Source organism: Podarcis filfolensis (genome assembly GCF_964270895.1).
Source record: "Podarcis filfolensis genome assembly, chromosome: 7".
NCBI lineage: Eukaryota > Metazoa > Chordata > Lepidosauria > Squamata > Lacertidae > Podarcis > Podarcis filfolensis.
In genome coordinates, this window is record NC_139603.1 from 47,865,650 (window position 1) to 47,986,964 (window position 121,315).

The 121,315-nt window shown below is 41.8% G+C and overlaps 3 protein-coding genes across 10 annotated transcripts; 1 reads left to right on the top strand and 2 right to left on the bottom strand.

Moving 5' to 3' along the window:
* Positions 1-8,854: 8,854 nt before the first annotated feature.
* On the bottom strand, positions 8,855-38,358 carry SS18 (SS18 subunit of BAF chromatin remodeling complex). Of its 5 annotated transcripts, XM_083623043.1 has the most exons (11): positions 38,018-38,265; positions 29,128-29,204; positions 27,965-28,049; positions 22,523-22,676; positions 21,006-21,227; positions 19,947-20,114; positions 19,020-19,124; positions 16,701-16,793; positions 15,879-15,995; positions 11,630-11,763; positions 8,855-10,485 (listed from the first exon to the last, which is right to left on the bottom strand). In XM_083623043.1, exons 1-11 carry the CDS (start codon positions 38,084-38,086, stop codon positions 10,459-10,461), a joined length of 1,251 nt encoding a protein of 416 aa, XP_083479169.1. In that variant the 5' UTR covers positions 38,087-38,265; the 3' UTR covers positions 8,855-10,458. The 5 variants fall into 5 exon arrangements, with proteins under 5 accessions (XP_083479169.1, XP_083479170.1, XP_083479171.1 ...); XM_083623044.1 differs by lacking the exon at positions 16,701-16,793 and having other exon boundaries at positions 38,241-38,358; XM_083623045.1 differs by lacking the exon at positions 16,701-16,793 and having other exon boundaries at positions 38,018-38,350.
* A 29-nt stretch (positions 38,359-38,387) lies between these two features.
* Positions 38,388-100,156, top strand: TAF4B (TATA-box binding protein associated factor 4b). 4 transcript variants are annotated; one of them, XM_083622959.1, is made up of 16 exons: positions 38,388-38,457; positions 45,602-45,765; positions 62,804-62,952; positions 63,533-63,637; positions 64,290-64,457; positions 64,546-64,668; positions 65,622-65,711; positions 66,353-67,006; positions 69,339-69,468; positions 71,783-71,888; positions 77,058-77,227; positions 80,155-80,285; positions 81,446-81,571; positions 83,701-83,757; positions 89,972-90,079; positions 98,499-100,156. In XM_083622959.1, the coding sequence occupies exons 3-16, from the start codon at positions 62,839-62,841 to the stop codon at positions 98,640-98,642; spliced, it is 2,226 nt and encodes a 741-aa protein (XP_083479085.1). In that variant the 5' UTR covers positions 38,388-38,457; positions 45,602-45,765; positions 62,804-62,838; the 3' UTR covers positions 98,643-100,156. The 4 variants fall into 4 exon arrangements, with proteins under 4 accessions (XP_083479085.1, XP_083479083.1, XP_083479084.1 ...); XM_083622957.1 differs by lacking the exons at positions 38,388-38,457; positions 45,602-45,765 and adding an exon at positions 52,772-53,616; XM_083622958.1 differs by lacking the exons at positions 38,388-38,457; positions 45,602-45,765 and adding an exon at positions 52,801-53,616 and having other exon boundaries at positions 69,339-69,417.
* LOC310766648 (malignant T-cell-amplified sequence 1) lies at positions 49,693-52,680 on the bottom strand. Its single transcript, XM_083623141.1, has 2 exons — positions 52,553-52,680; positions 49,693-50,545 (listed from the first exon to the last, which is right to left on the bottom strand). The coding sequence occupies exon 2, from the start codon at positions 50,399-50,401 to the stop codon at positions 49,856-49,858; it is 546 nt and encodes a 181-aa protein (XP_083479267.1). The 5' UTR covers positions 50,402-50,545; positions 52,553-52,680; the 3' UTR covers positions 49,693-49,855.
* Positions 100,157-121,315: the final 21,159 nt, after the last annotated feature.

The window sequence follows — 121,315 nt, forward strand, 5'->3', positions numbered from 1 at the left end:
CAGCAGGGATCTTCTGATGCCCTTATAAGAACCACAGGCAGAGCTTGGCCATGTCATCCTTCCCATATACAGACGTCTGTAAATGAACATGTGGACTACGCATAGGTTCCATGTGACTGTCACATCTGGTTTATTAAATTAATAGTCCTGCGATCTGGGAAAAAAATACACCCAAATGGCAGTGAACTTAGTCTTGACCCAGTGCTCAACAATAGATATCAAGGTGTGCTTTTCTTTTTTGCCCCCATTAAAAATGTGATCTTGCTGCACTTGGCTGGCTCTCAAGTTTCTATAGTAGTCCATAATCAAAGGTTAAAATGGTGAAGTACTTTATAGTTCAAAGACAGAGGGGTTGGCACTGCCAGGTTTTGGGGGTTTTTTTACTACCAAGTACTATTATTTTATTGCTATTGTTTTAATGTGGAGCTTTTTGATCCTCACAAAGCATACATTCAGAGAATGCTGGAGAATCTATACAGCAGATGGTGGGTGATAATCTGGTAATGGGAATACCATTTTTTTTTCTATAAGGGAAAAAAAACTGTCTTAAGAGCTGGCAGATTGAATTGTTGCAAACTGGGCCAATATATGCTATTACGGCATGGTCTATGTTGAGGGAGAATAAACATATTTTGTTTTAAATCCTTAGTGGAAGGTTTATTATTACTTGGCTATCTGTTACCTGTGGAGGATACCTTAGTGTAATAAGAAATAAGAACCATTTCATACTCTTCTTCTACAAGAGGCCAAGAAAAATACTTATTTAATCTTAACATACTATACCAAATTTATCCTTTGATGAGTTTCCAGACTTTTCACTTTTAGTCCCGTACCACAAAAAGTGATTCTTCATAGCAGTCAGATAAGTAGCTAGAGTGTGGTCTGAGGGCACTTGATTGAAACTCCAAACCAGCTGCACCCCACTTTTCTGGACCAGAGAACCACCCACCAAAAGTGTCTGTGTCTTGTTTTGAAAAGTGAAAGTAATTTTGTAAGTGGGTACTGGAAGGTTGAGTAAATTTTCAAGTGGGCTCCACTTCAAAATGTTTGAGAAGCATGGGCTTAAGATGAGTTGTTGATAGGATCAACTCAGTCTTCCTCAACTCAGTTCATCAACTGTACCATGTCCAGACTGAATTTATTAGCCTTCATTCTGTCCATAAATAACTCCTGGTATAGGAACATAGGAAGGTACCTTATACTGAGTCAGACCACTGGTCCAGCTAGTCAAGGACAGGCAGTTGCTCTCCAGAGTTTCTGGCAAGGGACTCCCCAGTCCGACCTGGAGATGCCAAGGATTGAACCAGAGACCTTCTGCATGCAGTACAGAAGCTCTACCACCAAGCTATGACTTTCACTGTTCAGGATTTCCACTGCCTCACCATAATCAGTTTAAAAAAGAGAACCTAGAGCTGGGAGTCTCTCACATACCAATTTCACCTCAACCCCAATCCACTGATGATTTCTCCAAGCCATTTCATATAGACAACATGAGGGACAAGATATTGCTGTGCTGGATCCTGCAACCAAAATGTCTCAGGGCTGAGCCAAGCTTGGTCACACCACAACCTTCTGGAGCTCAATCTGCCCTATTTATTCAGCTTTTTCTAGTCCTAGTAGACAAATGGTGCAGTACTTAAAATATGAGCCCATAACCACTTATAATTCTTCTCTCCCACTCTTTTGAATGCATAGCTGAATGTATCTGAACATGGAATATAGATGCCAACTGCTATAATCATCCAGCTGTTGCTATCTGCTGTGGGTGGCAGAAGCCATTTGCAGCGTCGTGGTCATTTCAAGGCAGGCAGATCCCTTTGAACCAGCCATGCCATTTATCCCCTGTGCAAACATACACCCAGCCACAGTTCTGTTAGAGCAGATTGGCTGCCCCTTGTGTTCCATTGAAGCATCTCTTCCGGACGGACCTTTCTCCAGCGAGCATCTATTTCGTGCCTTTACTTGCTAATATTGAAAGAGCCATTGTTTCACCTTCTGTGATATTCCAGAAGTCCTCTACAGGGTCCTGGCCACTGGAGGCCACTTGGTCAGCCATTTAGGTGCCCTATGAAATACAGAACTACCCTAAAGCTGTCCCAAATGACCTGCTACCACCACATAGTGAGTTACAGAGAGCAGCAGGACTCAGGTATAGGTTGGTCTATGTAAAAGAAAGCCAGCTCAGGGGGTGCAATATGCTCTCCCAGAATCCTCCAGACCAGAGCACCTTCAGACATTTAAAAGCATTGAACATACAGTGGTACCTCAGGTTACAGGCGCTTCAGGTTACAGACTCCGCTAACCCAGAAATAGTACCTTGGGTTAAGAACTTTACCTCAGGATGAGAACAGGAATCGTGTGGCGGCAGCATGGCAGCAGCGGCAGGCCCCATTAGCTAAAGTGGTACCTCAGGTTAAGAACAGACCTCCAGAATGAATTAAGTTTGTAACCTGAGGTACCACTGTATAGAACATAGCACCTAAAAGATATAGTAATTTGATAAAATAAGAAATAATGGTTCTGAAACACCTTAGCTTGACAACTAGCACTCCTCTTCAACAGCTATCTAGAACACTGGCCTTTTAATCAATCCTTCCTCTCTCTCAGATCCTGCTCACTAACCCTGAAGACAGTCTCCTCTCAATGTCCAGCTGTTTCCTAACTGTCCTCCTCCTCAACGCTTTCCAGCTATCATTCACTCCGATGCCACCTACGATTCCTGCTGCCAATCATTCTTCCACTCACTCTCCCTTTAAGCTCTCCATCGAGAGTTCAGGCAGCCTTCTATTCTTATTCTGAAGGCTTGGTAGGAAAGATCTCTCTATTCTCGTGGCCCTCCTGCCTGAAAGTGCTGCCATTGCAGGCGCATCTCGGTGTGCGCGCCGCTTGCCTCACGAGCAAAACATTGCCCGCACCTACCTTGCTCCGAGAAAGAAGCAGTATCTGGAACTGTAGAGCTCAGCTTAAATATTATTTTCATACAGAAACTATGGGGGAAATTGGCAGAGCCCAAGGTTTTAACTGCTTCGTTCTGCTCTTCCGAGCATGAAGATGGTGCTTTAATAGGCATTTCTATGACACTCGGCACAGTAGTATCTGAGCACCTACTGATTTTCAGAGCAGTTCCGGCTTTGCTTTCCATTTCTAATCTGAGCTTTGGCACCATCAGCTCCCTCTCCTGCGTATGATCGGACTAAAAATAACACAAAAAAACACAACTCAAATGGGAAAGGAATACACACACACACACACTTTAAGACAGTTATTCACCTGTGCAGACAGACGCTGTTTCCGGCTGCACCCAACTCTGGCCCTGCACACTGTTTCTGCTGCCCAAATGAGAAGGAGGAAAAAGGAACTCATTTAAACACTTTCCTTAAATATCATGTCTGCATTTTAAAAAACCCATTAAAATTAAATCATTACAGCCTAGAAGTGTAGTTTTATGGGAGCAAGTCATCTACGTTGGTGGTGAGCTTGTCAAAGGGCAAAAGAATATTGGAAAACTGCAATATTTGTGCTATCGCTGGGTGTCAAAATAGCTTGGAAGTCTCTGGAAGCTTTCTGTATGGCTGCAGTCTTTTGCATGATTATAGATGGATCTATACAGTCACAGAGCATTGATTATAAAGAGTTGAGTAGGCCTGTAAACCAGGGCTTTAGAAATTCGCAAGTAATAAAATTAATAATCATAATACATTGCAGAATCTCAGTCTGTTAGATTGTCATTTGATCTTGACGAGTAAATTACTTGTATGCATCTTTCTATGTATACTGTTTAAAAGTTATATTATTTAAAAAATTGCATTGTTATTGAACATTACAAAAATGCTATGATGCACCCCACTTGACTGTAAAAATAAATTTGGAAGTTTAATCCCATGACAGTGAGGACACATTCATATGGTGACTTGGAGTGGGCAGATGTGTCTCGTTCCAGCCCCTACAGTCTCAACTTGAAGCCTTTTCTTCCTACAGTGCATTTTATCTAAGATGAACATAAGAACAGCACTGCAGGATCAGATCAAAGGTCCATACTTAGTCTAGCATCCTGTTCTCACAGTGGCCAACAAGATGACCTTTGGAAGACTTCAAAACTTGAGACCACCTTCTTTAAGAGAAGCCAAATACAATTTTCTCTCTGGAGATTGAATTGTTTTTAAACCTTTTTTTTTTAAAGATCAAAGGTGATGGTTGGCAGAAGTTTTGTTTGAGAAACTAGACTTTTGGAGCAGATAATAGTATAGATCTCCTCCCCCCCCCCCTTTAGAGAGAGCGAGGAGGGGGGAAGTAATCACTGTTTATTTAAGAGAATCTAAATCTAAACTCTTGGAGACAGCATTTGCACTAATGCATTTTACATTAGTGGGCTACATCAGGAAATCCTGACTTTTAGTGCCAAGGGGGTAATTAATATTAGAACATGTTTGCAAAATGATTGTGTTTATGTGGGAGTGAAGACTAAGTACTAACTTGTATGGATTAAAACAGGCATACCTGCTGTGGAGGTGGTGAAGAGGGAAATACAGAAATAAAGAGTAATGCAAATCAGGATTTTCCCTTCTTTTTAAAGACAGAGATCTTCTTTTGAATTTAGTCTCGCTCTTCAGTGCTTTGCTATGTAGCAGCTTAAATGTTTTCTTGGGGAACTATATTCCTAGGGGTTCAAAAATTGGACATTTTTCTTTACTTATGGGCCTCAGAAATCCCATTAAGAAACACTAAATCTACGCATTATAACTGTTTTGTAGAACATTTTTCTCCAACCCAAGAAGCCCCACAAAGCACAGCATCAGGTTAACATATGGGTCTTAGAGCTTACCCATGTTTCTGCTGAGGGCAAACTCTCCAGCTAAAGTCTGTGTCAGATTTGGGACTGGTTCCCCATGCAGCTTGAGACTGGACAAATATGTGAGATTGGCTAAGTAGCCACCACTCTTTTATGGGTTTTATGTTCATCGGTGAAGCACGTGAGATTCCAGTGTGGGTCCCATGCCTCTGGTTGGAATCAGAGCAAGTATGGTCAGCTTGGGTCACTGAAAACACTTTCTCAGAATCCAGTCCATTAAATCAGTCAATCTATTATTTTCTGACTGCTACTTCATGAGAGAGTAAGCTGTTACCTGTATGTCAAAATATATCAACAAGTCTTGAAGGCACCACAGGATTTTGGGTTTCTTTCTCTCCTACACTGTAACTTTGCTTCATGTGCTTCAAGAATTTTTTTTCTAATCAGTGGCACAACAGCAGTTACTAAACTAGGCTAAGAACTGTGAGTGGCCACTTTGAATAGCAGTTGTCTGTGCTGTGTTTCATTTCATTCATTATACACACAACTACTGGTATATGGCTGCAGCTGAAGCTAAGACTTCATGTATCTGATGAACTAGATTGTACTCCATGAAAGGTCATGCCATAATAATTTTGTTGGCCTTTAAAGGTACCACACATCTGCTGCTTTTGCTGAGGCAGACCAGCACTGGAAACTGTTACAATGGGAAGCATCTATTTCGAAGTCATCTCAGTGATTTTGATCTGCAGAGCTGTAATCCTATTATCATCACCATCGTCATATCACTAAACTAGAAGACAGCGTATGTGAAAAGTCTATCACGAATAGCTCCAAAACCACAGGTTTGTAGTGATAGACACTTTGATCACACGGTGGTTCTTACACCCATTCAATGACTTAATAAGGTCCATTTGGAAATCTACTGGTGAAAGGGGGAGGGGAAATGACTTCCACAATTTGTATAGCATATGATATTTGTTTTGTTTAACATTGAGAGAGCACTCTACCTGCCTGACCATTTTATTTATTTGGAATAGTTTTCAAAGGTTTGCAGAGTAAAACTGGGAAATAATTTTACTCTGTTTTGGTAGAGTTTCTCTTCTGTCCTCTTTATGGAATAGGATGTTCCTTGCGTCTTGTAGGCTTCACTGGGCAGATGGTAGCAACAGCTCCTAGCTCTTGGAACTCTCAGAGACAGCAGCTGTTGCAGATGCTGGGGGAACGGAGATATATATAAAAAACACCACCCCTCCATGTACATTAATTTATTTGTGGAGGTTACTAGCAACACAATTCCAAAGCATGTTTACCCATGTTGCTTTGAACAGGAAAGACTGCTCTCCTGCCCAAACCATGGTAGGTCCTTTTTTGGCAAAAGTATGCAGTATCTCATGATCAGTCTCAGGCTGACCTCATTATTACCACTTATCTCCAGAAGACCTTTTTAATGTGCCTATTTCCTGTAGGGTTTTGTTTCTGGCAGAACTTTCAAGGGCCCTGGAGAGATGAACTCCTTACGAGTTCCAAGTGGAATGAGTCTGGCTGCTCAATAGCAGTGGGAGACCTGAACCTGAAAGTGGAAGCCCATTATCCAAACGTACTATGAAGCAAGAGTACCAAGGAAAAGGTAGGTAGGAAGCACTCGTTTGCCTTGGTACTTGTGCAAAAGGAATCTTTCATTTGGATTTGTAGAATATCTTGCATGGAAGGAGGCACCTAGGCGAGAGCCTTAGGACAATATGGGCACCCCAAAAAGTGTGGTGCAATGGGGCAGATTTTAGCTATGAACAGCACTGGCACTGAAACTACCCGTTGTCATGCAGCGAAAAGGGAGAAGTGCATCAACTGTGCCTGCCAGGTCTGAGAACAAGTGCAAGACACCATGCAAAGAATTCATACTAATGCTCTGGACCTTAGTACCTGAGCTCCCCAAAGCAGAGCGGCTAGCACAAAAATTGATAGAAAAGTTAGCTGTACAAAAGTCCAGAATCTTATCAAGTGGGATACCTCTACAGGACGATTACAGACACACAAAGTGCTCAAACAAGGAGTCATGCCCCTTCAAAGACAATCATGCACAGCTGCTGGACTTAAGGAAGGACGACGAGATGCAGCAGGAGGGGGAACTTGTTGCCCTCTAGATGTTGCTAGCCAATGGTCAGAGGTGATGGAAGTTACAGGCTATTTTAGCAAGGGCTGATGGGAGCTGCAACAACTGCAGGGCTACAAGTTCCCCAATTCTGAGCTAGACCGATGAGTATATTGGCTTTTGTAGCACTTGCTAGTGAGCAGGCACCTTGACTACAGAAAAAAAGGAGGTGCAAGAAGGGCATTTGCAGCCTTTGGGGCAAGTTTCTTTTAAGTTCCTAGAAAATCTAGGAAACCAATATGGCTTCATGATCAGAAGCGGACACTATTAGCCCTGTTGGCTATACTGTAGATCACAGCCAAGCATTCATAACCAGCACAATCTTCTAGCATCTCTTCCCAGTGATGAAAGCCACCAATCAGGTCAGATATGATTACTGTATCCAGTCCCTCTTATGATTTTACCTGTATCAAGTTCCTAATTATCTTTGCATCCCGTTACTTAATTACAACTGTTTCAGTGAAGTTTTCTTCCCTATCCTTGCTCCACTGTGAGCACTGTTAAGTTTATGTGTTCAGGAAATCACCAAAGGTTTGGTGAGAACATGGCTATCTTTTTCCAGGGAAAAGAACGTTCCAACAGCGAAGGCTGGAAATAACTTACTATAGACCTACAACCCAAGCTGTGGATAAAATTTCAACAAATGACACTAGAAACCAGTAATTATATAGACTAGTATAGACTAGCAGTACATTTCAATTATCTTTTCCCCCATTAATTCCTCTGTTTTATGCAAAATCCTAATCTTCCTTCATTGCTTTTATTCCAATTTTATATTTTTTTTGGCAAGGGACTTTGTCAAAGGCCTTTTGACAATCTATATTGATAAATATAAAAATCACCAGTATAGCACACTAGAATTCACTTCACTACAACAGAATGGTGAAATCCTACTCTTAAACATAGGATATCATGTTACATCAACTTCATTCTGTGTGTGCATGTGTGTATACATGATTGTATAAAACTAAGGTAGTGAACCTGGTGCCCTCCAGATATTTTTGGACTCCCAAGTTGCATCAGTCCTAGTTGCTGTATATATATAATACATATCCCTAAAAATTCAGGTGTAAATAATATACTTCTGTTGACCCCCCCCCAAATTATATACCACTATTGATTTCCTCTGCCCATAATTATGTAATTTATATTTTTCTGCCAATCCTGGCAGAAAATTTTGGGTTGGATTTTCATTTGCTAAAGAATAGCCACTTGCATCAACCGTTTATCACACTTGTCATTTTGCGGTATTCTTCTCTCTTGGTATTTTACTTCGTTTAGATTTCAAAATACATTAAACAAAATGCCAATAATCAAAGGGAAGCCATCTCCTAAGTTGTTGTTTTAACACAATATCATAGGAATAAGGTAATGTTTGTCACCACCAATTAAAAACTTTTACAAAATAGGACCGTTATAAAACAATTAAACCTTGAAAATGCATTATTCCCTTGGAGAGAAACCCTGGAGGAAATTCTGCTTATTAAAACTGCAATTTTAGTTTCCATTAAAAATGAGAGTAAGACAACAGAAGATCGGCTGGAAAGACAAATTATTTCTTAATGTCAGTTGAGCTTATTTTAAATGAGATAACATATCTATAGCAGGTTGGGTTCAGCATGTTTTTTTGTCTCAACTCATTTATCTAATTCAGTCATCTTGATTATAGTCTCATGGACCATCATTTTCAGAGAGAATTTTGTAACAAACAGCCTACGCACAACAACATACTGATTACTGAACAGTTAATTCTAATTAACTTGGCTATGGGAAGAGAATTTTGATAAAGTTCTAGAATACAAATACTATTTGGTTATCCTGCACCAACAACTACAAAATAAAAAACTGCAGCAATGCTTGCAAATGAAATATCAGAGTGAAACAGATCTAATTTAAAGGAGCAAATGAAAAAATTAAAATCACAAATAATTTATTCTTCTGTTAAGAGTTGATGGAGGAGAGTTTTAAATAGCAATGAAGTACACAGTGGTGGGAAATTGGCACAGAACCTAGAAGCATTTAGTTCATACCTATGTTCCTCACATTTTCAGTTCAAAACTTGATTTAAATTTGCAACCAATATAAAAAAGAAATTTGTTCTGAATTTAAAATTATGGAGGAATGCATCTTTTTATGTCTTATGCATTCAGGTACAGCTTATCATGTAAAAATATAGCAACACATAATAAACATATCTAACTCCTGGGCCAATTTTAGTTATATTTTTAAAAATATTTACCAAGACAGCCTAAATGCATGTATTTCTGTGCAACATACTCTATGATGATGCACCTGAGAAAACAATTGCAGGTTGATCTCAAACAGTTTTGTGTTCTCTATGGCTCTGCTGTTAATCCAAGTGATGGCTAACTCACACGCAACACTAAAAATTAATGCAGTTCACAATGGAGTTTGGCATTTTAAAAAACCTCACTAGAACTTGGTCTTGGTCTCATATTAACCAGTACGAAAATGGACATAAAACAACAAATGCCTTCTTTCTTAACTCTCATATGATAAAGTTTAGACAAGAGTTTTACAAAAGCGCCTATACTATTTTTGTTACATAGAAATGATCCTACTAAAAGTTAAATACACTTATGAAATAAAATACATGTCGACCTATCTATAATTTGTTTTTAAATACTTTGTATATTCAAGCCAGGTTAAATGAACACTTTTTAAAATTCCTTGTTACTGCAATCAGAAAAAGATCACAGCTTGATTTATGTGAAACCATTACAAGACACTTACAAATCCAATCTGAACATTTTCCTGTTACCAAAATAATAATATTACAGAAAATTGCCACTGCTAGAAACCATTTTTACAAAAGAGCTTTGCACAAAATATTTAAAAATTAATTCTTTATACTAGACTGTGTTATTGTCCATGATCATCCTGTCATTAAATAGATGGGGTATTAATTCTGCATACCAGTCTGTCAAGAACGTATGTTGAGCATCTCTCTCTCATACAACAATGAGACTAGCACAATAAAGAATGCATCATGTGCCAATCTATATGGGTTTCTGACCTTGCCCAGTGCGTAGTGTACTGCCTTGCATATTCCATATGAAAAACATAATATATAAAATATTGCTGCTGTAAAAATTTTCCCCTTCCCCTTACAAAAGAATCTGTGGAAAAATATCAAATTCCCTTAACCTTCATAAACATACAATGCTGTTCACACATTTCAGCTTGTAACAGTTTGTTTGATGTACAGTTCTAAGCTCCTTGCAAAATTGAGTATTCTCTGTCCAATATTGCCATCTAGAGTACAGATGCAAAATTATTTTAGAAAGACTATCACTTTTGTTTATAAACTAGTCCAGACAGGCAATATACTGAAAAGCAGCCATTTATCAACAATGCAGGGTTGTTTTTTCTTCTGTTTCTCGTTTCCCAAACTAGATAGACTAGAATATTCTCTTCAAAAGGAGATGTCCACAATACTGAAGAGGCAATACAGCTGCTAAAATTTACTGGTTATTTCCTGATTTTTGTTTTTCTTTCATTGTTGGTAGTTTCCATACTGCCCCTAAGAAGAGAGAGGGAGAGAATGAATGTAAATATACTGTTGGTTTCCTTATTTTCCTAGAACAAAACAACACACCTGGAATATGTCCCAAAGTCATAAGACTTGCACATACCCCTGAACTTTCACTTCTTCTAAAGCTAAAGTAATGGCAAATGGGATTTGTTTCAACATTTCAAATGTAAACTTGACACTATTGATTTTCTTAGAAACTAGAACTGGCAATAAAGACCTTCAGACTTTAACTTATTGTTCTGACATTCCAACAAAACCAGCGGATTGAATTTGTTCACCATATTTAAACCCTGCACCTTCAAAACTACAGTGTTCCTACAGTGGCTTACAATTAAAATAAAAATACAGTATATAAATATATTAAAATATAAATAATTAATCTCACTGTAAACAAGTGGTACAGTGACAATAAAGTATTTCTATTAGTAGACCCTGTGGGATGTATTCAACTAAGTTTCACTCAGAGCAGACCAAGTGAAATTAATGGGCATAACTTAGTGTCCATTAATTTCACTGGGTTTATTCTGAGTAATTTAAGTTGAAATTAATGAACATGACTAACTTGATTAATTTCAATGTGTATACACTGAGTAAAATGCAAGTTTGATACAACCTGTATCTAAGAACAGCACCAAAGCCCAGTAGCTAAATTAAATTTATTGTTTTAGTGAACTTGTATTCTTAATTTTACTCAGGCCTCTTTGAGTGTTTTGTAAAAACTGACTAGAAATGATTTTTAAATAAATAAAACAGCAGAGTTCCACCTCTTGATTCTCTGTGGCCTGGAAATATTATAAAAGTCAGAAGACAGACAAAGCTAGAAGGGAAGTTTTTATGGTGTTACATTAAACCAACCTGCATACACTGCAGGACAGAGGGTTACATGGCACACTGCACAGCTGAGCATTTGTTAGAGAACAATAATGCACACTAACTTTGAAATTTGACTTTCAGTAAATTCACTACACATCGGTTTTGTCAGATTAGCTGTAACCAATTTGTTCTTTCAAAGAGGGCTAAAGAGGATAAAACAATAAGCCTGCAAAGACTGAAAACTGAAATGTGTAATAATTTGTACCTGAAATGACAAACTGAAAGCTAAAATATTAAAATGGGATTACAAAAACTGCACCTGGTCATATCCATAAGGCCTCTGTTGTGGTGGTTGCGGGGGCCCAGGCTGCGTAGGCCGATATCCTCCGTACTGTTGCCCTTGCCCTTGGGGATAACCGGAATACTGAGGTCCTGGAGCATTTTGAGAAGGACCTGAAATAATTTATAGAGCAAAATTAAACAAGGATCAACTCAAACATTAAAACTACAAAGTCAGAAACAAATCATCAAACCATTTCTTTCAAAAAGTCAGAACAGGCTGTTGATCACACCAAAGGGCCCTCTAATCCAGCATCCAATTCTCATATTTCCAACTAGATGCCATGGGGAAACCAGTAGGCAGGACTGGGTGCAACAGCACTTTCCCTGCATGGGATTCCCAAAAATGGGCATTCAGAGCCCTACTGCCTCCATCAGTGGAGGTAAAAAAACAGTCATTGTGGTTAGTAGCCATTGCTAGCCTTGACCTCCATAAACTTGTATAATCGTCTTTACAAGCTATTCAAGTTAGTGGTCATCACTACCTTTTAAGTGAGATAATTCTGTAGTTTAACTAAATACAACGTGAAATACTTTTGTCTGTCCTGAATCTTCCAACAATCAGCTTCATTGGATACTCTTGAATTCTACTATTATGTGAAAGGAAGACAAACTTTTCTCTATCCACTTTATCCACACCGCACATAATTTTACACCTCTATCATGTCCCTTGTTATTCACCTTTTCTCTAAACAAGGAAGGCCTAAATGATACAACCTTTCCTCATGAATCATATAAAGTTCGTGACTCTTCCTTGCATAATATTATAACTCCAGGTTTGCAAGAATTTTTTCTGCTATCCTATCCAGATTTGAAAGATACAAGTCATTTTATATGGTTATCTTTCTTCTTTTACAAACATGACAATTTTGTTAAGCTGAGCTCATAGCAGTGACTTAACAAGGCCAAATTATAATTACCATGTCCCTCTGTTTAAACTCTGGAAAAAAGTACAAAGAATACAACCCTTTCCCCCCCTTAATAAATACACCCTGTTGTTTTTGCTTTCTGGCAGGCAGTAAGAGTGTGGGTATGAGCCTAGCAGATAGATGCCCACCAAAGACAAGTGAAGAAATTCTTTTCAAAGCTTTACTTGTCACTTTCCAATCTATTCGCCTTTTCAATAGCTTTTGGTGGCGGAATCTCTTTGTTCTACAATTGGGGAAAAACATTAGAACAAAGCTGTTGGGATCTAGTGTCCAAATTCTTTGATGCCTCCTATAAAGACTCTGCAGGATCCAATTAAACTAAAAGAGCTATGAATATCTAAAAATCAGTAGGGGAACTCTAGTATATAGCCAAGTCTATTTACGCAGTTATTAACTTAACTTGATCCAACACTAGGAAGCATATTTGTTACATATCATATAGTGAGTATGTATCTACAAGCTGACACATTTGTCATTTTGCACTGGTGAAAGACACCGATACCTTCCAATATCCTCTTTGCTCTACCCAGAAAAAAAAAATACATACTGCTTAAAGAAGTCTGTTCAACAAAAGCTGCAAACGTGTGGTTTACATCCACAGTACTTGGCCTCAGTACTGGGTCAGATCACTGATTCATCTAGTCTCTCTCAAATACAGTAATATTAACATTTCAAATAAAACTATGTTATTGGCTTGTTTCGCGGGACGCGGTTGGCGCTGTGGGTAAAACCTCAGCGCCTAGGACTTGCCGATCGTCAGGTCGGCGGTTCAAATCCCCGCGGCGGGGTGCGCTCCCGTTGCTCGGTCCCAGCGCCTGCCAACCTAGCAGTTCGAAAGCACCCCCGGGTGCACGTAGATAAATAGGGACCGCTTACTAGTGGGAAGGTAAACGGCGTTTCCGTGTGCTGCGCTGGCTCGCCAAATGCAGCTTGTCACGCTGGCCACGTGACCCGGAAGTGTCTTTGGACAGCGCTGGCCCCTGGCCTCTTAAGCGAGATGGGCGTGCAACCCCAGAGTCGGACATGACTGGCCCGTACGGGCAGGGGTACCTTTACTTTACTATTGGCTTGTTTAAAAGAGAATGCTGTTTAGGATGGAATCCAGCAGCTAGGAATTAAGTTAAAATTCAACTCTCACAATGAACGTAAGTACACTACTGAACACTGCTTGCCAATGCTACAAGGGCAGTAGAGGGAAGGCTTTCCAGAGATGACAGCATTTGCCCACTTTGTCCTATTTGCCTTATAGAGGATATCACTTCAATGGTGTACCTTAGGACACCTAAATGGATGCTCAGCGTGATATCTGACAACTTTCCTCTGAACAGCAAACTCTCATGCCATATCACAAACTACGCTTGGAAGTCCCATCTGTTTCAAAACTAGACATGGTGCCAGCAATGTGGAAGGAAAGACTGGTGTTCAAGGAACACCTGCTAAAAGCCTTCTTGGGCACAAAGTACTAGTACTGCAGTAGTCTGGATGCTGACCAATGTTTATTATATAGCAGTCACACTATAAAGGCTATCTAAAGTTGACTTTAAGAAGGTACTGGTCTTCCGCAGCAGCATCTCCTCCAGCTGGCATTCAGGGATGATGGGAATCTGTTTTTCCAGATGTTTCTGGACTACAACTCCCATCATCCTTGACCTACAACTTTATACTGTAAACCACCCTGTGATCTTTGGATGTAGGGTGGTATAAAAATTTACTAACAACAACACCCTTACTTTTAGATCTGGTATGATTGAGGCAGCCTTATGTTTGTTTAATAGGCAACACTGACTGTTACCAGTCGGGTCTATTCAATGCTGTAAGAACAAAAGGATGCTTACACACATTAAATTCCCCACTCTCTCCTTTCTACTGCAGCCCCCTGAAAAGCATTTCCTGAGGCCTGGCAAATGGAGCAAGAGGGCTGCAGTGGGAGGCTGGATATCGGAAAGAGCAGGAGACAACAGCAGGGTGGGTATTGCTGCCACTTACCTAGATGCTGCAGGGGCAGGGCTGTGCAGGCACACTGGCAGTGTCCGTCCAATGGTCCCACCCTGCCCTAGCATTGTTCAGGTAAGAAGGCAGGGACAGCTGTGTTGGGAGGGCAGCTCCACCACACCAAACCAGCCACTCTTGGGAGAGTGCAAGTTACCTCTACCCAATTCTCTGCCAGCGCCCCCAATGGCATCTGATGCCTTTGTCTTGGGAAAAGTTTTTCAAGGGTGAAAGGGGCTGCAGTAGGAAGGGGGGTGTTTCAGAATTCCCTTTATATAAGCATCCTTGTACGAATATTGCATTGGATACAACCCAATGAATTCCTTAACCAGGCAGAAATTTGTTCACAGAAGCTTCACTTCAGTGACCTTCAGTTTGCGTGCACAGATTGCAGTCTGCATCTTAGGCAGTTATTCAATGAGGATGAAAATATCTATATTATGTTTACTTCATATTGCAAAATGGTTCAGAGCAAGGTTAGGCACTGATCTTTCTATTTATGTACGAAACAGATTAAAGCTGTAGAAAATATTAAGAGATGCTGAAATTAGAAAAACTAGCACATCAGCAACACTGATTTTGAGAGTTGCTCAATTTGAATAAAAGCAAAAGATAAAGCTCACAAATGCACTCTATCACAGTCTGTTTCAATTTCAGAACTTATAGGAGACCAAAAATATTGTTTTAAATTAACGCCGTGAAGGCTGTGATGTTGAGTTTATTTCACTTGGAAGTTATACAGAAATAAACAAGACTAACTTTCAAATAATGGCAATTCAAATGTGTGTATTAGGCATATTCTACCTACGTCCTTCCCAATTACTGTGTAGGAAGGGAACTGAGCCAAAGGATGTCAAAAATGATTTTGAAACTGCTGCTTTCAAATGTTACTTTTAACAGAGTGGAGAAGTGTTATCTGAAAACAAATTTTTCAAGGCATATGGTTTACTGGTTAGTTTAATAACAGAAGTGAAAACTCCCCATCCTCTCCCCATAGCCACATGGGGAGTGTGTGTATAATCCTGCTTTATAAACTGCCTGTGGATTTGAACCTTCTGTGACTGTTGGTGCATAAATGCTCTATTGCTGCTGGTAAATTGACATTTTGGTTCCACAGACAGCTACAAAAGGATAAAGGAGTAAACTAAAAGCAGAAAGCCCAGTAATGGGGAAACCGTAGCCTTCCAAAAATGGCTGGATTTCACCTCCCATCCTCTCTGACAATTGGCCATGATGGCCAAGGCTCATGGGAGTTGAAGCTCAACCTCATAGTGCCATAGGTTGTATACCCCTGACTATATATTTACTCACCATAACCTTGCTGCTGCCCAGGGTAACCTTGCTGACCTGGATACTGCTGCTGTTGATAGCCTTGCTGCTGAGGCGGTGCTTGGTAGGCTTCTTGCTGCTGAGCATATTGCGCGTTTCCTGAAACATGAGGTTAAGCAAGGACAGTTAAAGGCACTTTTTCTAGTTCAATCCCCACTTGTTTTAATATGCACAGTGAACACCACAAAAACAAAATGAAAATCCAGTCTTGATCTCAAAAACTGAACAAAACCAAGAAAACAAACAAACCAAAACAGAAGGAATTAGGCCAAACAAACTGCAGTTAAAGCCAGATTTTGCAAGGCTAAACTGCAGCATTTTTCAGCATCTCTGCCAAATGAGCATTAAGTTTACTGGAACGTGATGTCATGACTTGATAATGCCATGACTATGCTAAATAAATAAAAAAGGACAAAATTAAAGACAGCTACAGAGCACAAACTAGCTACACAAATCAGCAAGCTGTTTCCTAATGGCACTATATTTGTATGTACACATACACACAAAATATACAACTGGACCAATGGATTTATGTTTAAATAAAAAGGTACGATTTGAATAGATGCTAACGGTGTTTTAGTCATTTTACTGCTGTTAGAAATGACAAATTAAGGTTTAGATGTTGCAAGAAACTATTTTGAATGCTTCAAGTTCCCTGCAGTTCTCAACAGCCAGCGACTAGTAGTCTACAAGAGCTTTGCATGGGCAGGAAATAGGTTATGTTGTGCAAGATTTCGTTCCTTTGTGGAAGGGAAGAGGAAAAGGAATGTATGTGCGCATGTGTGTGTGAAGGTATATAGATACCTCCTTCGTAGTAATGTTGGGAGGAATCCTCATAAGGCCTATCGTAGCCTTGTTCAGGATACGACGGTTGCTGATAACCGTAATCACTATGACCTACATCAATTCGACAAGAGACAGGAAGAAACGTTAATGGCCTCTGAGTGAAAATCCTAAGAAGTTTTCATCTTACTGAAAAATCAGTGTCAGCTGGAAATACATTAAAAAGAACCTTCAAATTGATTTAGAAGGATTTACCAATAGGATTTCCTTTTATACGGAATTAACACGTGATATGAAAAAGTCAGCTAATGAAGTAGTTCTAGCAACATCACAGTGAGGGATACTCTTAAGCTTCTGATCATCTTTGTTGTGGGGGGGTGGGGAGTACTTTTGTCTTTTTTTATAAAAATAAAAGCATTTAGTCCTTTCACATGTAAATAACCTGAATTTAATTAGAATGAACAAAGAAACCAATTATCATACACCTGTTCTACTGATTTCCAATTCAAAAGCATATGCTGCTAAAAGCAGCATACACTACAATGAACTTCCAAAAAACTTCATTGCTTTTTTTTGGTATGGCATATCTAAAAAATAATACTTATCTTCCCCTGCCCCAATGTAACTATTATCCACAGCAATCCTTTGGGGGGGGGGACACAAGAGAAAGGACAGCTTTCCTTCCAAATTCTCCTTTATCGTATAAGTGCAATGAGTAAATGCTATGGACACCTGCCATTAGGATCCAGTTGGTAAAAGAAACATCCTACCTGATGCTTGCTTTAAGTTCTCACATATTTCTCCTGCTTGTAATTAGAAATCTACTTCATTAAGTAATATTGACCATGGTCAGTAATAATATGCTTCTTTTAGTTAAAAAGTAGTACTACATTTTTCAAAATGCTTTCAACTTTTGTGGCTACTAGCTGTATATAAAATCATTCCTGATCACAGGCATCCCAAATTTTAATCAACTGCATATTCCATATCCTGCTACTTTTTGTCAGTTAAAAATGCCTTTTCATAATTAAAGACATGATTTGCAGATCATGTTATACAAGACAACTCTTGCATTTGCCAAACAGAAAAGAACAGAGCAGAACATAGTGGCTCTAATTCATCTAGCTGCAAATGTACTTTCCAAAATGTTCACAAAAGTTACCTATGCCAGAGCATAGGTTTTCAATTTTATGTATTTTATACCATTTATAAGCCACTCTATAGTTCACGTTCTCTTGGCGGCTTACACTTTTGGTTTGGTCTTGTGCATAACATCTAGCAGCCAGATAAGACACAGTATGACTTCCAAGGGGGAAGTTGTAGCAGTGATTGATAGAATTTGAAAGAGTGCTTTTGTGTGACTCTGCCTTACCATACTTTTACATGTTACAAAACTGGCTCTAACTTGAACCATAATTAGGGGTGTGGAAATCTGATTTCCTAACATGTGGATTAAGTAAACCATGAAAATGATGGTGATGAATGATAAAAATGTGGTAAAATACCAGCAAATTCTATCTGAACACGTTAAAAAAAACACACCACACAATTAATTTGCAACAAATAGTTGCTCTGAAAAAGGTATTGTGTGCCACAAATTAATGCACAAAGTGTCATGTTAGCTCTTACAGCAGCAATGAATCCATCAATATATTTTTAATTTGCCTTTACTACCATACATTAAAATTGAATTTAAAAATTTCATTTCCTGAGGAACATCCTCACACTTCCCTATAATATACGATAAGAATTTCTAATTTAAGAGAAAATTTTACAATGCTAAGAATTTGTACTTCCCAAAATTATGTGATTTCCAAAACGAGAAAAATGTTTAAAGGAAAAATTGAATTATCTAGAATTCTGCAATACAAGCATAGAATGCAGCCATGAACTGAGTCAAAGTAATTGCAACCACAGCTTGCTCTTTAAAACACACAGAGGGAAAAGACTTTGAAAGCATATTGGTTGTTTTTTAACAGCTCTTAAGTAAGTATTGAGCTTTAAAATTTCTTTTTATAAGCAAAATGATACTGAAAAGCAGACATAATACATGACTGCATCAAGTGTCCTACAAACAGGGAAGAATCTAAGATATCTCGAGCCAAAAGAGGGAATTCTGATAAAATCTGTATCAGGGTACTAGAACTGAAGTTACAAAGTTTATACTTTGAGTGAGCTGTAAAATAAAGTTATCCGTAGGGTTTCAGATTACTGAACTTGCAAGCTTTAGTAAATATAAGAAGTGTTCTAGTGATCAGTTGCTAAAAGTTGTTCATCAAATAGCTTTATATATAATGGGCAGGTATGTAAAATGGGAAAATTAATATTATGAGAGATTACCATCAGGGTAATATTGCTGGTTCATGCCTTCTGGAGGACCTTGTCCACCATGACTGTATTGGTCCCCATAATAGTCTTCCTGGCCTGAGTACTGCTGTGGTGGGCCTGAAAAACCACAACCAGTCAATATGTAAATAACTTATTTTCTCTGTTAGCACGCTCACTAATTTCTCAGTTTACTATGAGAAACAGTCCTCATCTAAGACTTCCCCCACCCGTGTCACTGTGTTTCAGAAAGCATACTTAATGCTTTGTGACTAAACAGGTATGTATTATATATATACAGCAACTTGACTGAATTATATACCCAAGATGATGCGAATATAAATTTCTAAAAACAGAAAGACAATATCTATATATGTATATATATATACATACTTGTTGCTCTTAAAAAAAGAAAAGAAAAAGTAGATAGTTGTTGAAAACCATCTCATCTTGTCTAGTGTGCAACTTGTCAATTCCAGTCTACATTAGTACAGATTGTACAGTATTCCATATACTGAACATAGATTTAAGCGAAGTTTTATCTTTTTTATATAACTTTTGATTCAAAAAAGAAGAGAAAAATATAGGTTTCAACATTTAATTCCAAAATAGTGACCTTTTGGCTTCAAGTACTATTTTGGGGAAAACATAATAGTACAGGATTGGAAATAGCCACTTGTTTGGGGATTTGCCTTCATGTTCTGAGGCAGAAAAGCTTTGCAAAAGCTAACTCTTTTAGGCCTGAAATGATAAACAGAGCAGGCAGGTGCACACGTAAAATTGTGTACTATAAACTTTTGTGCCCTTCTCTGAAAAGTTTAGATAAATACAGAATGTATGTCAAGAATATAGATAGAACAGGATGTAGGTAAGAAAATCAGCTGAAAGTTTTTCTTATGTGTTAATTAATCAAGTGGTAAAATTGGCAACTTTGAATCTTACCTTGCTGTGGTGGTCTGTATGGAGGAATCTGCCTCTGTCCTATCATATGGTTTCCTTGGTTAACTTGACCCATCATTGCCATTGGTGGCTGCTGTCCCTGATAATGTTGCCCACCTCCCTGGGGCATGTTATACTGTTGAGAAGGTGGCTGCTGGTGCATCATTGGGCCTACAGTGAGAAAAGCCATAGCAACATTTTATGCATTCATTCTAGCTATAACCTACATTCAAGACAAACAAAAAGAAACATTAACTTTTCTAATTATCAGCTTTGACAAATAACAATTTTGGGGCACCAGAAACACAAAATGTCTTGCAAATCTTTTTCTACAAGATAAACAAAAAGTAGTTTAAGGCTAATATGAAAAATATAGTAGTTAATAGACAAAAACATATAGGGATAGGCAGAAGCTGCTCAAAAAGAAAGATGGCCAAACCTTATACTGTAAAGTGTTGAATATGCTAGAAAAGTTTCATTGGCTTCAGCTGACCTAGCATAGTACAGGATCTTGAAGACTATAATCTAAGATTTCCTGCAACACAACCTTGTGTTTGCTTTAACAATTTGCTAAAACCCTGCTTCAGGTCCTCTGTGTGAAAGACTTGGAAAACCTGTCAACATATAATTTTAGGTACTTTTTCTCTTTATTATAATCACAGTGGTGTGCCAACTCTACTTCTTCCTACCTACAGACTAAAACCTGCTATGATTTAAACAGTTGTTCACAAAAACCTTGTTTTCACTGTGTGGCAAACTGTAGAAAATCCAAGTTGCTTGGATTCACAGCTGCTCTGTCTGGCTCACTTTGCTTTTCTGAACTCTTAACTGATAAAAAAACCTATTTTTCAGACATTTTCAACAAGTAAAGATCAGAAACCAACTCTACTTTTCAATAGCATAACTCAGTTCCAAATAAACACCTTGAAATCATTTTATTTGATGAAAAGGAGGAATTTTATGCTGTGAACCACCCTGAGATCTTCGGATGAAGGGTGGTATACAAATTAATTAAAGAGAAATAATAAAATAATAATAAAGAGTAGAAATTTATTATTTTACCTTGATTTGGTTGCATGGTTATATTTGGTCTAGGACCATAGTTTGCCATAGGCTGTCCTTGGCTCATTGTCATCTGATTCTGTCCAGGCATGCTTTGAGAGGATGGCACTGAATGATTATAACCTCCCATGGACCCATGACTATTTGAAGGCATGTTCATGGAACTGTTTGTCATGTTGAGCTGGTTGGGTCCAGGCCCCTGCATAGGCATGTGATTAGGTCCTTTGAAGAAAAATAATTTCTATATTAATGTCTTGAAACACACAATCACAGGGCTATGATGCTCATTTAAAAATCATCTAGGCTGCTCAATAAGGTTTGTCACTTAAACACAACACACTTAGAAGATTGAAATTTCCTGCATATTTAGTCATACTGCCCTTCCAAAAGAAGTAACATTTTGCATCACTGTTAGCATTTCCTACATTGACTAAAGCTTTGTACATGCTGAATGTAGCACTCTATTGATGACCCAAAGTCACGTTTATACAGATTTGAAACATTTTAATTAATACCCGAAATGGTTAAAACAGTGGTATGGTTAAACAATGGAATTTGTTGACACAAGATGTAGCGATAGCCACCAACTTGGATGGCTTTAAAAGAGCATTAGACAAATTCATGGTGTATAGGACCATCAATGGCTGCATTCTCCTCCATCCTTGGAGGCAATATGCCTCCATATACCAGCTACAAGTGGAGGGAATGCTGTTGTTTGCACATCCTGCTTGCAAGCTTCGCACAGTAATCTGGTTGGCCACTGTGAGAACAAGATGCTTAACTAGATGGGCCTTTGGTCTGATCCAGCATGGCTTTTCTTGTGTTGTTATGGTATTCAAACAGTAGGGTGGGATTCCTTCTTCAGTGACATTTTGTGTGCTATTGCCAATCTCTCCCCAGAAAAATACAGCCTAATAAAACTGATAAAAACATGAAACACTGTTTTGCTTTTATCCTGCAAGCACTGACATGTCACACACTTTTATTCTGTAATAAAAACTTGACTTCAAGTTTAGAACGGAAAAAATCATGTTGAGGTATTGTACACAACTTGCTTGATATACAGCCCTCCCCCCGCCATTGTACCATAGAGATTAGTAGAAATTAGATTTTCTGTCTAAGTGACTTTTCCTTCAGCTTCACCTCTTACATATCACACTAACTTAGATGTGATAGCATGAGATAATCTTTCAGTGAGAATTTATTCAACCACAGGCCAATACCTTTCTTCAGAAAGCCTTCTAAACACAGCTGTAACTGTATGGTTTCAGACAGACTAAATTTAGCCAGTTCTGTTCAGAGGAATGCTGTGTGTCAGCTACATCAAAACCCAAGGGCAGCCTGATAAACACAGAATACAGGTCACATAGCTCTGTAGCTAACAAACTTAGAGAGCTTGTACTCAGGGGGCATTCAAAGCAGTTTTGTCATCAACAATCTTCTATCCCTTGAGCCCACATGTTGTTTCAGTTGCTGAGCAACCCTGGTGTCAATGTCTTCTTGGAGAAAAAACTTACCAGGCATCTGGCCGTTCATCTGGTTCTGCATGTGCGGTGCAGGAGGGCCCCCACCTACCATACCATCTGAACCCATATTGTGAGAACGTGGAGGTGGGGGAGGGCCGCTCTGACTCATTCCTCCTGGACCCATTGGCATATTCTGTGTGGGTGGCTGAAAGACAATTTAATGAAACAGAAGAAGTTAGTACAATAAATACCCATCATATACATGTGGTACATTAACCAAGTTCTTCAGCATGTGCCTTGCTTCTCCTGATATATTAAACTTCCCTCAATGACTGGTAAGACTTTGCAGCACAGCACTATCTTCCAGTATGACCATTGCAGCACAGACTTTCTCCTCACAATTCAGGCTGTTTATAGGCTGTTTATTTAGAATGTCAACCTTTTTATCTGTACCTGCTACAAAATAAATTCAGGATTTTGCTCTAATGTTGAATATGAAAACAGGCTCCCTAGGAAGGTGCTGGACTCCCTAGGAAGGTGCTGGTTTCTAAGCAGTTTGAATGGCTATCTGTCATGGATGCTTTAGTTGAGATTTCAGCATGGCAGGGGGTTGAACTAGCTGACTTCAGGGTGCCTGTGGGGAGCATGAGACTCTTAATTGTAAGGTTGTGGGTTTGAGTCCCAAGTTGGGCAAAAAGATTCCTGCACTGCAGGGGGTTGGACTTGATGACTTTTGTCATCCCTTCCAACTCTACAATTCTATGATTCTATGATTAAGTGAGTCATCCCATAAATTCCCACAGGGACCCTGGGATAGAGCAAAAAAATTCTGCTCAGGGAAGAGCATTCTATTGCACTCAAAGAAGAGGAAGCAGGCAATTTTTGCTGATTCCCCCCTCTACTTCCAACCACCTGAAAATCTGCTCCGGAGGGTTGAAGAGGTGTTTGAGGTGGTATGCAGAATTTCAGAGAAAATCTTCAAAAATCAACTCCCCTATTACATCAGCAAAAGGCTTAATGCAAAAGTTTAGAGGGAAAGCAAAATAAAGGTATATAAATGCATGGCAGTCTCCTCTAGGAAAGTCAAAGAAGGGAACTTCAAAGGACAGACTACCCATCATACTTCCCATGAGAATCTCCCACGAACAGGGAAGGCTCTTATCATACAGCTGCGTAAACAGACCTGTGAAGTAATCATGAGACACTATTCCCAGGGGAAACTTACCATCTGGTGTAAACCCTGTACATACAGGGGGCATGATGGTGCAATGGAAGTGATAAGTGGTGGTGGGAGTCACCATGCTAAAAAAAAAAAGGTAAGCCTAGAGAGGAAGACTTTCTGCCCTGCCCTTTGCAGCAGAATGACAGTAGTTGCAATTTTAATACTTTTTAGTTTCTGGTTTTGGCCCAGCAGCTTTAAGTGCCTCTGAACCCAGGGGTTGTTGGAGGACCACATACCCTCGGTAAACTATTCAAAACCCACACACTCTTACCTTTTAAAAAAACCTACCGGGTAATGGGAAATGTGATGTGGATGGCCAATGTGAGGGATGCATAGACAGCTGGACTGCCCTATACACTTGAGACAATAGCAAACTGTTTTGGCCCCTATTAAATTTTGTTTCTTGGACCTTCTATTATACCCAATCCACCAAAACTTGGCCTTTTTCACCACATCTACCTGAAGCATCTTGAACCCAAAGACATATGTTGTCAATGTGGCACACCAGGGGTGGCAGTGAAACGTGTAATCTAGTCATGCCCTATAGTGGCACAGTTCTGGAAAGAAGTCATTGTCTGTGTTAACTCCATCCTGGGAAAATCCTGAAAGGTCCCCTGCCTGAAACCCTGATGAACTTCTGCCAGTCAGAGCAGACAGTGCTGAGCTAAATAGATCAATGCTCTGACTCAGTAAAAGGCAGATTCCTATGTTCCTAAGTTTCATTTCTAAAATGCATATTAGACCTGAAGAAACTATATAGCCATTCTTGTGGAACAGCTAAGTTCAGGACTGAGGTTTCAAACTTACACATCTTTCACAAACAAGATTATTAAGTGTACTTCTTTACCTAAAGAGTTGAAGTTTCCTTGGTACCCACTATCAGATCATGAAAGTCAGGGAGTGGGTTACTGAGTTACCAGAAGCAGACATAACAGGAAAGAAACTATGAGTTTCACTTTTAACTAAGACACTGGAACTAAATGTGTGTAGATAAATACAGGAACAAGAGAAACAAGATTCTGAAACTTGCATCAATTCAGTACATGTCAATTCTTTTAAATAGAGAAGTCCAGTATAGGATAAGGATTTTTGAAACATTTTTAAAATCGTACTTGGTTTACATGTGTATAACCATGCAATAAATACAGTTATTCATGCTTAAGGAAAAACATGTTTGGATCCAATTTTCAAAAAGCTAAGGCATCTAAAAACACTAAATAAACAAGCTATGACTTTCATGGATGTTAAAGATGTTATATTAAGATAAACATTTGCATAAAAGTGTCAAGACAACTATTCTTTCAGACATTAGCAGAATGTTTAAGTTTGAAGAATATTAGTAAGGTTTTCCCAGAGGACAGGGCTGAACAAATAATTTGTTTGCTTCAAGAAGTCTATAAAGAAAAACAGGTAAGTATAAATGAATCTGTTTTCAGATTTCTTCTTTAGGTGTTCAGCTATTTTTTAAAAGCCCTAGCCTGTACATTTCTTCCACTCTTTCATCCATTGTCTATTTATCGCCTAACTTCTAATTCTTTTGCAATAAGCATATTTTTTAACTCTAGGTACAAGAAAGATTTCAGGTAGTTGCAAGCAGAGATGGGCAAATTCCCCATGCCAAGCTTGGAATTTGTCTTAAAAAACTGTTCTCCTCAAATGCAGAAAGAACTTGGATCGCCCAACAACCCATCGCCCTTCCCACTCATCTATCCATCTCTCCCCACCCACCGCACAAAAAGAATTGTGGCAACAGCAAGGGGAGGTAGAGACATCTAGTATTTTGCTATGGCTCCATACCAGATGCAAGAAGCACTGTGTAGTGCAACTTTCTCAACACTGGCATAACTAGAATTCCTAGAACACCTTGCAGCTGGCATGCAGCCACAATAGCATCCTTTCTTCCCTGCCAGAGCAGCATATTTAAGAGGGTGGGAGGAAGGGACAGTCCAAGTTCCTCTCCCGCTCAGTTTATAGGTGGAGAATAGAAGTCAACCTAATTAGTCTTCCAAGCTGTATTTGGATAAAGTTCAAATTTATTATGAATAACAAAAGTAGCCAACCTGGTACTCTTCAGAAGCTTTGGGCTACAATTCCCATCAACTGCCCAAGCCAGCATGACCAATGCTCTAGTCTGATGCGAGTGGCACTCCAACAGCATCAAGAGGGCACCATTTCAGCCACCTCCCAATTACAACAGGTCTGGCACCAACTGTTGCCCAAGTCAGGCACTGGCTAAAAATGTGCCCCTCACCAGCCCAGCCTGCTACCTATGAACTCAATGGCTCCAGCTGGTGGTGTGTAGAGGCATCACTTCGTGTGGAAGTCGAGTTTGGTTCTCATCCATGGCAGCTGGCTAGCCACCATCTCTACTTCCCTATCTGGCCTGGGAGTTTCTTGAGAATGGAAAAAGGGCTCCTTCACAGAGCCAGGCATTTGGGCAAGGTGGTTAGGTGTTTGGTTGACCACAGCAGCTAGATAGACTTTAACAATTCTAAAGCTTACTTTTTCTGTTTTAAAAGTCCTTTTAAGCCACTCTGGCAAACTGCAGTACCACCACAGGCATTCTTGCACAGAAAGGCTGGATCTCGTTAATGGCTTTTGGTCTTCTCTAAGAACCAAGGTGCCAGAGAAGTTTTCTGCAGTGGTGCTGTTGCCACCATAGAAAATATTTTTTGAAAAAGAGGGGGCAGTGGGGAGACGATGTTGATGGTGCCGCACTGTGCTGTAAAGAAAAGGGTGTGTTGGGGACATCAGCAACAAAAACTAGCATGGAGGTAACAGAAAACAGTGATGTGTTTTTGGTTAACAACTCTTGTAAGGCTTGTAAGGTTTGTGATGAGGTACTATGAAACCATAGGGCACAACCGTAGTGTGTTAAGTGGCATTTTCAACCAATTGAATATTAGGGTAAGTTGCATTAAATGGGTTGGCTCCAAATAACTGTGGGTGGAAGGAAAATAGCTGCAAGTGCTTGGAGAAGAAGTTGTATTACAGCTCATGCAATGCTATGCTAAGTAGATTCTATAGCAATTATCATGCTTCCACTTGTGCAAGTAGTTATGCAACCTCTTACACAAGCAAAAAAAGGACACCTTTGAATTTAGCTTTACTTTCCCCATGGAAAACCCTAACATGAGATCCCAAACTGCATCAAAAAAGGGAAACCAAAATAATCAAGCTGATGGAGCAACTTGTGATTATAACCTTTGCACCTATTGGTTTAGAGAAGATAGAGCTGTATAAAATTAAGTATAGTATAGATAAAGTGGATAGAGAAAAGTTTTTCTATCTCTTTCTTGTAACACTAGAACTCAGGGAAGATACAGGGCAAAAGAAAGTACTTCTTCATAACGCTAAGCTATGGAATTCACTCCCACAAGAGTCAGTGATGGCCACCAAACTAGGATAGCTTCAAAAGAGAATCAGACCTTTGGCCTGATCCAGCAGACTCTTCTTATGTCCTTATGCCCTTCAGCAACTGGAAGAATTAGTTGCATGGAGTTAGTATTTTAAAAACAAAATGTATCACTGTACCATATCCATAAAGAGACTTGGTAATCTGTGCTAAAGGTACAATCTAATCATTTATTTTATTTATTAGATTTATATACTGCTCTTTATCATAAAATCTCAGGGCAGTTCACAGAATAAAATACAGGATAAAAACAAGTAAATAAGTAAAACAAATCAGCAAAACAGGAATCCCCCTTCCCACATACACATTTAAAAGGCTGTGGAATAGTAATCAGCCAAAGGAACGTTTTTGCCTGTCACCTAAAAACATATAGTGAAGGTGCTAATCAAATCTCCCTGGGGGCAGCATTCTACAAATGGGGAGCCACTACAGAGAAGGCCCGTTCTCATGTTGCCACCCTTCAGATCTCACATGGAGGAAGCACACAAAAAAGGGCCCCCAATGAACTTAGAATCTGGGACATTTATATGGGGAGAGGCGGTCCTTCAGGTATTGCGGTCCTGAGCCATTTAATACTTTATAAGTCAAAACCAGCAATCTGAATTGGGCTGGTTTTAATTATGACTGATCCTGTATTAATAATTACAGCCTTTTCAATAAAATCAAGCAAGTGTTATTCACAAGGTTCTATTTTAGTAATATACTGCAAATAGAGATATATGGGGCAGAGATGTTTGTTACAAGGTAGAAAATGCCATGCAGAAAAATTAGTACAGATATTTGTGATTAAACTTTTCTTTAGGTACATTTTTTACATTAGAAAGAACACACACAATTGTCTTTACAAGGTACTTACTGGTGGCAGTATAGATTGCATATTTTGATTGGAGTCTGCTATTGTGGCTAGGTAGACCAAGTTTGTATGCAACAATTGCTGATAACTATAAAAAAGCAGAGTATGTTTACAGTTTAAGGTTAAAGATTCTCATGTCACTACTGTCAAAAACTGCCATGTAGCTATTCTAACAGCAGCCTCTTATGAAGACTTTGTACTGGACTACACTTAAAAACAACTCAGAAACAGGAATTGGTATAGAACACTCAAATTTTGGTCTCCACACAATGGCTATTAATTAGTTTTAGGCACCACTTCTAGGTGCTGCTTCTGACATCTTAAAGCTCTTAAAAGCCTTATTCCCACATATCCAAAGTACATTCCTGTGTAGATGGTTGATAGTTGAATGAGGTCTTTTGGGTAATGCTGGTTGTAGGGACCACACCATTGTCTTAACTTGCCTATTCAAAATTTTACACCATGATGGCCCACACATATGTATGTGCATGTCACAAAACAGATATACCAGGCACATCCAACTTTCAAGAGACTGCGATCCACTCCCAGTATAAAAACCCGATCCTTCCTTCCCCCTCCTCCCTCCATCACAGTGAGCCACACAGCTGATGTGGATTCCGATCACACTTGCCCTCCCTCCTTCCCCCTCCCACCTTCCCCCTCATTGTCAAAGGGACCCAGTGCCGGGGCTGCCACAGCAGCCAGGCCGGGGGCAGGCAAGCAGACAAGGAATGTCGCCGCCCCCCCCCCCGCCGCTGGGTCTTGTAGCTGCCGCTGCCACGGCCAGGCCGGGCAACATCCCTTGCGCTTCCCGTCCAGCCTGGCATTTCCTGCTGTGGCGGTGGCGGGACCCAGTGCCAGGGGGCGACAACATTCCCGTGATTGACCAGGATCACTCCCCCGATCTACTGGTTGATCACAATTGAACAGTTGGATATGTCTGAGATATACTAACCAGCTAACTGAACAGAAAAAATATTACTTGTACCAACCAATACTGTACAATAATGCTATATAAGCAGAAGTTAGATATTATGCACTTGCTTGCATAATGTGTTTTGTGCACCTGAAAAACCTGTTCTGTATGCACAGCACATTACTTTAGAGCATGGTTAAAGTGAACATGGCAAGAGTGAACATGAATTACATTCAGGTAATTAACTTACTGAGAGCACTCTGAAGTTTTGCCTTTGTTCTGGTAGTCCATTATACACTGAATGAGATGGTTGTTTTCATCCAACATCTGTAATAATAAAACAGATTCTCAATAAGGTCAATCATTCAAGCACCCACTGAACTCTATTCTTCCGAATCTCTTTTCTTTTTGAAAGTTTAGCAAAAGACCTTTTCCTTCTTTCAGAGTCGCTGCCTATCATAGCAACAGGATTACTGATCTCTTTTTTTTTAAAAAATACATATTTATTAAAATTTTAGAAAACAAAGAATTCATCATTTCAAAAAGTATCATTTCCATACATAAAGCTCAAGAAAAACAACAATATATAACAGAAAAAGGAAAAAAAAATAAAAGAAGAAAAATAAAAAAAACAGAAAAAAGAAAAACACTCTTTCTTAAATTTATAAAGTTCCATGCCCCTCTGTCTTGACCTCCTCACATCCCCCTTTTTTGTGTTCCACTTTACTCCAATCAGATTCAGCAAATTCAAAACCTTGTTTCAACCATACTTAATGTTATATTCTAATTATTATGTCCCCATTTTCCATTTTTTTAATCCATACCTCATCTTATAAAATATGACATAATATTGTCCTATTCATAACCCCTTATCCTTTTTTTTCTTAAATTCTTCTTTTCACACACCTTTGGCCAAGGTCACACAAACCCTGTTACTTTTACTTCCCACATCCTATTGACACTCAAAGATTTTACAGTATTTTTGTAGATAGTCCTTAAACTTTTTCCAGTCCTGTTCCATCGATTCTTCTCCCTGGTCACGGATTCTGCCAGTCATTTCAGCCATCTCCATGTAGTCTATCACTTGCGTCTGCCATTCCTCCACGGTGGGTAGATCCTGTATCTTCCAATATTTAGCTAAAAGTATTCTTGCTGCTGTTGTTGCATACATAAAGAATGTTCTATCTTTCTTTGGCACCCATTGGCCAACTATGCCCAAGAGAAAGGCCTCTGGTTTCTTGGGGAAGGTACTTTTAAGTACTTTCTTAAGTTCATTATATATCATTTCCCAGTAAGCCTTAACTCTTGGGCAAGTCCACCAGAGGTGAAAGAATGTTCCCTCAGCTTCTTTACATTTCCAACATTTATTGTCAGGCAGGTGATAGATTTTAGCTAGCTTGACTGGGGTCATGTACCACCTGTAAATCATTTTCATAATGTTCTCCTTTAAGGCAATACATGCCGTAAATTTCATACCGGTGGTCCACAACTGCTCCCAATCAGCAAACATAATATTATGACCTAGATCCTGCGCCCATTTGATCATTGCTGATTTGACCGTTTCATCCTGCGTGTTCCATTTCAACAGCAAGTTATACATCTTTGACAAAATCTTAGTTTTTGGTTCTAACAGTTCTGTTTCCAATTTCGATTTATCCACCTGGAAGCCAATTTTTCTATCCAAATTATAGGCCTCTCTTATTTGATAGTAATGAAGCCAATCTCGCACTTTGTCTTTTAATTTTTCAAAACTCTGCAGTTTCAATCTGTCACCTTCTTGTTCCAAAATTTCCCAATATTTTGGCCATTTAGCCTCCATATTGAGCTTTTTCTGAGCCTTAGCTTCCATAGGTGACAACCACCTTGGGGTTTTACTTTCCAGCAAGTCTTTATATCTTATCCAGACATTAAACAAAGATTTTCTGACAATATGGTTTTTGAATGCCTTATGAGCTTTAACCTTGTCGTACCAAAGATATGCATGCCACCCAAAAACATTATTAAAACCTTCCAAATCCAAAATGTCTGTATTTTCAAGAAGCAGCCAGTCTTTCAACCAGCAGAATGCTGCTGATTCATAGTACAATTTAAGGTCTGGCAGGGCAAATCCACCTCTTTCTTTTGCATCAGTTAAAATTTTAAACTTAATTCTAGGTTTCTTGCCCTGCCAGACAAATCTAGAGATGTCTCTCTGCCACTTCTTGAAACAATCCATCTTGTCCAAAATTTGCAAGGATTGAAATAAAAATAGCATTTTAGGCAATACATTCATTTTTATAGCTGCAATTCGACCCAACAAGGAAAGCTTCAAGTTAGACCAGATTTCTAAGTCTTTTTTAACTTCTGCCCAACATTTCTCATAGTTCTCTTTAAATAAGTTCAAATTTTTCGCCGTCATATTAATCCCTAGGTATTTCACTTTCTTAACCACCATTAAACCTGTTTCATTCTGAAACCTATCCTTTTCCATTGGAGTTAAATTCTTCTCTAATACTTTAGTTTTTACCCTGTTTAGTCTAAATCCCGCCACATGACCAAATTCTTTAATCAATTCCAAAGCTCTTTTCATACTGGATTCCGGCTCCTGTAAAGTTAGAACCAAATCATCTGCAAAGGCTTTCAATTTATATTGTTTGGCTCCGACCTGAATGCCTTTTACAAATCGGTCCCCTCTTATCATGTTTAGCAGCACCTCCAGGACCGAGATAAATAATAATGGAGAGATAGGGCAGCCCTGACGTGTTCCTTTTTCTATCCTAAAATCTTCAGTCACCACATTGTTTACAATCAATTTCGCTTTTTGTTCTGAATATATTGCTCCTATACCATTTTCGAACCCCTGACCCACTCCCATCCCTTTCAAATTCTTCTTCATAAAACTCCAAGAGATATTATCAAAGGCTTTCTCCGCATCGATAAAAACTAAAACAGCTTTCGTGTTGATATTCCTTTGCAACAACTCCAGAATGTCAATTATATTTCTTGTATTATCAGACAGGTGTCTGCCTGGGAGAAAGCCTGCCTGGTCCTTATGTATTACTTCCATTAATACTTTTTTAAGTCTGCTAGCTAAAATGTCTGCAAAGATTTTGTAATCCACATTCAAAAGGGAGATGGGACGGTAGTTCTTTAGTTGTGTCTTTTCAGCTTCTGTCTTGGGTATCAATGTGATGTATGCTTCTTTCCACGATTCAGGCGCCTTTTTCCCTTCCAAAATCTCATTACACACCTCCTTTAATGGTTGAATTAAGAGATCTTTCAAAGTTCTGTAGTATTTGGAGGTTAGTCCGTCCGGTCCTGGAGATTTGCCCAGTTGCATGTTCTGAATGGCACCTTCAATTTCTTGTTCTGTAATTTGCTGGTTCAATACTAATTTATTTTCTGAGGATATTTTTTGTAATCCATTGGTTCTTAAAAATTGGTCTATCTCAGTTTCTTTCTGCGGCCCTTGCGTATAAAGTTGTTTAAAATATCTCTGAAAGCACCTTCTAATCTCCTCGGGGTTCTGTATGTTTTTTCCGTTGATCTCAAGATTTGTGATCGTATTTAACTTCTGTCTTTTTTTCAGTTGCCACGCCAATAGTTTCCCACATTTATTAGCTGACTCAAAAGTCTTTTGTCTCATTTGTTTAATTTTCCACTCTATTTCTTCATTAATCAATTTCATATATTGCACCTGATATAACTTAATCTCTCTTAGAATCTCTTTTGAGTTTGGTTTAACTCTTAACTTCTTCTCCCCTTGTTTTATTTTTTCCAAAATTTTCATTTTCTTCTCATTTTGAGATCTCTTTTTTATTGCATTCTGTTGAATCAAGAACCCTCTCATGACCGCTTTGCTTGCGTCCCAAACCGTTCTTTTTTCAACCGTAGTTCTCATATTAATTTCAAAATAGTCTTTCAGAGTCTTTTGGGCCTTCCTTACGATATCTTGGTTTCTTAGTAAGGTGTCATTCATCCTCCATCTGAAGGAGCCGATAGGTGTTAGTTTCATTTCCATCTTTACCGCATTATGGTCGGAGCAGGTTTTTGGGCAGATTTCCACCTTTTTTATTTTAGGTGCCAGGCCTCTAGTTGTCCAAATTTGGTCGATCCTTGTCCATGTCATTTTGGCTTCAGAAAAGAATGTTCCCTCTCTACCTAGGGGATTTTTGGTCCTCCAAATATCAATCAAATCCATATTGTCAGTCAGTTCAAAAAAGGTTTTTGGTAGTCTGCCCTCTTTCGTTATGGTCTGTCTTTGTGCTTTATCCATGTTCGTAGACACCACTCCATTCATGTCTCCCATCATAATAATATTGTTATAGTCAATAAAGTCCATCAACGTCTCATGCAATTTCTTGTAAAACTCTGATTTCCCCTCATTTGGTGCATAAATTCCTAAGATCAGAAATTTCTCTCCTTGTGTTTGGATTTCTATTGCCAAAATTCTTCCTTGTTCATCTTTAAAGAGAAGCTTTGGTGATAGGCTTTCTTTTGCATAAATTGCCACACCTCTCTTTTTAACCTTGTCTGATGAGATAAATTCTTGGCCTAATTTTTTATTAATTAACACTTTTCTGTGCAGCCTAATCACATGTGTTTCCTGCAAGCAAATTATGTCCAATTGTTCCTTTTTTAATAAATGAAAAACCTTCTTCCTTTTTTCCGGGGAGTTTAGACCGTTGGTATTCCAACTTAGTAGTTGCAGAGACATGTTGAGATGGTGTTATTTTCCTCCTGTTGCTCCCAGAAGTGGCGTGTCTTTAGGATCTTTCAATTCCCCAGGTGCAGGTATTAGACTTGATGATCCCGATCCTGGATCGCTTGGCTCTTCAATCCCTTTCTGAAGGTCTTCTCCGTAGTCGTGCAAAAATTTGTCTTTATCTTCCACCGATTTGATTTTAACTTTTTTCCCTCTGAAGGTAAAGGAAATCCCTTGGGGGAATTCCCATCTGAAGATAATCCTGTTGCTTCTCAGAAGTTGCACCAGATCACCGTAATTCCCTCTGAGCTCCAACAAATGCTTAGGAATATCCTTATAAATTTCCAACCTTGATTCTTGGATCTCTAATGGCGTCTTGAAGTGCGCACTCAGGATTTTGTCTCTTTCCTCCCTCGTTCTGAGGGAGATTAGACAGTCTCTCGACTTAATCTTCCTCCCTCCCTTTCCCAGTCTGAATGCGCTCACAATTTTAAAGTCCTTTTCTTCTTCCAAGGGCCAAGATTGTGTAAATTCCTTCGTGAGGTACTCAGTTAGATTTTCATTGTCAATTTCCGGTACAGATCTGATCCTTAAATTGTTTTCCTTATTTTTCAGTTCAATCATAGACAGCAGTGCCTGGTGTTCTCCTATCTGTTTGCGCATAGGTTTGATTTCTCCCTGAACTTCTTCAACTTTCTGCTTTGCCTCTTCAGCAATTTTACGGTTTGCAGTAGTGTCTTCCACCAACTTTCCAATAGTTTGTGCATTTAAGTTTACTTGTTGAGTCAAATTGTTAATGCTTGCGGTGTTTTGGTCTATCTTGTCTGACTGGTCAGAGACTTGTTTACTTAAGCCTTCCAACTTTTCAAATATTTTATTTAACACTGAAGTAAAGTCCCCACCTGAGGCCATTCCTTCCGGCCTAGGTTGTTCTATATCTTCCACTTGTGCCACAGGGATTGTGGGGACAGAGGATCTGCGCAGCTGAGAAGTTAAAGTAGTTTGCAGTGTTTTGGCTTTGGCTGATCTTGTCCTTCCGCTCATAACCCTTCTTATCTATGCGTCAAGGTCGTTCTCACAGTCTGTCTTTCTCATGGAAATCCCCAAATCAACAGATGGAAAATTCCCCCAGTAGGTTGCCAAACCAAATTATTCCACTAGAGGGATACTGTAGTCAGGAAAGCTCAAAGATGTCGCAGTTTATAAAAGTTGAAAGTTCCCTCTAGACGTTAAACAATATCCAATTTATAAAAGACCTTCAGACTCCTCTTAAATTCCTTAAATTTCCACAGAGTTACTCTTTGGCAAAGATAAGTTGTCTCAGCAAAGTGCGAGATATAAAGTAACAGTTCCAAAGTAGCCTTCCAATTCCAAACCCTGGCAGCTCAGTAGCCAGGGATTCAATGTTCTACGGTCCCGAAGTTCAAAGGAATCGGCTGGACAAAGCTGATTTTTTCACCCTCCTCCCCTCAATAAAATTGAGAGGGGGTCTTCAAAGCTTGATGTGAGAGTTTGCAACTTATTTATCCCAAAGTCTGGGGCTTGGGTTTTTAAAGAGTCTTTGCTTTGTTCTTGAAACAAAACCCGGGAGACGGACTTCCTGGTTGCGTCTCCCGCTTGTGTGCCAAATTCTTAAATTTGTCTTCGTAAATCAAATAAAGTCCCCCACTTACGGGTTGAAGTTTGTAGCCGAATAGTCCCAGGAAAAGGGTCAGCGCTCACCGGCAGCAGCTTAGCGGCATCACTCCGCAGAAAGAGCGATCGACTCACAACGCCGCGCCACCCCCGACACGATCCGGAGCTCCTTACGGGGTCCCTTCACGTAGCGGAGGAGCGCTACAGGCGCCCGCCGAGTCCCACGACCACAGGCTATCCCCACCTGTGGGTTTCTAGCAGGGGTCTCCGCTTTGCCGTAGCGGACGACCCGTTTCTGCGGAGCTTCCCCTTCACGGGTGGAAGGAGACCGCCATTGCCGTTCGCGCCGCCCCCGGAAGTCCCAGGATTACTGATCTCAACTGGAGCTAGATTTTGTCACAATCTGTCTTTTCAACCCAGATCATAAACTTTCTTGGTCCCTCTTGTGGAATCCCAAGTTCAGCTTCATTACCACTGCTATTTGTCTGTTGTACTTTTTCCTCAATAAGGGGGAGGGTACAGCAACTATGTAACTGATTTTCCCAGTTTCCCTTTTAGCTATCAAGAACTTCAAGTTCTACCACAATCTTAAGCATACTTAAACTTTAATAGTGGTATTAAGAATGACAGAATTAGAAAAGTCAGACAACCTAAAATTAAAGAAGCTTCATTTGAATAAGTGCGGGCAATTACCGTAGGTATTTTGAAGCAGTAAAACTGCTGGAACACTTTAGTTTCCTAGTCATACATAGATTATTCCTTTCCCTCCCCACCCCCACAATAATTATTTACTCATAATTTTTAGAAGGAAAAAAATAGGAATTTCTGCGTTCAAGAAATGTCAATTGGAGCTATGACACTTCATTTTTCTTGTCTTATGCAGTCACTGTAAAAGACAAAAAAATCTACTATAACTACTTCTATTACTTCAGTTAGTTAAAAGCATCAAATTCTTGATTTTACACTTATGAAGTTAGCTACCAGAGATAATATAGAACTTAAAACTGTGTAGTTTACTTAAACAGAATCAATACTCAAGCACCAGTTTGAGCAAATGAAAGTACTTCACATATATTATCTTATTGTAATTGTGAGACCACCACTGATAGATCAGTCTTATTACTTCCATATTGCAGATGGGGAGGAGGTGACTTAAGATGAAACTGTATGGTTTAAAAAATCCACCATGCCCAAAAAGAAATGTAACTTCTAGTTCAGCCATTTAGAAACAGTTCTGGGACTTCAATGAATTGGTGTTAAAACTGTAGCCTCAATGTCTTCAAAAGAATGCAGACCATCAAATTCTTAGTTAACTACCACTGCCATGAATTAAGCAACACCAGAAACCATAATATCTATATGCTTTCCACAGTGATCTTTCCAGTTCTGCAAGTGTTTCCACCATCAGGTTTCTCAAGTTTTCAACAGTACTTTTGCATCACAAATATATCTTTAGCATCTTAACAGTCCCATACCCTATTACTAACCTCTCCATTACCAGCCCACCCTCCTTTTCCATCATTTTCCCTGAAGCATAACGATTTAACTTACAGCAACTCTTTAAAATCTTCACTCTTCTAAACTACTTAACTTACTGTAAAAGTACTTCAGCTGAAACATACACCTCCAGATGCAAGTTCTTTTAATATCAACTGCTCCCCAATTTTCATACTGAAACAGTAGGTAAGAGCTATGATTTCTCTTATACTCTGCCTTCACCACTGCGTTAATCCTGAATGCCTGCTCTTATATTACTCAGTAAATAATGATTTGTGGCCCCCCCACCTCAGTAGATCATGAGTTAGCAACATGCTGGATGCTGTGGGCCTTCGGGGTGGGGAGGAGAGGTAGGAGAGAGAATCACTTATAATTAGTGGGACATCTCTGACATTTTCACATGCATGTAACAAGATTTTCTGCAATTTCTTGAGCAATTCCAGCTAATGCACTCCTCCTTCCCCTCCCCTATAATCCATTTAGCTCTACGCTTCTCTTCCACTCCATGATTATGTTGTGTGGGGCCACTGCTTGAGCTTTCCCGATTTCCAACATTTATTATCATTTATTTCATTTCTATCCCACGTTCGGGGCCTTCAAGTGGCATGCCATGGCTCTCCCCTTCCTCATTTAACCCCCACCCACCCTCAAATAACCCTATTGAGTTCGGCTGAGCTGAGAAGCAGTGACTGGCCCAAGGCCACCCAGAGGCCATCAAGGCGGAGTGGGCATTTGAACCCTGGTCTCCCAGGTCCTAATCCCACACTTTTAAACCTACTACTAAAACCGCACTGCCGATCTCGACGAATGCAAGTCACAATACTACTACTACTGACTTTCAGAAGACATCTGAAGGCAGCGCTGCTTAGGGCAACTTTTAATATTTCATGAATGATTGTACTTAAATATTTTGCTGGAAGCTGCCCAGAGTGGCTGGGGAAGCCCAGCCAGATGGGCGGGGTATAAATTATTATTATTATTACTACCATTACTACTATTTAAAGTGGAAAGTCGGTGTTGGATATTCAAGCCACCTCTACCCCACCCCTCCCGTCAACCCCTTCATAGGGGAAGTCACAATAGCGGCCTACCTCGCAGGGCTGCCACAACTGCAACCCCTCCATTAAGCGGGGAGGTGTTGGGACAGGGAAAGAGAAAGGAAAAGCCCCACATTAAAACGGCTAAGGACTACTTTTTGGGGCTCCCAACGTCCCGAGCAGCCCCAGGCGCGAGCCGGGGCGCCGACCTCCCTCACCCGCCCCCCCTGTAATGAGCCCCAGCCCCGGCTTCGGCTGCCTGGCCCGGCCTAGGCCCCTCAGCCCACCTTCTGGATGGCAGCCGGCGTGATCTCGCCCTTCCCCCGCTGCCTGGGGGCTGCGAACGCCACCGACATCTTGGGCCCCCGCGCGAAGACGGGCCTCGGCGCGCACCGAGGCGGCTCCCCGCTCCTCCTCCTCCTCCTTCCTGCCCCCTCCCGCCTCTGAGGCCACAGCGGCGGCAAAGCCCTGGGAAGAACAGCAGCTAGCTGTGGAGGAGGAAGCGGTTACCCGTTGGGCCGAGCCATCGCCACTCTCAAAACAGGGGAGGGGACGGAGCAACGTCCTGGCCAACGGCGACATCGGGCGCCACCGTGCCCCGGCGGCGCGGCGCTGCTTTCGACTCAGCTCTCCGTAGCTCCGTTTCCAAACGGAACGGTCCTCGTTGCCGTCCGGAAAATGCGCCCGTGAGGACTGTTAGCGAGCGCACCCCTTCGCTGCGACAATGGTACGTTCCTACCCGACCTCCTTCGAGCGATGACAAATGTTATAGCCCCAGAGGAGGGGGCGGTCGGGAGAGAAGTTCTCTGTTGATCTATTCCCGCCCCCTCCCCCCGAGTTCCTCGCATCATTGGTCCAGCCCACTCTTTTCTGAGCCTGGCGTATCCCTTTCAAGTCGCGAGAAGCAAAGCGAGCTTCCAGCTCGTGCGGCAAAGCACGTCTAAGCGAAACCCTCAGTCCCGTTTCAAGTGGGATCTTTGCTGTCTCCTTCAATGCACTGTTTGCTTCTTGGCTTTAAAGGGCGCGGGATTAATTTAAAACACACATGCCATATTTTTGTTTTTTTTTTAAAGTATAGTTGTGAATTTTATTTTTGTAAACCGCCTTGAGGTTGTTATTGTTGTTTTACAATCATTTTACATTTTACAATGTTGTTTTACATTTTAAGAAATTGAATTAATGTTTTTGAGGTTTTATAATTTTTTTATATTTTGTTGGAAGCCACCCAGATGGGCAGGGTACAAATATTATTATTATTAATAATTATTCAAATACGTTGGTGCGAGTCAGGGTCGCCAACCCTCCCCCTAAAACCCCCCCTTTTTTTTTTGGCACAGCCTGCCAAGTCAGCAACTGAAGCTGAACTTCTTGTTGTGCGCCTAGGGTTACCAGATATTTTCTGGTGGGGCTCCTGTGCCAGGTAGAAGATTAGGAGTTGAAGCCTTTTCTGCCTTGGAATCACAATTATAGGGGAAACTTCTATGTATTTCTACCAGCCAGGGTGCTGTTAAAAGAAATAGCTCCACCACAATAATATACACACACACAAAAATTACTTAAATTCCACCTGTTCTTTCAGCAGCTTACAAGGATTTCTTGTTTAGTCTTTATAAGATGTCCAAAGCAAATAGTGGATGATGCTGCACATATGACAGAAGGACGGGTATTCCAAAGTTTAAGGGCAACAACAGAAAATGCCCAGGTCCATGTCCCATTATGTTCTGGTGCCACAAGTAAAAATTTCCCAGCTACAGGAACTGATTTATAAGTTGGTAAGCTGAAAACTGCTTCTTGTGGTAAGGTGCCTCACCCAGCAAACAACTTGCTTCCAGCCCTTATTTTGGGAGGTTTTCCTCTGCTTCTACCTGATTACTTTCCATTGGTACTTCATTATATTCATTTTAGAGTCAAAAAGGGAATGGGAAGGGGAAAATCTTGCATCTCTACATGCATCAGACAGCAAAAACAAATTTTATAGAACAGAAAAAAAATAAGTCATGAGTTTTGGCAAATGTCAGGGTAAAAAGCAGGAGACAGAACAATTATCCTGTTTAAGCTGCAGCCTTCAAAACAGTTTCGCTTGCTTTAATTTAAGGCAATAAATTCACACTGAGTAGTCAGTTATCAATTCTGCAAGTATATTCTTGTTTTTACTGTACTTATTAATAGTGTTACAGCTGGCCATGCAAAGAGTGCATTGCAGCAGTCTAACTTCAAGACTATAAAGACTGTAAAGACATTACCAATACCGTGCCTCCAGTCTGCAGAATGTTGCCAACAGCCTCATATATAGATGCTGAATGGTACACATTCTGAAATTGAACCATGTAGCACCCAGCAGAGAAGGTGCAGTTATCATTGTTACATTCTGTGATGTCCCGTTTAGGAACCCAGAAAAACAATTTGATTGTGATCATCTGAATGTCTGTTAGTTTCTGCGGCTGTGTCACCAAGTCTTCATGTCCAGTGGTATCATAGGTTGCAGAAAGGTGGAAGGGCATCCACAGACTACAGTTTCTCCTGTTGCCTTAATTTGCAGAGCAAAAAGGAGGATGCTATGATGGTTATTCAAAGCAACTGAAGAAGAAGAAGAAGAAGAAGAAGAAGAAGAAGAAGAAGAAGAAGAAGAAGAAGAGGAGGAGGAGGAGGAGGAGGAGGAGGAGGAGGAGTTTGGATTTGATCTCCCGCTTTATCACTACCCAAAGGAGTCTCAAAGCGGCTAACATTCTCCTTTCCCTTCCTCCCCCACAACAAACACTCTGTGAGGTGAGTGGGGCTGAGAGACTTAAAAGAAGTGTAACTAGCCCAAGGTCACCCAGCAGCTGCATGTGGAGGAGCGGAGACGCGAACCCGGTTTACCAGATCACGAGTGTACTGTAATCTCTTAACCACTACACCACACTGGCTCTAAATGTGATTTGTCTCAAATTTTACCCCTCAAAAAGAGGATGCGTCCTGGAAAAAGAGGACACATGGCATCCCCAGGGAAACAGAAATCGCTGAGGAAAGCCACACAGGCACACAACCTGACAGGTATATCTAAAGCAATTGAGCTACCACTTGCTCAGCCAGCATCTGGAGGAGGAGGAGAAGAGGACAAAGGATGAGGAAAGAGCTGTCAGTGAAGGGGGGTCCTTTCTCCATCCTCTGGACCCCCTGGACCACTCAACTAACCTGCTGTACCTGAACTGGGTGTGGAGAGTGCAGCTGAATGGGACACAGCTGTGGGCAGCCTAAGGATGTACCATCCAACTTGGACCTGCCCATAAAAAGCAAATCTAGAGAGACTAGGGTGATGTCTGCTGTTTCCAGGAACTCTTCTCATTGTGAGACTTTTGTGGGTGAGCTGAAAGTTTGTTTGGACCCTGGGCAAGAACCCAGAGCCTGAAAGGGAGGGTGTGTCAGAAGGTAAATGAATTGATTGACAAAAATACAGAGTTACATATTAAAATGTTACAGTAACACAAAGTTACTTATATATACAATACATCAATATTAGTAACTTTGTATTATTGTAACATTTTTATATGTATATGTAACTCTGTATTTTTGTAATATTTTGTTTAAGTTGTTTGTTGTTGCTTCAGTTGCTTGCTACAGTTCTTAGATATATTTTAAATATATAAAGTGGTATAGAAATCATCACTAATCAGCCTCCCCATTACAAATAATTTGATTGGCATCCAAATCCATTTTGGATTTTGTGACAAGCGGATGAATGACCATGACAGCCTGGGTCATTATTGTCCTACTGGTGTTTGCTGTAGCAACATGTAAACCATTAAAGAGAAAAACATAAAATACACCATGGCCAAATCGTTTTCTTGTGTGTGTCAGTTATATGCCTGAAGTTCCTGTAATGTTTCGTGCTTTACACAGATGGCACATCAAGTTTCCTTTGCTGCTGCACAAAATGAAAAGTGGCTTTAAAGTTCTTATGATCAGAGTCTAATCCTATGCACACATATTTGGAAGTAAGTGCGACTGAAGACACCAAAACTTTTGAGGAACTGTAGATCAGGTTGCGTGTCCTATTTATTTCAAAGGGGCTTCCTTTTGAATAAGTTCAATCCTAACTACCACCACCACCACTCACCATGTTGATAGCTAGGGGGTAAGGATGCCGTGTCCTATTCTCTCTGCTGCTAGGGAGGAGTTTCACTAGTAAAGGGTTTCTCAAACCTAGCAAAGCCTGAAAATTACCAAGGCCCACCTGTCACAAAATGGTGGCAGATAGCAGCAGAGAGTTTGGCACAATCAGCTGGAAATCACTGGAATTTTCTGATATGTGATCCATCTTTGAAAACTGCTAAATTCTTTCCCACAGTATTTACCTTGTGGTAAGCAGTTCCATAGCACATCTTCCCTCAAGCTAAGTACATGCATTTACTCAGGAGATACTCTGCTGTTGTCAGCAGAATATACCGAGAGTAGTGCTGATAACACCAAGGTTGCACATTTGATCCCCGTACGGGATGGTGGCGTATTCCTACATTGCAGGGCGTTGGGCTAGGGTACCTTCTAATACTATGATTCTATGATCTAAAGGCTGTAAGTGGAGAAGGCCTTTGCTTTTATATTTTACCTTCCCACATGCACTTGCGTCTCAGCATATTTTTATCCATCTCCTGTATTTTCTTCTCCTATTCTTTTTACACACACAGTGTACCTTTTCCTCCCCGCCCCACAACACCTGCAAGTTTCTTTCATCCCTTCTTCCTGGCTGTTTTACATTCACTTTGTCCTTCCGTAGCAGCTTGCCTCTTATCTCCTTCCTTTCTATTCCCAGATGCTGATGATGGTGGTGATGAAGATAACCACCACCTTACATGTGAATTTCTAACCTCCTCTCTCTGGCCCTTTCCCCATAGGAGAGGGAAAGCTAGCTTCCTCCCCACCCCATATTTCTCCTAGCAACATTTACTTAGCATGCAAGGAGTTGCTGGAGCCCGTTGATCCAGCCCCAAGTCACAGCTGGGTGATGGAACAGGCAACTGAGGAAGCCCTGGATAGGCTGTGGCACTGAGGACCTCCTGAAAGTGACCCAAGGCCCAGTGTTGGGTCCTAGTCCACTGTCTGAGAAACATTGTGCTAAATCTGGGGGGGCCTGATCCTTGGATCCCTCAGCCACACTAGCTTGCTGGCTGTGGTGTTCCCTGGGTGGGGGTTTGGGTGGCTGTGCATGATTTTATTTTTAATTTTTAAACTAAGATCTCGGTTTCAAACCGAGTGCAATAGAAAGTCAGATAAACTTATCACCCTGATGAAAATTAGTCCTACCATGTTTATGCAGTTCCGGCGGTTTCAGTAGAGCTTACTTCCAAATAACCTTAGGGTTGCAGCCTTTGGCAATTAGTCTTTGCTCAAGACTACTTGATCTCGTTGCAATTTAGCATTCCTGACTTTCTCTGGGTTGTGCCCATAGTCACTGGCTTAACAGATAATGAGGTGCCATAGCTTGGCTCACGAGAGCAACTTTGTAGGGTGAGATGATGTACTTTCCTTATGATGCTGTTTTACTGCATTGGAGGGATTTTCTGAACAGGGAAATATGCCCTGAGTTTATTCCATTTATTGGTTTCTTTTGTCTTGCCCAGCTTTTTCAGTGCTGACATTTATGATTTACATTTGTTATTGGGTGGAATATTCAGAGAGTAACACTTGAAATATGAGCCCCTGTGTCTCGATATAAAAACGAACTTACCAAGCAACACAGCACATTTGCAAGGGCATCAGTGTCTGAGATCTCTTCCAGAGAGATAATAATGAAACAAGAGACAGTCACCGCGATGCTAAATTTTGATTCTGTTCTGTGACACGTTAGTTTGCAAATATAAATATTTTAGAATAAAAAATACATGCCACGTTCACCAGTCAGCACTAATGGGAACAAGTGGCACAGTCCTAGTGACAAAATCTTCCAAAGGCCTGACTTTATTTTTTGAAAGGGAGTCTCCTACTCATAAGAATGCATACATAAATAAAATAAAAAATACAGCAGTGTTGTGCCTAACTTCCCCCAAGTCTTAAAATCTACCTAGGTTTTCTTTCTTTTCTCTTCTTTTCTACAATTCATGTATCAATCAATTCTATGTATCAATCAAGGGTAGAGTGCTCTTGTGCTTGAATGCTGCTTGCAGGCTTTCCACAGGCATCTGGCTGGCCAATGTCAGGGCAGGATGCTGTGACATTACCTGATCCAGCAGGCTCTACGTTCTTAATCACATTTGTATGCCTTCTGTTCTCCAAAGGGCTCATGTTGGTGTATGTGGTGTCCACGGCCAGCCCAATACATTTTGGCACCTGAGGCAAACCACAGACTCACAGGCCCCCCAGGTTAGTGAGATGGAGGTGGTGGTGTCAGTAAGACACTGTGGCTTACCATGGTGTTCAAACCAGGTCATTGAGTTTCATGGCTTAAAAGGTACGTGAATCCATTTCCCAGACTGCTACGCTACACTTGCTTGCTTTCATGAGAGGGAAACTTCACACTTTGTCAGTGCCTCTCCTCTGCCTCCATTAGCAACCCAGAACGAAGTCTGGCTCCAGTTCATCCCAGCAGAAGGCACCAACTCTGAAGTGAACCTATGTTATCCCCACATGCTCCAATGACACATCTTTTTAGACTGCCTCCATTCAAGACATCATCCCTAGCTAGCAGGACCAGTGGTCAGAGATTATAGGAGTTGTAGTCCAACAACATTTGGGGACCCAAGCTTGTTTTAACATATATTAGCATGTTTTGTATGATTCAGGGTTGGGAACTGGGCTCTTTCCATACTGCTTACATCACAAGCCACCTACTGCTGCTGATTTCATAGGGTGACTTCTGAAGCATGTGTTTTGTATTGTGCCCTTGTCATGTAATGAATACCATGGAGCAGTCTTCCCCAACCTGACGTCTTCTGGATGTTCTGAACTACAGCTCTCATCATCTCTGATTACAGGACATGTTCGCTGAGGCTGATGGGAGTTGGAGTCCAAAACAACTGGAGGACAGCAGATTGGGAAAAGCTGCCATGGGATTCTCTTTGCAAAAGAGAAGTGCTGAAGACTTGGTCCATGTAAATCACTAATCACTGTTCACAGATCCTAAATGGGGACTCCTTCATTCCTTAGGATTGTGTGACAGTGGTGTGCTTATGTTTATGTGACTAATAAATCATCATCATAATAGTGGCTGCTAGACATGTCACTATAGTGTGTAGTTTCGAATACAAATTTGTGTGTTTACTCTTCAGGCTTGACTGCATTACAATTTGTGTGTGTCGCTTTCCTTAGAAGGTTTTCTCAGACTCAGTTTATTATGTGCACAGAATTTTCAGACTGATGAGGTTGCTTTGTAGATGCATGCACAAATGTTGTTTAATGTTTGCTCCTATCTCCAGTGACATTCTTGTTGATTGCTACCAACTATGTTAGGGGTAGGCAGACTTTTGGATCGACTTTACTTTTTACTGGAACCCCCAAGATGTTCCAACTAGGTGCAAAAGACATATAACAGATATGTCAGATGCCATCTGCCAGAAATACCCTTCCACATTCTACATAGGACAAACAGGCAAATCTCTACATTAAAGAATAGACTCAAAACGTGAGTTCTGAAATGGCAATATTAAAAATATCTCAACCTCCCAGAAAAAAATATTTTCCTTGTTGAGGTCTTTTGTGCAGTCTTTTGTGTGAGTACACACTGGCTCCCAATCTTGGATTTCTGAGTTTATTTCTATGAGCAATCCTCACTTGCAACCCTGGGGACATTTTAAAATAGCTTCTTACTGTGTACAAGAAGTGACTTGTCCAGATAATGAGATTATTCTTTCTGTAGCCTTTTATTTTGGCATTTCTCTACATTTCTCCTCCCTTTCCAGCCATTATTCTAGAGCATGGAGTCATCTGGATATGTCTGTTCAAATCTAGGAGACAGAAATCTCTGGGACTTAAGTTATTAATGTGCCCAGCTGATTTCAATGGTGACCAAGCGCAATAAACTAAGGGCTTTTCTCAGCCAGAACTCAGTTCTGACAACTCTCAGGTGGGTGCCATTGCCATTCTAAGAGAACGAGGGAGATGTTCATGGTGAGTTCCAGCACTACTTTTTCTAGAAAAATAGCACTAGTTGTATTCAATGCTGCTGTACTACTTGTTCAAGACTTCTGCTTGTGCAGTGGGATTTCTTCCTCACCTTTCCTCAAGGACCCACAAAACTGTTCTACAGGGTTTCTCAACCACGTGGAAAAACATTTTGAGAGTGAACGGGTGGGGGCTGCAGAAGAAAGGACAGGGAAGTTCCATTGTGCAAGCAAAAACCTATTATGCAAGTGGAACAACAGTGTTGAATACAACCCCAAATCTGGATCCAACTCAGTGTGTTTTGGAATGGTCTGGCACAAAGAATCATGGGATATCATGGACTGGTTGGATAAAGAGGAATGGTGGGAGGAACCAGCTGGGGAACCCCCAAAAGGAAGAAGGCTCAGAGTCCGGGGACTGGTGCTGGGATGACAATGAGTGGTCAGAGAGAGAAGAGGAAGAAGCCTGGGAGGAGGAGGTGTCAGAAGCTGGAGGGGTAACAGGGCTTAGTGAGCTGGGAGAGCCTGTGGCAGAGAGGAGGCCAGAAGCAGAGGCAGAAGCTGAAGCAGGAGAGGAGGGAGGTCAAGAGGCAGAGATGAGTCCAACTGTTGAAGAGGCATGAGTGTCTTCCCCTCCTGCTGCAACAAGTTCCTTTCTCGCCACCTCCACCCCCTGCCGCCCATGTCTCCCAGAACCAGGAGAGTCATAAAAAGGGTGGAGAAGTTAGATTGCTTGGGGAAAACCCTGGAGAGGAGGGCACTTAGGCAGCTGTGGGGAGGCGGGAATTTGCAGTCTCAGCAACTGCTTCATGGGGGCAAGTCCCGCCAGAAATGAGTTGCTGTACTCATTAGGCCTGACACTCCTGTGTAGATCCTGTTTTTGCTAATAAAGAGTTAACTCCAACTTTCTTGGTGTGATTTACTGTTAGCTCGCTCCTGTCTTGGGACCAATTAGGAATCAGCCAATAACCCCTATAAAATTTACTTGCTTTCTCCACCTCAAATCATAAAATCATGTATCAGTTGTATATTAGGTTTCACAGTATGGCAAACAACAGGAAACCCTAGCATTTGCTTTGGTGCAACAAAACCAGCTATTATGGTTATGAGTGATTGGCTAAATAGGAGCTAAACAAACTACACCTGTATAGAATTGATATAAATTATTCTAACTGGCAACTGTGCCTTTCAATTGAAAATTCATGAAGTGCACAAGGTGTCCCCTAGCATCTGGTGGTACAACGTTATGTGACTTCTGTTGTCTCTGTCTCTAGACTGACAATGCTGTGAGCTATAGTAATTGATGCTAATTTATAATATACTGTAAGAAGCCCCATATTGAGAACATTATGGGTATGAAAGGGTTCTGGGAAAGCATATGAAAACATAATTTTGTGTATTATTTAGGGGGAAATTACCATCCTAATTTCCACAGTGTGACAATCAGTTTTGTTAACATACAATTCTGAAGAATAGTTTTTACAATTAATATTTCAGGGAAAACATACTGCAGCTCTCATGATTGCTTCTGTGCATCTGCCACAGTGGGAAAGATATACTCAAGGCATAAGAAAATTAAATGGAAAAATATGGCACATACACAGAATTTTTAGGGGAGGGGAGCAGTTTCCTCACTTGAAGCATGTAAACTATTTTGTTAATACAAGCTGTGAGTAGCATCAGCTTCTGTGTCAATTTGCTTGTTTTTCTTCATGCAGTCAATAATTTTGGTTCTTCTGAACTGAGACAAGTCTGGCCATAGATCTACGTAATGTGCAGTCTGATCCTAATCATGTTTACTTGGAAGTAACTCCCACTGAGCTCAAGGTAAAGTGCACTACAATCCTACATGGATCTACTCAGAAGGAAGCCTCGCTGAGTTCAACAGGCCTTAATCCAAGATGTGTGTGTCTAGGATTGCACCCTGAGAGCTCTTAGGATCAAAAGATCCTAATAAAAGAGACAACTGGCCATTTTATTATATATATTTCCTCAGAATGTATTACTATCCTCTGAACAAGCATACTAACTTAATGGCGGTAAGGTGAGGAAAGATGAGAAGTTTCATTTAATAATTTTTGCTTGGTGCACAACAGCCTTCCTCAATCTGCTGCCCTCATGATGCTTACAGCTTTCAGCTGCCATCAACCTCAGCCAACATGGCTATAAAGAATAAGACTGATACAAATTTTCTAAAACTACTGGAGGGCATGAGGTTGGCAAAGGCTGTTGCACACCAGCGTCCTGAGTTTTATAAACTTTGGACAATTGAGATATGTGATCACATTCATTTTGTCTGGGCCTGGTGATTTAGAGGAAACAAACAGAAATTATTTCAGTCCAGTACTGAAGAAGTGGGGGGGGGGGGAACGGACTGTTGCAAGGCAGTTGTCTTGGAGAACCTTACTACAGAGCAATAATACAATGGGGTAACTTGTTGCCAGTAATCTGCTCCTTTGAGCAGTCTGGCTGCTGCATTCCGCTCTAGTTAAAGCTTCTGGTTGAAATACACAGGTAGGAAAAGGTAAAGGGACCCCGACCATTAGGTCCAGTTGTGACCGACTCTGGGGTTGTGGCGCTCATCTCGCTTTATTGGCCGAGGGAGCCGGCGTACAGCTTCTGAGTCATGTGGCCAGCATGACTAAGCTGCTTCTGGAGAACCAGAGCAGTGCACAGAAATGCTGTTTACTTTCCCGCAGGAGCGGTACCTATTTATCTACTTGCACTTTGACGTGCTTTCGAACTGCTAGGTTGGCAGGAGCAGGGACCGAGCAATGGGAGCTCACCCTGTCACGGGGATTCAAACCACCAACCTTCTGATTGGCAAGTCCTAGGCTCTGTGGTTTAACCCACAGCGCCACCCGTGTCCCTCTGAAATACATGGGTAGCCCCACATAAAGTACATTATGGTAATCAAGCCTTGAGGTTATCAGTGCAGGCACCATTTAGCCCAAGAATGTGGAACCTGTGGCACTTCAGATGTTGTTGGACTCCAACTCTCCTTGGCCCCTGACACCATTGCCAATGGACCCCGGAAGACAAGAGCTGCACTCCAGAAACATCTGGAGAGCCACAGGTTCCCCATGCCGAATTTGGCTCTTGCCAATACCTGGGCTGTTGCATTCTGTACCAGCGAAAGCTTCTGAACTGTCTTTAAAGGCAGTTTAAAGTGTGGGATGGAGGAGCTGTAGATTTGGGGGGGCTCGAAGACCACTGGCTCGAAGACCAGATGAAGCCTGTGTATCTTCAAAAAAATAGTTGCATGAATATTCCCTAGGAATCACCATTAAATGGATGTCATAATTTTTCAAACTCTCTAAGGAGCATGGATAGGCTTATAAAAAATTCATACAGCAAAAGCAACTAAATTGGATTTGTCAATTCACTTACAGGTTGGCTTATTGCTTATGTTTTAAAAGAGTCCCTATTTCTTATCACCTTTATATTTCTGTTGGACAAAGCAACATGTAAAACCCAAGCTTCTTACACAAACCTAAAAAAATCATCATGGTACGGTTTACTTATACTTCTCAATATTTGGTGCTTGATTCCAATTCCATTTTCAATAATTGAATAGTAACTGTGACATGTTCATGATGTCCCAAAGCTGCATAAAACTTGCATGTCTTGTTTTTTTCTCATTAAAAAGAATTTAGGTGCACTGCACAAGCGAAGAGGGGGGGAAAACACCTACAATTATATTGTAATTGCTTTTCCTGAGTAGCTCAGACCAAGGGACTCATATTGTTGAAAGGGAATTCACCAGTCTTGAGCACTTCAGACAGATGGAAAACAATATACTGAATTTCAATTCAGCAGGAGAATATAAGTTAAACAGCATATCATCTGAACACAATAACAGCAATTCTTTTGAAGAATTACTAAAGTAGTTTGACGAAACGAACTTTTATTTACATGCCATTTCTACTTGTTTTTTCCCCAGCATTCATTTGATTTATTTAGCATCACCACAAAGTTTACATTTAGCCACACATTTTAAAAGAAGAATTAAAAACAGGCCCAGCTGAAAGGCAATGGATTCTTCCTGCTGCTTCACTTATACGTCTTCATATGCCAGAGACCATCATTTAAATAGTGGATATTCTCAATGCCAATTCCTTTGTTGACCTTCTCAATATCCTCTGCCGACATCTTCATGACTCCAACACACAGGGCATGTTGCTTTCCTTCGGCCATTATTGCCACAATTGTATCAGCAGCAGCAGGATAAAGTTTAGCTCCTGGAGACGTCAGACCAGGGCACATGATATTTGCTCCACTAAGTACAAATTTAATGGCTCCTTTATCAACTTGTTGATGTGGTAGAATGAATGGATATTTATGAAGTAATCTGAGCGTGGGATAAAACGGTCCTTCCCTTTGCCTGAAGAACAACAATTCTCCATTTACTGTGAGGATTTCTATATGTTCATGACAACGTACTATCTTCACAGGGTCTTTCTTTGGCATAATTTGGTTTAGCCATGGTTCGATCCCAGGAAACTGGTCTATCAGCTGGTTCTTAATGCCTTTAATAACAGACGTTTTTAGCTGGATGCAGTTGGACACATTCTCCTTTTCATCAAATTTTTTGAACATCTTGGCGAGGTTTCCGCGAGAGCACTAAGAACCGAGGGCTTGGAAGGCCAGTGACTAAAAGCAGCAGCAGCAGCTCCCACACAGGAACTGTTCCCACTCTCAAGCCCACGCTGCTATTTCTACTTGTTGATTAGGAATTGGCAGCTGCAGATAAGCAGAAAAATGCTAGATTGTGTTAACCGATTACAGTAATAGGAAATATTTAAGGATTAAATTACTAACACACTGGGTCTGCATATGATGAACAGCATGAACCACAGACACAGAATTGGCAATGTTCTAAAATGCTTAATTGTAGTTTCAACTGATAATGTTGAAACTGCTTATTTTTCTTTGTAAAACTTGTCCTTGAGGAAGGCTAAAAGGTCCACTACTTTGGGGGTCATCACAACACTGAAACTTTGTCTATGATTTCCAGACTGGAAGAACATACCTTTATTGATGGGGGAGTGTGGAGGGAAAGTTATTGGTTGCTTTATTGTGGGCAAGAGCCCATAATAATGGTGAGCATAAGGCCCTTCTGGGTGAAAGCCAGGTGAGAGATGGGGTGGAGATTCTGGATGTTTAAAGATGAAGTCTCAGATCCACACTATTGGATACAAATGCATTGTCTGCAACATGTGATCTACTTTCTTATTTCTGAATTAGGGATTATTCTCTCTTCTGTTTAATTTGAAGCTGCTAAACTAGGTTACCACATTTGTATTGTTTACTCGGCTAAGAGTGATTGCCAAAGAAGAAGAAGCATTGTATGGATTTATTTTTTGTATTTATTTGCTAAATTAACGTTATTTCTAAATGTTTCTAAGATTTATTTTGAAATGTGAAATGCTGTAAGCTACTTTGGGCATAATTTGTGGGGAAGTAAGTCCCACTGAGATAACTAAGACTTCCTCCTAGGTAAAGGTACCCCTGCCCGTACGGGCCAGTCGTGTCCGACTCTAGGGTTGTGCGCCCATCTCACTTAAGAGGCCGGGGGCCAGCGCTGTCCGGAGACACTTCCGGGTCACGTGGCCAGCGTGACAAAGCTGCATCTGGCGAGCCAGTGCAGCGCACGGAAACGACGTTTACCTTCCCGCCAGTAAGCGGTCCCTATTTATCTACTTGCACCCGGGGGTGCTTTCGAACTGCTAGGTTGGCAGGCGCTGGGACCGAGCAACGGGAGCGCACCCCGCCGCGGGGATTCGAACCGCCGACCTTTCCCTCGGCAAGTCCTAGGCACTGAGGCTTTTACCCACAGCGCCACCCACGTCCCTTAGACTTCCTCCTAGGTAAGTGTAAAAAGTTGCAGTTGAAAAAATATTCAGTGGTCCAGCAGCAGTTTGTTGAGGAGCAACAAGAATGGCTATTGACCAAAATAAATAAGTAAAAATCCAGGGGGGAAAAACACATATCAGTGTGATTATTAACACAGGCATCACAAGAGAGTTCAGTAGTAGGTGGTCAAGCAGTCTCTGCAAATGCACAGCTCTGCTCCACTTGCAGTGATATAATGTGCCACTTTAGTTGTTGCAGCAGCTAATAAGAGTGGCAGCATAAAATTGCACTGCCTGACAGTCTTTTCGCTCTCTCAAGACCACATCCATGCTTATGTTTTTAAAAAAGAAAAATGAGCACATTTAAGATCGTTTCATTAATCTATAAATGTCTGCAACAAAGCAGAACATGCTGCCTGTCCTCACCCTGCTTATTTTGTAAGCCTCATGGCAAAGATTGAAAACCACTAACTACTTTGTTAAGAGTAGCCCTAATACAGTAGACTTGTATTTAGCCACTAGCCTGGAAGCCGGAAGTAACAAGGAAATGCATGCAGCTCAGTGCAGGAAATTTTATGCAGGAAAGTGAGCAGGTGGGTGGTGGAAGGTTAGAGCTCCATTTCCTTCCTCTGCACTCTGTACGGAAAAACAGCAAGCTGCTGTGTTATTCACTCCTCCGTTAGTAGTAAAAAGCTTCTTCTTCTTTGCATGCTAGTAACTTTTGGGGTGCTTATTTACAAGGCTGCAGGGGTGCCTGTGGATGTGCACTCCGCTGACTCCCCAAGTAATATCAATTAAAAGAAAACACCACCCCAAAGCAAACCTATGTTCTTCATTTTAAAAGTACAAATCCCTAAATTATAGGCATTCTGTTGGCATTACCAACTCCACTTACTTCCTCGAATGCAACGTGCGCCTTCGGTGAGTGAGGGTGTTTGGGTGTAAGAGAGAGAAAACCAACAAGTGCATTCGATTTCCCCAATAACTTTCCGCCTCCGGCGTTCTTCAGCGGCGCTGGGGCCCCGTGCTCTCTGCGTGACGCCGCGCGACGCCGCCCAGCCGAGGTTGCCCGGTGTAGCCAATGAGCCGCCAGGAGAGCCAGGGCGCGTGCGCCGGGGAGCCCCGCGTGGCTATATAAACATGGCTAACGGAGTGCGGAGCCGCTTGGGGGCTGTTCCTCGGGGCGGGTCTTGGAGGCGGCGCGGGGCTTCGTAGGGCGTTGCCGGCTCGCGTGCGCCGCTGTCCTGGCTGGAGCCTTCTGCTCCAGGCGAGAAGTGCCTGGCGCTACACGTGCGCGCCTCTGAGGAGGAGAAGCCGGCAGCGGCTGCGTGACCATGTGTTTTCTGCAGCCGTGCCCCTAACTCTTGCTTGGTCCGCGAGTGGTGCAGCCTCTGAGGCGGCTTGTTTCGCTGGGGACTCTGCCGCCGCTGCCGCTGCTTTTGCCGCATCGTCAGCTGCGGAAGCTTCGCCGGCTCCTGGGCCCCCTCGGAGGCTGCTATGCTGTGGACTCGCGCGGAGTCTCCGCAAGGCTCCCGCACTTTCCGCCGCGCGCCCTCTCCTCCATGACGACCCCGGGAGCAGCCGCGCCGGGGAGGGTCCTGCCCTCCGGGTCTCCTGAGCTCGCTGCCTTGGCGGCCGGCCCCGCCACCACCGCCGCCGCCTTGAATGGGACCGGGGGGCTCCGCGAGGCCCCGGCTGCGCCGCGCGCCCACAGCACGGCGCCGCCCGCCGCGGCGGTCGCCTTGAACGCCGAAGTTCCCCTCAGCAGAGTCCCTCCTCCCGTCGCCCAGCAGCCCCGGGCGGCGTCCGCTCCCGCGGCGGGCAAAGGGGCGCCTCCGGCTCAGCAGCTCCCCAAGACGCCCGGCGCGGGGACCAGGCTGCCGGCCCCTCAGCCCGGAGCCCCCAGAGCCCCGCAGACGGTGACGATACAGCTGCCTGCGAACTTCCAGATCCCGCCGGGTGAGTTGCCTTCTCCCTTTCCTGGCAGCGCTCCTGTTGGATGAGGCCAGGCGCCGCCAAGTTTTGTTTTGTTTTCAGCTAACGGGTCAAGTCATCAGGGAACTAGTGGCGAGTTGTGGGCATCGTGGTGGGATGTGCCTTCTAAACATGAGAGCCGGGCCGATTGCTTCGTGGCAAAGAACTGATTCTCATGCAGACTTTCCCAGGTTCAATTTCTGCTATGGTGTGGGGGGGGGGGACAACTCCTAAGCAAGTTAAATGGTGTTTATTGTGGGGATGGAGTAGCCTTCATCACCCCTTCCGATCTTTCGCAGCACCTGCCCACTGAATGTTGTTGGCACCAAAATGCCAGCCTGTATCTCTGCCTCCCTCCCCCCTCCCCCCGCATTCAATGCAGATTCCTTGGGAAAATCAGATAGGACTTTAAAAAAAATGTTTCCAGCAACCCATCTACAGTATCTGTACTGTATGGTTCACAGCGTTAAGTCTTTATATGGAAACACTGACTCAATATTAAGTGAACTTTTTTATGTTCTAGAAGTGACATAGACTATCATAGAAGTAAAGGGAGAAAGTTAGTATTGTAAGCCCTTTAAAGTTTCACTTTCTAATCGCAGATCAGTGACTTAAAAGTTCCCAGTGCACTCACACAACTGCATATTTGCGTGAAATGATTCCACTGAACTGTTGCTAAATTGCTCATCTAAGTTATGCTTGTGCCGCATATAATAAACTGACATGAACTTTTTTGCCTGCCTGAGGTAGGCTTAGTTTCCTTCTCTTCTCCCTGCCTGCTTGCAAAGATGTAATATACTTGCAAAAGTTTTTCAAAACGTTTTGACACCCAAGCTTTTAATGTCGAAGTTTTGATATCTTGTGCTATTAAAATGTGATTTGACGCTAGCTTCAGCTTTGAATTGGTATCATATTTTTCTAATTAAAGTTCTACCTTTTTGAGAAATTGATATTACTCTCATTTACCCAGACTTCTTCATTACTTGACAGGTGCAGGTGGCAGGTGTTAAAATGAGAGAATATTAGGAGTTGGAACAAACTTAAATATTAGCTATTAGACTTTGGTATGGCAGAATTTCTGTGTAGCAAATGTGACAATACGAAAATAGTTATCTAATTAGCACCCCTGGCAGGAGTGCCACTGCAGAGGCCTGTTCAGACATTGCTCTTCTTGTCACCAACAACATATGTCATGAAATCAGGAGCAACTTGATAAGTTTCAGTCTTATTCATTGCTCCCTTGGTATGCATGAAAGGGAGTGATCATCCTAGGAGATCCTGCAGTTCAAACTGAGTGTGGGTGACCTTGGAGTTGGTAGTTATCTATATCTCATGGTGCTGCTTGTCTTTTTGAGGAAACATGGCAATGCACTGATTTTCCTGCCCTAATTTTGAATCTGTGCCAATGTATCTGTTGAAGGAAGGTCACAGGTTGGTAGACTCCAGAGCAGCTGCAGCTTATTTCCTCCTCATTTGTTTCATATACATTTTAACACTAGTGGCAGAAAAAACTTCTGCATAGTGGTGGCAGGGCTATTGTTGGTCACACAAAAACTTTGCCACAACAAACATTACTTGCCATGAGTGCCATTGACTGACAGAGTGGCTGCAGGCCCAGAGCAAGTAACAAGTTGAAAAATGTATCTTACCATATTATCCAAGTATTAATTGTTGCTGTTTGTCCATGCTGCTAGCTGTGTTAAAGATGACTTGTTACATCAAGGCAACCTGTAGTGTGTCTTCCCTGACAACATCTGAGCATTACTGAAGGCATCAGTGATAGGGAGAATTTGCTGGAAAAAATATCGCTACTATGTTTCTACATAATGTTTTCAGTTTTAGAAATTCATTGTTTCATGAGATTAGCTGCATGAAAAAAATACATGCTGAGCTAGGCAGCTAGAATGAATAATAATGCTAGTAAAATGTGCAACCAAAGTCATAATTTCTTATGACTGTTCCCAAGAAAACACAATTACTTATGCATACAGGTATTCTAGCATGCTAAAATGAGTATTTAACAGTTTTCGACACCTTAATTTTTCCCCTCAAGTCTAAAGTGTGTGAATTGTAACATCTTAAAATATTTTGGAGCTGTATCAAAAGCTGCATTTCTGCTCACTCAGACTTCTGTACATGCAACTGAACTTCTCAATGTACATGCAATTGACACCCTCAAAATCAGCTCTAGAGGGTTTGGGTGACCCTCCAGAGCAGTTTTTTTTTTTTTGCGGGGGTGCATTAGGGAAGGAGAAGAAACAAAATCCCATGTGTACAGAAATTCACAGCACCCCAAATGAGGGCTGCAAGAGCTGGTCCAAACAGGAAAAAAAAATAACTGCCCTCCTAAAAAATCAAGCAATGTACCATATGGCTTTCCTATGGAAGGGAGTTCCAGGGATTAGAGGCTGCTATAGAATAGTGTTTACAAGCATTTAAATACAGTCAAAGCTCTCTTTCATTATTTTTATTGAAACATAACATGTTCTTAATCAAATGTTTCTATTCATCTATTTTGAGCTGCTAGAAATAGTTAAGGTTTTTATACAGCATGTTAAATTAACACTGAGCTCCTTTCTTCTTCTTTTTTAATAATGTAGTTAAGCATGATACATCAAACCATCAATTTAGGGCGATGAAACATCTTCTGATTCAAAATTTTCCAGAAAGTCCCACATCGCTGTTGGACATAGCCATAATATTTTTTGTTTTTCTTACTAAGATTGCACTGCTTTGAAAAACAGTAGCTGATATTGCAACCCACATGAGCGAGACATCCTTGAATGCTCAGCCTCAATGGATTGCCATACGTAGGCAAAGCTTGTTTGTCCTTGTCTCTACCTTTGCCTGTCCGCCACAGTGATTTCCTTTATTCTAGACAAAATGCAATTACGTAACCCAACTGTGCTGATGGTTTCTAGATTTTGTCATGCTTTCTACAACAGTTTAAATTGGCAGCATGAATTTATGCATCTGCAGTCTCCCTCTGTGTCTAAAAAAAAAAATCCAAAGAGTGGCAGACAAGTAAGAACCTGTACATGCATCTCTAGGGATAGCATAGGATGAAATCTACTTACTGTGCTTTGGCATTAGAAGTGACTTATGTGAGGACTAGGACAATTACCTAATTAACACATGCACTCTCTATTGTTTGAAGAAATTTTTGTTCAGATGCAAGCATGAGCTACAGTAGTCATTATCGTGGAAGAATCATCCCCTTCTACTAGGGAATAATGCCTCTTCCATAATGCTGATAGTATTAGTACATTTAAAACAAATCATTCTGATTAATTGGGGGCATCTTTTTAGTCTTGCATTTTAAAATCAGCTAAACTTGTCAATTAATAAAAATGGGATTCTGCAATAGTGCCCAAAAAGAGGGTAAAATATAATATTGGGTAGACGCTCCACTGCACTGTAAAGTCCATGTGACCCAGAGTGAAGTCCGTAATGAGCAGCATGTGGTCCACCAGCAGGCTAGTGCTTAACTATAAGGGTGGCTGTATGCAAGTTGCTGAAACCAACTTAGAAATTGTATCAGCAAGGTTGTCTAGAAATTACTGGTTTTGTTTCTTCTTTCTGTTTGCTACTGTTTGGTCGCTACTTTTTCTTGCTTTCTGTTTGCTACTGTTTCTGCAACTTGCTTCTTTTGACTCCTTTTGTAAACAGTTGGCTGAATAGCACATGTGCTTGACGGCTTGGGGAGTTGGATGTCTAAAATGCTGGTGGCAACTGTTAGTACAGGCTAGAGCTGCAATTCTCTTAACTATCTTGCAGGGAGTGTCAAGAGTGTTGTGTGTCATCACAGAAAGAAATGAATGGGTGAAGAGGGGGGAGAGGACAGCAGCATACAAGATGAAAAGTTGCTGCAAGTGTGCCCTGTGTCTCAAAAGGCTCAAAGCAACCTTCAAGAAGAGCCTCTGACCAAATAGACGTTTAGTAACGCACATGAATAATAATTTCATAAAGCCAGTAGGATGTTTATTTAAAATACTTGTAGCCCACTATTCATTGTTCATGCAGTTGCACACACAAACACAATAAAGCAGTTTTTCTTTAAAATACAACTTACTATATCATCGAATACACTGGTACCACTTTAGCCAAATCCTTGGGTGAAAAGCCACTTTTTACATGCTGTCAAAAGTCTGTTGTCATTGGTACTGATTGCACCTCAAAGGCCAGGGTATTCCAGAGTTGTGGAGGGGCCTGCTATTGAGAAAGTTGTATTCATTATACAGGATTAATAATGTACTGAAAGAACTTATGTGCATTCTGCACTGGGAATGGTTGTTCTTCCACACTTGAACTTGTTCTTCTTTCTTGAACTTGGCTGAAGAATTGGGAAGTAACATTTTCTGCTTTGTAGTCAGCAAAGGCTGGTGCTCTGAAACAGCAAAATTGTGGAAGCTTATGAGCCAGGCCCTAGAGAGCAACATTCCCCAACCTGGTGCCCTCCAGATACTTGAACTGGAACTCACCTCACATCAGCTGCAGCCAGTGAAGCTGTGGGGGTGATGGGCATCATAGTCTACACCTGGAGGGCACCAGGTTGGGCAAAGGTTGCCCTTGAGCAGGGGCAGGGTAGCCAAGTTTGCTGGTGGCACTAAATTGTTCAGGGTGGGTAAAACAAATAGGTTGTGAAGAGCTCTAAATGATCTCTCCAAATGTAATGAATGGGTGGTAGAATGGCTAATGCAATTCTGTGTAAGCAAGTGTAAAGTGATGTAAGTTGTGGCAGAAAACCCTTAATTTCACATTTTAAGAATGTGGGGTCTGAACTTTCTGCTATGAGGAAAGGCTAACACATTAGGGGCTTTCTCAAGGGTTTCAGAAAGTTTTCTGATGCATAGGAAATTTATCCAATTCAGAATTTCCCAATTTCTAAAAAAAAACCCTACCCCTCCTAATTTCCCAAATCTTACGGTGGGAACCATTGAACTTTCGGCCTTTAGCATTCAAAGGGAACTTGTCATAAGTGCCTTTGTAGAGGTCTCAGCTGATTAAGTCACTCAGTAGCATTTTACTGGGTTGTGTTTTGAGGACCTGAGTGTTCTCCACAACTTACTTTCATAGTTATTCTTCCCCATGCCTGTCTAAAATGCAGGAACAGGCATTTTAGTGGAGGCAACAGAGGGAAATATTAAATCAATCTTAAGTTCTCTGGCACAATAATAGCTTCTTTCTTTGAAAACCAAAGCAGAAGCATATACAAACTACTGCACATATAGTTCTGTTCAGATAATTCCTGGGTTGGGGTAGCTGAGCAGGCTTAGCAGTTATTAGAAAGATTTTCAAAGCTGATGAGCAAGATAGCAATAGCCAGGGCACCTGCGCAGTGACACTTTTGTTGCCGTTACCAAACACTGCCTCCTGTGGAGCGAAGTAGCAAATAGGTTTTCTTCTGGTTATGTGTTGCTTACCTGTTCTTGGGATTCTTCCAGATGTGCACTGTCCCCTTCCTTTCTATGCTCAGGGGCACCCAACCTCCTATGCAGCTGTTCTAAGGCAACAGTTATCAGGCCACCACACAGAGCACTTGTTTCGGTTCAACCCTAGAACTGTTTCTCCCGGCAGGTGTTCAAATGTGGGCGAGTGTTGTAGAACAGCGCTAGATAATCTATGTTCTCAGGCACTTGTGACACATGCTTAGAATTTCATGAAGGGAAAACACACACTTAACTAGCTGCACCATTAGATGGCAGTGTTGTACAACCATGTTGCAGTTAGCGGACAGGATTATAACTATTGCAGAGCCATGTGCTTCATTCTTAAGGACATTTGGACACATGATGTGTAGTGCCTCTTGGCCTTTTATGCAGCCCATGTATACAAGTGAAAATAAATGTAGGGTAGAAAGTAGAACAAAGGCACCAAAGCTTTGTGGCACCCAGGCTACCCTATGTAGATTGTGCATTTTGTACTGAGATGTCAAAGCATTTTTTGGTGTGTGTGTGTTTTACAGCTAGGTCCTGTGCATGCATATTTATGAATAAGTGCACCGTAAGCTTATTTAGACATGTGTGTTTAGGATTGCAGTTTCAGGCTTGCAAATTGCAGATGAGCATGAGACCCTTAATTTGCAATTTTGTCTTCATTTATACTCCTGTACCCAGCACTTCTTTACTCACACCTTTGGGAGTTGCTGATGGTTGGAAACACTTGGATGTTTCTTACTACCCCTCTTTACACACTGCTACTCTTTTTTATTAATGAATTTTATATGTTTGCTATTTATCTTACAGTTTCTGTGAAGGGTGAACTATAAAGTCAACAATAAATTAAGTTTCAAGCATTTCCTCCTCTGAAGCCACAGTTGCTGTAGTTTTCCCGTATGTTTACCAGTCCCCCTCCTCTGCCTTCTCTTCTGTTACTTGTGCCCTAGTTTATCCTTCCAGGCTGTCCCGGATCCTCCTTCCTCCCCCAACTTGGAACTACACATACCAATTAAACCTTTTCTCTAGCAGTGGTCTGTAGCTGAGAGAAGATATCAAAGGCTGGCCTTTGTTAGGCTCTCGACTTGCTACCTGCAGAATAGCTGAGGGAAGCGTTGTGGGGGTGTCAAGAGCTTTGAGACAGTTGTTTCTCCCTAGAGTTAATGGGGGATTTGAAAGAAGGATCACTTGATAATAGACAGCCATACCACTCTCCTTAGAAACAAACAAGTTTCACAAGGTTTTATGTTGGTTTTGAAGCTGCCTTGGTTAGAGGTGACAACAGAGCAGCACTTTCAGCTTTCTAACTTCTTGTTCTCTAACGGCACCTACCATTTAGAGGATTTAACAAGTACCCAGCTATTACTCCTGAAATGATTGTAACTTTAAACGCTCACTGCCCTATGTGGAAAGGAGGAACATACCTTTCTGCATGGTTTCTTGGCCCTTTTAAGGATGAGTTGGAAGTCTTATTAAAAAGTATATTTAGCAGGGGTGGGGAACCTTTGGCCAATAGGACAATCCTGGCCTGCAAGGCCATTTCCCCCAAATGTGGGGTTTGTGATATCAGCTAATGGGCACTAGGGCTGGGTTAAATCCTGTTGTTGGCAACATGCCCCTGTTCCAGCAGTGAATAGTTTGCGGAAGTAGGATTAAGAAGAGGAGTTTGGATTTGATATCCTGCTTTATCACTACCTGAAGGAGTCTCAAAGCAGTTAACATTCTCCTTTCCTTTCCTTTCCTTTCCTTTCCTTTCCTTTCCTTTCCTTTCCTTTCCTTTCCTCCCCCACAACAAACACTCTGTGAGATGAGTGGGACTGAGAGACTTCAAAGAAGTGTGACTAGCCCAAGGTCACCCAGCAGCTGCATGTGGAGGAGCAGAGACGTGAACCCGGTTCACCAGATTACGAGTCTACTGCTCTTAACCACTACACCACACTGGCTCTCTAGGGAGGGGGGTGTGCCTATGAGGCAGACTTCCCCTTACTACTTTAATATCATAAACATGGATAAGTGCCTTAAAATCAGTATTAAAATGTTAGATTCTAGAGTTGTATATCTAATTAAAAATTCCTGATTTGAGCAAAAGAAGGCCCTCACCTTTTTTTTTAGAATGAACCTTGTCTGGTGAAGAATCTCAAGCATGAGATTTCTTGCCTAAAAAGAAACACATAGGTGGTCTCAGAAGTGTGCAGTCACACAGCATTGTCTATCAAGACTATGACAATTACTTTTTAAGTAAGGCAGGACCTCCCCTTGGGTGCATCATGCTCCAACCTTTTGGTCTTTTCAAAGGCAGGTGAAAACACACCTTTGTCCAGGCCTTTGGGGCTGGGTGTGAGGTGCATTTTGACTTGTTTCTCCTGGCTGCATTTTCATTTTGTTGTTGTTGCCGTTTGATTTTGTTCATGATTGTTTTGTGTTGATTTTATATATTCGTGATTTTTAAGTGTTTGTACCCTGCCCTCGGACCCCTGAGTGAAAGGGAGAGGGTTATAAATATGTGTAATTTAAAAATATTTAATACAGAAGCCATTGCAGGACTAACATTGCGGTGTGGCGTTTTCTTAACATCTCTATATTGCAAGCTGTGAGAGCAGAGATGCATGACTAAACTAGACCAATTCAGAATTTATTCTTAAATATGTTTGATGGATTTTTAAAAGGTCAAACAAAAAGCTACGTCTGTCATAACACTAACTGGAGCACAGCAGGAATGTAGTAGTCTGCTGTTTAAACAGAGGAACCTAGAAGGGAAATGTGCAGTACTATAGAAGCAGTGTAATATTGCAGAATTCATGTACTGTTTATGCTGCCGATTTCTTGCTTAAAAGTTTGAATTATGCTGTCAGGGAATCAGGAGCAGGAGCAATGGGGAGAGAGGAATGGGAGAGCGAAGGGGAAGAATCCGAGGGCAGCGTAGGGGAGTATGACAGTGGCCCGAGAGATTCCATGAGCTTCTCCAGCGAATCAGAAGATTCCCAGAAGGGGGCGTCGATGGTCAGGGCAAGGGGGGTCCCGGGGGGACGCACCAGAAACAAGGAGCCAGAGGGGAACCCCAAAACAGCAGTGGAGGATCGGGACCAGTTTCCCCACCAGAGCGTAGTGGGGGGGAAGAGTCACATGTGTCAGGGCCAGCGTCTCCTCCAGAGAGGGAGTCAGGGCTGACCACGCCTGCATCGGAGAGTGGAGGAACGGAAGGGAGGTCAGTTGCAGCTAGCCCCCCCGAAGGGGGAAGCAGTGACAGCAGCAGTGAAACGGTCAGGAGGAAAGCTGCTGGCTGGGCGCGCGTGCCAAGTTCAAATGTGCAGGCGCGCGGGACAGCAGGAGACCCGGATGGGGAACCAGCTCCTAAAGCCCGCCGGAGGGAGGGAGACAGCTCAGGGGAATCAGCCTCAGAGGAGGCTAGAAGGGGCGAGACCCCGGCGGGCAGGCGGACCCAGAGGAGGAAAGAGCAGCGGAAAAGGTGGAGCAAGGCTAGAATCTTAAATTGGTGTCAAGGGGGAGGAGACTCAGACGGAGCAGCAGCGGTCTGACAGTTGAGACGTAGAGCTGCGCGCTGCGGCTCTGGAAGTGAAACTGAACTTCAATAAAGACTTTTGTACTTAACAACGAAGCAGCGTTGGTCCTTTGTGAGCTGGGACCTAGGGTAGCTCTGACATATGCAAACTCAGATTTATGTACTTGCTCTTAAGACTGTGCAGTGGAAGGATCTGATAGTATCTTCTTTCCTGCAGGAACGGTTCTTGTCAGAAGCAGCACTGGACAGCTAATGCTGCTGTCCCAACAAGCACTTGCTCAGGTTCAAAGCCAATCCCAAAAGAACTCAACTGTACGACAATCATTGCCTGCAAATGCACCTACAGTCAAAATACAGACTGTACAGGTAATACCTCTGTAATAGCAGTTTTGTTGTGTATTTCTTCTGCTACTATAGCTTTTCACAGGACTTGGGCCAATGCATGTCACTCTCAGGGATGTGGGTGCAGCAGTGAAGTGAATCTAGTCTAGATGCAGGAATCATTTTCTGCTGGCACCACTTGCCCGTACGTAGGAGCTTAAACAACTTTAAAATGTTAAGCCTTAATTGCCTATATAGTACAGTGATTTTCTGTCCTTTCCTCTGCATTCAACTTGCTCATACCAGCTATCACTGTTACTACATGGATGGAAAAATTTCAATACTTAGAAATAAAAACACTTGAACAGTCATAGCCTGAAATGCTTCTTAGGTCATAGCATTTCTGCCTATCCATAGAAAGAAGCCTTATCTACTTGGCATGCTTCTGGATCCTCTTCTGCATTATTTGCATCTTCCTGTTCAGAAAAGACTTTTGCCCAGCATACTTGCAGTTGGGACAAATAACACTGTGTCCAGTTAGAAGGAAATGGTGCTCGGCCGCTTACCCGATATTTCCTTTTGAGGCTTTTACCTAACATTGTATATTCTATTATCTTTCTGAAAGAATTCTGGAACTCAAGTACTGAAAGTATCAGCTGCTCCTCATACAACAGTGACTTGGACAACTCCTTCTGTTAATTCTAATGTTAAGAAGCCTGCTGTAATCCAGGTATGACTTCCTTGTTATTTTCTGGCACTTAAACCTTTTAGCCCACTGAGTCACAAATCTAATAAATGGCCAGGTGGCTTTATAAATCATGCTGTGTGTATTATTATTATTTTTTTACACGTACCCAATGGTGCAGTTGCTAATGGAACTCAAAACATACTGAGGAACAGGAAAACTAACCCCCTCCCTGGTCATCTGCCTCATTCAAGTTGCCATATGGGTTGGGTTAGTCATCCATATTCCCCAGCCTATGGTAGTGTCTAATGCCTGAATCTGACTGCAATAAAGGAGTCTACCTCTAAACATAATGCTTTATGAGCTGTCTTCAGTGATGGTCATTCTCAGCTCCTGGTGGTTGATGGAAATGTGCATGGTTGTTAGGATTACTACCTGTCAGACAAAATCGTTATTGCTAAATCTAAATGTAGGTTCACGTGAGCTAATCTGCATGCATGATGTTATGTGTAGCTGTTTGCTTTCTCCTAAAAGTGTGAATGGGAGACGTTAATGGAAAGTTGTGTTGGAGGGTAGTAGGCACCAACACCAGTAGAACAAAGGTGCCTTCCTGATACTAATATTAATGTAGCAGCTTTAGTTTTGCTTTTTCCTGTCATAATTGAATCTAGCTACATAAATGTTTAATTTCTTCCAGCCGATAGCATCAACAAATAATAGCAGCACCACAGTTGTGGCTGCAAAGTCTTTGGTTACCGGACCAGTGGCAAAGCCTCCTATTTCTGATTCTTCTGTGCTCTCTCTTGCTACGAAGCCAGTCTCTGACACAGAAAGTAGGACAGTAGAACAGGTCAGCACCTCTAAAGTTAGTGCAAAGTAGTCTAAGATTGCTTACCTTTCCCAGTATTTCAGAACTGAACAGAAGTTAATTTACTCTTTTGGCTTCCTACCAGGAAATGCTGGAAAATGTGGAAAAGTGCAAAAACTTCCTAGCAACACTAATAAAACTGGCATCCAGTGGGCCTCAAGCACCTGAAATGGGGCAGAATGTGAAGAACCTGGTACAAAGTCTGTTGGTAAAAGTTCATCTGCAAGTATTTGTGCCCTGATCCTAAATGTATTTACTCAGAAGTGATTTGTGTGCACACAGGAAATAAGGGTGTGAAGTACGGGATGGATTAATTACATGGGGGCATACTAGAGGCCACAACGTCATTGGCTACGGTGCACAGTGGGGCATGGCATAAGGCAAGGATCCCAGTCATCAGGCAGCCTGGCTGCAGGCCAATGTTTCAGTCCTAGCCTGAGTACTGGGACAACATTCAGAGAGAGGCAGGATTCTCAGGCACACCGTGTGAGGCACTCTTGCAGACCTCTCAAACAATGAAAGGCTCCTTTTCCCCCAATAAGTTTTTCTATACCATGTTTAAATATGCATGTGCCTTAATGTTGGAGTGTCATAATTGCCAGAAGCTGATCCCATTCTTTTTCACAGAGTGACTGGTGTAGAGTGTATGACATGGCAATACTTCTGTAGCTGTTTTTGCTTTTCTTGAGCATGTTCAGAATAGGCAAGTTAAATACTGCCTGTTATAGTAACACATGCTGCAAATACAGGTGGGAAACAGGAAAGAGAAGCTAAACAAATAGGAAGGGTTTTGTTTTATTTTACCTGCTTCTGGATACAAACTAGGAGAAATTTGACTCTCTGCAGTCTGTCTCTCTAGTCATGTGGCAGAAATATTGCACAATTTTTTTACCGCCTTGGTACATTTCCAAGTTTCTAGTAACAACTTAGAAATCTAACTTATTGTCCGCAGTTGCTGGTTCTTAACCAGTGAAGAATTAATCTTAGATTCCTTTTGGGAGCTTGCTGATACTGTACACTTTCTTCAATTTAATTGTTGAATAGAATATTCAGCGTATGAAATTGTTAGTACAAGAAAGTGAGTGAATTGGTGGGTTCAGTTTAGGCACATCTGGAGAAACGACATGTTACATTTGTGCAACCATTTCCTTTCCTATCTAGGAAGCCAAAATGGAACCTGAAGAATTTACTAGAAAACTGTACATTGAGCTAAAGTCTTCCCCTCAGCCGTATCTTCTCCCTTTTCTCAAGGTATGTCTAAATGAATTTGCTCCCCATTTTAAGTATCAAAGTGGTGATGGTCCTTGATGGCTGGGTGAAAGGTTGTTTTGAAATGTCAGGAGAATTAATTTGTAAAGCAAAACACACTGGGACTCAGCATGAAGTGGTTGGTGTGGGAAAATGAGCCTTTCCAGCGAAATTCTGTCCATGCCTCCATGGTGTTGTGATGAGAATTGGGGCTCCCCAAATCTGTGATATCAGACCATGTAGTGTGAGGCTAGCTGGCACAAACCTGCATGTACAATTTCGGTAAATTCTACCCATTCAGGGGAAACTTCCTGCCCATTCAGGTTCTTGTGGCTCTCACACATGCAACAAGAGCAGGACTTCAGGACCAGCTTCATAAATGTGTCTGGGATGTTGTCCAGTGTGCTTAAGTCTCCTCTCAAAGTGCAGATTTGTTAATGATTGCAAAGGCAAACAGCCTGAACTTTAGGAATCTTCCTTGAAGATCAGATGTGATAATTCGTATTGTTTAGCTGGTCTGCTAGTTATCTTTTTAATGTTTTAGTGGTGACATTGATACTATTCAATGAGACACAGTGCAGTGTCACTGGTGGAAGGAAAATGCAGGATCTTAATTTTTTTCTATTGCTTTCTTCCTTGCGTAGAAAAGTATGCTTGCCTTACGGCAATTAATGCCTGATGCGCAGGCCTTTATACGGCAGTGTCTTCAACAATCAGGACCACAAACAGCTCCTCCTATTTGTAGCACAGCTTCATCCGCTTCTTCGGTACCTGCTGCCAGCACTCCTGTGACTGCGACCTCTCTTAAAATTCCAACGGGGATACCCTCCCAACAGACTTCAGGCCCAGTCCTCTGTACATCAGGAGTGACAAGAGGATCTGGTTCTCTTCAGCTTGTTCAGACCACGCCTGTTTTGTCAGGGACACTCTCCCTTCAAGGTGCCAGTCCCGTTCCCTCCACTAAACCAACTACTGTGAGAGCTGTACATCCAGTCTCCTCCACTGCAATGGTGGCAACTGGTACCACTTCTCTCCAGGTTGTGAAACCAGTCCATACCCCTGCAATGTCGTCATCACCTGCATTTACTGCTCCTAGTTCTGTAAAGCCACCATCTTCTGCTGCAGCAACATCTCTACAAGCTCTGAAGCCAACCTCGACTACTGCTGCACCAACTGCTACAACAGCAGTGACCACGTCTCTCCAATCCATAATGCCAGTTGCTGGGAAACCAATCACGATCAGAGTTGTCCATCCCAGTTCTGTCCTTTCCCATTCAGCTCAGACACAGGCTGTAAAGGTAAAGTAGCTGATAAGTTTATCTTGCTCTTGATCTGTAAAGCTCTGAAGTTTTCTAACCTTAGCAGTTCAGCCGAGCCAGCAATTCAAAGGCAGTTTATCAGCATATAATTAAAATGTCACTTGTTCATTTGCCCCATATGCCCCTTATATATGCATAACTTGACACCTGAGATGTCCATTGTAAAAGGTTAATAATATATGAGGAAAGGGGCAGTATGGAGATATGTGAGTACTAAGCAACATTGAGGAATATATCTGTCTGATAGTAGTCCACTCAAAGAATCAGGAATGTTTAGCACCCATCTCCATGAATAAAACTCTGGCAGATACTAAACAGAGCAGCTTTCTAGGTATTTGACAATGTAAACTAAGCATTCCAATACCAGAACTTTACTGAGCATGAATACTAGAACTGCGTGTGTGTTTGCACAGTTCACCCATTCTGTGTACTTGACCGTAGACAGACCATTATATCTTGGCCTCATTCCCATAATACAGATTGGGGGGATATGGTCTACTTTACTGGGTTATTGTACGGATTAAAGACTATGTTACATACTTTGAATGTTCAAGAGCTGTACAAATGTTAAATGGTGATGGTTGACTCAGCTCCCCACTGCTAAGTCTGTCTCATTTGAAGTCACCATAGGTACTGTTGTTGGACATCCCTTTTCTTCCCTGATCTACCAACTGAAAGAGATGTTAAAGTTACCGTGCAGTTATTTTCTGTTTGATAAGGAGAGCAGGAAACCTCTCACAGACAAATAAAAGAAAGCACTACTTCATGCAGCACATAGTTAAGCTATGGTACTTGCTCCCGTGGGAGGCAGTGATGGCTGCCATCTTGGATGTCTTTAAAGGAGGTTCAGGCAAATTCAGTGGCTACCAGTGGCTACTAACTGTGATGGCTGTGTTGTGCCTCCACGGTTGGAAGCAGTGTGCTAGAAACTACAGGAGAGGAGAGTGCTCAGGTCCTCATTGTGCATTTCCCACAGGCATCTGCTTCTTGGCTACTGCAAGAACAGGATATTACACAAGATGGGCCATTGGCCTGATCCAGCAGACTTTTCTTAGTTTATTAAATTTGCAGTGCTGCAAATTGTACATACACAGTGTGTGAAGAGCTCCATTATTAGGTATCAGATACGGCCTCTTAAGGACAGCGGTGTTTTTTCTGTCTGATCTATAACATTTTCTGGACTGTTCTGTCTCTAGAATTGGTGCTCTTCATCCTTGGGATCCTTAGATGCTGTGGAACAGCAACTTTAATAATTCCTGAGAGTTAGGGCTAAGTGACAGCAGATGATGGGATCTGTAGTCCAGCTGGAGAGCCAAAGTTGAAGAAAACATCAATGTTTCGCTTGGCAGTTTTAAAATGCCCATCTAGTTCTTATTTCTAGAGGTTCACGTCACTGGGAAGATTCTAATTACGTCCCATGGAAATGGAACAGTTTTACCCTGATTTTTCACGTTTGGGGTGGGGGTGGGGTTAAGCATCTCCTGCTTTTGGCATAAAGTTCATACCATTCAAACTTCACCACAGAACCCCTACATCAAACTTGTTAGTATTCTGGAAAGCTGTTGAATACGTGGGAGCAGGAGAGGTTAGAAGGCACTTTTAGTCTTGTAAAACATTGGGGGTACATAATGTCTTTAACTGTGAGCCATGGCAAAATGGCTTCTGATATTTGCCCTTTTGAGTCGTAGCAGTAGGTAGCTTTGATCTCATTTTATTCATCAAACAGATTTATTTAAGATAATTTCATCCTGCTTTTTGACATTATCCCCAAAGCAGTTTCATGTGTTTAAACCAACATCAAACAGCCAATAAAACAGTAAAAAAATTGAAGAGGAGCACCAGCGGTTTGACACAAGTTCATAAATTCACCAGATCCACAAATCCCTTCTGAAGCAAATTCCAGCTGTCCTAAACAGGAAAGACCAGGGGGAGAAAGTTTCATAATCTCATTGGTGCCACTGGGAAGGGTCTGTTCCATATTGCAAACTTTGGCGCCTCTGATAGAAGGGAGAACACTGAGCAGTGGTTCTATCGGTGTCTTTTAAGTGTGCAAATAAGTTTATATTGGAATGCTCACAAAGCATGTGTCCTGCCAATATGATTGTACCCATTACTGCTGGAAGAGGGGGAGTGTAGTCAGACTTCTTAAAGCCATTTGACATCCTAATGTCATTTACAAGCTTGATCTTGGATGACTTGGTCAGCCCTGATGCAAGTGTTGCACTTTCATGTGCATGACTAACTTGATCTAATATTGTGACTGTTTAGGTTTGCAATGTGTGCTGAGTACTTTTATGTGTAACTTTTCCAGATAGTCCAGCAGCCTTCAGGAAGTATCTTGAAAAAAGTCACACTCGAAGAGGCTTCACTCCATGCTGTGAACAAATCAGGTGAAAAAATGCCATTAAACACTTTGATCCAGTCTAGCCAGCTTCCAGCAGGTACAGTTAAAAGTTATCTGGCTGATTTCAGACCTCATACCCAAACCATAGCTTGCCTAGTTTTCTGTGAACTGCCTTGAGACCTCCGGGTATAGGGCAGTATATAAATTCAAAAAATAAATAAAATAAAAATTGATTTGAACCATTGAGTGCGCACCATGCTGTTTCCACTTTACAAATGTATCACTGTGCTTGGTGGGGTGTCCTGCATTTCAGTGGGTACAGCTCAATGTTTTGTCTGATGTCAATAAGCACGGAATTCCAAAGTGTCCAAAGATTGTTTTCTTACAGCTGTGGAACTAGTATTATGTAGCACCTGTAATGGCACCAGTTCCACATATCAAAGTGGTTGAGTGGGCACATTTGGGTTAAGGTGATCACGCAACTGAACTGCTCCCTAGCCATTAAGGGCTTTATATACTTGGCCAGGTAAGAAAATGACAACCACTCCAGATCTCTGAGCAGGGGTGTTGCATGCTGACAGATTCTCATGCCTGTCACCAAGTGAACTGCAGCTGTATGCACTAACAGCAGTTTCTGGGTTAAGCACAAAGGAAGCCCCACATAGAGTTGCGTGGTTGCAGTAATTCAACTCTGAAGTCACCAGGTTCACAAAAATGTTTAAAACGGGGATAAGGTAGGCTTGGGCATCTCTGTTAGTGTTGCACACTGTAGTTAATTGCAACATGTTACTCAGCTGCTGAGAAACCGGCACTTGTTGCCAATTTTCCAGGCTCAAAGTTGTAAACAACTTGGGCCAAAAATACATTAAGAGTTTGTCTGATTCTATGTTCCATCACTGAGATCCTCTGATGACGAACTTCTAGTGGTTCCACTTACCTCTGATGTTTGTCTGGCCTTTACTATGAGCCAGACCTTGGTTGTGGCAGTTCCAGACCTGTAGAACTCACATCCAGAAGAGATTCAGCAGGAACCATTTCTCGCTTTTTTCCAATGTCTTTTGAAAACTATGTTGTTCAGACAGGCCTTTTTAATATGAATTATCTCTTGTTAACCTTTCAGTATTTTTTGGTGCTTTTTAATTTTTTTAATGAATGTGTGGATTGTATTCCTAAATGTTGTATACCAATTTGATGTTTTTATGAAAGTCTGAACTATGAATATGTCAATAATAGGTGCCATGATACATGGAAAAACAAATTCCAGTATTTCTTTATGATAGCTGAGCTTTGGCTATCATGATGGTTTTATGATGATAGGAATGAACCCGGATGAGCCTCGGGCTGCTGAAGTTCCCCTCCTCTCAACAAAGCTCTACTTTCCATTACAAACCATCTATAAGATTAACCATTTTAGGGTTCAGATGTAACACTACACTGTGAATAAGCAAAAGCTTCTGTTCTGTCATCTTGGCCACACTGGAAGGTGGCCAGGAGTTTTGAGGAGGAGCAGCTTGCCCAGGCTTGTACCATTTACCCTAAGCTTTCTCATGAAAGAAGGGACGCGGGTGGCGCTGTGGGTAAAACCTCAGTGCCTAGGACTTGCCAATCGTATGGTCGGCGGTTCAAATCCCCGCAGCAGGGTGAGCTCCCGTCTTTTGGTCCCAGCTCCTGCCCACCTAGCAGTTCGAAAGCACCCCTAAGTGCAAGTAGATAAATAGGTACCGCTTCATAGCGGGAAGGTAAACGGTGTTTCCGTGTGCTGCGCTGGTGCTGGCTCGCCAGAGCAGCTTCGTCACGCTGGCCATGTGACCCGGAAGTGTCTGCGGACAGCGCTGGCTCCCGGCCTCTTAAGTGAGATGAGCGCACAACCCTAGAGTCGGACACGACTGGCCCCTATGGGCAGGGGTACCTTTACCTTCTCATGCTATCCTGAATACCAGAAGTGCATTTTCCCAGTGATAGATGCTACCTCTTGAATATTGGCACAGTACTATCCATTGACCCATCCACAACCTTTAAGAAAGATGGCTGGACCTTGCACAGCAAATGTATTAACTGTGCTAAAAGCAGTTGTCTAGAAAATCACTTGGAGAGTTCTCTTAATTACAAGAGGGAGCAGCCTTTGTTAAAGGCAACAGTTACAGATACCTTTGATGTTGGAATATTCTTGGCTATAGCACAGTTGTCCAGGTGTCCATGTCCTGATAAAATAACTTGAGCAGATAATGTGTATGGGAACTGCATTTTGACCTTGAAGCAAATACACAGCTTTCATTAAAAAAAAAAAAAAAACAGAAAAGAAAAATCCTGGACACAGTCTCTCCAGATATCTGTTCTTGGGTGCGCTGTGCGCTGAATGTCATTAAGGATTTTGCTTTCTGCTACGGATTGTTCATCTTTTTTTTTTTTAGGTTCCATTGTGAAACAAATTACCCTGCCAGGAAACAAAATTCTGTCGCTTCAAGCATCTCCTGTTCAGAGAAATAAAATAAGGGAGAACGGAACAAAATCCTTCAGGTAAAAAATAAACAAAGTCGGAAGTTTGTGTACTATGCAAAAGCCTGGCTGGGAGGTGGGGTGTGGGGGTGGGTGGGAAGCAAACAGCCACAGAGAATTGAGTGATGCCTAAATAAATATTTAAGATTTCTGATGGGAGTTTTTGCTTCCTTGGTTCTGATGTTTTAGTGCTAATGAAAGGAAAAGCCTAAAATTTGCCCTGCCAGCTGTTTCAGATATTTACATTCCAGAGCTTGATTGGGTTATATGCTCCTGAAGTCCAGCCTTTCATTTATCTAGTTGCTAGTTCTTTTATTTTGAATTCCTTATCCTGTCTTCTAACTGTCCAACTCATTAAATGAATTCGCACATTGCAAAATATCAGTATTGCTACCTCACTGAAGGAAAATACAATTTAAGTCTGTGGCAACTAAAACTTCACACATTTTAAATCTTTGGATTTGAGATTGCTTTATCCTAGGCAATATTGCTTTATCCTAAGCAATCTTTGGATTTGAGATTGCTTTATCCTAAGCAATGAATAAAATGCTTGAACAAATGATACATTGTAAAGTATACGTGAGCAGATTTTAATTACACACTTAACATTCAAAAAAATATTAATGAAATTAGATAATTCAGTCAATTCTTGTTGGAACACTTAAAGAAAAAGTAATTGTAATACAACATTATTCTATAAATTATGAACAAAGATTGTATTTCACTGATCCTTGATGAAAATAAGTCAGCTTCATTAATAACTCTACATACCATATTTTTCTTAGTTATTCTGTTGGGGTTTGAGGTAGTCAAATATACTATATTTGCCCATTGCTGATAGATTTAAGCTAATTCTAAGTCGGCAAACTCTATTCCTTTTAAATAGCCCAGCAGCATTTTTGTAGGGTTCAGAAGGGTATCATACCTGTTAGCTGAATCTTAGGGTTTAATACAGGCTTGAGATTTATTAACAGATTTCAATTGAAATCAAATGTGTCTAGTTGTCTGTGATTGTTGGAAAAGAAGCTGTATTTGTTTTCATCACCCTGAAAAAATCATTTTAATGTGGCCAGTAACTGGAAGGAAAATCCCTTTCAGATTTCTGTTGCATAGAAGGCTCAGAAGTTGACACATTAGTGTAGTCCACTCTTGGGGCAAAAAGTCACTCCAGAAGATCTTGGCCCCTTCCTTTATTGGGCAATAGCCTTTCCCCTTAAACTAGTGCTGTGCTACCTTTTGGTGTAATAGCACGAGGATTTAGTACAAGTCTGTGCCATGCATAAAATGTTTTGGGTTTGGGGAGGGAGGCAAGGATGTCAGTGGCATCTTGTGCAGAAGGGGAACCTTTGGCTGTTCAGATGATGTTGGGACTACAACTCCTGCCATCCCTGACCATTAGCCATGCTGGCTGGGGCCGTAGGGCATAAGTATGGCATTCATCTAAGTTTTAGACACTTCAATGCACATAAGGTAGGCCCAGTAACCCTAAGACTCTGGCAATATCTGGTGGAGGGCCGTAGGTATAAGATGAGAAAGCAACTCTACTAATTTAGTGCTAGTATACTATGGCAGGGACGCGGGTGGCGCTGTGGGTTAAACCACAGAGCCTAGGACTTGCCGATCAGAAGGTCGGCGGTTTGAATCCCCGCTATGGGGTGAGCTCCCGTTGCTTGGTCCCTGCTTCTGCCAACCTAGCATTTCAAAAGCACGTCAAAGTGCAAGTAGATAAGTGCCACTCTGGCGGGAAGGTAAACAGCGTTTCCGTGCGCTGATCTGGTTCACCAGAAGTGGCTTAGTCATGCTGGCCACATGACCCAGAAGCTGTACGCCGGGTCCCTCGGCCAATAAAGGGAGATGAGCGCCGCAACCTCAGAGTCGGTCACGACTGGACCTAATGGTCAGGGGTCCCTTTACCTTTTATACTACGGCAAAAGACTGTAGCAAGGGAGCTTTTCCCCTCCAAATATGGAAGGTTAGGGTAGCTACTTTAGCTGTAGTTCAGGAAGTTTCTGTTCTCACTACTACTTCTAAGTTGTAGCATAAGGTCTGACATCCCAGCAGTTAGCAGCATCAAATGCTCTATTGAACTTCTACCATATAATTAAAACTGAAAGATAACTGTGATAATTCATGGCTGTTAAGGAAGATTATTTCACTATCTCTGTTTGCAGATTCTAGCTGGAAGTTACACTACCTACAAGAGACTATGTACTTGGGGGTTGGGGGACTTAATGCTTTCCCCAAACTCTGGTCTGTGGACCACATAGAGCTTCATTCACATGGTCCATGGGGTGTCTGTGGTTGAATGTGGAAGGTGGTGCATCCATCATGTTAAATATTCATATTCATTTTAATTGCTATTTCTTGGTTACATTTCTTACATTGCGTTACAATTTGAATTCTGTGGAATTCAAATTGTAACGCAATGACATACAATATATGGGAAATAAAAATATGATCAAAATCATGCATCACCTAGCACAGCACATTAAAATCGCTACAACATGCAGAAAAAAAACATTAAGTTGGTCCACCAAGACCTGTTGCAATTTTCAAGTGGTCCATGGTGAAAAGTGTTTGGGAGCCATTTTTTTGCAGCATCACACTTCGGTAAAAAGAATGGTAATCTGAAATCCTTCATCCTAAAGCTAGAACAATCTTACTTTTGTCCAGATGTCTTAATTTTGCTTTTTACCTGTGCGAGAGCTTTCTTAAATAGAAAGAAAGACAATGAACACAGATGAGTATATAGCTGCTACCAACCTAATCCTAGATTAAATTTTAAATTGTTCCATGCAGATTTTGATTAGCAGCCTCTGGCTGGCATCTTACAGGTTTTAGCTCAAGCCTGTCCTTATTTTTAGAACCATTGTGTAATTAAAATAGTGAAAAGTGCAGGGCCAATATTTGAACAGCAGAGGGTGCTAAAGACTTGTTTGTCAAGTTTTTGTGTGTGTTTCTTCATTGAAAAGTTTACTAAATGAGATATACTAAATGAGAAAACCAGGAGGGACTTGCTTCAATTGGAAAGTTTGATTAGATCAGTGTACTCCACGCTTAAGAACATAGTTATGAACCAAACTAATAAAATGCTTAAGTAGAGAAGCAACTTCTGTAACTGACAAAATAAATGTCCCAGATTAATGGTTTCTGTGGATAATCCATAACTACCACAGGAGGAAATATTATTGATGTTGGCAAACAGTCTGATCCTGGGGACTCGGTCCCAAGCATACCTGCCTGCTAGGTCCTAGTGAAAAGATCAATTCATGCCACCCCCTAATCTTGAGCATGTTACTCAGTGAGCCTTAAGTGCATTTTTATTACCATGTTCACTAAAATATGAACAAATGGGTTCAAGACCAATCCCAACAAAATCCCACTTCTTTTCTTTCAATACTTGTAAATACTTGTAACTCTTTTTTTACTTGTTGAAAGGAGTATTTTTCCTTGTGGTACCATATCAAATGCTCTACTGGAATGAACTAGAATGGCCCCAGCTTGCATATCAAGTTCTCTTAAATATTAGGTTAATTGAACAATTGAACCCATGTTGCAATACACCCTTGTTACTCATTTTGTTATAGTAGTAAAGTTCCTTTAACCATTACACAGACAAGTTCAAGTCCTTGTTTCTCCTTCATTTCTCTGATAACCTTATTTTTTAAACTAAAAGATCTAATACTTTTCTGACTTGACTGTGCTTATTTTTCTATGCGATCTTGCTCTTGGCAAGCTTAAAGTATTGGGCCTACCTTGAATGAGCTGGTGCTGTGTCCACTGCTATATATATATATATATATATATATATATATATATATATGTATATATATATACACACACACACACACACACACACACACACACACACTGTATTTTTCACCCTATAGGACACACTTTTTCCCCTCCAAAAATGAAGGGGAAATGTGTGTGCGTCCTGCAGGAGTTCCCGCCGGGCACCCTAGGCTTGTGGATAGCAGCCTGCACCCCGAAGCTCAACCTCGCCATTGCTCCCGGACCCGTTCTGGGGGCTGGGGTCGGGGAAATTTTTTTCTTTATTCCCCCCCCCCCAAAAAAATAAGTGCGCCCTATGGGCCGGTGTGCCCTATAGGGCAAAAAATACGGTATATATAAGCTCACCCTGGATCCCCTAGTCTGTGGTTGTCATTGGCTGGTTGTGGCAGAGCAGCTGCAGGCATTATTGGGTACAACCGATAGTCTGGACCCATTTTAGTCTGGGTTCAGACCTGATGTTGGGATGAAATCAGCCTTGGTCTCCCTGAAGGGAGAGCAACAAGCAGAGTGCAACCTTTGTGTTTTTGCTTGATTTCTCTGTGGCTTTTGATACCATCAACCATGGACCTGGACTGGCTGTGTGACATAGGTGTCAGGAACATTGTTTTATGCCAGTTCATGCTACCTGCAACATCAGTTCCAAAGAGTGGTATGGGGGGATGTTCATCAGGCCTGTGACATTTGTTATGAGGTGCTGCAGGGAACTTGCTTGTTCCCCAGTGCTATTTAACATCTATATGAACCTATTGGAAGCAGTCATCGGGGGATATGGAGCCATGTGTTATCAGTATGCTGGTGGCACACAGCTCTGTTTCTCCACAGTATCTAATCAAGAGCAGCTGTGTGTGGCTGTACATGTGGGCTGTATGGTGGGCCCCCAACAAACTGAGATTAAGCCCTAACAAGAGAGAGTGGTTCTGTGGGCAAGTGGTTCTCGTGTCCAGGCAATAAGTCAGTTACCTGTTCTAAATGAGGTTGAACTTCAGTGCTTCAAATTGCCACTTTCCCAACAGTTTTCCCTCTGCAGAATTTTGAATTCTTTACAAGGACGTCCCCACTTGCTTCTCTGATCCTAATCTCCCTACCCACAAAGTCTCTTCAGTTGTTGTTGTTTTTAATGTCTCACTCAGCCCTCAGACTTCTAATCATGGTCAGTGATGAGTTTCTCAGGAGCCTTCACTTTCCCGCTTATGTCATTTGTAGAGAACTATGCCAAAGTTGCCAAGTTTACCTAAACATTGAACTTGCAGTGCTAAATTCTAGCTAGTGCAGATCAAAGAAATAAAGCAGCCTAGTTAGTGACAGGACCTACGGTCATGTTGGTAAGCACAGTGTTTAATAGAACAGTTTGCCTTTATAACCCAATACAAAATATAATAGAAATTTTGCTTGTAGAGATGAAGATGACATCAACGATGTGACTTCTATGGCTGGGGTCAACCTGAGTGAAGAGAGTGCATGCATATTCGGTTCGAAATCTCAATCAATCGGCGCAATTATCCGTTCTTGTCCAGAAGAACTCTTCCTTTCATCAGATGCACTGCAGAAGAAGATCCTAGAAATGGGTGAGAAAATTGGGGGGCGGGGGTGGGATACTTCAGAATGCAAAACAGGCTGCATAAATCTTAACTTTGACACCACCTCTTTCCTGAATGTACTGGCATTGCTCTGTACTGAGTTACGGAACTTGTATTTAAGCAGCCAAATTTTTAAATAGCAAATTAGCTTGGATCGCAGCAGCACTGAAAGTGAGATTATGAAGCAATATTCATCTTATAAATGGGAAACTAGAGATTTTGGCCAGTGCTTTGCAGTCTTTACTACTCAGTGCTAATGTATAGTTAACACACATCTGTTTGGTTAACACATGCAGTCAAAGACTTCAACCCCTGCCCAAGAAATCTTGAAGCAAGAAACATGGGAATTGGGTGGATGACCTGTTCTTGCAAGGGCTTCATTCACCCTGCAGGAACAGGTTTGCAGCCTGGGAGTACCTATAGATTCCAGCCTGTCACTGCATCCCCAAGTGCAGTCTGTGTGGCTAGGAGTGTTTATGCTCGTCTTTGGTTTGTTCACCAGCTATGGCTGTTTATGGACTGGGATAGCCTGGCTACAACTGTCCATGCTCTGTTGACCTCCCATCTTGACTACAGCAATGTGCTTTATGTGGGAGTGCCCTTGAAGACTGCCTGGAAGTTGCCACTGGTGCAGAATGCAGCTGCTAGTTTAGTGAGGCAACACAATGTGACTGTCATCAGTCCTCAAAGCACTGTGCAGGTTGCCAATGACCTACTGGACTCTGTTTGGCGTGTTAATACCAGCATACACAGCCCTATGTGGCTCGGGCCGCAAGCCATCTTGGACCTATAATCAACAGGGGAGACCTGATTTGTTGGTGGCACCCAGTTGATATTTATTGCTGACGGGGCTTTCTAGGTGGTGATTTCCAATTTGTGAAATCCCTTTACTGATGAGATTTTTTTTACTGATGTTTTAGGGTTTTGTTCTATTTCTGAGCAGGCCAGCAATACATCTTTGAAGCAGTAGATCAGAGAAATGTTCCATGAGCCATTGTGCTGGTGCATAGGCTTCTGGGGCCATTTGACCAAGCAGCTATGAGAAGGATAGTGCCCAACTCATCAGCCAGACAGCAAAGAGGTCCAACAGCAGTGCTTAAGGCAAATCCCACTATTGGTACAATTAAATAGGAGGGGATGTTCTAGGGTTGTCTTCCCCTTAAACATCTTTTTGGGTGTGCATACCTTTCCCCTATAGTTGGGGTGGGGGTAGAAGGTGCAGGTGTGTCTTGGCCACAGGTTGCTCCTGGAAAGGGGTTACCGGTATGTCATGTGAAAGTCTGTTCCAAAACCACCTTGACTTGGATCCCCAGCTTTTCTCCCCTGCCCCAAAATGGCCTCAGCCAGAGGAAGGAGAATGGCAGAAGCATATGGCCACAAACTGAAGTTAGGTGGCTAGGTCCTACAAAGCCTAAATCATCTAGCTGCAAGTGTTTCAGATATAGAGCACAGACGCTGTTTAGTAACGGGGACTCTGCATGCAAAACCCAAAGAGTTAAACATTAGAAGTGTGAATTTAATACTGTACAAGTAGCATTTTTCATTGTCCTTCATGGATGAAACTTGGGCACACACCTTGGTTTAAAATTTAGCATGGCCACCAGGGGCCAAACAGAATTGCTTTGGAGGCTGCATTTGGCCCAAGGGTTGCAAATCTGCCATCTCTGCTCTAAACAAATCCTAGTTTTCTTTGTTTTCCCAAATCTCAACATCTTAATTTCCGCAAATGTTTGCAAGCTACCAACAGTGAAGCTGCTTTGCAGAAGTGTAAAGTGCAGCCTAAACCAAATGTTGGAATATGCTTTCTGCCCATAAACAACTTAATGTAAAAGGTGACCATTTTAATATTAAAACAGTAGCTTGTCTTACTCTCTGCCGAGGTTCGTGATAGCAGCCAGCAACCCCTTGCACACCTATTTTGAGGGTACATTTTATTCTTGGCATGAAATATGCCTTTTCTGCATTAGTATACTTGTTGTTTTAAGTTCTCAAATCTCTGAAGGGGAGAGAGTGCAGGTTCAGGAAAATGCCTTTGGGTCTGCATTTAATAGTAATTTTGCTTCCATGGCACTGAATTGCCTGGGCAGCTGCTACACCTTACGAAGCCTGTGCTGAAAGCAGGGTCTGTTGTCAACCAGAGGAAGCCTTCATTAGTTACATGCGCTACTGCAGAGCACTGCAGAGAAGATGCTTAGCCTTAGTGTAGGGTTCAAGCAGCTTTCCTTAAAGCAGTCTGCCTCTGTGCCATTGCTCTGAAAATATTAGGGGGAGTGAAGGGATGCAGAACAAGAGAGAAGCAGAGCTCACCCAGGCAAGCTGCAGTTATGGGTGAAGAGGAAAGGGGGCCGCTTTAAGGCCCTATTGGACTTCGCTGTTTTCCAAGCTGTTGCCTTGAGACACTGGGTCAAGCTGCCATATGCTGTTGGCTGGACTGGAGTATGAAAAAGGCCCAGTATGTTGCGAAAAGCTACTCAGTTCATTAACATGTCAAGATTTAACAAGCACTGTGTCAAAACAGGGCAAAACGTAACTGTGTGTGTGGTTTTGTGTTTTTTTTAATTACTGAAATTAACCGAATATGGCACTAATTTCTACAGCTACTACTACTTCCCTTCTCCCAACCACAAGCCTTGATTTCTGTATTCTTATTAACTTTGTCCTATAAATGACCTTGCAAGGAAAGTGATTCTAGGGGCTAAGTGAAACAATGTCTATTTTCTGAAGCTGTAGGCTAGGTTTTATTAATGTAATGTCTAAGATCTTTGAAGTTGTGGCTTTACCAGGAAAATCACAATCTCCCAAACCTTTATTCATAATGGGTATGACTTCCAGGGGGAACAGAATGCCTGCTGTGCTAATTATTTCAATTATCAGCTAGTACTAAAACACGTAATGGATTTTCTCTGCCTCCACAGGTAAAAGCCATGACATTACGGAAGTTAATTCAGATGTTCTGAACTTGATCTCCCATGCTACACAAGAGAGATTAAGAGGGCTTCTGGAGAAACTAACTGTAATTGCTCAGCATCGTACGATGACCTGTAAGGTAAAGGAAATAATCATTAAGCTTCTTGGTCTCCTAACAGTCTTGTTCCAGTCAGTGGGTTTTTAAAAAAATTTTTTAAAAAGTAATTGTATTGGCATCCTATATCTAAAATCTGCCTTAAAGTATGCTTCATCATGGACACAGGAGGTTCTTGGCTATTAGGTTGTAAGAATAAAATGCAGTCATGGAAATGGCAATAACCAAAAGGAAGCTAGGTAAAGGTAAAGGGACCCCTGACCATTAGGTCCAGTCGTGACCGACTCTGGGGTTGCGGCGCTCATCTCGCTTTATTGGCCGAGGGAGCCGACGTACAGCTTCCGGGTCATGTGGCCAGCAGGACTAAGCCGCTTCTGGCGAACCAGAGCAGCGCACGGAAACGCCGTTTACCTTCCTGCCGGAGCGGTACCTATTTATCTATTTGCACTTTGACGTGCTTTCAAACTGCTAGTTTGGCAGGAGCAGGGACCGAGCAACGGGAGCTCACCCCATTGCGGGGATTCGAACCACCGACCTTCTGATCGGCAAGTCCTAGGCTCTATGGTTTAACCCACAGCACCACCCGCGTCCCCTAAAAAGCTAACACATACCAATTCCACCTACTGGTTCATTTAGACCAGTATATGTCTGCTTTAACTGGCAGCAGTTCCAGGCTTCTCTCTTAACTAGAGTTTCCAGAGATTCCTCCTAGGACTGTCTACAATCCCAAGCATGCACGCCTGTCACTGGAGGTACAGCATGCTTCCAATTATATGCACCCATTCTTCCCTGCCTTTAAGTGTCTTCAGGCATCAGTTTAGTTCAGTGCTGGGCCTGTTTTCTGAGCTTGGAAGCTTGAAACTGGACATAGGCAAAAATGGTTGTTGTTTTTTGTGGCAGGGAGGGTTGGAGCGAATGGCTGGTTTTAATAGCTAGTATAGATAAGCTAACTGAAAATCCGGAAACGCTTTGGAGGAAAGTAGCTCTTAATGGAATTTAAATTTAATAAATAATAAAATAAGCAGATGCAATCTTGGTAAGCAAATGTGCATTGAATTTATTTTAAACTTGTCTATTACGTTAATGCAAGCTGACTTGCTTTTAACATCTAGGTTGGGGGCCAGTGGTCCATGTTGTATTTTAAAACAACCATAAATTCTCTCTCCCCGCCCCCCGCTTTTTAGGGGAATGACAAGTACACAATAACTAGTGATACAAGGGCCCAGCTTCGGTTTCTTGAGCAGTTGGACCAGATCGAGAAGCAGAGGAAGGATGAAGAAGAGAGAGAGGTGTTGCTCCGGGCAGCCAAGGTGAGAGAATTGTTATTTGCAGAAGACTTACGGCAGCTAAATATTCCTAGACCTAGCTGCTGCCAGTTTGCTGCAGCTGAAAGAACTATACAAGCACATCCATGTAGGGGATGGGTATTTTACAGTAATTGGGTACCTTGAGAAGTTGGACCTCAGAGAAGGGATTCAGGGACTCATGGACTCTGTGGATCCCAAGGTTTACCGAAAAGGTTCAAACTCTGGCAAAGTTTTTTCGCAACAGTGGACTACTACTCTCCATCTTTCCAATATTTTCTATAATAATATTTTTTATTGTATTGTATTTATGCCCCGCCTATCTGGCTGGGTTTCCCCAGCCACTCTGGGTGGCTCCCAACAGAATATTAAAAACACGATCAAACTTCAAACATTAAAAACTTCCCTAAACAGGGCTCCTGAGTCCAAACATGTTGTAATATATGGACACTTCTTGCATTTGTGTGTTTTTTGTGTGGTGCCAGTGGGCCCCCTTGACACTTGAAATGCGTAGGAAAGATATCCCATAGAAAAAAAAAAGATTGATGTTAAAAGCAAATAGGAAAACGTCATACACTTTGGTTATATTACTATTTATCACTATTTCAAAGTTGTTGGTAATAAGCCTATGTCTGGGCTGTATGACTCTAGACCATTTACTGAATGCTGCTCTTGCTAAAAACAGAAATAAGACAGAGCCAAACACTCAAAAATTAGAACTAGATGGTGGGGAGTTTGTAGCCTCTCCTTCTATTATTATTTTTTGTTGCTTCATGTTGAAGACAAAAATGGATGAGCAGCAGCTAGAGGACACTTCTGCTTCCAATTCTTAAACCATTTCAGTCATCTCCCACCAGACTTCTCAGTTTTTGGCAGCTGGTACCTCTTGCCAGAGACTTCCATATTGCATGTCCATGGGTCTGTGCAGAATTCAGTAGCCAAGCATAGAAGTGCAGGAAGTTATCTCTTTATATAGCTTTCAGTGTGTCTAACTTGGGTCTGATGAAGATGTAACTCTAGCCCGCTGCAAACTACTGGGCAGGGGACTATATCTTGGGACAGGTGGATTCTGGCTATGATTTGCAAGGACCCAGCATTAACCTTTGCAAAGGTTGCTGGCAACCTTCCTGGAACCACAGGTCAATGGTGCAACAAATATGAATTTTACCTTTGTACAGTAGGGCAGTTCACACCCACACCCACACACCTTTCCCTGTACTCCAACCAAGCAAGCAGAGTTCAAGGACAGATTCCAGCCAGGCAAAAACTCTCAAGAAGAAGGTATGAAGTAGGGCTGGTGATCAGCATGGCCTGGGTAAATGGGTGTTTCCTGGACAGAGTTTTGAGGGTCAGATAGAGGACTGGAGAGGCCACCTTTGGACTACACAGGCCTGAGGTTCCCCATACATGCCTTAGAATTAACTTAAAGGGTACATTCCTATTATCCCACATTACAGATCGCAGGGGATGACTGAGCTTTGTGTGGCCTTCAGCAAGTTGCTTATGCACTGAGCTAGGAGCTTCAAGGTTACACCAATTTGCTAATGGACCTAGAAGTCTTTCCTTCCCCTACCGGATGATCCACTGGTAGCTGCCTGGGACCTATTAAACGTAACCTATTATAACTCTTGCAAATGACCTATTTTAAAATGGCCCAATATAGGAACTGAAAAAATAGGCTCCTTAAGGAGGTCTTCTGCATGCCCATCAAATATGGTGCCGGATCTTTTTATCTCCCTCCTTGCTGCTTTTCTCATTTTCCCAAGTGTCTGTTGCTGACATGAACATCATCATGCCTAGGCTGGACCTGACTGACAATGTTAGCATCATTTTTAGTTCAAGCTTCCTCTGGGCTAGAATGGAGGCAGCAGTCCCTGATGAAGAGAGGGGGGGGGGTTTGTGTGTGTGTGTGTGTGTGTGTGTGTGTGTGTGTGAGAGAGAGAGAGAGAGAGAGAGCCAATCTGGCTTGAGGCATTCATTCCCTCCAGCTAAGGTTTCCAATCAGAAGAGAAAATTGTAACTTATTAAATATTTAAAGATAATGTTGTGTTTGGGTGCTAGTAATTTCTATTAAACGTCTTTCTTTTTCTTCCTCTCCCTCCCCCCTTCTTTTCCTTTCCTTTCCTTTTTGATAGAGCCGTACCAATAAAGAAGATCCGGAGCAGCTGCGATTAAAGCAGAAAGCAAAAGAGGTATGACTTTTTCAAGTCCCCACGCTTTGCCTTTGTATTCTGAGGGAAGGTTGGCAGCCCTCCTCTCCTGGCAATTAGGTCAGGGTTTATTTTGCTGTTGCATACCATTTGCAGAGGCCTTGGGGAAGGACAGGAACTGCTACAGGCAAGGGCAGCACTTCAAATGAGGTCAATGAATTATGAGCTCTTAACATTTTATTTTCATAGTTTACAAAGAACTATTTCTAGACAGGCCTAAACTATACAGCAGTGTGTTTGGTAAGAATATAATGTGGGATTAGGGGGGAAAAAGACACTTTGAGATTTAGCATCTGGGACCGTACAATAGGCTACATTTTTCCAGGGTAATTGTTCGTTTTGTAAATCTGATACTGCTTATAATTCTTTGGCTGGGAGGCGGTACTGGGATTTAGTTTTAAATGGAAAACGCCTCTGGCTTTTAATTTTCTGGGCCCAGCAGTTTTCTGTTCTGGAATGGAGCCCTTGTTTCACGCAGTTCATGTTTAGCTGCAGGGGTTTTAGTTTATAGCTTAGACTGGTTAAGCTTTTACTCCCAGAGGCCTCTGCATAGCAACTGCAGAAATCAACAAATAAGTTCATTTATGTCTGCTGCAGCCTCCTCTCAGTAGCTGACTTTTTACATTTCCCAATATCCATTTCCTGACTTTTCTAGCCGGAGAGAAAAAAGCTCCACTAATTGGAGCTTATTTTAATTGAGCCTTAATATTGGATCTCACTGGAGTTGCCCCCAGAGCTACTGGGAACAGAATTAAATGAAAATACCTAAGGTTGAAGACTGTGTGAGTGAGATTTTTTTTTTTACTTGACCTACAGATTCTTTTCCCCGCTGAATAAATCAAGCCTGTTCACATTTCTGATTAAGGATCTGACAGCAGACAATAATAAAGACAATTGAGGTGTGAGATGTGTGATACAGAGCTGAAGAAATTGGTTTCTATAGTTACTTGACTGATTCCATGCCATTTTTAAGGATCTCTGTGGTAAATGAGTGGTTTTGTTTTTTTCCTGAGCAATCTTTTTCTTAACTGTGCCTCTTGAACTATCAAATTTGTCGTTGCTTAACATTGCTACGGTTGGCTTCTAAGTGCCAATAGCAGCAGCAGCAGCAGGTTATTTATGAATGCTTTAAAGGGCCCTCGTTGTTTGGATTAATGTAGGAGGAGAGGCAGTACAAATGGCAATCCTGTGAAATGGTCTCGGCATCTATGCACCAGACTTCAACCAAAGTAAAGGAATGCCCACAGAATGCAAGGAGAGCCAAAGTGAGGGGATTTGGACCCTCTGCATCAGAAGGTTTCCTTAGGCGCGTTGAGTGGGATTGACGTTATACATCAAAATATGCATATTACTTACAACTTACCATTGTTACTTGCCTAATGCTACTTCGTCTCTGCCCCTCTAAGTTTTGCTATCAAGAAAGCAGTTCCCTATAAGATACTCTTAATGGATATTTACCTCTAGTTGTGCATTTTACTACCCTAAACCTTGGGAGGAGTGACTTGAGAATGGTGCAGTGCCCAGTTATGGAAACATTTTGACTTCCTTATACATAACTCCATTAGTGTTCAGTAGTGCTTTAGAGTGCAAAAGGTGAGCTGCCTGCCCCAAAGAGCTTACAATGCAAAATTCAGTACTGGGGGAATAACTAAAAGGGATTGCTTTCCAAGCTGAAACCATTCCTGATGATTACAAGTTTGACCTGTTGGTCAAAACAGCTCATCTTTGACCTTCTGGTATTTGTTCTCCTTTCCAATACCACCCTTCCTCTGGCTTTATGGTAAGCTTTAGATATTGCTTTCATTCTCAACTCTTACCTGTAGCCAGAGCATAAGATGTGGTGGGTGGTGGTTTCAACAATCCTCACACTGAGTAGGTAAAATGTGGTTTAAGATAATGCTGGACAAAATTTCAAGATGCTGCAAGTTATTCTAAGTCATAATCATTCCTCATGGAGGCCACAGAGCAAGAGGCAAGGTGTTAACCTAATATCATGCAGTACCCAGGATGTAGTGCAGGGGTCAGCAAATTTCCCCCCACAGACTTTGTGGGGGGCCGGACTGTCCGCAGGCTGGATTTAGAAGGTGATTAGGCCGGATCCGGCCCCCGGGCCTTAGTTTGCCTACCCATGATATGGTGTTTAAGTGTTGCTGGACCACTTGGGGAAAGTGGCCACAATATGTAAGGGGAAAGTTGCTTGGAAATTTTAGCACTTGCACCTGCCTTCAAAAGATGAAACTTCTCAAATGTGAGGGGATTAGTTAAAAGGAAGTTGAAGGGGTGGGTCAGGTGGGTCAGACCTCTTCAGGCAGCTTTGAAGTTTCTTTTAAATCACTGCAGTAGTACTACAGACTAGAATGGTGATGAACAAGTGCCAAGAGGATTCAAGCAGGCATAAATGCCAAGGTCAAGGAAGCTATAAATGGGAAGAAGGGTTCCTTAAAAAATAGAAGTCTTATCCAAATGAGGGGGGAAATTCTCATAAATGAGCATAAACTGAAGCAAGCAAAGAAGTAATTTGAGAAGCTGATGGCTGAATACATTCTTTTTTAAAAATAAATCAGGAACAGGAAAAGCTGCTAAGCCAGTGTTTCCCAAACTTGGGTCTCCAGCTGTTTTTGGATTACAACTCCCATCACCCCTACCTAGCAGGACCAGTGGTCAGGGATGATGGGAACTGTAGTCCAAAAACAGCTGGAGACCCAAGTTTGGGAAACACTGTGCTAGACAGTAAGTTGAACTTTTTGACAACAAAGGTCTAAAAGAGAGCAGGAAGATTGCATAGTCCATACGTGAATATTATAGGCTGTAAAATGGTGTTTGGTTTTATTGCATTTTTCATCTTGTGTATTTGTTTGGGTTTTTTGTGTGTGTTTGTGTGTGGTGTTTTTTTTTTAGAGTGGTTGAGCTATAAGGGACTTTGGAGATCTAGTCCAACCCCCTGCCTAAAAGCAGGACATACGGCATCCCTGATGGATGCCTGCCCACTTTTGCTTAAGCACCTCCAGCAAAGGAGAGCCCACCAACTCCCAAGACAGTTTGTTCCACTGTTAGTGGGGAAGCTGTTGCTATTTGGAAGTTTCTCCTAATGCTTATCCAAAATCACCTTCCCTGCAATTTCCACCTATTATTTCTAGCACTGCTCTTCTGGAGCACCAGAGAACAAGTCTGCTCAATCTTCTGTGTGACAGGTCTTCATATAGTTCAGCCATGTACAACACATCAATTGCGAGACCTCGGTGGACCGCGAGGTTGTTTCTGGCCAATCGCAGGGTCTTTCTCTGAGCAGCGCATGCGGGGAGATGGAGGGAGGCACGAGGGAGGTGGGGGGAGGTCTCTGTGATGCTGCTGCAAGAGGGGAGGTGGGTTTAGCCTGGCTTTCTCAATGGGGAGGGAGGCGGCTGCCAGAGACAGAGGGAGGCGCAAGGAGGAGCTGCTTGGGAAGGCTTCCTTTGATGGGGGCGGGGACAGAAGCAGCGAAGGAGAATCACGGAGCAAGGAAGGAAGCAACTCAGAAGGGAAAGAGTTAACACACACAGAGAGAAGCTGGCTCCTCAGATCTGTGCAAACTAATATAAAAATATAGTTTGACTTTCCTCACTTGTTTAGTTACTTGTCCATCTAGTAACTATTTGGATCTGTCATAATGATATCCATATATAGCTACTATATCTGTGAAATAAAGATCCATTTATTTATTTAACTTAAATGACTTTGGAGGGTGGTAGATCACTGCCAGTTTTTGATACTTGTTGATAGATCGCAACCAACTTTAGGTTGGACGTGCCTGATATATTTGAAGGCCACTATCCTGTTTCTCCATTATACTCTCTTCAAGCTAAACATACTCAGTTCTTTGAACAGTTCTTTATGGACATGGTTTCCAAGCCTTTTGTCCTGGTTGCCTATTGGACACACTACAGGTTTTTTTTCCAAAGGCCTCCTTAAACTGTGACACCCAGACTTAACACAGTTCTCTGTTTGGAGTAGGTATACATTTTCTAATAAAACCTTCCATCAGTCCATGAAAGCCACATAGTAGCCTTTGTTCCTATAAACTTTCAGCTGCAGCTGTTCTTTTTGTGGGCTGTTTGCTGTCCCACATGAGAATGCACCAAGTCAGATTTGCACACCATGTAAAACTGCACAGTTCAAAATCGGGATTGAAAGTTCAAGTAGATGAGACAAGAGGGAAGTGCATACAAGCCTGAAACTTTCCATGTCTCATTCATGCCATGAGAGATTAGTTTCCCATTGCATCTGACCTGAACTAATGTCACTCGTTTTACATATCAGATGGCATGACAGGTGGTAATAGGTGCAACAGTCATTGGATAGTTTAGTTGCATTTGCATCTCCTGTTGGAAGGGCAACATGGAGAGGAATTCTGCTGGCTAAATTATGAACCTATGAGGGCTAAAGGTTTCAAACCAGCTTCCCTTGAATGTAAAATGGCACTTGAAGGTTGTTTGGGGCCTTCACTGCCCTCTGGAATGTATTATTTCTGTACCTATCAGGTGGATAATGCTTGCTCTGTACCACAGTGAAGTAGATAATGCTTTCTGTTTATTAAAGCACATTAAGTATTCAGAATGCCCTGGTGCATGGGCAAAATAAAACAATAGTTCAAGTGACCATCAACTGTCTAGCATCTGAAGAGTTTAAGTGCATCAAAAGCAACAAGTCAGTGTACTTCTTCCTAAACTAAAATACTTGCCCTTCCTACTTGTACTGAAATGTGGTGTGTGTGTGTGTCTGCAAGTTTTATGAAAGTGGAAAAATCCAATTTCTGTGAGATGGTAAGGAAATCTTTTCTTAAAACTGAACAGGAGAACAGAGCAGTTTCCCCTTCTTAAAAATTGCTTCATGTGATTACAGCTATGCTGCAAATGCCATTTCACCATTGGGAAGGGCTTAAAAAAATGTGCCTCCACTTTATTTGTGCTTCAGGTCAGATTAACTAAAATGGTTATTGTGTCACCTAGAAACTCCTGACTGCTTCAAGACCAGACTTTTAAAAAACCTATATATTATTATTAAAAAGGCCAGCAGCAACAAAGACCATTTTACAATTTCTGCAACGTTTTCATAGCAATTTGATCTTTACACAGGTTTTTTAAAAAAATCTTTGTACTTGTAGCAGATGGAAAAATCGAAGAAGGGAAAATGGGCTTGAAATGCTTTCTGGCTGGCTTCTGATCTCAAGACTTGTGCCTTCTGAGCAAATATATAGTAGTGCTGAGAAGTCTATAGAGTACTAGTCTTGAGACTTGGTGGGACATTGCTTCATCTGGTTTAGGGATAAGTAACATATCTATCCTGTGGTTCTCCAGATGTTTTGGATTCCCAGCTCCCATACTCCCTGGCAATTGGCCATGTTGGCCAGGGCTGATGGCAGTTGCAACAACATCGGGAGTGCATGTAGCTATCCCTGCTGTAAGCTGCTGTAGCTGAATTCATCCCTCAAGGGATGAATTTAGGGTGTAAAGGCATATGGGAGCTGGTTCACATAGCACAACTGTCTGTCTGCAACATGCACTAAACTTATTTTTGTGAATTGGCCATGGCAGATTTAACAGGTTGGAACTTGATACCTCCTGTGCAATACTTCTCAGTAGAAGTGATTCATATATTTGCATCTTGTCACAGTGCAGAGTTCTCAAGTATCTTGCATGTATGTATTTGTGATCTGGTGCTAAGAGATGTATGCGGTGGCTACCTGCATTGCTCTAGCCATCTCAGCCTATTACAAATAGCAGCCAGAATGAGGTTTAGGTAAATATTCATAAATCAAAACTGCTTCCTGCAAGACGGAGGAAACATAAGCTAAAATAGTATTAATAGATTCTTTCAGAATAAATTGTATTTTTAATAAAGGAAATGGAGAATGGGATGCTTAATATTAAAGAGATTATTACATACTTTCTTAAATGGTAAATGTTCCACTGAAGTACGTATTTTTTTCCAAAACAAATGTATAGTGACCTATAGAATGATGTTCCTAAATATGCTTCTTGTTGAACCTTTTTATTGCTATAGAAATGGGATAACAAGCAAACAAGAACACACTCGGTTCATGAATTTCTAACTGTAGAAGACTGGCCAAGGCTAAGACTAACTGACTCAAGTTGAGCCGTGACTTTCAGGGTACTGCAGACCAACCTGCTCATAACTTCCTCTTTTCTTCCTAAATTAGTTGCAGCAATTAGAACTTGCACAAATGCAGCAAATGGAGGCTAACCATGCAGCTCTGGCAGCCATTGGGCCAAGAAAAAAGAGGCCACTGGATTCATCCGGACTGGAGGTACGTGCAGTAACCCTTCTTGGTTTAGTATCTTCCAGCTGAACTGTGTTTCTGTTTTGTATATTGTTGGAATTTCACGCGACTTGATATTTATCAGTTTTAGTGGCAATGAAGCAGCCTCTTGGCATCCAGAAAAGTTCTGCATGATTATGAGTTGTGTTCTGAAAAGGAATGGTGTTTTACTACTCCTGTAGTAAAACGTAGCAAGAGGACAAGGGTGGCTAGTGTCTTTTCCGTTGGCTGTGGTTGTGCAAATGTCATGGGCATCATTTGTATGATATCTAAGGCAAGCCTCAAGTCTTTTCCCACCTATCTTGGATGTCTCACAGCATTTCAGAATTCTCATCCTGAATCTCATCTCTCTTTCTCTCTCTATATATATATATGTTCCGAATAATGAAAGAAAATCCATTTGCTCTTGTTATCCCACCTGCTTCTGCATGATGGTGAATGGAAAGTTCCTGGGTTTCCGTCAGTCGAGAACTCTTCTTCTGCCTAACTATTTTGGTTGCTGTTAAGTCTAGATATAAAATGAATATTTTAAAAAAGCTAGAATGATCATCTGAATACATTTCAACCCCCCCCCCCCACATTATAAAACTAGCCAGCTATTTCAAAGAAATTTAAAAGTTCACTTGAAATACCTATTTGCCTTTGCTAACATGGCGTACTCCCGATGAGGTTGGACTGGAGCACCCATCGCCTGCGAATGGAGGACACCCACATGGGATGTTTAAAACCATTGGCTGTTCCCTAACAATGTTGCCCAGAATTTTAAGGATGTTCAGGGGACAAGTGAGCTCTGGTAAGATATTTTGCTTCTCAGGGCAAGAATGGTGGAATAAATTTTTGACTAGCCAACAAAAGTGAATCAGTCCACCAACAGGGATATTATCTTGCCTTTGAGCTTGGGTGTGTGCCTTGAAATTTTAATAAATTAGTGGCTATCTTCTTGCAGCCTGTAGAATGAGCTTTTATCTACCTTAATTACTGCTAAAAGATTTAAAATCATGAGCTTGGTATAACAACTTTCCCAGGTCCCTCCCTTAACCATTCGGCTTTCATTAGGTAAATCATGGTGTTTACTATTAAGTAGGTGAAGGCTACAGCAGAGCAAGGTAGTAATTATTCTTAGCTTTTACTTTTCTATAATTCTAGAGGATAATATAATGGCTGCCCCTTAGACATATTCTTGCTGTCACTGATGCTGTTCCTACCTTATTAAACACTTGTGCTGTAACCCTACATAACACTAGATGAAAATGCCAGTGGCAATAGAGTTATACATCAGAACAATAGCATCCAACATTTTGTGCAACATAAAGGGAAGCACTCATTAAGGCATGCTATGCCTACACTTTGCATCTTTATAAGGGTGTCTATAAAATATGTAGCAAGTCAGTTAATTCATTTGGTTTCTAAGCACCTACAAGTGATGCTCCAAACATAGCAGAGGTGGGGGACCTGTAGATGTTGATGGACTCCAACTCCCACCATCCTGGCCTTTGGTCACATTGGGAAGGACGTATGGGAGCTGGAGTCCAACAACATCTGGAGGCATGAAGGACCCCTATCCCTGCACTACAGAAATTAGTTGGCCAGAGTGGACTTTCAACAGGGAGAGACAACCAACTGCAGCTCACCCTAAAGTGTAGCTGTGAAGTGGGAACACAATGTTGTGTTAAAACTTAACAGTTTTAGGTGTATGAAGAATACATTTTGGTATTCAACTACAAAAAAAGCAACATGACCCAGGTTGAATATTTGAGTGTGATGGGGCCTGCTTTCTTGAATATAATTTTGCCAAGTAATTTGAGACAGGCCATAACTTTAATATCACTAGGTATGGGAGTGGGAGAATGTGGCCACCAATATTTGCCAGCCCATGCTGCAGAGGCTTAGATTTCTAACCATGAGAGGAAGAGTGGCATGTGTTGTAACATTATTTTACAGTACACAAATCTCTGGGAGCTTTAATCTTTTACATATATGCTGGGACTTCCTGTGCAAATTCATTTTTAGTTTGTCGGATATTAGAGTGCTAAAGGGTCCAGCCACTAAGCAGTTTGTTCCAACCAGTGTTGAAGTGTCCTGGTTCTTTGCTGGGGTTTAGAAATGGTGAGGTGTATTGTAAATGGATCTGAAGAGTTATGACTGTAAAGTAGTTTTTAAATCAAATAATCTCTGAGAAATCTTTTTTTTTTATAGAAGCAGAATGCTTGCAGTATACGCATAACAAGGAAAGCAAAACATCCTGATGAGTAAACAGTGTTCTGTTCAGAGATGAAAGGATGGCCTTGAAATGGAAGAATATGGCTTGGGGGCCTGTACACACTAGGAATCACCAAAAGCATATTTTGAGAAAACATGTCTAATTTAAATATGTAGAACTATATCCATCGAGTGCAAAGATACTTATTTTCTAAAGCTGTTAAATGTCAAAGAGCTTAAGCAGTTTGACACACATCTGACCGTTTCCAGTTATTTATCTTTCTATAAGTGTTAAATAAAACTAGTGGTAATGCACCAGAAGCATGCATTTAATTCATATATATACAGTTATATGGATAGCTAAAGCATCTTTTTTTTTGGGGGGGGGGAGTGAACTAGTTTATGTTGCTCATGCCCCTCCCAGCGTGCCAAGTGTTTTGGGTAGACATCTCCTGGGAAGGTTGCCATTATTACCTGAGGGCCAGGTCACTTTTTCCAGACTTCTCCTTGGCACTTTCCTGTGAAAGCAGTTAAACTCTGCCCAAGGAAGTCTTCCCATTCATTGCCACATATAGAACATTAGTTGGTGGTGACCTTCCAATCCCAGGGTTCCTACGAGTACCCTCTTCTGTGTTGATGCTGCCATTTTGACTGCATAAGCCTGGACACTCTTCTCCTGAAGATTAGAGGTTTGAAGCAAGATTTACCTTTTGATTTGATTCTTCAAAAATCACATTTGCAGTACTGTGCCTATATGTTCATATCTATGTGAAATAGGGTTGATAGCTATCTCTTCGGTATCAGTGTGTGCACCATACTTGACACTATTGGTGCATTGGCAAAAACTATGGGGACAACCAGGTTGTTGCCATGATTGTGGAGCTAATGTTCTGTACTCCTTAACACAGGCACAGGGTAGCCAGAAAGAAACTTGTGTCTTCGTAACAGTTCAAGCCCCCTTAAGCGCTGACTCTCGTGGTTGTGGAATAATGCACAAATTGACTGACTTTCAGCTAATTGTGCAGACAAATGTATATTCTAGAGCAGGGCTGTGGAACCTACTGCTGCCCCATCATCCTTGACCGTAGGGCATGCTGGCTGGGCTGATAGGAATTATAGTCCAACAGCCTCTGGAGGATTGCAGATTCCTTACTCCTGGGTTCAGAAGCTTGTCAGCTTCCTTGACTTGCATGCTGACTGAGTCCCCTCAATTGTAAGTGCTTGGTGCATCTTGGGACTCTCTGTAACTGAGAAACAGTCTCATTGGAAGAGACTAGGAAGCAACAAATGTGTTGTATGTCACATCTGTCAGTGGATGGTGGAGTTTCAGTTTCATCTCTGAATTTCGTAGAAGGTTGTCAGTTTGGGCCACACTCATGACGTCAGATGTTTGCCTGTAAATTGGCTAAAATATTCTAGACTGCCATTTATAGGTTTAAGCAGTGCAGCTCACAGGCTCATAGAATGCCATTCCTGTACAGAGATGAACTTAATTATTTTCTTGTGTGAAAGATATCTGCAATTTAAATGACTAATTGTATTGTAGCTCTGGGCTAAACATATTGATAACACAAACGTTGATGACATGTGAAGGGTCAAGAGTTTTATAATTTAGTTGATGATATATTGCCTAAAATGATGTGGCAAAGAGCCAGAATATTTCAGTTTAATAATCGTCTATTAAGTTAACATGACACATTTTGTACAGTATTTGTTACCTCTAGGTACAGATTAAGGATCTGATGCAGCCACAGATAGTGACATGTAAGCATGAATCTTGGGCATAATCATGAGTAAACTGACACTACATTTCCAGTAATTTGTCTCAATATGTAAAACACTCTGTTGGTTACATTTGAAAGGACTTGTAGAAATGTCACAATGTAAGTTGGGGGAGGAAAGCTACACAACAGAATATTAATACCTAGTCTCTTGCAGATCTTTGACAGTTTAGTGAAGTTCCAGCATGAGTGAAGATAATTGGATCATAAACATACACATTTATTCCTAAATTGTTCAAGTGAAAACATGTCTGTCATGCCATGAGGTGTCCTAAGAGTTCTCATTCTCCTTTTTAAAAATCAAAAGTGCTGTATAGTATTTTAATTTACTTATTTTACTGTCAGAGAGCTGTCTTGGAGACTTTTTCATCCCAGTAAGAAATAGAAGGTCAACTGAAGTTCTTTATAAGTGTTGCTTTTCAACATGGCACATTGATGGAGCACCTCACAGTGGTGCTGTGGGCACTTGACCTGTAGAAGAAGAAAAAAAAAAAAGCAGAATTCTCTGGTTTGAAGCATGTTTTCCACTTTACAATCTCTTGGCAACTGAAGTTTGTTTCGTTTTCAGAATTCTGGTTTCATTGTGAAACCCTAATCTTGCATTGGCTAATAAAAACCTTAAAGGAAGTTATCTTACATGAGATTTCTACTGGTTTTATTTTATATTTTTAAAAAAGCCAGTGTAGGTTTAAAACTTTTTCAAAAAACAAAATGCAGCACAGCATAAGGTTGCCATATTTCAAAAAGTTAAAAATCCGGACACAAAAGCTGTTGAGTTTTTTTTTTGTATTGTTTCATTTGGCCAAAGTTTGCTGCGTAGATTTCTCATGAGAATATTCTGCAATTGAATTGATGGGGAGAGTGAAAGAAATTCCACTGTTTGGCTAACTCAAGCTTATCTGCTAACGGTAAATGAGAAACAAGGGTGGATCTCTTACCTGGCATGACTTCATTACATGTATGTATTGTACACGCATAAGAAAACATTATATAAATGCTTTTGGAACAAATTGCAGAACCTTTAAATTTAATGCTCATTCTTCTGATCGTCTCTTGAGAATGGATACTATATAATTGTATTTTTGGCCCTTGAGTATTTCTTGGACTAGTGATGATTAGCTTAGTCCATCAACCATGTAACATTATTGCTAATGTCTGTTAACTTTGTATTTGTCATGCTAACTATTAAAAGAATGTAGCAAATGGTTGGCTGGATTCGAGGAAGGATGGTGTCTGTGATACGACTCATCAGCTTTCATATACAGCAGCAGGAAAAACGAAAACCTTGCTACAGCTTCACATTCTCACAATGTGGAAAAGCACACTTTTATTTATTAAATTTGTATCCTGCCCTGCCGCCCAAAGGAGGCCAGAGCAACAAACATCAGAATGTTAAACAATACAATTTAAAGTGAAATGAAAACATACTTTAAACAATCTAAAAACATTTTAAAGCAATTAAAGCATCTAAAAAACATAACATGCATACCAGCTTAAACCAGAGACCAATCTGGTTTTGTATATTATTTGGGGGGGGGGGGAGCCCTAGATAGGATTTTGCATGACAGTTCTTTTATTTTGGCACATAATGAAAGGCTTGGATAAGTCTCCCAGATTTTATGCCAATCTTCCATTTAGAGTTCAGTTTGCACATCTGTTTCCAAATTCTACATGTAAGCTAAAAGCTATATGGGCTATTGTGTGCATTTGATTAAGTTATCATATTTATCTACTTCATAAAAATATTTCTAGACTGCCCCTCATATAAAATATTGGGGGTGTATGCAACAACATTTAGAAGTACAATAAAACATAATATAAAAGAAAGACAATACAAAATAATCATAAAAATGACGGGCTCATCCTGACAAAGTTTAAACAACTCCACACCCAGTGTGGGAGAAGCTCAAATCTGTTGCCTTGGGAAAGTTCCCTGAGAGAGACTCAAGTGTTGCTTGGTTAAATAGATGTTGGAGGAAAACTTCACTTAACCTTAACCAACACTCATGGCCAGTAAAAAAAGAGGCGATGGTACTCTGTTCCATCACAAAAAAGGCACTGCTTATATTTGTGCTTTGTGAGACAACACGTGAATGATGCAAATTCAGTACTTTGAACAGAAGAGAATACATGGAGAAGATATGTAAATTACTGGGCAACCTTGTCTCCAGTGGTATGAGTAGTCTACTTATTGGGCCTGTGAAAGAGAGGCTAAAATGAAGGCAACACAAAAAGCAGGACAAATATAATAACCAAGGGATATATGGTCAGTAAAAACTTGAGATGACAGGGAGAGAGTCAAGTTAAATTATGCTGGGACTGGTTTACGGCATGTATGTACATGTTCAGACACTCTCCTCAGATTTACAACAGAGTGACTTATTTTAATCCCTAAGTAATTGCAGCCAGCACCTTCAAACATGGAAGCAGTGGAAGAGGTTTCGGAGCAAAGGGTGTAACATATGCTTCAGAAATTATGCCGTGTATTGAGTAACTGTGAAGAACTAGGGCAGGCAGTCTTTCTCCATTATTTTAATCTACAGAGAAAATCAAAAGAGTGTTATTTGTGTGGTTTAGGGTTGGCACCGAGGGGAGAGCAGGGCTCTTATGCTTTGAACAGCTGTGTGGCAGGCAGAAATTGAACAGGTGAAGTCCTTTCTGGTATAGAAAGACAATTATTGTTTTGTCAGAAACATTGCTTGCTTGCTTGCACTTGGCTCCTAATTTATGTTTGTCACCTTCACCCCACGCAAGGGAGGATGAAAATTTGCATATGATTATGTAGAAGCATACACAAATATGTGTGCTCTTTTGTGAATATGGCAAAACCCATAATCCACATGCGTTGTACTGGTTTAAGAAAATCAAAAACAACCCCCTCATGCTTGCCCTCAGGTTGAAAAGATTCCCCATCCTTGCAGTACACACTATCCCACAAGGAAGCCCCACTGAACTCAAACCTCTGAGTAAACCTTACATGAGCTCAAGCTATGACTGTTCTCAAGGGTGGAGAGATGGATCCAGATACGGAGATTGCTCATGGGGAATTTTGAGGTTTTTGTCCTTTACAGTTTGTTTTCCAAAGGGCTACATGAGAATGAACAGGTTTGTGTGTGAATGCTCAGTTTTAAGCCCTCTAAGCTGGTCTCTGTTTAGAAAGTAAATACTTTCCCCTCCCTAAAGTTATTTGACTTCTGAAGGACATGGCTATTGGATTGCTGAGGAATCCCCTGAGGCGTGTTTCATTTGTAATAATGCCTTGAGCTTTCTGCTGCATCCTGTTGGAGTGACCTCCTCTTCAACCCTGTAGTGGCAGCTGTGCTACAAAGCTAGCCACCCCCCTTGCTTCCCCTCCCCGTAAGGGGTTGTCTTACTTTGAACTGTGACCCTTTTGTGTCTTACCAAGAAAAAAAGGGACCTCTCTCTCTCCCTGTACATGGCCACGATATTTCTCCCATGCCTATTTTGTTCCAAGCCATTGAACAAATGGAAAGCTTCAAAACGATGGCATTCTTATTTCAGTTTTCAGCTGGTGTTGTCTTGTATCATGTTAGTGGGAGAAATAGTCTTTCTTTTGGGAGAGAAAGCAGGTATCAACTTAAGTCTGTTTGCTGATGTCAAAGTAGTAGCAGTAGCACTTCCTACGGATATACTTCATGCCAATCGCCAAGCGTTTAAATGCGTTGGCTTGTATTGTTTCCCTACTTTCTAAACGAGTCTAAAATTCTTTTGTTCTATATCCTTAAGGTGGTTTGGATTAAATAAAAAAAAAAACATTTCTGTCCCACTTAAAGCAGCTAATGTTAATAATAACAATATTTTATATGCTGCCCATCTGACAGGGTTGCCCCAGCCACTCTGGGTGGCTTCCAACAATAATGAAACCATATACTAAGGTTATATGGTCAGTTTTAAAAGCAGTGTGAGATAGCTTGACATGAAGCCTAAGAAGGCCTTTTGCTGTTCTCCTAAAAGTGAAAGAGGCTCTGGCTACCCCACGACCCCTAGGAAAGTTCCACATGCTACCATGGAGGAGCAGCACGTGGGCCGTCACACCTTAAATATCTGGGTATTGATAATGGGACCTCTCCAATAGATCTTAAGGCTGGGGTGGAATTTTTTGAGGTCTCCTTTCAGATATTCAGGATGAGGCCATTTAAGAGCTTTATCCTATTTTTTTCCTGAAGACTCTGAACACAGTTCTTTGAGAAACGGGTCTCAGCATACTGAATTGCATGTGTTTCCTGCAAAGACAGCTCTGCCCCGTCGAGCAATCGCTTGCATGGGAGACCTCTAAAGTTAGGGCAAATAATGAGGGGTGAAGCTCATGCAGTATAAGATCCTACTGGAGTTGCACTTACGTTGCACAGTGAGTTTTATTTATTTTTAATGACTACTCACCTTTTCTCTCCTTTCTCCTGTTCTAGGGCTTAAACAGATCACCCAGCCTTGCGAAACCAAATCTTCATCCACGGATAACACGCATCTGCCTCAGGGACTTGATATTCTGTATGGAACAAGAAAAAGAGCTGAAGCACTCTCTAGCCTTGTACCGAGCTCTTCTGAAGTAACGGCTAGGCAGTTTGCGTTTGGGCTTGCCAGCATTTGTTGCCAAAGAACACCTGTTTGCACTATCTTGAAACCTTGGTTTACAGTGATCACCTGTTTCCTTTTCCTTTTTTCTTAAACGAAGGGAACCACCTAGAGCTGTCTACTGGGTGGTTACTAGAAACATGTATGCTGCCTGAATGCACTGGAGACAGAAGGCTTCAGGAGCCTGCGAAGTTCAGTATAAGCGACACTTGTGTCAGTATTTCAATCTGCAATATTATCCCATGAATATTGTGCCTTGTAATGCTGCAGTTGGGGAAGGGTGGTATGACGAATGTATTTAATCACAAACCAGCAGGCAAGCAGCTTGCTAGCGTGTTGCCTACAGGATTCAACCTCGCTAGCTGTCCTAGTTTTTAGAGTTCGCTATAGCTAGCTGGAAGAGAAACCACTTGGGAGCAAGCCAAAGAAGTGCCAAAGTGAGATCTGCAATCTATTGCCTCCAAAGAAAGGGGGACTTCCCAGTGGCATGGCTTGTGCTGCCAGTACTACTGGACGGATGAAGCAAGCTGGAACTGTAAGAGTTCAGGCGAGCAGCTTTTGGAAATGTAGTTGCCGAAATCTAAAAGGCAAATCTGGTGGAAGACTTAACACAGGCCGATTGCCCTTTCCATTTCATTTCCAGCATAACAATGACTTTGGATGCGTTCGGTTTTGCATCTGTGCAGACTTTAAAGCAGGGAACTATCTTGGAGGCTCTTGCAGTGTGGAACACTGCTTTATGTAAAGTATAGAATATAATTATTTGATCTCCTGCTTCCTACATTATGGGAATCAAAGAGCAGACATATAATTATCAGGGATTTGATCTTAAACTGGAAGTTTGGATGCGATTCTGAAATCCGATTAATAGAAAAATTCTGCTGTGGCATTTTGTGGGAAAGCACAAAACTTTGCAAGGAGCTGAAGTGATCGTTCTGGTGGACTTTAAAGAGAGCCTGCTGGTTTGCCTGCAGTGAATCACTCCAGAAGAAGTTGGTTGTGGAGAGCCATATGAAGACACCTTTTGCACTTTTCTACAAATTCTGCACTACCCTGTGCACATAATGTATAACATTGGGTGTATACTGGGATGGGTAAGAGATAGCAGCTGAATGTCTTTACCATTAAAGTCTTTATTTTTACAGGCTTTCAAAGCTTTTGGGTATGCCACCTTACAAATTGGGGAAACCATCTAACTTAAGACACCAGGACTACTGCAGAATGTTGAGAGCCTCTAATCTAGTTAGTTTCTCTGTTAGAAAAACTGAACTAAGTTAGTTAAACCTACACAGTGAATTATTTGTGTGTGTGAAATGTCAGCAAGATACTGGTGGGATAAGGCAGACAGAAGAAGAAAGATAATTGTATAATAAAATGCATAGCTTTACCATTTATGTAAAGTACAGCATTTCCCTGGTTGTGTATTCAGTCTTACTGACAGATGTTTAAAATTATTTTAAATACTGCATTAAAATAACTATTTTATTAAAAATGTTAACGAGTATTTACTCCATCAAACATCAGAGATGGCATTATTGCATCCAGCACGGTTGTCATGAAGAGCTAGCTGTCAGCACATCAAAGCACAATGTCCGCAATAGCAGAGAATACTTCAAGAATATAGCTCAATATTTGCATATAGCTTGTGTTAAGCATTTTTGTCTGCACTGTTCACATGTAAGGTGGGAGCTGGGGTCTTTTTCCTCAAGTGCATGTGTGAGAAGTGAAACTGGCCTTTCTTCCCCCTCCCCCATCCCATTTAATTACATTTATATCCTGCCTCTCATCAAGGAACTCCCTCTCCCCCAGGCAGTCTCTCATCCAGGCCCTGACCAGACTCAGACCTGCTTAGCTTCTGCAAGGTAACTGCACCATGTGCCCTCAAACTAGACTTGTAAGGGCTTTATGAAATTATCTCTTTACCTAGCTCACCTTTGGTATTGGAACTGAGCTGCAGAAAAATGGCTTGAAAGCAGCAGAACACCATAAGATAAGGGTAGATGAGTGTTGCCATTTGTGAACTTATATGACTGCCCCACACATCTAGTTTGATTTGTTGTTATTAATGAGAACCAGTGTATATCATAGCCTTCCTCCCATGGAAGCCCAGGAGAAAGGAGGAATTAAGCACGTCTTCTGTCACCTTATCACATCGTAAGCCAAGCCAACAATCCCCAAACATTGCAATAGAGGTGGGCAAGTGTGCTGTGTGAAATTGTGCCCTGTGAGCCCTGAAGGTACCCATTGACAAAAGCTGCTTGCTGCAGCTCTGCACAATTGGCTCTTCTAACCTTCCAGTTGTTCTTTGTGAGTAGGTAATCCCTTATGCTAGGGACGGGACGGGGAATCAGCGATCCTCCAAATTTTTCTTGACTCCCAACTCTGTACTCCTAGGGATGTCATTCCCCTGAACGTGAACATTCTGATCTAGTTGTTTAAATTCTTCTTGTGGGTGTTCTTAATGTTTTGATGGGACCATATTTAAATTACATATGGATACAGTTCCATCAAAGCATTAAAAGCACCCACAATTAAAATATACAGTGAAACAAACCTGCTCAAAGTATAGGGGTTAAAACAAGGTCAGAATGTTCAAGTTCAGGTGAATGCTTATCAAAACAGGTATGTCTTCAAGATTCAGAAAAATGCCCCTACCAATAAGGTGTCCTGTATTTCTGCAAGGAGGACATTCCACAACACTGGTACCACCAGTGCAAAAAGCCTGTGTGCCTCTGATTTTAATGTAGCTTAACTACCAGATATTGGAGGAAACCAATCATAGAATCATAGAATCATAGAGTTGGAAGAGACCACAAGGGCCATTGAGTCCAACCCCCTGGGTTCATGTTGGGTCAGAGGTGTATCTCAAAACACCAGTTGTTTCCACTGGTTATGTTTGGGCTTGGTCCAAGTCCTTTCCTGGTGGTAACTTTGTTAATTATCAAACTATTTAAATTATTGACTGACAGGTTGTTCAGATCGGGATAACTAGTCTACTCCTTGATGCTGCAATTTAAGCCGATAAACTTACCTCCAATAACAACAGTAACTTTCATTTGGAGGTCTTGGGACTTGATTTGCTCGGGTCTGAATAGGATGACTACAAAGATTCCCAAAATCTCTCTATTAGCTGACATTGTTATGGGTTCCTTGCTATAGCCAGAGGGTTGGCCCTGCGGTCAGCTAGCGTTTCTTAATGTTAGGAGCTCCTACAAATCCATTAGGTGTAGATATAAAACAAGTTTTGAAAAGGGAACTGTTAGATGAGAAAATGAGCTTGCTTCTAGGATTGGATAGTCTAGCAGCTGAGATTTGTTTCTTTAAAGGGAGAGCAGCTGGATGAACTTGGAAGATCCTACACACGACCCTTTGAATCAACCATTTTGTGGTGTCAGCTTAATTTGTTCATGCCAGTTGCAGCAGAATCCTATGCCTGTTTACTCAGAAAATCCCAGTGCTCAATAGAATGTGCTCCTAGTATGTTTCTTTTTCTCTCACCTGCTTTTGTATTTTTTAAAAAATAGGTTGCTCATTAAATCTATGCTTTTTTTGAACCACTTTGAGCCCTTCTTTACAGGTGAGAAAGGCAAGGTATGAATGAATGAGCAAATGTGTAGGCTTGCAACCTTTGTCCTAAATATGGTACTAGGTTTGTGCAGGAATAGCTCTGAATGCATAAAATCCTATTTAAAGGGACTTGTTTCCTGATTCCTGTGACCTTTCTTCTTCTGCAAAACATCTTGGTGTTTTCATTGCCTGAGGATACCCAATGATGGATATCCGAAAACAACTATTGCTGCAGATTTTTTTTTATTTTTTATGTGAAACCCTTGGGGACTCTATAAACCTATCCCTTAGGAAGAAGTGGCATATTGCTACCAAACTTGGAAGTGGCTGCTTCAAATTCCAAGTCAAATATAATTTTTTTCTCTCCTCCTCAGACTTGTGGAAAGCTGTTTGAGTGGAGCTGAGTGGAACATTTAAATACTTCTGATGCTACTGAAACTACAGTAAAAACCTGGTGTTCCTAGTTGAGGACTGGTCCCCAACCCTGGTTAACTCAAGAAAGAGGTTTGAAAATCCCCTTACAAGCAAAGCAAACCTACCCACTAGCAGAAGATGAAGACAGCCGAGGTAGTATCTTAGCTGGAAAAATGTACAAAGGGGGTTAATCTGTGGAACTCACGTGGGGAAACAGTTAAAGCTACTGAGATCTGTTGTAGACATTGAGGTGACCTTTGAAGAGGAAGCTTGGGATTGAGGAGTGCAGAATAAGCTCAAAAATACAGATTGCAATGTGGGGTGCACCATGCCTCTCCAAAATGGAGTTTCTTCCAATGCACAAGCATTACTGCATTACTAGGCCCTAGTCTTTATGCAAAGTATTCCTTACTTGCCTTTGCCTCGGAAATCGCCAGCAGCTGGGCTTTGACAGTGGCAAGGCTAATAGTGTAGTAGCCAAGCCCGTCTTACCCATTGAGGCTAGTGGTGCGGGGTGCCAGGACACCAAGTTCTGGAGGGCGCCAGGCGAGAGTCCGGGGAACACCGAATGAGCGCGCTGAGCGAGCATTGGCTTGGTTTTTTCCCTTTTAGCCTGCAGGTGCTGAATTCTGCAGGGCGCCAGAAAGCTAAAAGGGAAAAAATTGAGCTAACGCTTGGCGAGAGCGGCACACGTGCCCTCGCTCACTCGCTCAGCGCAGGCCACTCGCTCGGTGTGATGCTAGGAGGCACTGCATCCAGCCTCTGCCTCTTCCCTGCCAGAGGAGCCACCCTCCAGCCGCTGCCTGCCTCCTCCAGCCCCCCCAAAAAAGATCAACTCTGGGAAAGGGGGGGGGCACCGGAGAGATCTTTGCACCACGGCGCCGGATATGCTTAAGACGGCCCTGGTAGTAGCTCATTCCCAGCCAGGTTTCTTGTAGCAGCCTATGATACAAGACTTCAGCATCTGCTTCCTCCAAGATTCTGGATGCTGTAAAGGAAGGGGACCAGCAGAAGCGTCACTCGTGTGCCACTTTTCCTCTGTCACAGGTAAGGTACAGCTGAGGTGCTTATGTCTTGGCCTGGAAGGGGACAAGCATTTGTATAAAGACTGCTTATTACCCGAATGAGAAGCACAAAGGCAAAGAACACCCAGAGGCAGCTTGCAGAATGTAAGCATGCCAAGCTAGTCCTCGTTCTGGGAGCTTTATTTTTCTTAGCTTGTAATTCTGCCTGTCCTCCAGGAGCTCTGAGCTGCCTCTTAGTTTTTCAGCCACTCTCTGTCTTGTAAAGTAGCTTAGCTTAGGTTCTATGTGGTCTGAATGGAACCTGGGTTTCCCACATCCAAACTGATCATCCTCGCTGCTGTCCCACATGCAGTTGCATTTATTTATATTTTTACCATTTTGTGTATGATATGTCATGAGGAAATGCTAAGTGTTTTGAGTCTTATTACATTTCTGCACAACTTGTGGTCAAACTACTGTTTTATGGGGGATTTTCATAAAGGAACGTGGTGGCTTCCTCACGAATGACATCCGAGATAAGGGATGCATTTTAGTTTAGTTTAACAGGCTGAAAGCTGCCTTAGGATTTCTGTTTTTCTTTCTTTTTAAGGATGAAGGTATTTAAACAATAAAACAAAAATCAAGTTTGGCCCTCAAAAGTCACACGTAGAATAAAGCTAGTAATACACACTATTGGCATATTAAAATTTATATAACCAATTTGTTTTAACCAAATGTCTTAGCCCTAAATTGAGGCCACAGTAATATCAAAGTTAATGAAGCACAGAAGCATATTCCCCAAACCAATGGCTACTAGCCAAGATGGCTGTGTTCTGCATTCACAGTTGGAGGCAGTAAGGCATGGCCCTTTAAAACTGAATTCTGTAGCTGCCGGTGATTCTGTTTTGCTGGAACCTTCCAGCATTAATCCTGCAGGGTGTTTCTGCCTTCCATCTTCTTGTTTCTGCGTTCCCTGCTGATGGTTCTTTAATGTAGCAGCATATTGACTCTAGAACAGAGAGCACTGCATCTCTGCCATTACAAAGGGTCATTGGGAAAGAAATGCCTGACTTGCTAGTCTGCAAGGCAGCAGCCGAGTCTGCAACGTGTGACTATTTGAAGGACAAATCAGGTGTGTTGCTCTCCTCCCCTTTGGCAAAGAAGAGCTTTAGGGGAGAGAGGAGCTTCAGCATTCCTGTGCTATCTGACCCTGTGCTCCAGCTATCAGCACACCTGATACAGCCACTTATCACTCGCTTCCTCTTCCTTTCACTTCCTTGGCAAAATGCTTTTGTTCCATTTTTTTTTTTTTTTTTGGTCCTGTTAGTACGGCTTGCCTCTCAACTACAACGAAATGTCCTTTGCATATAATACAAAGATGTGATCAAAATTTAAAACCCGGTGTGAACCACCTTGGCTGTGTGCAGCTTGTGTGTGAGTGTGCCTAGGCCTGAGGCCTCCTAGATAAATCTAATACTTGGAGATCCTCTGATAAAAGGTACTATATATGCAAAGTACTTTATAAACATTCATTAGCTAACGCTGGAAACTTTGCCACCAGCAAAAATCTTTTCCTATCTCCCTCAGGTCCCTAACGACACAAAGTTAATGATTCTTCTGTGGGAGCACATTTTAATTTGCACACTCTGGGTTGTGCGAGAGCACTGCTCTGCTAGAGCTTTGAGGGGCTGAGCCTCACCAAGCAAATTCAGCTGTGAGAACACAGCGCAGCTATTGTAGTTAATGTGCACATGACTCTGCCATGGTCGCTGGCAAATCGCGGTCCCACTCGCTCTTCTAGTCTGTAAAATGGGGCTGATAATGACCTATTATGGCAAGGGTTGGGGGGGCCATTTATTGTTGACTACAAGTCCTATCATCCCTGGGCCATTGGCCAAGCTTGCTGGGGATGATGGGAATTGGAGTTCAGCAACAAAGATTCTCCATAGCTGTAAGGAATTTGTGAAGAAAGGATACTACAGTGGTACCTCTGGATACGTACATCTCTGGTTGCGTATCCTTCAGGATGTGAATGCGGCAAACCTAGAAGTATTTTTCCAGGTTTCGCTAAATGCGCAGAAGCGGCACCTCCAGTTGCGAACTCCTCAGGATCCAACTGGAGCTCTGGAATGGATCCCGTGCACAACCAGAAGTACCACAGTACATATAATTGGGCATTACATGGGCCATCACATGATGTAAGTTTTTTCCAAGTAGCTCTGTATGTAGCCAGCTACCTAGATAAGCAATGAGAAAAAAACTAGATTCCCTCCTACCCTAGTGACATAAACATACTTCTGCAATCTTGATTAGACTCATATTTATAGGTGTCCTTGTATGCTAGAGGAATGTTGGTATACAATGTGAATGTTTGCTATCATGGATGTGATAGTGGCTAGCAAGGCATCTGTGGGCCGCAAGCTCTTAAAAAGCAGCATAGAGGGATGTGGAGTGGCATCCTTCCTAGGTGTTACCAACCTCAGTTGGGAGAGGATGGGGACCTTTTTCTCGCTTGTCTCTGTTTCACTCTGCCTCCTGCTGTGTTGGGGAAACACTGTGCAACACACTGAGAATAGAAAGCATCCAGAAAAGTAGTGAACAGAGATGGAAGGATCTGTCCAATTTTGGTTCTCTCTATTTCTTATTTTTCCCATCTTATACCCAGTTTTCCACATTCCTGCAGGAATTAGCAATTTGTTTTTTTTTTAAATTAAAAAAACCTGATGGATTTTAGTGCAATTTTCTGCTCAATCTTTCCATGTAGTTTTGACGACACAATTTTGCAAGCCATTTTCTCCAATATAATGCATTTTAATATGTTATTTTTGTGAATATAGTTATATTTGTGCACACTTCCCCCCTAATATATGCATTTTTAAACATGATTCACCTGGAGAACTGAACTGCAAAATTCAGAGAAGTGTGAGTTTCAAGGGATAGGTGTGTTGCTGTCCACATATTGTTTTGGGAAGTGCCAATTGGAAAAACTCGTCTTCAAATGTGAACTGAATCTAATTCCTCCCATGTCCTTAGTTAGTGATACATATGGAAAGATGTACAGAAGCAGAAGTGCAGATGTACAGTTGCAGCAGGATGTTTGCCAACATTCCCTTGCTAACAATCTCCACCCAAATCATTTAGCATGTTCCTATGTCCTGATGCATGTTTCCAGTTGATGACTTTACATAGAGTTCGAAGGTGGTAGCATGCTTTGAGTCTTATGCAGTCTGGAAGTAGGTGCAAGGTTGCTTTTGCAAGAGGTGATAGGAGACTGATCTCTATTTATGCTTAAGGGTTGTAAATAAAGCAAATTTGTATGTAGGCCTTCCCTTGGCTTTGTGCCAGCAAGAGCTGTCACTTTCTGTGTGGAAAATGTTGCCAAGAGATTAATGGCTGCCACTGCTGCATATGCACTCAGGTTGGGAAACGAGGTGTGAACTGTGGCTGTAGCTGAGCAGCTGGGAATGGGGACTGATGGCTTTCCCAGCCGTTTTAATTGCAGAGATACTGTCTTACTGTATTTGTGTACCTGGCAGTTCTTGTTATGGTCCCCTCTATAAACATGCAGTGTTCATGATCGCTCTTACTGAAGTCTAGGGTAGAGTGGTATAGAAACTAGAATGTTCCTGCTGCTTCGCTGATCAATGGAAGGATATTTTGTGGGCCGGAAGCAGTCTGGGGAGTGCAAATGCACATTTCTGAACAAGAAGGAGCGGGGCATGTTTCTTGGAGACTGCATACTGACTGGAGAATGTGCAGATTGCCTGGGGGAATATACAAAATGCACTCAATATATGCACATTCCCAACAACCTGTTAGGGATTGTGTGCAATGACTAGCAAATCATATATTAATTAAATTCATATACCGCCCTTCATCTGAAGATCTCACAAGATAAAAATTCAGAATATAAGCAGAGATAGTATAAAAATAAAACAAAAATGCCCACTCCTCCAAACACATTTAAAAGGCTGTAGAATCAGCCAAAGGCCTGGTTGAAGAGAAAGGTTTTTGCCTGGTGCCTGGGATGAGCATTCCACAAATGGGGGGCCACTGCAGTGAAGGCCTGTTCTTGCGTTGCCACATTCTGGAACTCTTGTGGAGGAGGCACACAAAAAAGGGCCTCAGATGATGATTGCAGATCGCAAATGTGCATGTCCATGAGGTTGGGTGAATGTGCACAATGGCTGGTTGTCATGTACATCAACTGCTCAGCTTGCGTTCCCTTTAACATATACATTAACAATGTTATCATCCAACATTCCAAAGTTCATGTCTAATATTTTTGTATGGTTCAGTTCAAATCCCTCCCCCCCCCCAAGAAAGCCAGCTGCCAACATTTTAGGGAAACTATGCCACATTGAGTGCTGCTTTAGGTTTACTTTTAATAAGTCGATTAGACATACTCTCCCTTGATTTTTGGCATGAGAAGTGACACCATTAAAGGAAAGTGTGTAAAAATGAGAGATGGAGGAAAGAAAAGAGAGAAGCCAAGGGACACATCATCAAGATGATGCCAAGGGCTCCAACAGATCTTTCTTGGGAGCACTTTTAGCTAGAGTCTGTGAAGGCCAGGGCTGAATCCAACCACCACCCACACTTACGTATTATGAGAGGAGTGGGGAAGCTGTGGTCCTCCAGATGTTGTTGAACTCCATATCCAATCAGAGGCAGCCAGCATGGCCAATGGCAGGTTTAATCCCATGACATCCAGAGGGTGGGAGGTTCCATGTCCCTGTACTAATTCTGTCTTTGTGGGCAGTGGCTAAAGGTCCCTCTTCATAGCAGACATAATACTTAATAGGTGTTCAGAAGTGGGCACCTGTGCTGATGCCCACAAGCCCAACAGGCCCATGAATTGTCTGCAAGGCCCTAAAATATTGAATCGTTTCAGCTCTGCCTTCAGCTAATTTAAATGGCTGTGCATGATGTGCGACTTCAAAGTGGGGCGTGGGGTGGGAGAGAGAAGAGCTGTAAGGTAGAAAGCTATCATTAAAGTGGTAGGAGCTGTTTCCCCTAAGAAGGAAAGCCTGAGGCAAGCCCCTGGGCCCGCTGTCTTTGCAACCCATCAGACAGAAAAGGACAGCAAGCAGGAACACAGGGTAGCCCTAAGCCTGCTGGGAGCCAGTCGTGGGGAAGAGCCAGCACAATCCAGTTGGAGATGCAGGGTGTGAGAACTCGGAAGAGGAAAGAGTGATCCTGGCTCTGCTACCATAAAAAAGGTAAGCAACCTGCAAACTCTTAACATGCCAGTTGCCCTCTTAAGCAAGCGGTAAGGTTCAATCCTTTCCCTCAGGAATGAGGAGCCTATGGTTCAACAGCTTGCTGGAGCACCCTGTGCTGCCTAGCCTTGCCACACATGAATAGCACACTTACATTGAGTGTGGACCATTCATGGAGCCAAAATGGCACCACCCATACAGAAGAGGGAGGGTTTTTGGGGGGTGGACTCAGGGTTTTGCGTACCAAAAACTGACTAACTGACTAAAACACCACCTTTGGGAAGGGGGTTAGAATTAAACAGGCCAATGAGTCCCCAGCCAGAGAGGTGAAAACAAATAACAGGAATTGTAATGGAGTAGATTGGGAGTGAGCATGGCTGGCTGGCTGGCATTCTAAACCAAGACAACGCCACAAAGCAACATTATGTTGTAGGTAGGCCCCACTCCTTACAATAGACCCTGAGGCTATTACCATTGTTAGGTCTTTTAAACCTTCCTCTTCAAAAGCTCCATGCTCTCGTCCATCAAATCTATTTTCTTACCCACCTCCCTGAAAACCTTTGTGATAAGTATTAATTTGTAGCCTGGAATGGGAAAAAGTCCATTTTGCTTTCTCATTTTTCCAAATGTAATTTCAGGTCTTCATATTTTCATATCAGGTTGTTGTTTTTTAACCTGAGTCCTCATGAAAATTCATCAGAATTTTACTGCAAATTCCTCCTAATATACACACATTTGTATGCAATTTTGCCCAGTGCAATGCATTTTTATTTTATTTTCATGCATTTGGGGCTGGAGAATTGCATTTGTAGAAGTGTGAATTTTGAAAGATGGCTGTTACTGTTGACATTTTGTTTTTTTACCAGAAAAATCAAATTAGGTATGTTCATGTCAGGACGGGTATCAGCAGGTCAGGAAGAACTCACAAAGTGTTTATTCAAAGAAACAAAACCACTCAGGCCTAGTGAGTACAGTAACTCTTCCCATCTGGCAGTTGCGAGGACTGAAAGTCTGCCTTCCCACAGCTCTCTAAGGCTCCTCCTCCCTCAGGTCCTTCCTAAGCAACCTGAGGCTCCTTCATCTTATGTCTCCAACTAGCTTTGGGAAGGCGGCATGAGGGTATGTCACATGTTGGTGAGGGGCGCCCAAAAGACCTTGAAAGCTACATGCAGCCCGTATAAGTGATAACGAAATAACGTTAGTGGCATTTAAAGAAGCTCTGTAACAGAACAAGAAATATTGCAAAAAAGTAAAATATAAGAGGGGGGTAAGCATAAAGGTAATATCAAAATTTGGAAATGTGTATCTAAAAAATTAGAATTTGAATGATTGGCAGAGAAGCTGAAGGAAGTCAAAAAATTGGAAAATTTATTGTAAACTGTTAATGTGGCACGAATGTATGGAAAATTAATAAAATATATTAAAAAAAAAGAAAAGAAAGCTACATGCAGCCCTTCAACTACGCGTTGGCCCACTGTGTTCTAGTGTAACCACTTAGTAACAAGAGCTGTGGTGAGCCTAGCAGTGGCAATAACTGACCTGTGCTTAGCAGGAGAAACTCGAGAAATATACTTGCGTGCATTGTTATTAGCAAACCATTTTCTCTTTCCTAAATGATACTAAAGTGAAGAAATTAACAGGCCTCCCTATGTCCCTCCTCACCTTTTACACTGTGAATGCAGATGTCATGGCGTGAAGCAGAAAAGAGAGAAAAATATATACAGTGGTACCTCGGGTTAAGAACTTAATTTGTTCCGGAGGTCTGTTCTTAACCTGAAACTGTTCTTAACCTGAGGTACCACTTTAGCTAATGGGGCCTCCTGCTGCCGCCATGCTGCCACCGTGCGATTTCTGTTCTCATCCTGAAGCAAAGTTCTTAACCTGAGGTACTATTTCTGGGTTAGCGGAGTGTGTAACCTGAAGCGTCTGTAACCTGAAGCATCTGTAACCCGAGGTGCCACTGTAGACAACACACACACACACACACACACGTGTGTGTGTGTGTGTGTGTGTGTGTATAAAAAACTCTTGAGGCCAGGCTTACTGAGCTGGGCATACCACAAATGTATGTTTTAATGAACAGAACCAAAATACTGACAACCTTTTTAGGCAACTTTTTTTTAAAAGCATGATGTTCTTTTGCCTCCCTGCTTCCCCCTCTCTCCTTTAGCAAAATAGAGATGCACCAGAGATTATTTTTGCATTCCTCCTTCAAACAAAAGCAGGCATGTTGGCCTGACAGCTTTATGAAATAGCCTAAAAACATTTGCCTCGGGCGGCTGTAGCCCAAAATATGTAAAATGACGGCAGTGTAGAGCTTCCTCTGTTAGGCACGGTTAATGAGATATGATTTTTGAGGGCAGGTTGGAAGAGGCCCCCACACCCCACACCCCACACCCCACACCTACACTTTAGTTCACAGCTTCAGCGTGATTCCCACAGACATGCCTCAGCTATTAGAGCAAACTCCTCGGGAAAGAGCTGGTGCTGTTGAGAAAAACACTGCAAATTAACCGCACTTCCCGCCCTTTGCAGTGCCTCTCCGAGCCAACACATCAAATACCTTTACTTCTCTGTAAGGAGAAACAGAGAGGGGGGTAAATAGCCTGAAAGAACGAGGGAAAACAGGGGTCCCCCGCCTTTCTCTCCCTCTCTCTGCCATGCTGCAGGCAAATGCTAACTTTTGCTCTTGTAAAAAGCAATCTGAGGAGTTATGGAAAGAAAGCAAATTCCACCCTGTCCTCTGGCAAGCAAGCAGAACAAGACTGAGGCATTTTTAATTGATGCTTGGAGAACACAAGGATCTGAAGCTGGCATTAAAGAGCACAGCTCTATCTTGCCTTCATGCCAAACCCCCTTTTTGGTGTTTTTTTTTAAAGTCTGGTTTACCCAGGCATACCACCAAAGGGCATCAGAGAGTCAGCAGCCCTGTGGCGTTTGTCCTTGGGCAACTGCCAGTGAAACCGGTTTCAGCTGGCAGATGCATGTGCAAGCTGCAGTAATTGGTGTGTGTCCTTTTCTGCCCCAGATTTCTTATCTCAGGCTGATATATTCTCCCCCTCCTCTCTCCAAACCTCTCCTTCTCCAGCCGTTTGTTTGTTTGTTTGTTTGTTTGTTTTCCCCCCACTGTAAATGTTTTATTAGCAAGATGCAAATTCTCAGCTCTGCAGCAAATTGGTGTTCCTGGATTATTTCAGATGTACTGATAGTTGTTTCAAAACGATCCGGGAACGGGAGCGCTGCTTTGTTTGTGCAACGAGGGCCTTTTAAAGAGTTGAAGCTTCATGAAACAAGCCTAGCCTAAAGGAGCTGCTACAATAATTGGCGTGGAGACCAAACCCTGGCCAGGAAGCATGTCAGGCTGCAAGTTTTCCACACGGGGGTCAATTCAGTCTGCTTTGCTCTGTGGAAAGCCAGATGGAGAAAACGCAGATGCTGCTGCTAACTCATTTAATATTACTTTTTTCAGCATAACGGATAAAGTGCTCTGCAAGAACCATCAGCCGTGCTGCTTCCCAATAGGCCTTGGTGCAAGCTTATACCTGCACAGCATGTAAAAGGGCCTTATTTGAATGTCTGCTGCCTCCACCCACATTCTATCTTGAGACTATTACAAGATCCAGATTTGGACACCAGGTTTTTTGTCCCTGTTGCCCCACAAGCAAACACCTCCTTTGTTTCTCATCTAGTCGAGGAAGAGTCCTGGAGCATGCCAAAGCTGGCACACGCTTGTGAATGCCCTGAACAAGGTATGGTGCCATCATAGCAACTTTGTGGATTGTTTTCTGAGAGCCCAACACAGCTGCCTTTACTTATGAGAAGACACAGTATACCCAGTGTTATTTCTCTAGAAAAAGAGGGGCCGGAACTCACTATGAATGCTTCCCTTGGTCTCTTATCATGGCAATGGCACACACCTGAGAGGTGCCAGACTTGAGTTCCAGCAAATTATGGCTTAAAAAAAAAGCCCTGAGTATATTCAAATATTCAGAAGACCATGAACCACAGACAACAATCTGTATTTCTTACAGTGAAAGAAAAAGCATCTGATTTCTTTGGTATTATGTGGTATGTTAGACATGGAGCCAAAGTCCTCTTTGAGGTGGCAGGGTTGTAGCTCAGAAATAGAGAATATTTTTTGCACGCTGAGGTCCCAAGATCAATCTCTGGTGGGGCTGAGGAAGGCTGGCTGCAACCCTAGAGAGCCATAGCCAGCCCATGAGGACAATGCTTGGATGCCAATGAATGAAATCTAGAATCCTGACTTGTTTTTTCCTCTGCAAACCTTTGTTTGCCATTTGATTTTAAAAAATAATCTTTATATGCTGCTTAATTGTAGAGCTCTTTGTTGTTTTCTTACATTATTTTTTTTTAAATTCCCCTTACACGTGGAAAAAGTCTTGACCCTTAAGGAACGACAGCTCCCAGAATTCTCTCAGTTAAAGCGGCATAAAAGTACTTTAAGTAGAAGCTGCAGATGTGGCTCAGGTTGCCACTGACACCTAGAAGCCAACACTACTCAGCCCTGCATTATTTGATGGGAGAATTTGTACCCTTGCAATGGCTTACAATATATTTCAAATACAACAACCCAGACAATGAAGTCTGGGTTACAGCTGCAATCTGTCAACAAAGAAATGTAAATGAAACCCATGTTAGATAATCCTGGGCCTTCATTTATGTAGCAAGCAAAACATGGTTCTCATTAAAAAAAGAAAAGGGGGGAAACCCCAAAGATTTTCTTTTAAGGAAGAGGTTGAGCAGCCATGATTATATAGAAGCAGATGGGGGCAAAGAAGGCTGGGAGAGATGCCTGAGGAGTGATTGAGGAAGGGAAGCTTTGTGGAGCAAGACGGGCAGGTCATTCCATGCAGAGGGAGTGGTGTGGAAAAAGAGCCCAAAGGCAAGAGTGGGAAGAGAGAGATGGAGTGATGCAGGAAAAAGGAGTGGTGGAGAGAGAGCTGCAATGACTGGGAGATGGCAGAGATGCATGCAGGGTGGAGATGAAGGTGAGAGCAGGAGTCACATACACTTTTTTTAAAAAAAGAAAGAGTTTGGAGGTGTGGCATCAGATTCAAGAGCCTTTCCCCCTGCATTGCTTCTTGCACTCAGCCCATACTTCAAACTTTAAAGTCAAGCTCTGGTAAGGTAAAGGTAAAGGGACCCCTGATCATTAGGTCCAGTCGTGGCTGACTCTGGGGTTGTGGCGCTCACCTCACTTTACTGGCCGAGGGAGCCGGCGTACAGCTTCTGGGCCATGTGGCCAGCATGACGAAGCCGCTTCTGGCGAACCAGAGCAGCGCACGGAAACGCCGTTTACCTTCCCGCCAGAGTGGTACCTATTTATCTACTTGCACTTTGACGTGCTTTCGAACTGCTAGGTGGGCAGGAGCAGGGACCGAGCAATGGGCGCTCACCCCGTCACGGGGATTCGAACCGCTGACCTTCTGATCGGCAAGTCCTAGGCTCTGTGGTTTAGACCACAGCGCCAGGCAGCAAAACAAATATCCCTTTTGTGACAAAACCAAGCGCAATATTTTCTTTGGAAGAAAAGCATGGCATTTGTCATATAACACATTAATTCATCTCTTTGTGTGTGCTGTAATTAAAGGTAACTTATTTTTTGACCCGGCATGGTTTGGAGAGCATCTGTCCTGGTTTCAGGTCCTGGCATCTCCCCTGAAAAGGATCAGATGATATTGATACAATTTCCAGATTGCAGAGTAGAGTGAAGAAGGAATACGTACAATTTATGCGTTGCCATCATTTATCCTGAGGTGACATATTTCACCTTTTGACATTTCCTACTGCCATTTTCTTTTGATGCATTTTTGGTCCAAGTGGGATGGAAAAGTCGTTTTGAGGACATACCAAATTACTATCACTCTCTCTCCCCCCCCCCCCACCCGGTACAGAGCTTAATTTGATCCAGAACCTGTTTGAACACCTGGATGTACCTGAAAGCCATTTTATTTATTAAACAGTAACAGGAAAAGTATTTCAAAGAATGGCTGAATGGGGCATTTCCCCCAATAAATGAGAAATCACAGGCCCTCATGGATGGAGATCCCAGTCTTCCTCCAAGGATCACAGGACATCTTTCCCCCCCCCCCCGTCTCCTTTATCTTCACAATAGCATTGATACATAGTGGCTGTCCCAACATCACCCCAAATGTAGTAATTAGGGAAGACCTGTTACATCACGCTGGTCCTGGAATTAGAGGAGTCTCCATAGCGGAGCCTATGAGTTAGTTAGGTAGGTAGGAATGAAAGAAAAAATTGTTCAGTCTGCATTTTTAAGCAAATAAACTAATCCACATCTTTCAGACTATTGTTACATCAAATGGAACACAACTATCCTTCAGTTTCCAAATTTTCCAGTACAGTACTAAACTAAGGCGGGTGGGAAGCATATGTAAAAATGCATATTTAGAAATAAAATACATTTAGAAATAACATATGTTATCTAAATACTTTTTAAAAAATGGATCTGAAAACTAATGCAGAAACAGGACAGAAGAGAATCATAAAAGCACCTGAGAAAAATTGACACTGAGTAGGAATAAACCTGTGGTGTCATCCACCTCAAGGTGCAGGCGCCCACCCCTCACTTAACAGAGGAGTTAGGGAGGGCTCTCAAGAACAGGTGGAGTAGCTTGCAGGAATTTGAGGCACAGCTGCATCCAGGGTATGCTGGTGTTTCAGCAAAGCCTCCACCTACTGACTAGCCTTAAGCGTGGTGACATTTGGAAAAGCAAACAAACTTTTGACAAAGCAGCATGATTAGGGAAACAGCTCATCATTGAATTAAAGCAGAAGTGTAAATAAGGCCACAGGTTTAGACCATAGTTTAGAGACATGTCACATACCTCCAGCTGTAGATGCATCCGTCTTGTTCCTTCCTGGGCTTGCAAAGAATAAGCATATACTCGGGGTGAAAGCACTAATTGTCTTGTGTGATTAATGAATTAATTACTTACTGATTTAGTGTGTGTTTTAACTGGATTTTCATCAGGCCTCTCCCCAGGAAGGGATGTTCGGAGCTGGTAGCATTCTTGTAAAACAATTTGTGTCAAATTGCCAGATTGAGGCAATTCATTTTTAAGATTAAGAAACGGTTCTCCTTGCAAAGCTACAAGATACCCTTGCATAGACTGAGATAGTATTTAAACCAAATATTAAAGTCTATCAAAAAGCACCCAGAGTGAAGCTAACTGGAATACTACAAATGGAAAAAGTTCTTTGCCCCCTTTTAAATCCATAGACCCGCATTCCCAGGGTATGTTTTAATACATTGGAATGTAATGTTACTCATTCAGTTATATGGCTTCACATGAGGCTAGCAAAGTTTTGCGCTCCACATTTAAGAAGACGCAGTAAGAAAATATGTGCTGGATAATCTCATTTTTCAAAGAGTAAACACAATTTGAGCCATGGTATGCAATCCCCCCCCCCCAAAATGGCTGGTGTTCATTAAGAGGCATGGGCATCTACTCTCAAAAGTGATCTTATAAATAAAGATGAAGCAATATATGGATTATAGCAGCATTCTATGTAATATGGCAGTCCTGGATTTAGGACAGTGAAGGTGGTTTCCCCACATGACGTGAGCCAAGGGGGCACAAAATAAAAAGTTTTTAAACCCTATTTACAGGTACCTACTCAAAGTTAAGCCCCAGTCAGATGGGCAATTGAGTTGCTGCAAGTGGGGGGGGGGCATGAAAATAAGAAATATTAGGGTGGAGTGTCGAACTAAAAGACAGTTTCAGACTTCTGGTTTAGCTGCGATCTGAAACAGGTCGTGCATTCGAGCTCCTCGGAGACTGAAGCCTTCCTACTAGGCATAATGAATAATGAAATCCCAAAAAGATTAAGGAAAATATGTATGTGGTAGTAGCAGCTAGGATTATTGCTAAAATATGGAAAGGGGACTCCACGCCCACAAAGCTAGATTGGCAAAGTAAAATGTCAGAATATGCTGAACTAGCAAGATTAACAGCAAGATTCCAAGACTATACAGCTCAAATATTCAAGAGAGTAGAATATTTATAGAGACTACTTAAATGAACATTGTAATATCACCAATTGGACCATAAAGAAGGCTGATCACCGAAGAATTGATGCTTTTGAATTATGGTGCTGGAGGAGACTCTTGAGAGTCCCATGGACTGCAAGAAGATCAAACCTATCCATTCTTAAGGAAATCAGCCTTGAGTGCTCACTGGAAGGACAGATCGTGAAGCTGAGGCTCCAATACTTTGGCCACCTCATGAGAAGAGAAGACTCCCTGGAAAAGACCCTGATGTTGGGAAAGATGGAGGGCACAAGGAGAAGGGCACGACAGAGGACGAGATGTTTGGACAGTGATCTCGAAGCTACCAGCATGAGTGACCAAACTGCGGGAGGCAGTGGAAGATAGGAGTGCCTGGCATGCTCTGGTCCATGGGGTCACGAATAGTCGGACACGACTAAACAACTCAACAACAACAATATCACAAATTCATTGGCAGGCTTGGATTGAGTTTCTGCTTGAAAACAAGAGATTGTTACAGAACAAAAATGATAGAGAATCTAGGAGAGATAAAATTAAGTGCGCAGTGAAAGGAAACTTAAGAACCACTGGGGGGGACGGACCAGAAGTCACTTTTGTCCTCACTCAGGATGCTATATTACCCAAGTCCACCCCTGAAAATTGACATGTCCAAGATTCTGCCCTCACCCTAGGACACTTTCTGTACTTCAGCAATGATGCTGAGCTACTGCAAGTATTTCCTAGGTCGTCATGTCTTTCTGCGACCTGTTTATTGTACATTCATCCATTTTCTGCAATGTTTTGAAATGTAAACATGACTTGAGGGAACATTTGTGGCATTATGAAGATCAATCGGAAACTAACCCCCCAATGCACAAGACATGTTGGACACAGACACACAAACATTACATGGAATAGATTTCTGCTAAATATTTTTCTACATACTCGCAAAATGTTCAGAGTCCACTGATCAAGCAGTAAGTGGCTTCAGGCAAACACATGGCAGTTTGCCTGAACAGGGGCGGAGGGGTGGGGGAAAGGCGCTTGAAGACTCAAGTCACATGAGGCCTCAACATCCTAAGGAAAATGCTTTGTTTTTCTAGCTGAAAGTATGTCAGCAATGCATCCAGAATGATATGCCCACCTAACACCCCCACCCCAATCCCTTTCATATTTACCTTAGGACAAAATTATACACTTCCAATTACAGGGGCAGTTAAAATCGATACAAAGGTGGGAGAAAACAGATCATTTTTCTTATGGAACTAACTGTTTTCATTAATTTTTCATTAGTCCTGCTTCTGTTTCGCTATCCATCACTAGCGGAGCTGCTTTGCAGTAGATTACATTTCAGTTATCTTCCATGCTTCCAGGATTTAGTAGATATTGCTTGATAACGCTGCAAGCTTTGTGGCTTTAACTTTTAATGATCAATAATGCACCAGGAGAGGGTATTTTTGTGTTTGTGTGTGTGGCAGTAGTCTTGTCTCTAAGACAAAAATGGTTTGCTTCTTGAATAGTCTTTTAATGTGGGTCATCTATGTATTTTAAAAAAAATTACTACTAAGTAAAATGTTCACTGGTTGGCCTTGAAATGAAAATACTCCCAGTACAGGAGTAATAGATACCTTCTTAAGAGTGCAACTTGAATACGGATTTGCAGAATCAAATGTCTAAAGAACAAAACATATTGCACTCAACACATCCCCTCACACACCAAGATTAAACCCCACACCCGTGAAATGACAATCCTTTTCTAAATTTCTGTTATGCAAAAATGTACTTGGTATTGATGCTAATTATGAAGCAACTTCCTTTGTGTTACCATTTCTTGATCTTTTGACTTGGATCTGCAAATGCTACCTGTTTTAAAATATACCATGCTGAGACGGGAGTAAAACAGGAGCAAATGTGCTAATACATGCTTCCCAAAAGCAACCAAAGCAGCCAAGTAGCTTGCCAGGCTCTAATCCAGACACTGCTATGACCATCTCGGCAGCCTTAGGAGAGGCACTTGGATTTCAGTCTTTGGTTCGCGTTCTATGTGCTATTGCTTACCAGCCTCACTAGGGAGCTGCAATACTTCAGTTAAAGGCACTGTTGCCACAGCCCTTTCATAATGCAAAGCAATGGTCTGTAGACCAGTGTATTTATTAAGACATAAACAGGAAGCTGTGTAACGCATTCAGTGATAACGTGGGCATGCATGCACAGAGTCACTCCAGTTTGTTCTATTTTGCACAATAAAGTCAAATAAATGATTATTAGGAAGGACTGTAGCAGATGCAGATCTTTGGGAAAGAATGAACCCCACCAGACAGCTATTCTTGCATCATGTTCAATTCTGCTCTATCAACCACACTAAGGAAAACATTGCTCAAATCAAAAACAACCAAAAATGAGAGTGTTGCACAGAACCAGTGCTGGATTTATGTATAAGCTAAACAAGCTATAGCTTAGGGCCCCACTCTCTTGGGGGCCCCCACAAAAATTAAAGGAAAAAACGATGTACATTTCCAAAATATAAGATAGAAAACAAATAAAAACCTACATACAACAACAGTGTTTTGTGTTCTGTAGGCTCCTATGATGTAAGTAATGGGCCCCGCCTGCTAGCCTGCTCCCTAAAATATCACTGGTTTGCTAATTTCTATATATAGGGTGCCTACCTTCTGCGTGTGCAAATGGCTTTAGATACCTATTAAGTCCATAAATTACCATATAGCATATATTCAACACAAAAACAGCGACAATTTGTTGCTGACAAAGGACAGCTGGACATATAAAGGGCCCAATTACCTTCAGTAGCTTAGGGCCTCATCAAACCTAAATCTGGCCCTGCACAGAACTGATGTGCCCAGCTCGCCTTTAAATGAACCACTGGCCACATGCGGAATGTGCTAGGAAAGACAATTAACATGTTGTAAGCCTATAAATCACATGCTGTTTGTACCAGTGACTAGGCAAGACCAGGCATCCCAACAGTGCAGATTTTCCTCTGGAAAACTAATGCTGACAAACAACATAATAGAGTACCCTTTTTGTATTACGAGGTAGCTCATTTGTCATCTTCCCCGGCTCAGACTACAGAGAATTTTTTTTCTTTTTTCTTTTAACATAGCTCTCTTGCTCCAGTCCACCATCTGCTCAGGATAGCAACTCTAATATAGTTGCCCACTGGCTTGGTGCTTGCAGGCAAGAACTCACCCCTGTTATGATAAATTTTCAGGACAAATTTTCCATCCTAGCGCAAGCCCCCAAACAAGAGTGGTCTCAAGAATGCAATATTTATGATGCATAGAGACTAGACCCACTGAGGTTTCTTTCCAAATAAGTATACTGAGCATGTAGTCCATCTTTTAGGAGAGAAAATTTCTAATGCAGCACTAGTTTCTGAAATTTGGGATGGTAAAAACAACAACAATGCTACACACCACAAGTCATTACATTAAATCTTAGGGACACATGTGGCACAAGTACACACTGCAAAGAGATGAGCTGGCATCCTGAACAGCAGCCTTGCAGAGAATTTCCCTTCCTCCAGTCTAGTTCAACTTAGCCTTGACACTATAATGGTATGCATTTTCCTGTAGGCAGTAGGACAATGATAAGAAGCAATGGCAGGGAAATAAAAACCTTTATGAGGTCAAGGCATGAGTAAGTTGAACTAGATTTTAAGGAGGAAGAGGGTAAACTTTGCACACGAAAGAACAGAAGTTCAATTCCTGGCATGGAGGACCACAGCCAGTCAGTGTAGACAATACCAAACTAGATTAACTGCTTGTCTGAGTCTATAAGGCAGCTTCCTGTGTTCTCATATAAAACATAAAGGTAAAGGTAAAGGGACCCCTGACCATTAGGTCCAGTCGTGACCGACTCTGGGGTTGCGGCGCTCATCTCGCTTTACTGGCCGAGGGAGCCGGCGTACAGCTTCTGGGCCATGTGGCCAGCATGACTAAGCCGCTTCTGGCGAACCAGAGCAGTGCATGGAAATGCCGTTTACCTTCCTGCCGGAGCGGTACCTGTTTATCTACTTGCACTTTGACATGCTTTCAAACTGCTAGGTTGGCAGGAGCAGGGACTGAGCAAAAGGAGCTCATCCCGTCATGGGGATTTGAACCACCAACCTGATCAGCAAGCCCTAGGCTTTGTGGTTTAACCCACAGCGCCACCCGCGTCCCATATATAAAACATAGTTCTACCTTAAATGCCAGAGAGTACTTAGTCTGGCATTCAATATCCCTTACTTTTTGATTCCTGATTTCAAGTCCAAGAGTTAATTACACACAACCATTCACTCTCCCTTTTGTTGAAGAGCACACATGGTCCCTGCAAAAGTCACACAATACAATTATGCAGCCTGATGTTAAATAATAGCTAGCATACAAATCAACAAACGCTAGTTGTTAGTT

Bases quoted from the DNA above. Each gene is read 5' to 3' on its own strand.
- SS18 (XM_083623043.1), bottom strand. From the start codon at position 38,086: ATGTCGGTGGCGTTCGCAGCCCCCAGGCAGCGGGGGAAGGGCGAGATC. The intron at 21,228-22,522 runs GTAAGTTTTTTC...TTTTCTTCAAAG, and splicing joins GATGAACGGCCAGATGCCTG to GACCTAATCACATGCCTATG. The intron at 10,486-11,629 runs GTGCAGTTTTTG...CTCTCTTCTTAG, and splicing joins GGCCTTATGGATATGACCAG to GGGCAGTATGGAAACTACCA.
- LOC310766648 (XM_083623141.1), bottom strand. From the start codon at position 50,401: ATGTTCAAAAAATTTGATGAAAAGGAGAATGTGTCCAACTGCATCCAG.
- TAF4B (XM_083622957.1), top strand. From the start codon at position 53,220: ATGACGACCCCGGGAGCAGCCGCGCCGGGGAGGGTCCTGCCCTCCGGG. The intron at 53,617-62,803 runs GTGAGTTGCCTT...TCTTTCCTGCAG, and splicing joins GAACTTCCAGATCCCGCCGG to GAACGGTTCTTGTCAGAAGC. The intron at 64,458-64,545 runs GTTAGTGCAAAG...GCTTCCTACCAG, and splicing joins AACAGGTCAGCACCTCTAAA to GAAATGCTGGAAAATGTGGA.